Raw genomic sequence first — 142,395 nt, 5'->3', positions numbered from 1 at the left:
GCATTGGATTAGGTGTGATCTTTTCACGACACTTTAGAATTGAAAACGTACTGCACTTTTTTCATCTAGCCATTCTTCGTGTTCAATGATGTACGAAATGAATGTGCCAAGGTTTGCACTCCGCTCTTATAAATGTATAGTTGTCACGCCTACGACATTCTACGATTTAACCATCATTATCAAGAAAAAGTGAAGTAACTTGTAAAACTTGTAAGACTGAAGCTTATAAAAATGTAAAAATCTTCCTGTTGGAGACGAATAATTTGTTCATTAATATTGATAGAAGCTCTCAACATTTGCAGTAAATATTGACACTGAACACTATCTCGATGAATATGAAAATTATGAAAGATTAAAATGAAAGAAATAATATATTATAAATATAAAATAGTAGTATAATATAAATATAAAAATATAAATATAAATATAAATATAAATATAAATATAAATATAAATATAAATATAAATATAAATATAAATATAAATATAAATATAAATATAAATATAAATATAAAATATAATATAAATATAAAAATAAAAATTAAAGTGTAAGCATAAGAATTAAGAAAATATGAAAAATTGTTCTAAAACAACTTGTTTCCATGGAACTTTTATTATACAGGCCGATGTTTGAAGCTGATTGAAGACGACTTTTATCGAGATTCCATGCAATATTGCCGTAAATTCCTCGATTTTGAAAATAACAAACGTGATCAAAGCTCGCGAAAGTATTCGTACGCTTGTTGACACAATTTATGAACGTATTGCGCACGTTGTAATACGAAACATTTTGAAATTTCATTAGCGTTCTTAAAGGCATTCTAAAGTGCGACCGTATTGGCGGATTTTTGAACAATTCTCAAAAACTATACTTCAAATTACTAAAATTGATTTGTTTTGAAAATGCAATATATTATTATCAAAGTGAATAATTATACGTTATTCGTACATTAATGTATTATAATAATGTATTATTTATATATAAAATGATTTGATTAATTCGTTTTCCTCTGCTTTCATCTATCGAGGTCACGTTTTAGTGACTTCGTTTCAAAAAGACATCGTTCGATGTCGCTTATTGGCCCTAGAAATATGCGATTTGATATAGGAAACGAATAATTCACGATCGTTTCCCTTGTTTGTCCATGGATACGTGGTTGAAATCTCGGCTGTTGTTGTTAAATCGATATTTTCTGACGGAAACCAGCGACAGTTAGTTTGTTCTCGTCATCGAACTCGCGTGATATAATGACGATACCCTCTTGACTGTTACACAGAATGGTAACGTTGGTTGCAGGAAGGGCAACTCGATGACGAAAGTCAATTGAGAGGCAATCAGTTGGTCGAAAGTCGATAACATTGACTTTCAATTAATTTTTATATGAAATTCAATTAATTTTATGTGAAATATTACTAAAATAAATATAAGATACATATTAATAATGATATAAATTATAGTATTTAAATATAAACTATATAAGATACATTATAATAAAATGAATATTACTTTTAACATTACTAAAGTGAAAAATTTTCAGATTGTCTCTTTTTGAAATTGTTTAAAAGACACGAAACTAAAACTGACGTATCAAAAACGATGCATTTGTCACAATTAGACTGTGGATTTTTATCAACATCAATCAAAGAAATGGAACCTCAATAAAAATCTATCTTTATCTGCTAAATATCATCTATAACAAATACCTCTGATAATTTTACATATTTTTTAGTACATTATTAAGAAATAATATATAACGTAACATATATAATGTATAATTATTTAATTTAACAATAATACATTATATTATCACAATGAATCACACATTTAGGAATTTTAAGTATTTTCAGGATTGTTCAAAACTCGATCAACACAGTCGCATAATTTTAAATATATGTATAATTAAAACATTTAACAGTAGAACGAAACTCCATCCGACAATTGCAATTTCATTCGACTCGCTCGAAAGACTGTTTAAACAATCACGAAAAACTGCCTGCTTTTTCACTTTCCTGAGCAGCGTTCTATCTCAAAAATTTCATTAAAGCTGCGTCGTTTGTTTGAACAGGTAGATTTTATTTCGCGCGTTTCACGCGAAAGCTTCTTGCGGCCGTTTTGCTACGTGCAAGTTGTCACTCACTCCCGAGTGAAGAGAAAATGCATTCGCCGTTTGTTTGGCGCTGAATAATTGACATAAGAAACATTGTGCGTGGCTCGAGAAACCTTTCGCCTCTATTTCTCCCGTTCGTGTTTAATTAACGTTGCGAAAGGGAAAAAGAGCGGGAGAAATAACCGTGAAACTTCGAGGAGAGACGAGTGAAAAATATACTCAATGAACGAAGGGGCGTTATTAACGTATTCATTTCATGTGTTTCGATGGCATTCTTTTTCACTGCCACCTTAAAACGTTGGCGGCTCGCTTCGCAATTGAAATACACGAGAGATTGTAAGATTTTTTTTTTTTTTTTTCAAATTGTCACTGTCGTCCAAATTTTAACGTTCGTACTTTGTATTGTAAAAATTAGACAGTGTGTATTGTAAAGAATTAGACTGAAGTGAAGAACGTTACAAAAAATGCAAGTTACGTAAATCACTATCACGCTAATTACTAATTATTTTCACGAAAATATGAAACTCCATTTAACCAGGACTGTCGTGTGACAAAAAGATTTATTTACAACTTATTGATAAACGCATTACCATGTTAATTTTTAGTTTGAAATTGCTCAAGTTGTCAGTGCAGTTTGCGAGTTGCAACATAAAGTGAGAAGATAGGAGAATTTTCGAAAGTTAATTTCCCAATTAACTCTTCGCGTATTAATTTTACTACCTAAGAGTGAACTTGGAAGGGAAAGAAAAATCGCGTAACATATTGTACCGAAAGTTTCATAATTTTCTGAATATCCAGAAGTGCAGTATCCCCCTTTGTAACTATAAAACACAAACTTCCGGTCGGGACGGTTTTAATGCGCTCTTTATCGCCCCAAAAAGAAGAGCGAACATTTTAAATTTAAGATAGAACTACGAAGGAAATTAATTTCTTGTTTATCTCCGCGTTAATAGCTGATTTTGCAAAATTAAAACGACGGTAACGACATTAAACGATATTAAGAGAAACGATGAATAACGTTAACTTCTTGTTATTTGTTATTCGTATAAGACAGCGTCATTATTCATCCGGGACAAACAAGCTTCTGGTTATTACTACGTCACTTTATCATCGCGTGGTATAAACTATTGACGATCGTAAAGAGCAATTTCATGAAGCTCTTATCTGCTGCGTCAGAGATCCATTAATCCGAATGTAGAAGAATATTCTATGTAGAAGAATATATAACAATCGGTAAATAATGAATTTGTGCAAATGAAATGGGCGCGAATAATATAGCAATGTGTAATAATTTGCGATAAGTAAACTTCAACAGGATACAATACGTGGAAAGTTTAAACTTTTGCCAGCGTGTTTTATATATAATGTATTATACATGAAAATATCATGTAGCAAAGAGATAAATTCATTGAAAGGTTACATATGAGAAAAATATGAATATATTATGTATATTTATGTTTACAGTTCAAAGTTGCCCTCCTTTATCGTTGTGCTTATAAATTTATAGCAGACTGAATTTTATAACGATTTTTATGTTCAAAGTCAAAGTGACATTGTGTGGCCACAGATGATTATAACGCTGTTGTTCATCATTATTTTCTATTACATATTTCACATAGAGATTGAGAACAAAATTAAATCAAGTCAAAGATATTGAAATTAAAACAGTGATTAAATTAAAACGTTATAAAACATAAGACATTAGTCGGAACATCGAGCTGCGCCAGTAAAGAGTTTCTTCAGACATAATTTTAAATTGATTCGAAGAATGAAAAATGCAAATCGTACGTACAAAAATTGATATCAATCAGAAGAAGAATTGAGACACGAAATTTTGAATCGAATTATATGAATCAAGGCTGCGCGAGAACAAATTAGGCAAAATTGAAAATGAAATTTCTAGCTCGTTGAGATTGGCATTGCAATTAGCATTGATAAGGACGAATGATACTTCGAAACGACGTTGCACGCATACGTGTAGTTTTACATTTCATATTTTTATCGTAACTTTATAATAAAACATTCATGGATATTTTATTAATCCTGAAAGAGTTTGAGAATTATGACACTAAGCAAGACGAAAATGATGCGAAATAATGCGGCGTAAATGTGAAGATAATTTGAATTGCATTTAAAGTGATTTCCGGCGAAAACGAAATTGAAAGACAATCGAATTAAAATTTCAAAGTCTTAAAATTAAATCGAAATATTTATGTTCCATCTGTTAGCCGCGTAGCTAAAATTAAAATACGAGTGTACTCATCATGTAGAATAAACACACTCGTTTTAAAATTTAATGCTGACTTTTCTTCAGAAATTCATGAGTTTATTTTATTGGCATTATATTCTTGATAAAATTTGAACATTTATAATTTCTTTACTGGAAAATAAAAAAAGAAGTAAATTCAAAATATTGCGAATTGAAAATTTAATCCATTTCTGTTTCGGTTCTAACAACAACAACGATTAAAGTAACTAATTAGTAGGATGGATTTTTATGTGATTTTCATATTTTTGAGAATGTAATTAAAAAGACAAAGCATGAAAAGAAAATTGTTTTATGTATTAAATATCATAAATATTATTATATATTCCTTATATTTTTATGCGTGCATACTATATACATTCAGATATAAAAGTCTACTAATTAAATATATCGAATATTCCATTTAGAAAAGTTTCAGAGAACTAATACTGCAGTATTAACATATAATTATCTTTTCAGTTGAATTTCTTCATTATTCCTTTTGAATTTCATGTTTATTTTATGTCCTAGTTTTCCTATATATTTCATTTCTCAATTCTTGGCCAACTTTTATTCGAAATGGCAAAGTAAAGTTTTAAAAATTAGAGGACTAAAGAACTGCAAGGGGAATAGCTTTCAAATTACATTTACAGAAAATTCCTCTCAATGAAACTTCTTGAAGTTTCAGGGAAAAAACACGAAGCATTTAGCATCTTGCACTTCGTTTTTCCAAGGATACATTTCTGGGAAGAAAGTCGGAGTAATCGTCTAAAAGATGTGACTAACTCTTCTCTTGGAAGCAAGGCAAGACAAGAAGGAAAAAGCTGAAAGAGAAAAATATCGAAAAAGAATGCATTATTTCGTAAGCAGTAAAAGATAGATATATCTGTGATTCGTTACAACTAGGATAATTTCTAATGTAATTTTTACTATTTACATCAATTTTAATAAATGATGAAATTGCTTCCAAAAATGCGTATTGCTTTTCTATAAAACTCTATGATGTTAAAAAAATAATAATTTAATATGTAAATAATTTAAACATATTTCTCGTTGTGAAAAAGTGAAAAAAAAAGTATTGCACCCTGTGCAGTATGTTGTTATTTTTTAAGAATGTAATTGCGTTTGATAAAAGGATTTATTTTAAAATGATGCAACACTTGATCCTACGCGTGTCGAATAAAACTGAAATCTTTCTTGTAATCAACGTGTGTTTCAGGCACTTTCACAAACAAGTGGCTTGCAAATATAAATGGTTTAAAATAATTATATACTATTATTCCCTCTTTTTATTTATATATAAATACGTTTCTATATATTAATTTTTCCTAGTTATTATATAGTTAAGTAGCTGCCCTAATATGAATGAAAATGTGTTCATCGATTCGATCCATGCATTGAAGGATTAATATAATTAGGTATGTTACATTATATTATATATATATATTTATATGTTAATATAAAACGTGTTATAAATGATTAAATATATATATTTGATGATATTAGATATACCTAATTGTTCATTGGTATATTATATCATATCATATAAATATATACGTATCACAGACATTTATATATACTATAAAATATATGTAAGTTTTTATATATTTATTTTATATGAATATTATAAATCCACGATTGTCACTGCAACTACACTCAAGGGATTAAAATTAACGAACTCGTGCAATAATTTCAATTTTATCAAGCATAAGAATAAATCTACAAAAAGGGATCAAGGTAAACGTAAAACCAAAAAAAAAAAAAAAGAAACCACTGTAAAAACTAACAAAAATTATCCTAACTTTCTTCAAGCTCAAGCCAAACTTGCCACTGAAAGAAGACACTGACAAAGTATAACAAACCACCAGGCAACAACAATCCATCTTTGCACAGCAAACAATCTCTAAAAAGAAGAAAAAGGAAAAAAAAAAGAAAAACTGTCGGAGGGGGGACTCAGAACGTCCGTGCAATTCTTGCCGACATTAAAAAGAAATAGAGTGATCAAGGTCCCCCCCCGGTGTTCATCCCGGTCTCGGAGGGGTGAAAGATCAAGAAAGGGAAACGAGGATAGATAGATAGATAGGAAAAAAGAAAAAGAAAAAAAAAAAATGAAAGAGAGCGCACTCTGGCCGCGGCAGGTCTTAGCGAGCCTAGCTTGTCAATGGAAATCGAAGCGCGGGGCGGGGGGGGGGGGGCAGGGAGTTAGGCCAGCGCGGTTCCTTCTTTGGCGCCCGTTCCCTTGTCCCCCGTGTAATTCATCTGGACGCGGTGACAGACCCCCGCGACGAGAAGGTAAACCGGCCTTAGAAAAGGCCAGACGTCTACAAGAAGGGGGAGGGGGACGTTCTGGTGGCCGCAGGGTCCGTGATATGGGCGAATGGAAACCGGAAAAGAAGAAAATAACCACACACACACACACACATACACACACAAGGGGAGAGAGAGGCTAGAAGCGATACGCGTGCACGCGAGTAGGGGCACGGGGGGAGGAGAGGGTTGAGGAAGCTACGTTTACTCGCGCATCACGTTAGAAGAGGTTCAAAGGTATACCCGGAGGGGGGTAAAGAGGGGGTGGGTCGGGGGGGGGGGTTGTTCTCGGTCTCCTCTGCCCCTGAGCAAACTTGCCCTACCCGGTCGATGGCTCACGCTTGCGCCCTAACGCGGCCGTTTCGCGTCAACGTTTCCTTCGCCCTCTCCTCTTCTGCCTTCCTCCGTGCTGTTTGAATCGGTGATTAAAGTTTCACCTCGCTTCCGTTCTTCGTCCTTCGCCCTTTCCACCCTTTCTTTCTCCTTTTCGTTCGCCGCCTCCTTCCGCGCCCCCCCCCCCGCAATTATTTCCTCCGTTCTTGTTCCTACGTTTATTAATTGAGCGAAGGCTCTTGAAGCACAATGGACGAATGACCGCCGGTACGATGATGCCGACATGTACATGGGAGACACGGTCGACCAATAAAATCGATAGGACAAAAATACAGCAGATGTTCGTGTCTGATCGAGGGAGAGAAGAGAGAGGAATTGCGCCCACGTGTTTCAGCAACGACGTGCATATTATTGTGCACATGGTGCAGTGGTTCGCGGTGTCGTTGCACCACGTTGTTAATAACACGAGGTCTATGATCTTCCAGGCTCGTCTGGTACTCGTCTAGCGACGTCGATAGCCGTTAATTGCTATAGATTTATGACCCCTGCGAGGAAAAATATAGAGATAGAAACGACGACCAAGGATAAACCGTTGACGAAGATAAAAGACGAATAAAGAGATCTTACGTTATCGCGAGATGGCCACGCTTTTATGTTGTTACGTCTACTTTTGCGCACCTACTTCTACTCGATAGCGGATTCAAATGGATTTTTCCATTCTACGTACGTTCGAATAGCGATTATTTATTTTAAATTTATTAAATTTATTGATTTAAATTTATTAAATTCATTAGATTTATTAAATTTATTAAATTATTCAAATTTATTAAAAATTTATTTTAAATAAATTCTAAAAGAATCTCGTAGATAATGTAAATTACGTAGGATCTTTTAGATAATCTTAAGAAACTGTTTTTAAATGTAATGTTATACATTATACAGGGCGCTAATTTTAGCTATTGTTGAGAGTCTTGGAGCTTTTACAGATTGTTTAGATTGTCCGACACGAGTGGCTTCAACCCGAAAGTCTCAAATAGTTTTCAGCTAATGTTGTAAAAACGTGATATATTATTCCCGAGTTTAAGGTGAAATATCTTTTATTATTTTTTCGATCTAATTGTCCTATTTATTGAAAGTTCTATTTTAAAAAAAAATCTGCAAATAGATTTCACCTTCAGCATAGATACATACGCTAGATCGTGTTCAAAAATATTTAACTTCGTCTAATGAATTTTTTTTTATTTTCTCATTACACATTTTATACAGCAATTTACGTCGCTTTTTAAATATAATCTATCTGGTTGGAAACTGTTATACATGTATTCAACAGTGCAACGTATTATTCTTAGTTGGTGTTTCATTTATTTCTTGCGTTTAGTGTTCGAATAAAAAGTGGTGAAAAAAAGGTAGCGCATTGTACGAAGTCTAATGCGATGTCGCTTTTGTTCGTTAATGGTCTTCTTTCTTTGTTTTGCAGCAACTCGTGCTGCATATTGCACACGAATCTTGCTCTTCTCTCTCTCTCTCTCTCTCTCTCTCTCTCTGGATTTTTATTTTCTGGGTCGCGAGTTCAAAAAGAGTAGTAGAATGTTTTCTGAACGTCGTGCTCGTTTCAATTATCAATTTCAACGTGTGTATTATTTAATTGTTAACTATATTGAATATAATTTGAACAGAGAACAAAATTTTATAATTTTATTCAACTGTAATATATATCTAATCTAATTTTAATTTCAAATCTATTTACTTAATCTACTTAAACAACTATTAATTTACTCTTCATAGATTAATTGAATTGTCATAAAAAGAATTCTCTGTAAAAGACCGACGTTGAAATATTTATTCATTATCTTTGTCCTTCGAACCTTTGATAATTTCCTAATCTTTTCAATATCGAGTTTTGCGATCGCGTGCACACTGAATGTTTGCTCACATCTTTTCTATAGATATTCACAATGCCAAATCGTATGTTGCACGACAGAAGAGAATGACAATTGAAAGGAAAAATTTAAATAACGAAATTTACCGAGGATCTCACTGTTTGTCTTTTATCTTCGTAGATTGAGAAAGTCTTGTTTTCCTTCTTCTATCACGAGGTCACGCCCAATAAAGAGAAGGAGATACTCTAGAGAGAGGCTATGACATCAGTCATTCACAATTTCTTCCCTTTTCATTTCATGCTCGACGACCATCACATCATACGTCTCACGTGCTCAAACCAATTGCAAGCAAATAAGATTTCCCCTGGAAAATTGATTCTAAAGCTCGCGGAAATTGCCGATTACCAGTCGAACAGTCCCCTGATATATAAAACGAAACAGGCAAAGAGTGTTTTATATCGCGAGAATATATTGGGTTATCAGTTTTCGATTTGGGATACCTTCGGTGAAACAGTAGTAACTAGACCGTGAATATAAAATTCATACTTTGATGAATAGAACTGAAGAAATGGAAGGTGAATGGAGATTTGCTTCGTCCGAATGTTGTCCACATATTTTTATGTGTTGAGTATATTTCACATATTTGTGTGTTTCTTTTTCTTTTTTTTTTTTTGAAATTCGATAATTGAACAATTATTCATTTACGAGTCTTAATAATTATTTACTAATTTAGTAACGCAATGACAACTATGTAGATTGTGTGTCACTCTTCATTCCTTTAAACTCTTCGCAAATTTTGTACTTTTGTGTCTCGAAGAATTTACCTTTGTACATAATATTTACACCTTTTTTTATCTTTATTTCTTTATCTGCTTCGTTTCAAAAAATAGAAGCATTAAGTAAAATCAGATATAACTTTAAGAACTATCTCTTTGACTCACTGTTGTCCTTCCATATTTTTCTCCATTAATTATCGAACTGTCAAATTACTCTGAATCACCAATTGCCAATCCTATCTTTATTGAAATCGTTAATTCTCAGGTATATAAGGAAGTAAGTTTAGTTTCGTGCCAGTCTCCGTAGAGTCAGCTGACTGTTATATCGATTCGACAGTGTGAATTTTTTATCGTGAGCTATCCAAGAATTTGTATTGTGCTTTCACATTTCTAACTCCCCGTACCACGTAAGTGCTTAATCAAATTATCGACGTTTTCGTCTATGTCAACGGTTCTCAGTCTATGGTGCACGTAAACCAAAGAAAGGAGTTAAAGTAAAAACACAGAAAACGAAGTTATAGAGTTTTGATTATTTAGCCAAGAAAATTAAAAAGAAGAAAAAAAAAACTTTTCTAAGGGATGGATGGGGCTTTATAAGAAAAGAGGGTACTCATAAATGAAAAGCCTAATCATGGAGTACAGGAGAGAAAAAAGATTGGGAATCGCTGGTCTATGTAAAAAATTTAAAGATGCAAAACGGAGCCGAGCAATGCATCGAAATGAAGTGTCACGTTACGTACGTTCAATCAAAGATATAAAATTCAAGTGCTGATTATAACCTCTTGGGCTGGAATAACGCACGTCGAGAATTTTTTTCCCCAAATTGCAACATTTTCTCAGTTTTAAGTGGATTTAAATGTAACCCAGGCAAAACAAATGATAAGTTTATTAATAATCAATAATAATTAATATTAATATTGTTAACGATTTAATAAGTTAACAATATTATTAATAATTAGTACTTCTTAATAATTTCTAAATCCAGTGATATTGTACCGACGTGTTCAAAAGGAAAAGAAAGCGACGAAGTTATTGTTCGGTCACTCGTTACGGTCCGCGCGCCAGTTGCCAGCGCAAGTGTTTAAATACTCTTCAAATCTCCCGAAATATCAGTTTGCAAAGTAAATATCCACGGTGTTTGCTTGCCGTTCGAATCTGAAATATTCTTCGTCCATTCGACGACACATCGCCCAGTGTCGTGTAGCACTGAATCGAAACCGAACGCTGAACAGTAATTATCGATCGGCCGCGGTTCTCCCGTTGTACGTACAATCACGTGCATCCCCTTCATCCGTTTCACCCTCTCGCCAGAGAGGCCATTGTCAAGAATGGGACACACAGAACGAACGAAAATTCAATCTGCTCGCCAGTTTGGTTTGTCGGTCGCTATAGCACAGGAGTACATTTTACATCAGAGATATGTACGTACGTACATACATGTGTGCGCGCGTAGTGTCACCAGCATCATCATCCTCATCGACGCCCACGATCCTCTGTAAAATTGGTCGTGGCTTGAGAACGCTCTAGTTCCGCGGGGTTGCGCCTCTCGTTCGACCATCGTATTAATAGAGGCACACTCACCATCCTCTCTGTGGCTGGCTGCACGTGTTGTTTGTCATTTCCCAGCGAGTAGATAATCTAGCCGCGAGATATTCGGAAATTCTGCAAGAGGGTTGTCCCATTACCTCTCGTAATAATTGCCGATTAGTTGGACTGTGCGAGCTTAAGGTTAGATTAATCTCGATGGTGGTTCGTTCGCGACACTCTGTTATAACAAGTTATTTCGATATTCAAGGGATATTCTTTGCTTTTTATGAACGAAGATTGCTGGTGAAATGTGTACAGGGTGTCGAAGTATCGGAAAGGAAGAACAAAATTTTTTCATTGGAGTTTCTTCTTTTTGGAGTTTGAAAATTTATCAAGTATTTTTACATTATTACATATGTAATCACCCTCCATGTTCACCCTGTATATCACAAGTATGATTTTATTGATATTACTACTCAGTGATTAAGATGTTACACTTGCTTAAAGTTGACTCAATGAAGTCATCGATGATTCATGACGGTCTATTTAAGTAAAATTTTAGTTGAATAAAGATATTCTTTGCACTGTGTCGGTGAAGATTAGAAAAGAAAGATATGATATAATTTATTATTTCATAACGAGAAAAATGTAATGTAACACAGTTAGAAAGAGAAGTAGTTGGTTTGGTACAGAGATATAGAAGATCTTTTAACCTCTTGCGCTGAAATGTCGAGAATTTTTTGTCCCAAATTGCAACACTTTCTCAGTTTCAAGTATATTTAATGTGATCCAGGCAAAACAAATGACCTCTTATTAATTATTACCTCTCAATAATTTTTATCCAGTGATATCATACCGACATGAGTTTTCAAAAGAAAAAGAAAGCGACGAATTATTGTATACGGTTCGGTCACTCGTTATGGTCCGCAATCAGTACAAGGGGTTAATAGTAGATGACAAAATTTCATTAAAAAAAGAAAAAAAGCAATTAAATGCATGTCTAATGTCCGAAATATAATCGATGCTGTTAAAATCAATATTTAATAACGCGAAAATACTAAGAAATATAGCTTCAAATGCTATCTTTCCTTCATTAAATATTCCAATTAATTACAATTTTTGTTCCATAAATGGTAATTTTTTGTTCCATAAGTGGAAAGTTTTTTTTGTCAAAGAGATTTGTTTTTCTCTGCGCGCAACGAAACACGTTAAACGTAGTTGAGGCTCGTTTCTCTTTCGAACGGAATTTACGGAATTATTCGGCCGTGTCACTTTTAATTGCACGGCAATTTAATTCACTCTAAATACTTCCCGCGTTCGACGTTGACGCGATGAAATATTGTCTTAAATATTCTTCACGTTAATTGACTTTTCCAATTGTATCCAAGATGATAATTGATCTCCTCTTCTTTTTATTTACATTAATTATAATATATATATTATTTACATTAATTATAATTATGTATATTAATAATAACTCTACTTTGATTTTTCGAATTCTATTAACAATAGAACCGTCTAAAAACATGCATATATTTCTAAAACATGTTTAAAAAACACGCGTACAATTCATTCATTTCGTAAAATGAATGAAACGATAATAAAATATTCATCTCGAATCGAAATGATCTCTGCCTCAATCTCAGTCTTTCCCGAATTCCGACGCTGAAATTTACAAAACATCGTGGACATTTCATTTCAATGAACCAAATAATCGAATAATCGGATGACGATCGATTCGAACAAATAAGCAAGCAAGCAAGTAAGTAATTAAATCCAATCATCTTGCAAAATGCTTGTCGTCTAGATTTCATTTAGAATTTCATCGCATTTCGCGCAAAAGCGGACGAACACGTTCGTCCGACTCGTGCGTTCATTGTACTTGTCGTTTCTGCGCTGAGTTCTTTCTCCATCGTCCCGCATATGCATTTAGACGCGTTACGTGCAAAGGATTCTGGGTCAAAGAAAAACCGCGCGAGAGAGAGAGAGAGAGAGAGAGAGCAGAACAGAGCGCGCCAGCTGAAAATGGTTATTGATTTTTGGGCGGCGTCCGCGGATCCTCTAAACATTTTACAGGGGACTTTTACTTTTCGTAGCCGCAGGTGCAAGCGCTTCTCATTGAAGCGGGGTTCGACGAGCACGAGAGCTTCTTGTGTCACGTTCACCCGTCACGGATCACGGTGAATTTCATTCAGACCTCCTTTCCAGTCCGTGACACTCCCAGCCAGCCCCGAGAACGGACTTTCTTTCATCCTTGCCACCGCGTGGAGGCTGCTTCGAGACCGTATTCCCGATCATCGATCAGCGAAAAAATTCATTAACCTCTCGTACTTCACGTACACGTGCGCAAAATTTCCAATTAGATTCTAGAGTATGGTATTCGGCGTACGTTGCAAAGACCTTAGTAGTAGATATCTTTTTACGAATGCATCATGCAAGTTATTCAGGGTGGACCAAAAGTTTCTTCTCACCTGTTTTTTTTTTTTTTTAACAAAATGTAAGAAAATCACTTTTCATCTAATCAATTTTAAATTAAATTTAAGTTTATTAATTTTAAATTTTTAATCTGTAAAAAAGAGTATTTTTGAAAATATATAATGAAAAAGTTACGGATTTATTTTGAGCAGGAAGTGAGTTTTGGCCCAAGACACATTCTGAAATTTTATTAACCGTTCTGAGATTCAATTATCATGATCATGTTGATAAAATCTGAAATAAATTTGGAAATATATGTAGATATAAATAATGAAATAATATTAATTATTTATCATTATTACGTTAAATTTCAGTATTCAATTTTAATATGTTTAACATTTATTGCTTTATTTATAGTTATTCATGCATATATTTGCATAATAGTATTGGAAAATATATTTCTCACTTGTAATTTTATATATGATGAATTATTATTTTATATATGATGAATTATTTAATTGATAGGCACGATGCAAACAATTAATTAACCTATTGATTCATTTATGAATCTTTGTCTAAATACAGAATGTGTCACAGGTAATTTGTTAAAGGTAAAACTAATTAGCATGTATATTTAGCAACTGCTAACAACACACGAAACTGAAACTGATAACTTGTAGATATTCCATCCACCAGATAATACATAATAAATGGAACAAGCGTACAGTATCACGTGTGATTAATGTTCGACAAACTTGGACAGGGTTTTCCAGAAAAAGGTCAAACGAATATAAAATGATCGCCGGTTCGCAAATAGAGCGTGCTCGTAATATTATTCAGCGGGTACGATGAATTTTTTAAGCCCTGCTCGAATCGCGTGAAATTCGCTCGACAGTGTCAAATCAGACTGTGTTTAAACGGCGTGAGTGTCCCTGGTGAAAATTTTTCCACGGTAAAAAACATAATCGAATAGAGCCATAATGATGAAAAATAGTCGACATTTTAAACTGTTGCGACTTCGTAAAAGAAAATCACGTAAAAATCTATTTTTAAGCTCGTTTTAAAGCATAAAGCTCCTGCTTTGATTGTTCTAAGTTTCGTTTTCTCCAAAAATATTCTTTCCTTACAAGAAAAATTGTAAAAATTTACATGTACGTAAGAACATTGAAAAAATTTCTTAAAATTTTATTTCTCTGAAGATTAGAGTTTCCTATTTACGACTTACAACTTAAAACTTGCTACGATTTCGTTTTCATTATTTCATTGAATTTTGAACATTGGAGTTAAGCAAAAAAAAAAAAAAAAAAAAAAAAAAAAATGGAAGAATCTCAACACTCCGTCATGTAATCTGTAATGTTCAAAGTTAAATAAAATTACCAAAAAAAAAGAAAGTTCTACGTCAAGTTTTAAGGGATCGTTGCAAAGAGAAAAGTTTCAATTTTCAAAAGCACGGCGGACCAAGCTAGGCGAAAGAATTTTTTACCCAGAACAGTGCTTTGCGTTTTAAAACGAGACTACCTAGATCGTTGCACGACGTCTTTTTAACAAAGTCGCAACAGTTTAAATTATTGGCAATTCTTCATTTAAATTAATCGTGGTGCAAAACTGGCTGCACGAGAACAACTTCTATTTGCCAGAATAACGATGGTAACAAGGTCAGAGTTTTTTTTTTTTTTTTTTTGGGGAGCCGAAAACATCTTACGAAACAGTATTTTGCTTTGTCTTTTGTGCGAACACTGGAAAATAAAATATTATCAATATTAAGCATCCATATGCGTGTGCGTTCAATTTTACTCGTCGCTGTATGTCCTCCCATTTCGTGAGACTTTTTACCGGAGCACGAAGCTGAAACCGTCTCGTTCGTTGTATTTATAGACTGCCTGCCCTCCTTGCCTCTGATCATTTATGTATAAAGGCCGCTGTTACTTTGTTCCACGGGGAACAGGTTGATTTTGCCAACGATACGCCGCTCCTTTTTGGTCAGCGCGAAATACTCGAGCATAAAAATGTCGAAGGAAACGATCCAGACGGACCTGGAATATCGAGCTCTCCTTTTTTTTTTTCTTTCCCCTCCATTCTTTTTCTTTCTCCCGTGCAGTTCACTGACTGCTCTCCTTCTTCGTGCAAAATTGGTAAAATTTTATTTCTAAATTCTCTTGTGACAAATTAATTCGATTACAAAAATTAATCCAGTCTCGTGAACATCGATTTAGGCGTCGTAATCTCGCTGAAAATAACACGAAGGCTTACAATACGACTTGGCATTGATACTATTGTCGCTGAGACAAACGATCGGCTCGATTATCAGTCTACTATACCAAAGATACTTCGTTCATTCTCGAAGATTTCCTAGGTTAGTAATATGGGAAGTTATTAAATTTAAAGTTTTTTTTTATCTAAGTTATTAAATTTAAAGTTTTTTTTTATCTAAGTTTAAATTTATCAGCCAGATGGATAAAGGAGGAGAAAATTTCCTGCAAATCGCGGGTGCTCAGTGTCAAGAAGATTTATAATAAATGTGACTTTCTTGCATAAGTTTGTATCTAGAAATACATAACAATCTAACGTTTGCCCTGTCTAGGCAATTAATTTTGACGCACAAATTAATTCAAAAAACCGCAGACACTGTAACAACTCTAGAGTTCCAAGAATGATCACAGAAAACGTGTGAAAATAATTGCTTCGATTAAATACGAAAAATTAGATCGTTTGAAGAAGATGAAGTACGCACGAGGTTATATTTATAGAAAGTGCGAGGACTAAAGTGCAAAAATCGAGTCAAAGAAATTAAACTTTCGAAGGCGATGAATAAGAAAAGATTTACGATACGATAATGAACATAAACATTTGTTCATGTATATTTTACATTCATTACAATCATTCGAATCTCTAAAAAAGAAAAACACAACGTTGTGAATCCGTAAAATTACTCTAAAAATTATAAAAAATATATATATACATATATATTATAAAATATAAAATTACTCTAAAAAATTATAAAATATATATATATATTATAAAATACAAAATTACTCTAAAAAATTATAAAATATATATATTATAAAATACATAATTTCTCTAAAAAATTATAAAATGTATATATAATAAAATACAAAATTACTCTAAAAAATTATAAAATATGTACATATACATATTATAAAATATAAAGTTATTCTAAAAAATTATAAAATATATTATAAAATATAAAATTACTCTAAAAAATTATAATATATATATATTATAAAATACAAAATTACTCTAAAAAATTATAATATATATATATAATAAAATACAAAATTACTCTAAAAAATTATAAAATATGTACATATACATATTATAAAATATAAAGTTACTCTAAAAAATTATAAAATACGAAATCACTCTGAAAAATTAGTCATTTCGACCATTTTGGTAGTCCTAGACGCCGCCTCATCTCGTAGCTCGCGTCGAGCGACGTATTGTTCGCGAATCCGGTTGTTCCTCGAATCTGGAGCGAACGATTGTTCTCAGTAATGTTTTTTCTATCTCCGGATGTAAAGGAGGACCGAGAGAATGACAAGAGAGTGGCTTGGTTCCAAGCTCAAGCGACACCTTGCCACAGCTAGCAGCGTGGTCATATCGTGGTTGCTCAATAGCGTTCGTAGACTTCTAATAGATAACCCAGTGAACCGTTTGCCCGGTTGCGCTCGTTCTTTAAACCGCGTCCAATCGCGTTTTAACATTCCGGTCACTTGCCTCGGATCGAGCGTTCGCAGGTGATACCCCCGAACCTTACGGTAAATTTCCGTACGCTCTTTTCAATAGGTCACCTCTCGATAGAGGTCCGTGAAATAGAGTCGTCCCTCTCGATGAAAATTCAATCCTACCGCGCAAAGTCGGAAATTCGAAACGCGAATTTATCGCGGTGAAAAGTGGCCGACAGAGACTTCGTCTGTGAGTTATCCGTGTCAACGAATTTCATTGGCAGGAGAGGTTGATGATGATGCGTTACGTCGATGTAGGTTAGAGCAAAAAGATCGATCGTGTAATGTTTTTCTTTTTTTTAATTTATCGAGAACGTTAATTGCAATCGTAAGTAATACATAAATTTGTCGAAATATCAATTGATTTTTTGTTATTGAGAACTTTTTGAGACGCGCGTGTCGTGAATAAATAGCTGACAATTCATAGTGGCATATTATAGTGGATTGTGAATAAAGGTATTTAATATTTTACACTCTAGTATCTTCATTGCCATTATTATATTTATTAAATTTTTATATTTTAGAAACGTTGAATATTTTATTTATTAATAATCTTAAATTTTATTTATATAATTATATCATTTACAGTAAAAATTTCAATATATATAATTCGTGGTTTTTACTTCAATAATTTTAGCTTCGGTTATATTAAAATTAACAAGCTGTGGCATATTACAAATTATATATATATTTAAATTTATATTCAATAAATATAATAATTATTCAATAAATGACGTGACGTTTTTTGATCCACCGAGGAGACTGACTCGAGGTGATTTATACTTTAAGAGATCCTTGACGAGGTAAATAACTGTCGCGCGTAACGGAGAAGTGTTTGACGTCACTGCTGCAATAAAAGTCACAAAAATCTTTGAGAAAACTATGTAGGAGCGACTACCAGTAGATAGAACTCGCTGGCAGAAGCTACGCAATTTGCCTTGAAACGAATTTATTGGATGAGAAGCCTTCTCCTCGTCATGGATCATTAAGTTTACCCCGCTGATAGCTTTGCTCTGCTGGCCGTCATTTTTTCTTGACAACCTTATCACCTTTCAGCAACAAACATTTTCATTTTTACGACCAAGCTTATGATATTTAGAAAAAAAAAACAATCTCAGTCTGTTACAAACTTCTTCAATCTTACTTGTTCTTCGTATCTTTAAGTTTAGATGAGGGGCAAAGGGTATCGTTCTTCCATAAAAGGTTAACCCCTTTTAACACTAGAACTATTAAAATGGTCAAAATGACCAGTAATCTTCGTTAGATATAAAACATATTTTTGGAAACTTGAACAATTCTTTGGTAAAATACATAAATAAAAACCTGTGCACTCTCTATTCTATTATAAAGCTTTTCTGTTTCTTTTACTTGTTGAACATAATGTTAACGCACAGAACCATTTTATGCTTTAGTCGTCGGTAGTTCTGGCGTTAATCTTTTCATTTCTCTTTATCTGCTATCTTATAGACACAATTGAAAAGAAAAAAATGACACGCACGGTGTGTGACATAATCTAACTGGAATTAAAAATAGTTTCGTGCTTTTATTCGTGAACAATCGCAGAATGAAACGGTGAAAAGTCTGTGGAGAAGCCGGCGTTTCGTTGTTTCTTGAAAACGAGACGAGGAGCCACTCGAAAAGAACAAAAGTGGAAGGAGCGAAAACGTATGAGAGCGTAGGTATAATGTGGACGTCGGATGACGCTCGTTTGCCCGGACAATTTGTGATAATGACCGGAACAGCTGATCGTGTGCTCACTGCGAGAAACGATTCCTCCTCTGCCGGCGTGAAACCGCTGTATATATCTCAATTTTCATCGCTTGTTCGAATTCCAAAGATCGAGTGGTTACCATATTATCATTATTTCATTATTCAACGTTATCATATTTATTATCCGTTTTTATATTATCATTAAATTCCATCCATAAGCAAATCGTTCATTTTCATATAAAATTAACAGTACATTTACTCATGGAGCTGAATACTTGGAGTATAATTTTTGTATTTTTTTTTTTTTTTTTAATTAACCTCTTGCGTTGAAATGACGCGCCACGCACGTCGAGTATTGTTTGTTCCAAAATTATAATATTTTCTCAATTTTTAAGTATATTTAATTAAGTAAAACACAATAGGCATTCATTACTTCTCAATAATTTCTATCCAGTGATATTACCGACGAGTACAAAGGAAAAAGAAAGCGACGAATAGTATATACGGTTCGGTCACTCGTTATGGTCCGCAATCAGTTGCCAGCGCAAGTGACTAAAGAAATTTTTAGTCAATAATGTCGAGTCTCTTTTTATCGTGATAAAATAATATAATTATAAAATATTTATAAAATAATAATTATATTATATAAAATATATATGTTATAAAATATATATTATATAATTATAAAATATTTATAAATTAATAATCACATTATATTTTTATATTATTTTATTTTTATATTATAAAATATTTATAAAATAATAATTTTCGTACAGAATACCTTGAATTTATCTACAAATAAATTTATGCAAATTGTTGTTACATATTTCCTGAACGATTCTCGATTAATTTTTTTTTTTTTATTGTAAAATTCAGAAATTGATGACTCTAGTAAATCGCCATCATTTTCAAATGATGAATTTTCCGAAGAAATGCTATAGCAATTCTAAATCTAGAATTCTATTTGAAATTATCTATTATAAATCCGTTTGTTGCGAAGCGCAAGCTGAATACCTGAAACCTGAAAGTCTTAATAATTAAGAGTATCCGGAAAAGAAACGTCCGGGTAATTTCCGTTTTTTAAATTACTGTGTCAGACATCAGCATTCGCAAAGATAGGAATCGTGAAAGTCATTTGATCAGAGAGGAGTCTTAATGAATAGAAAAACCGCGAGAGACATCCAGGGAACGCGTTCAGTTTTCGTAGCAGGATCGTTAATGAACTCAAACGCTTTTTGCTTCGCGTATGATGGCACCCGGTAAGTTTTAACCGCGTAAAAGAGACATCGCCGGTGAACGAACCGTTAATTACTTTTGCATCATTCAGTCGAAACAGTTGCTTCTCGTCGGTATAATGTAACACGTATTCGAACGAAACGCGAAAATTTCTCTTGCAACGAGATACCTTGTAAATTAGCTCCATTAACGCATCGCTGTTGGCAAAATTTGCACATGTGATATGCAACATCTGATTAACACGTTCCACATTGCCCGACCCACTTGTAGAAATCGAAGCTTTTTTTTTTTTTTTACAGAAAATACTTTTTTTATTACTAATAATATTATTACAATATTATTTTATTATTGTATTTATTATATTACTTTATTAATATTATTATTAATATTATATTATTTTATTATTTTACTTTTTTATCATCAACGTTTAGAACATGTCAGGATTTAACGAAACTTGTATCGGTAATTTTATAGTATAAGTGTTGTACAAATATCGATCGTTCGAGGATTTACTAAAAAATTATAATAAAAATGTGTAATATATAACGTAGACATTTATAAATAGAAAATATATGATGAAACTGTGGAATAAGAGGAAATAGACTTTGCAATTACTGTGCAACAGAAGGGAAAAAAAGCAATTAACGTGATCGTTACATTCTTGTTGATACTTCGTTTTAAAATATTCCTCGTTGCTGTCGATGCATAACTAACTGCGATGAAAAATTAAATTTATCATCCTGCGAATTTAATTAAATTTATTATCTCCGTTTTTGATTTTGCTTCGTCTTTTGCAAATCAATCCTTTGTGTTAATTTATTATATGTATTATATATACTTGTATACAACACGTGTCAACAATATAAAATTCAGGACAATGTTCCATATTTTTATAAAAACTTTTTCGTGCAACGTGTGACAAAGTTTAGCTTATTTATATACCGATTCAACTCTATTCTACCTGTTTGAAAAAAAAAAAGAATTTATGTAATAAAAATCATGTTAAATTAGTAGACTTTATGTAATTTGGAAAGTTACCATTAACGTCATATCGTTACTATCGTCGAGGAAATATTCGAAAATTGGATTACGCTGATCATTCATGAGCATGAATATTCCGCAATTATTGTTCGGTGGGACGCTAATTTTTCAAATTAGGGGTAAAATTAACTTGCATCGAGCTAATGTTCAAGAAGTTGTCAGGTAACGTGAGTTTTATAATAAATCGTTCATCGACCTCCGCGTTATTAATTACCGCTTTTCCCGGAAGCGACGTTCAATGAAAAATAAATAACCACGACGACTATTTCCATCCTCGAGGATGATATTAAAAAAAAAAAAAAATTCCTTGCCGCAAAGAGCAGCCAATATCACGGCATACCAATCATCGATACTTCGATCCTCTGTGCGAACGTATTTTCGTCTGATCTTTCGTTCGGTAATTTTACCGTCGAGAAAATGAGAAAAACCTCGCAGAATTATAAAGGAATTATGCAGATAAAATTATATTATAGGTCATTGAACGTTTTTATAGCTCGCATTCGTTTAACGTTCTTGTTAATAGTAACTTTCCCCGAAGCAATATTCGGGAGAGATTAAACAATCTTAACTCAATTATTACTATCGACATTCTAGTATTAGTATTCTAATTTTCCTCCTCGATAAATATTCGACTATGTTTCTAATTTACAGTAAAAAAAGGCGAGAAAATTCGTGAAATTACACAGACGAGATTATGTCAATTTTCATCGTTTTGCAGGACATTTTTACAATTCACGTTCATTTTCATCGTTCATATCTTTGTCAGAAATAATTAAACAGTCTAATTGTTTTTAACATTCTCATCCAGAAACCTTGTTATTTTATTAAAACTTTATTATTAATTTATTTATTTACTACTTTATTATTAATTTCTAAAAAGTAAATTTCAAATAGATTTGTTCCACGCTCTGAATATTACGACAAGATTTTTAATTAATCAGAGTTTCTTTATCTTGGATTTTTTTTATTTTATCGTCACAGATAGATAGATCAATACAAACTTTATTATTTTAGATTTTCGCACATTGAGCGAATATATCTATTTTTCGACAACATTCTAATCGTCTGCTTCTCGACAAACCTAAATTTCTTCAATTCGTCAAAATTCACTTGTTTTATTACACATGTATGTACCATCCGTCTCGAACGAACATCGTATAATTACTCAACGATCCTATACTTTCCGTTCGTTCACCCTCGATATTAATTATACCACGTCCCCTCCCCGGAAGTGAGGTTCGAGCACGAATAAACAGCCTTAGCAATTATTTCCATCATCGGAAGAACATCGAAAAAAAAAAAAAGAAAAAGAAAAAGAGCGGATGAAAAAGGAGAGTGTCATCGTTTTAAAGACGGTCGAGAGCTTTACTTTGATCGGAGAACGTCCATGGGGAAAAGTTGCCGGCGTTTCCGTTTCCTCCCCCGTGCGTAATGACACGACGATGAGGACGACGACGACGTAGGCAAAGGCGTCGGTGGCGGAGTTATCAGGTCGTAAGTTCAAAGAACCGCGGGTGGAAGAGCATCGGGTGTATCGACTGCGGTGCGGCATACACGATATTATTACGATCGTTCGCGAGGAGACGTGACCGTGCATAGAATTAGCGCTGAAACTTTCAGGAGATAAAATTCCGCGCCTCGACCAGCTCCTCATAATTATCAGTTGACTTTTGGTCGCGACTTTTGTTCTTTCGCCGGGAGAAGAACCGACGCCGGAGGTGTCTTTGTTAATACGATAAAATCGATATGGCAGATGCGAGAGGATTGTCATTTCAAGTTTTGCGAAACAAGTTTCTAGTAATTTACCTTTTTTTTTTTTCTTTTTTCGAAGGTTTGTACGTGATGTTTGGCTTTTTCTGAAAATATGCTGTTTTTGATCTTCGCAGAAGATCGACGCAAGCGAACTTATTATCAGCAACAATTTGATGATTATAAAATATTATATTATTGCAGAGCAGTTTAGTTGTAACATTAGGTACACAGTAGTAATTATAAAAGTAAAAAAGTAAGACAGTAGTGATTATAAATATAAAAATAGAAAATTATAGTATTATATTATAGTATATCGATAGTAAATCAGATTTCTTATATATTATACATATATTTTATTTATTTATTTTTTTTTTATATATATTTATCAGGATTAATTTCGAGAAAGAGGATCTTAGTTTTCCATTTGTATTTCAGATGACACACATACATGCATGTACATGTAGATTACGTACACGGTTCACACAAAAGAACACAAGCATACGTTTCCAATATACTTACGCACGTATATACAAGAATCGAAATCAATCAAATTTAATTGATACAATATATTAATTTAATATATTGTATCAATTAATATCGCATATTAATTCAGTTTAATATACAATATATTAATCAAAATCGATCGAATTTAATTGATAACAAATTTCTCATTATACGCCAATAGTTTCGTAAATAATTCACGATGACGTGAAACGTTCAAACGTTCGTCTTTTCGAATCTTCTTCGAAATTTCCAGCCCCCTTGTTACATTGGCGCCAGCAAACCAGCGCCAGTAAAATGGCCTCGCCGGTGCATTAGAAATTGCACAGCGTAACCGATTAATCCGCATGAATTATAGGACTGGTATCGCGGAAGTTGTTTCTAAATTGATTCGTAAATCAATGGCGGGTAGCGTGACCGAATCTCTCCGCTGTTGTTCCTCCTCTTTCTCTCGAGGCATAGTCCGCCGCGCGGCTGATACGGGCGCCAGCGCGATTCCCTCTTGGCTGTCCTCGCTGTATTTAGCCCGCATTTATCGGAAGACGAGCACCGATGATCCGTACGTACGATCGAGTCGAAAGGCACGCAGAAGGCACGTCGGCCAGCACCTCGTGACATTTCGAGTGGCTCGTCCTCTCGCCTAGATCTATCTGCCTGCTCGCCTCTCATCGTTTGATCTCTCTTTCTCTCTCTCTCTTGTCGTTGCCAGTCTCGATACTGAAATTTCATCGATCGAAACAGTGTTTCCTTTTCTGAAAAAAAGACGCCGTTTCAAGCCTCTGATCGAGTGATATGTGGTTGGGGATATTGTTGTGTTATTGGAGCGTAGCATCCCAACTGTTTTTCAATCAAACTGGTCAAAATGACCAGTGTAATTGTGTTAGAAATTTTTGTAGATGTAAAAGAGTGTAATTTATTTTTATTTTTATTTTTTTTTTTTTTTAATATCTCTGATTTTATGCTTTAATCGTCGATTAATTCTAATATTAATATCTGAACTATATCAGTCATGTTACTGGAATAAAGTATATATATATTAATAAAGTTCTAATAAAGTAAAAATAGTATATATATATATTAATAAAGTTATTAATAAAGTGTCTATTAATGACGGATAATGTTCTAGTTACTAATAGACGTTCTATTGTGGTAACATAATATGTAGATATATATATTAAGATACTTAAAAAATAGAGAAGACTCTACTGTATTCAATTGTCGATCTAAATATGTTATCCTATCAAAAAGATGACTGTAAAATAATTTTTAATACTCATTGCGCGATCTTTGGCAGTGTTTAACGTTTTCTCGTGGGTTTAATTAAAATAGAAATATAATTTATATAGATAAATGAATTTATATAAATAGACAAATATATCTGTGTTACTTCGTATTTTTTGTATTTTGAATTTCATGTGATAAAGCTATCGGTGTACATTAAACTCTTCCAGTCGTCTGTCATTCGACTTTTAAACGTGATTAGAAATTTTTCTAACAATTCATAGAACACAAATACTACTAATAACAAACATTCAGTAGTTTATTATCTGAAAATTTAGAAAAATTCCTTCGGCAGTGAATAATCTATTTATTTGAATGATTGACTGAAATTAATAAGCGTATGACTTATTCATTTAAATTTCACGAATCTTTATTATTTAACGATCAAATTTCTTGAATGGCGGATAATGCATTAATTCAAAATTAATAAATATATTAATCTAGATTTCATTAATTTCGATCCATTAATTTAGATTTTACGAATCTCCGTTGTTCGATAGTGAAATTCCTCGAACAGTATGAACAGTACGTTTGTTTGAAAAGCAAACTGAGTACTAAAAACATTATATACCTGTATATGTCTTCTGATTAACTGGACAAATGATTATCACACTGACAAACAAGTAATTTGTACACCTACAGAGATACGATAGCGTTTACTCGGCGAGAAGGACGTCCTTCTTTCATTTCAAGTGCACATCGACGCGATGTAGCTCAGGTTTTACGTCAATTGGATTGTTCGATGATCGATACGTCAAAAATCAAGCGTAATTCCATGATGTTCCTTCGCGGGGCACGTGACTGTACTTCTGCCTTGTGCAAACTGCAAACCTGCTGTTATCGATTTCCTATTATCTCACGTGGGCTAAGCCTATCGGCGAGTGCTTAGAAACGAGCCTAGAAATAACCATCCTTTTCTCCAGTTAACACGTGAATGCTAATCGTAATCGAGATCTGCAACTTACGCTCGAGAAAATTCCTGTCACGTAATTTATCTTTATCTTTGGCCAATTCGAGATATTATGTCATGCCTGATGCGATATAGGCCAATTTGACTGGCATTGGCAAACATTATCAATTGAACTTCTTGCATCGTTTTTACGATGCTCGCATTAGCGGTCGACATTCGCTACAAGATTAGATAAAAAGTGAAATTCGCGGAAGTTTCAAACACAGGCGAACGGAAGGAAGTTTAACTTCTTGCGCTGGAATAGCATGCCACGCAGGTCGAGAATTTTTTGTACCAAATTGTAACATTTTCTCAGTTTTAAGTATATGTAAATGTAACCCAGACAAAACAATTGTAAGTTTATTAATAATTAATATTAATATTATTAATAATTTAATAAGTTAATAATATTATTAATAATTTATACCTCTTAATAATTTCTATCCAGTGATATCATACGGGCGAGTTCAAAAGAAAAGAACAGAGAGCAACGAATTATCGTATACGGTTCGGTCACTCGTTATGGTCCGCGAACCAGTCGTCAGCGCAAGAGGTTAAAAGGCAAATGTCTTTTTGATAAATGTAATATGCAATCTTACTCGGAACGAGATATCGATAAAAACAAAAATAATAATAAAATAAAATGAAATAAAATAAAAAGTAAAATAAAATAAAATAAGATACATATTTTGCAAATAGAAATCATAAAGAAACTGAGAAATTACAATTACGTAATTATTGACTTATATCGTTAATACAGGAAAATTATTCTCGAAGTTACAACGAAGTTATAACCGTAGATTTAGTGAAGGAGATAACTGAAACTTTTATCCGAATCTATTAACGACATCGCGCCATCGCAGTTATCTTATCCATAGATAAAACAGGATTTAATTCACCTGAGGAACTGCGGTATGACTTACGTATTTACGTTCGCACGAAAAGGCGTAATTGTCAATTTGTTTGCAGGTAATGACAGACTGACACGGCGGAATTCAGAAAGCACAGGTTCACAATGGAGCATCAGCAGAGTCGGAAGCAAACGATGAACTCGACAGAAGTGGCGAAAGCCAATGAGGAGTTCGACCTGTTCTGCAATGCCACTACCCTGAAATCCATTCTGGGCCATTTCCGGCATCTCTGCGAGTTGCTCAAAGTCAGGCCGAACACGATCAGTCAGTTTTATCCGAAATTGAAGCTCAAATTGCGATCGTGGAAGGCGCAGGCACTGTGGAAGAAGTTTGATCAGAGAGCCAATCACAAATGTTACAATCGTGGCAAAGCGTGCCTGAATACAAGAGTAAGTACACTTTCTTTTTTTTTTTTTTTTTTTTTTATTCTACTACGATGCTCGAGTTTTTATACTTTCATGTCTAACAAAAAAGTCGAAAGGAGAGCTTGTCAGAATTTTTTTCTCGTAGTTGAGACATTTTTGAGACATTAGATTGAAAATGACCGAATTACGAATGTTAATTAAAATACAATTGGTAGTTATTTTGCAATATTGTAAAATAAATTTATCTTGCCTTTATTTTTTTTAATATTGTGTTACGAGACGATGAGAAAGTTTTTGGAGAAAATTCATTGACCTGGCACGGTCCAGCAAGATCGTTTAAGATGACAAAGACGCAATCAAGTGATCTAAGTGCATCTTGTGATTTGTTGCATACTTCGTAACGAACGCTTGGTCTATCAATCTCTGGCTTGTTAACACTTTTGAGATTGCCGCGCGCATATCAAATACTGATAATGCCCCTCAACAATAAATTACCCTTAAAATATATTGACTGTACGAAGAACTGAATAATTTTTAAAATTAGTTAGATAGACATTTTTATAGTATACGACTATTTTTCGTACATTTCTAGTTTATGACCAAAAACTGAAATTAATAGCTTAATTAACTATTAAGAGACTAAACGAGAGATTTTAATTATTAAATTCAAATACTCATAGTCTTGACTTGTACAGCCAATTAAATACTAGCCTTAGTCTTCGTTAAAAAAAAAAAAAAAAAGAAAAGAAAGCTTCGCAATGTCTCTGAATATACAAAATTTCCTCGAAATTTTTTCTTTAGAATTGAGAGATTACTGATAACGAGCAATGTTGACTGTTTAGGTATTAATCATTGGCGGCGGTCCCTGTGGGCTTCGTTCAGCGATAGAGGCCCAGTTGTTAGGTGCCAAGGTTGTCGTCGTCGAAAAGAGAGATCGAATGTCCAGAAACAACGTCCTTCACCTTTGGCCCTTCGTCATTCAAGACCTTCGCGGCCTAGGGGCGAAGAAATTCTTCGGGAAATTCTGCGCCGGATCTATCGATCATATCAGCATCCGTCAACTTCAGTGCATCTTGCTGAAAGTCGCTTTGATCCTCGGTGTCGAGTTCCACGAAAGTGTTAGCTTCGATTCTTTGATACCGCCGCCAGAGAATCAGGAAGAGGGCAGTGAGTAATCCCTTTTTTCGACCCTTTTTTTTTTTGATCCGATAATCGATCCATTGACACGTGAAAGTTTCTTGACCTGTAAAATGTTCCTCTTCGTTCCGCTTTTCTTAAGTTTTAAATTAACTTTAACGTGCAAGAAATATAGGAGAATTGATAATTCAAGATCGAGTTACATTTTGCTTAAAATCTCGCCGGAGAAGGAAAACTTTTCCATTTTATGAATTGAATGTCACAGCTTTGTTCTCGTGCTACGAAAGTACGAAAGCAAAGGAAATTCTGTAAATTATAGGTTTAAGATTAATGGAGACAAGGCAAGTTATTTCGTTGCTTGATGTTTCAATAGAGGCAGAGAGAATTTTCCGATTCACGAAAATCGTATACTTGGCGCAAAATGTTCCTTGATTAATACAAACTTGTCGTTGCTTGTTTCGTGACTCTTTCAGAGATAGGTTGGAGGGCGAAAACTACCCCCGCCGATCATCCAGTCTCTCAGTACGAGTTCGACGTGCTGATAGGCGCCGATGGTAAAAGAAACACGTTGGAGGGCTTCAAGCGTAAAGAATTTCGTGGCAAATTGGCGATCGCAATAACGGCGAATTTTATAAATAAACGAACGGAGGCGGAGGCACGGGTGGAGGAGATCAGCGGAGTGGCCTTCATCTTCAACCAAAAATTCTTTAAAGAATTGTACCAGGAGACGGGTATAGATCTGGAGAATATCGTGTACTACAAAGACGATACTCACTATTTCGTGATGACTGCCAAGAAGCATAGTCTCATAGACAAGGGCGTGATTCTGCAGGTACATACGTCAATGGTGTAAAATTAATTCTACAACGTCTATACAACGACTTGTATACCTACGATTCGAAATAATTACCACCGATGGTGATGATATGTTATTAATTTGAAAATATATTTCAGGACTACGCAGACACAGCAAAGTTGCTCGCGAAGGAAAACGTGGATCGCGAGGCATTGATGCTTTACGCCCGCGAGGCTGCCGAGTTCTCCACGGAATACCAGATGATCGGTATGGAATTTGCAGTGAACCATTACGGTCAGCCAGATGTGGCCATGTTCGATTTCACGTCTATGTATGCGGCGGAGAATGCCAGCCGGATTTTAGACCGTCGGGGCCATAGGTTGCTTATGATCCTCGTCGGTGACAGCCTGCTCGAGGTATTGTCATCTCTCAACGTCTCTAACTTTGGTCATTTCTGATAATTCACTGAAGTGAATGCATCTTTGCAACCAACCTTAACAACTGTCGTACAACACTACCCAAAATTGTTTAAATGATGTCAAAAATTGTCATTCATTTCGTATAAAATCGAATATAAAATGTTTACAGCCATTCTGGCCAACGGGATCCGGTTGTGCAAGAGGATTTCTAAGCTCGTTGGACGCTTGTTGGGCGATCAAAAGTTGGGGCGCTAATGTATCGCCGTTGGAGGTAATCGCTGAACGTGAGTCCATTTATAGGCTACTTGGACAGACTACCCCTGAAAATTTGAACAGAGATTACGCTGCCTATACGCTGGACCCCCACACCAGGTATAGCATTACATTATTATCACTACGAAATTAAGTTATGTCTATAATTTATAGATTTTGTCATTTATTATTTCCGTTTCATTTCTGCAGATACCCAAATCTGAATGTATCCTCTGTGACGCCAATACAAGTGCGAAGTCTACTCGACACAGACGATCCTGACAGCATCAAACAGCCTACTGTACAATCTGATATCGATATTCCCAAGAAACGACGTCGCCGAGGTAAAATTGAGAATTACTTGTATCAAAGTATAATGTCGATTAACGTTGTTAAACATATGCAGATTTGCGTGGAGATTCGCAAGTGCACCCAGACACGCTGCTCCGTTGGCTGCAAAAGCAAGTTGCTGTATACGACTCGGTCCAAATAAAAGACATGGGCGCCTCGTTCAAAAATGGCCTGGCCATTTGTGCGATAATTCACAGATATCGCCCAAATCTGATAGACTTCCACAGTTTGAACCCAGACGATGCGGTCACGAACAATCAGCTGGCCTTTGACGTCTTGGAGAAAGAACTAGGCATACCTCCTGTAAGTTGCGCACAAATATAACACTTCATCGATATCAAATTGAAAGGAAAAGCAAGTCGACATTTTAATTATGAATCATTTTAGATAATGACAGGAGAGGAAATGGTTCAATGCGACGTCCCCGATAAACTCGCCATGTTTTCTTACCTCACACAAATATACGAAGTTTTCCGCGGTGAAATCCCGTACATTAAACATCCGAAATTAGTAAGTAGATTCGCACAATGTAGAACGAAATCGGATGATTTTTAACTATGTTACGGCCCCTCCCCCCCGTATTTTATAGTATTCAGTGTATCGTATCCGATGTCACAGGTCAAACATTTATCACCGCCAGAACACTTTTTAACAAACAAGATCCATCCTTATCCGCGAACACCCGATCCTACATCCCAGTGGAATCGTAGCCCGTCATTCATCGTTTACGATCAAACTGCAGAATCATTGTCACATCCTAACTCTGTAACATTGTCTGTAACATTAGACCACAACAATAATCAAATATCGTTAAGTGCAAACGTCGCAGAAGTGGATGACAGATTTGCAATAAGCTGGATAAGAAATAAACTTGAAAAGAATATAGTTGCATCGTCATTGAAGAAAGTATTGAAACCACCATCAAGTTGTTTCGACATAGATCACGGGCGTTGTCGTTTGGACAATAGTAAAGTTAACGAGAAGCTACCATAAATCACAAATCGTTTCTTTCCTTTCTTTTTTTATCATAATTAATTATCCTCGTCACAGTAGCGATTCTGTTGATCTTTTTTTTTCTCTCGTATAATTGTATAACGATTGCATTTGATCGTCTTTTATAAAGGAACCTGAAAACGAAGAAAGGCCCGTACATAGTAAACAATTGAGCCAATTAACACCTGACCAAAAAGTTCAGTCAGTTGACCGTGTCGTCAGGCAAGATAGCGCAACAAGAACGAGACACTCACGCTCGCGACATAACGAAAATTTAAACCCCGCGGATAAGAAGGGGGACACGATTAGCCGACGTTCTCGAAAGAGACGAAGCACGGAGAAGATGGGCGCGACAGTGGTAAGCATTCTTCATTGTTTTATCAGATCGCATCATCTATCTAACGCGCAACGCCGCGATACAGAGTATTTCTCTTGTCTACTTAAATTTTTAATCGTATGTTTATTTTTTTTTTTTTTTTTTTCTTGAGAGCTTCTAGTTAGCAGATCATCCTGAGGTTAAGGCATTATTTTCTTTTTTTCTCTCTTTCTCTCTTTCTCTCTCTCTCTCTCTCTCTCTTCCCATTTCAATATCAAAATCAATCCTTTGCACTTGTAACATAAAAACTGTAACTGTAAACGTTCAATGCAAAGGATTGAGTTCTCACATACTTGAACGCTTTATGGAATGATTTCTTTAATTTCATTTCAAGTTTCACCAAGTTGTTCCATAAGGGGTTACGAATCAAACGCTAACATTCATACACACGAAACTTACAATGCTTGTATCCTATAGTCACGGTGGCAGAAGATTGAAGCACTTATGTATCGTGGGATAATCGTATCGTTGTTAATCTTAATTATTGGAGTTACCATTACCATGGTGCCGAAGGAAGTCGTTACATTCTAATCCCCTCGTATAGTCGACCAAAGTATCAGCGGGACATTGCAAAAACTCTCGGTTATGTTGTAAACTTTTTCTATGATATTTATGTTTATGTTATATATTATATAATATATATTTGCTACGCCAGCTTTTGTATTTGTCCTATTTTACTAAAAACTTGTTTAGAACAGATAGATTTGTGTAGAACGAGCTCCCTAATAGTCACTCGGCTAGCGTCCCGTTAGAGAGTAATAAAATAATCTAGATCTCAGAACGTAAAAACGACTGTTGACTGTTCTTATATTCTTTTTTTTTTCTCTCTCTTTGTTTTTTCTTCTTGGAGAATACGACAAGTTAACGTAGTCAACTCGAGTTAAAGAACTCTCGATTTCTTTTGCCCTCTTTTGTATCGTTATTCGTCCATTGTGATCGTTTATGAAATTTAATAGATGAAAACCACGTAACATAAGCTGTACAAATTGTGTAAATAATTGATAAGCAAAAAAAAAATTATGCTGATTATAAAGAAAAGAAAAAAAAACAGTCATCGTAACTATGCGAATATATTGAATTAATGTCACTGTATCATTTTACGGTGGATGTAAAGGAGGAAAGGCAGAAGAGACTCGCAGAAATAGAGAAAAATCGCGCCGAACGTATGAGAAAACGACAATATTTGCGAAACATGGCGACGCAGCAATTCTACAAAAGTATGCAGATGCTGCAAGCGAACGCAAAACGTGAGAAAGACGAGCCGTTCGAAGATTATTCGATATTCTTATATCGTCAAACTGCGCCGGATTTCAAGGATAGAGTGAAATACCTAGAGCAGAAAATATTATATCCAGTAAGCTGGAAAGTGAATGATTTTGGGAGTGCATAATGTTTTATATATATTTTTTTCTTCCATTAAACACATTCTAAATGTATTATTTTTATATATTTCTTTTGAGCAATGAAATTGACAGTAATAAATATTTAACATAAACGTGTTGCAAATAACGGAAAACCGTACGATTACATTACTAATTATTCGTTGCAAAAAAAAAATAGGAAATTGTAATTACAACTATACATGAACTAACTATGTAAGAGCAATGTATAATTCTAAATGATGTGCATGAAATTCACGCATCGATAATATTGAAAAGTGCAAAGGATCTAAATTACACTACTAACTACATATCTTCAAAGTGAAGAGATGTTTATAACATCGGTTGCGAGTGCTTATATACACATATTTTATAAACGACTGTGACACTAACACTACACGAGAAATAACTTACGACACGTTGATCTCTATTTCTCATACATATATTGATAAATTATGCATTTTTTTTATGTTTCTTTTTTTTTTTATTATTTCATGTACTGTGATTACAAATTATAGTGCATTTTCGCTTTTCTTTTACGTCTTTTATTACATCTTACAAATTTGTGATTTGTCTGTTTTAATCGTGCATTCAAATTTGTTTCATGCCGTTTACTTGTTTAGGACAGAGAACCCAAGATTCACGCTGGTCATCACAGAAACAGCATAGACGAAGAATTCTCTGGTAGAATAAAAAGCATTGAGGATAAGCTGAAAGGATCTACTACTACTGAGAAGAAACCCAGAGATCTTTTACGTGCCATTGGTTTGTTTCTATCTTATTTCTTCTTTTCTCTACAGTTAATTCCCCTCTTCATGTCAAACTAAACATTTTCTGTAATATTGCGCATAAAGGTAAGATCGAGAAGACTGACTGGAACGTGAAGGAAATCGAGAAGAAGATCGAAGAGAATAAAATGGGTCGTTCTGTGCGGCATGACAAGGTGGAACGAGTGCCGAAATGGAGTCGAGAACAGGTTGGCATGCGAATGATAAAACAGTACTCGTTAATCAATGTTTTTCAGATGTGTATATGCTTCATTCAGTTTTTAGCTCGACAAATCAAGATGGAGAAGAAGGGACGGGATCAAAAGGAGACAGATAGTAAGTACGCTGATATTGACAATACCCTGAAGAGTATTGACAGGAAGATCAAAGAGGGTAATGTCCTCGGGTACAATAAAGTTTCGGCTATGGCCGAGCAGTTTTCAAATAAAAGTCAGGACGCGGAGCCCAAGGTGCACAAATCGGTAAATACGACATTGCAAAATTTCAGTACTGGAGGATATAGTCAGCAGAACATTCGGAGTCTTTTTGACGTTTCATTGCACTTTGTACCTTTTGTATTGATTCTTCTTCTCGTTTCAACAGAATCAAATTGTCATCTGTACCCATGTCTCTGTAAATTTACGATTTCTTACAGGATATATAGAATATATTTTTACACGATATATATGTATGTCTGTAACAACTCAAATCATGTTTCCTTACGTTCGATATTTCCCTTGCTAAATTACTTAACTAACCAGACTAAAATGTTTGTGATCCCTAATGGAATTTATGTTGAGATGCGTGTATCATTTAATTGTGATACTTAATACGCAGTTACATATTAATTGTTAAAAACGCTCGATTTGAAACACGCTGACTAAGATTCTTTTGTACTAACAAAATTTGGAGTCTATGATTACTACTTTGCTTTCCCGTACTTCTCTTGCAGAATGTCAAGCCCACAATAACGTTACCCGCCCAAGGAGGTTCGGAAATGTGTCACTTTTGCAATAAGAGAGTTTATTTAATGGAGAGACTTACTGCAGAGGGGAAGTTCTTCCATCGAGGCTGCTTCCGTTGCGAATATTGCTCTACCTCATTGAGAATAGGTTCGCTTTTTATTCTTCATCTTAGAAACCAGTGGTGGTAGAATTTTTGTTAATCGTTCTTTCGATAATAGGAAACCATACGTTTGACCGGGACAAAAATGGAGGACGGTTCTACTGTACACAGCATTTCGGTTTCTCAGGGACGTTAAAAGCTCGTGCCGAGAAGAAAAGAATCACAACGTTGAATAAGGAAAATATACCTACCACGCCTGTACATCTAAAGACACCAGAAAAGGTACGTGTTTGAACTTCAAGCTGTACGATCCCTTTTTAAAATTAAAAATGTAAATAATATTTATCATTTCCAGGCGAAGATATCTTTGGAAGGTGTCGTTGGTCTTGACTTGCTTGACCGCGGCCAAACACCTGAGAGAATAGAATTCGAAAACTTAGCAGGAATATCAGACGCTGAAGAACCCCAAAGTCAGATGGACGAGGACGAATGGACGGATAGAAATTTTGGTGCTTCCACAGCAGAAATGGGTTCCAGTGACGACATTTCGGACATGAGGCAAGTTTTTTTTTTTTTTTTTTAATAAACTAATTAAAAAATGCAATAATATTTATTAATATTTCACCAGCGATTCGGATGACGATAACGAAGTATACGAAGAAGCAATAGATCAACCCCTAACAACAGAAGGAACTCTTGAACTTGCGAAGAATTGGACCCTACGATATTCTCATCCACACGCTGCAATGGGACAGTCTGACACTGGGAGCAACGAATATGAAGATTCTAGCGATGAATATACGAATGAAGGTATGCCTGTAATTCTTCATTTTTATTCCATTTGTTGCCAATAAGAAATTATATTTTTGTTTGCATAGACGACGAAAGTACGACAGCTACGGAGGATGAAGACGACATACGCGCTCGAGAACTTAGAAAACAGGAAGTTTGGCTGAAGAATCCTACCCGTAGCTCCGATACAGACACTGGTTCGGAAACGGAGGTGAAAATTTCTCAAGATTCTATAGATAGTATAACTCAAGAATCTTTTACACTTCCTGCACAAACTCCTAATTTAATATCACCCCAAGAAATAAACGTGAATAACAGTGAACTTGATCAAGACGTTGTCAGTACAGAAGATATTCAAAAATTGTCTAATAAAGAGACAGTGATGATTGATACGTTGGTAGGAAATAGAGATCATCAAGTAACAAACGATACAAAGTTTGTTAGTGAAGAGAACGCGTCTCAAAACATAGCATCTGGAAATTTAATTTGTTCACTTGATTCCTCTTTTAATTTAGTGTTAGATAGTAGGGAAAGTAATACCGTAAATTCAGATTCGTCTTTAATTGTTTCTAATCCGATTGAACAAAATAATTCCAACAAACATAACAGCGTGGATGAATGTATTTCAGAATATGAAAGTTTAATAGATGATCTTTTAGATTTAGATAGAAACCAACAGATTCAAAATAAAAGTGAAAATGATCAAGTCAGTTTTAAGTTTGTCGATATTGGTAATAATGATGTAAATGACGAAGTAATTTCTGTTCATGAAAATGTAGATAAAATAAGAAATGTAGAAAATAGTGAATTAATTCAGACGGTGCTTTCTGATCACAATGAGACAAATAATGAAGTAATGCCTGGCCCGGATATTACACCCGAAACACCAGATACTCCAGAAATAACTAGTACATCAAACACAAAACTGCAAACAGTGTTTGCAGGAATTATGCTTCCAGATGCTATTCCATTTAGTCAGGCTAATTATGATAATACAGTCCAACCTAACATCGAAGAAGTTGTAAGCCTTAAGGAAAGACTACCGGATCTGATAACTTCTTCTCCAAATTCTAGTAGAGATTCATCGCCGTCTTCCTCGTGTGAAATATACAAATCAACTGAAACATTGTACGATGAATTATTAATGTTCGATACTCAAGACAAAATTACTGCAGAATCTTGTGATTCAGATAGCTCCACACAGAACTACAAAAGATCAACAGGCGATATTCCGGAAGATAATAAATTAAAATTATTTATAAAAGATTCTAAAATTCCAATCGTGACTATCACTTCACCGTCTCCCACAAGTGAAAAATCATTGGAAGAGACACCTGTTGAAAATGCTAAGTTAACAATACCCAAAGGAGCAAGCGGTCAAGCAGTTCAATTTGACGGAAATAGTTCATTCGACAAGTTAAAGCGTGATTTAAGACAGAGGAAAGCAAGGAATAAAATGTCAGTGGGTGAACTTCGACCATTAACCACTGAAAATGCTCGAAGAAAAATTGATAAGTATTTCATAGACGAGAAGAAACAGAAAGCAAAAAGTCAAAATACACAAATTCAAGACGAAAAATCGCCTGATGTTAAAGTCGTCGAATTAGACATTAAACCGAAGTTATCTGCCAAAGTTGAAGTGAAAGATATAATGAAATACTTCCAAAAAATAAATCCGGAATCTTCTGAAAAATTAAACTATGAAAGACCTGAAAATCCAAAAGGCAAGGACTGCACAAATATCGACGAATTAAATGAAATCGATGTTGACGCTGTTGTTAAGGAATTCGAAGAAATAGAGCGACAAAATGAAGAAATATTTTCGATTGACACTGAAGATATTGAGTCTCAATTGCATTTGAATGCTCTATTGACGGAATTGCATTTAGAAGACACGAATGAACAACTAAACGCAAAAGATGTAAATATGATAGAAGACTGTGAATTACCTTCTAAATTACACGAGGAAAAGCAAAATATCACCATTGATTCTCCTGAGAGTATAACCAACTCAGAACAAACACAATTGGTTTCACAACAAATCAATAACATCTTAGATACTAAGTCGCACGAAAATGTAATAATCAATCCTCATAACAGTGCAATCAATGAAGAACAAAAAATATTGACCTCACCATTAATCAATGATACTTTAGAAAACACAATCGGTTGTCACGAATTACAAAAAACAAATACAAAACAAACAATTTTACAACCTAACAGTTATACATTAAAGCCTGAATTGGATGGAGGAAAAACAGAAGTAACAAGTAATCTTCATATAGAACAAACAACTTCACAACTGGACAATGAAATCAAATTTCGTGAAGAAGAGACTAACAAACAGCTTGGTTCCGAAAATGTGCAACAAGCAATATCGATTCCATATTTGGATTGCAATATCCTGGAAATCAAACTGTATGAACAGAAGATGCAAAACACAACTCATTCTAAAGAAAATATTAAAACTGATGTAAAACAGATACTACCGACGCCGCAATTTAACAATATTAAAAATAATAAATATGATATCGTGCATAGAAGTGACAATACTTTAAATACAAGAGAAAAAGTTACTCGAAATGAAGCATTATATAAAAGTTCTTCTGAATTAACAAGTTTGCCCGTCGAACACGATCAAGTTACTAAAGTTAAAGTCGTTGAGCAAAATCTCGAAATACCGAAGCACGTTAACAAAATGAATGTATATAGTAATTTAATTCTATCGAACACAGTAGAAATTCCAAAGAGACCAGAAAGGAAACATGTACATCATAAACTCAGTTCTTCGATAAGACCCGATGTACAGTTTGCTCCTGATATTCCAGTAAGAAGAAAATCTTCAAAGCAAAAATCTAATGTTCCATGTTCATTGGGAGAGTCTACCTGTAACGTGCAGTTGAGTTCTACTGCAATTAATAAAAGATTGGTTGAATCAGACATTAATAATAGTAATACAATAAACACAGAGACTAATAAGTTGAGACATTCAACTGAAATGACAAAGAGTAATAGTGAAATAAGTAAAACAACAAATACATTAGGAAATACTGTTGATGAACAGTCTCGTCTCACAAAGTCTCCTCCATTAATAAACTCTGACCAGCGTGACTCTGCGAAATCCATACCTTCTAAGAATGACCGAACAAAGAAAGATAAATGTGTAGTGTCTTAGCATATACATATATATATATTAATATCGAAACCGCATATACGAGTGCATATGACGAAAAAATCTTTAAACATGACTACTGTATTTTTCCAATATATTTTTCAATTTTATGACTTACATTTAGGGAAATTGTGTGAGATACGTTAATAAAGTAAAAACAGAAAAGATATTGCTTATACTTGGCTGATGGTATATCTTATTAAAATACCCAAAGCCGTTGGAGAAAAGGTAAAGCATCTTTATATACGAATGGAGTGATCTAGTGAACTAATTTCAAATTAACAGTGACTCAAGTTGATTAATGATTTGTTTGTGTTTGATTCAGTGTTTATGCTAAAACTGGCATTGTAACTCTCTGACCAATTTTGTATTAATTTTGAAATTACCACCAGCCAATACTTTATTAAAAATCTCACTGTTTCATTCTAGAAAAATTCATATGATTATCATGATCCGTTTCGCAATAAACATTATTGGGCGAGTATCAGTAACTAATATCTCAGGAACATCATATATATTTTTATCTACATTTATAAGACTTCACAGTATCGAACTCCAGTATTGAAAGTATTTAACGAGCTTTAATACTCCAGAACACTCTTCTGACCAAATTGCATTATGTCACTTGCCACTAATTGTTTCACTAATACACTAAACAGAATTTTTTTTTTTTTTTTACTTTCTCACACGACATTTAATATCGTCATTCGTTCATTAATTTATAATGTATAATCTCGCAGGTTGCCTCCAACGAAGGTACGTCGGAAGAAAGCGAAGAAAACTCAGCTACGGAGATATCGACAGACTCTGAGTTCGAACACGATGGTACAACTCCGACGCAGCATGAAATTCCAGAAATCACAATTAACGATACGTACGTTCGCAAGACAAGGGGGAATTACGTTGAGCCTAAGAAAGTTCAAGTGAAAAGTAAAGTTATTTCATCGATAAACGGAAATTTGAGGCAAGATAAGGATTTAGACGTGAGATCGCAGTTAAAAGCGGATCATAATACAAATTCTCATTTCGAGAAAGAAAGCAAGCTGAATTTATTGGGGTTCAACAATACGAATATAGCCCCATTAATAAACCCACGCAAAGGAGATTATCTACTGAACCGCACTCACTCTACCGAAGGTATCGCGTCTAAATTGTCCTTGGAATTAAAAAAGAAATATTTACTCGGTGGCACGGCCTTTGGTGGTTCCGTTATGAAGTCAGGATCAGCCTCGAATGTAGATACTCAGTTAAGAAACTTCTCAGATGCTATTTCCCAGCATCAAAAGCTTTTAAATCCTGCACCAGAGCCAAGCCCTACGATGCAAGCGTTCTTGCAAGGGACGAGCAAATTACGATCGAGTAACACTCAACTTTCTCCTATATCGCCCACAGCTGCTGTATTCTCTTCGTCACCGGTGAAGCCGTACATTGCCAATCGTTCCTCGCAGAATTTATTAAACAACGATCCTATTTATAAAGCAACGATTTTACCTGAAATATCGAAAACTCATTTGCCAGACTTGGTGAAGGAGTCTAGTATATTAAAGTCAAAAACAACGCCTAATATTGTCTGCAGCGAATCCAAGGACGTAGGGAGCAAAGAGCTTACGAAAGAACAGATGGCATCTAGTCAATTGCATACAGTTAAGGGCTCGCAAATGTTAGAAAATGTGCGAAACGCTCAGATTATAGAGAGCAATTTTACCGCGAACGCAGATGAAAACAATGGTTTCCGACCACGAAGTCCCTTGCATGAGACTTCTATCATTGTGCCCCAGGTTGATTGGAGTAAAAACAAGCAAGAAGGAAAAGACGGGAGTACAGGAGATTCGGAGATAGACAGCGATTCTTTGTCTTCCGGCGATGGTGAAGACGCTGAGGAAGAAGCTCAAGACCAGCCACCAGTCATCGTAAATCTATCTCCACCGCGTTTACAAATTCACAGTACCGATGGAGATTTGCTGTTGGATGAGGAAGCCAACAAGTTTAAAGATTTCGATGATGGCCAGTCGTTCGAGCCAGATTCCATAGAGTGTTCTTATTTGCGGGATAAAGAGTTGAACGGTAAAGTAAACACTGCTGTTTCAACTCCAATTTCTTCCGTGAACAAAGCCTCAATGGAACTGGAGCTAATAAAAAACGAGATTGAGCAGTTGGAATTGCAGGATGAAGGTAAAATGAGCATCAGCAATTGCAGTACTCCTACATCGATAACTTCTGCCATTTCCAATAAGCATGATGATTCTGAAGAAAATGACATCACCACAGCAGCCCTTACTGAAACAGAATTCTCAGAGTGGGCTCGCGATGGTGAGGTTCTAGTTTCAGACGATCTGCGGGACGTTGAATTCAATATTAATCCAGAATTTATAACTACGAGGAGGAAGCCCACATTATCAGATGCCTCGAAGAGAGGTTACACTCCAATTACGATAGCCAAACAGGAGGATTTGACAGACATGGACTTAGATTCCTCGAAGTTTGACAAACAGATAGATGTTCCTGTTAACAATACCTCAAAACTTTTAGCTAACGGTGAAAATATAGATTTTATGGACACAGATAACGAATCACTCTTGGATGATAGTTTGCAAGACGCTTCTAATACTGTTATGCTCAAGAATAGAGGATATATAGAATTTGTAAACATTAAGAGCACGCCGACGCTTACAGGCTCGCGAGATCAATTAATTGCCGACGCTCCTATCGCGAAACTAGAAGTAGAGAACGATTCGTGTTCAGAGGAAGAGGTTTACAACGACAAAAACGTGATAGAAATAAATCCAGTTACTATGGACGATGTTATGAATAAGCTAAACGACGCTATAAATAAATCTGACAATGATGCTACATCAAACATAGAAACGAAATCGAATTTCGTTCAAGAAGATCAATCTATCGTAGAAACAGTAAATAAAGAATTGTTCCAATCGATGGAGGAAGATAGTTTGCTTATCGTCGAACCAGCTGAAGACACCACTACCAGTGAAGTAGTCACTATTCTTGCCAGTCCAGTAAATCCACAAGTTTCAATAGTTCCGAACCAAGTTCAAAAGGAGCCTGAACAGCAAAAGGAAGAAACGAAAATAACAGCAGATTCGAGCAATCCTGACTACCTGGAATACGTAAAGCGACTACAATCTAGAATCGCTGAGTTTAGCAACGCCAAAGACTCTATAGACATCAGAAAATCAAAAAGGAAGAATTCTAAAAGTTCTCTGCAATCTCGTACCGCTGAGATGATAGCAGAAGAAATCAAGAATCAAGAAATCACGATAAACAACAGCTTTAACTCTCCGGCTACCTCTAGGAAATTGGAAGAAATCACCAGAGAAAGGTCCAAGCAGAAGAATGTAATACAAGATTTATTAATGGATAAAGTGGAAGCTCATAAGCAAAAGTCCGCAGAAAAGAAGGCAAGAAGAGCTGCCAGAGCTTCATCGTTCAATTCAACTCCCACTTTATCGCCGATAAGGCCACTTATTCCTAATGTTTCGCTAATTAACAAATTCATGCCTACGTCCATTACAACGCCAGAAAATAGTCCTTTGCGTACTGAAACTAAAAAGTCTGTAGAAAATGAAACATCTTATGAAACGCAACAGCTGCCTTGGAAATCAGAGATTGAGAAGTTCACGAATGAAGAAAGTAATAAAACTGATATTCAGTCGCTTGAAAATACTGTATCAATGAAAATAGGTAGTGAAAGAGAAGATATCTTTAAAACGCCGGTCGCACCTCCGAGATTGAAACACGAAGAAGCAAAGAGAACAGCAGAAAAGGCAAGGCAAGATGCAAGGGAAAGAGCCAGATTGAAAAGTGACGAAGATTTAGGTCTTAGTCCAGAAGACAAAATCAAAGAGCTAAGAATGAAAGTTGCACGAAGACCACTTTCCATGGAGGAAAAGAAACCTAAAGAAGACACGCATGAACCTCGCCTAAGACACTACAATTCTGGAACGAACAAGACTGGATTAAAATTACAAACGAGCAAAAGTACGGATAATATGAAGGCCGTGGCGGAGGCAATAAACTTTGCAGGTCTATCTACTGCCAATGCAAAATCAATGGATCAACTGTTACATTCTGATTCTCCGAAGTCAAATAGCTCTGTTGCTGTCGTGAAAAGAGATAAGAAACAAAAGACAAAAGATCCAGAAAGAAGAAAGAGTATTATTCAAGCAGTGTCAGACTTCTTCTTCAGAAAAGAATCTTCTTCTTCGCCGTCCAATCAAAAAGACAAATTATCTATGTTCCGTCTAACATCAAAGACAAAAGGCAAAGTACGTATATCCTATTTTCTCCTCTTGCTAGTCTCTATATTTCTTCTGTTGTATAGCGTGTACATATTCCTGTATCTCTTAACTAATTGGATTCTGAAATGTTTCAGTTATATAAATCGTATTCGGAAGGGTCAGATGTAAGCAACTCATAAGTCATTGATACTAATTTTTCCAGTATTAGCTTTCTTATGCCACTATTTGTATTCGCTATTGTATATCGTGCAGGTACTATGATTTTATTTTTGTTTGCCGCATTTTCTCGTCTGCTTTAAAGGGGTAACATATTGATTGGCATAAATTATATTAAATTGTTTATTATTGTTTTTATGTTGTTAAACCTAGTAGTCGGCCGTATAAATGCATAAGCATGTTAACTTTTTATCTCACATGTAGATTGCCACTTCAGTATGTTCGTTTTTTTTTTTGTTTTTTTAATACTTTAATCAAGTTGTTTCTAACATTATTAAGAAAATACTATTCAAAAATAGGTGGTTGGGTTTTATAACTTATTTAATAACTGCTATATTTTAATTTCTTATTATATTCCTAAAGTGTACAAAGTAAACTATTATTTCGTTCATTAATTTATCAATTTAAATTGCTAAATGTATTTAATTTATTGCAATTATGTAGCATATTGTTATCTATGTATGTATTTTGTAATAACTGCGTCTTCATATTATATAAGCTTATTGCGTGTAGTCCAACAATAAAGTTTATTACAATTTTTATTTCATTAAATGTTAAAAATTTAATTTATTTTTTTTTATATTTATTAAAATAATAAAAATGTTATTTTTTTTCAGCTTGATAAAGTTTTACCGCCGAAGACTAATGCTAGACCAAAAAGTGTTTGCGAGGGAATGCTCACAAGAAATTTCTTAAATGAAAATCCGCCGCCAATTCCACCACCACCCCTTATTTACACCATTCCTACTACACAAGTCTCAGGTATAAATAATATATTGACAGTTATAATTATATGAAAATGAATTTATTTCTCATGTTATATTCATAATTTTTTTTAACAGATGATAGTTTGTCAGATGATGACACGAAAACAACAGCAGTGTCAACATCATGCATGCATAAGGCTACTGTAACAGAAGGTTCATGCAATAGCATTTCACGTAAAATAAAAACTACAAAACGAATAGCTAGACAAGCACGATTAAAGAGGTACATAACAGAACTATTTTGTACTTTTATCATGATTCAATTACTTTTTTGTAATACCATTCTCTCTTGAATATTCAAAAGGTTGCGTATGGCTCAGGAAATTCAAAGGAAGTTGGAAGAAACAGAAGTTAAACAAAGAGAGTTAGAAAGCAGAGGTGTTAGCGTTGAAAAAGCTCTTCGTGGAGAAGGCGGTAAGAATCTCTATCATTATAAAAAAATTTCACTACACAGACACTTAAAATAAAATGTACTTATGATATTTAGAATGCTCCGATCGGGAAGAAGCGGATTTACTCAGAGAATGGTTTGATCTTATGAAAGAACGCACGGAATTGCGCAGATACGAAAAAGAGCTTTTGGTAAGAGCTCAAGAAGTTCAACTCGAAGATCGTCATGAAAGATTACAACAAGAATTGCGTGAACGCTTAGCTAATGATGGTTAATATTTTTTTATATTTTAACGTTTATTAGTAATTTTTTAATAGTTTAGTAGTTTACCTTTACAGTCTTATGATATGTTTCATAAAAGAATATTAAAAGAAAGAGATTTATTGGTGTTTTGCAGACGATAAAAAGACCAGTGCCGATGTGAAGAAAGAAGGAGAGATTTTAACAGAAATGTTGGAAATAGTTGCAAAGCGGGACTCGCTCATTGCGCTTTTAGAAGAAGAGCGACAAAGGTGGTGTAAATCTACATGCCAAACATTAACTTTCCCTACACATACAGTTACCTATTTTTCGCACGTACCTAATTATTTTTCTTCTGATTTGAACAATACATCTTCCGTGCTTACATTAATAGTCATTTTAATCATCTACGTGTTTTTGACTAACTTAATAGAATTGTTCATTAACTTTTACAATGAACCGCTAACGCTTTTCAAATAATGATATTTTTTTGAATTTTCTGAATTATGTGGTTTTAAATTTCACTATTTTTATTTGTATTTTACAAATATTAAAATGGTCTTAGCTTTTTTTACAATATTTCTGTCTGTTATATATAAAAATTATAAATTATTCATATTATAATTTATACATTTTGTTATATATATATATATATATTGTAAAATAGTATATATTTTACAAAGATTACTATATTAATTAGTGATCGCAGTATACAGTTTCTTCCATTCACATGTAATTTTATATTGCATGGAGAAGAGCACGTTATAAATTATTTTTTATACTTTTTTTTACAATTTTTAAACTTTTATTGTAATCCAATTATGCATGCTGTTCATATATACAATTTTTTTTGTTTTTTACTATAAGTATTTCTTTGCATTGTGATAAAGTAATGTATTTATATACATGACTGTATTGTAGTGCTGTTGTGAGAATGAAAATGTTTCGGTTGTACTTAAAATTATATTTGGTCATGTACAGGGTTAAAAATTATAGAAATGTAATTGTTGTTTGAAAGTATTTTTCAATGGATATTTGGAAAAAAATAAAATATATTACTGTATGTGTTTATGGTAATTATTTCCTAAACACATATCACTATTTACGAAAAATGGTAAGAATCAAGAATCCTCTAAACAAAGTTTTTTGAACAATAATTAAATATATTTTTGTAAAAAGAAGGGAAGTATATTGTATATTTTCATAAAAAATGTTTGCTGATTTCATTCCATATTAGAAAGGAATATTTGATAACGCATGATAAATTCATTTGCATACAAAAATATTTTGATATATTTTGTTGCTTTATGTTAATTATTAGAAAATTCCATTTGCACGAGATAAGAACGTTATCATTGAATATTTCAATTCTGATATTGTATTTAGTTAATGGAAGCATACTTTTCTTTTAGGTATCAAGATGAAGATCGTGACCTTGAAGCTCAAATGTTGGCTAAAGGCCTCAGATTAACACCAATTAAAAAATGTGGTCCTAAGTATTCGGTTTAATAGGAATCACATTATTGTACATATACTCTATTCTATATTTCTATTCATAAATTTTAATAAATAAGTAATTTAATTATATTGTAAATAAGAAACAGATCTTACAAGGATAAAGTGTCTTATAAAGATCAAAACTTAAGTTTCATGTAACTTTTGTATGTTAAATTGAGTTACAAGTATTTCATTATGTACATGCAATTCTCTTTTAGAGACTCTTTTTTAAAGAAGAATACGGACCAATTATTTTATTTTCAATCTCTACAGATTTTTTTAAATATAACATTTATTTTGAGCTGTACACATTATATGTATATAGTTTTAAGGAATTCCATTTATTTGTAGCACATATTTTTATCTACTGTACATCATATACTTTTTAATCGTCCGAAGACATGGAATTGTATTATAAATGAATTTCTCAGTCCTCATTGCTTAGGATTTAAAGTAAAATAACTTAAGATAAAACAAAAAACATAACACATCATTGCACATGTAAAAAAGGAAATGTGCACACTGTACAGAAAAATTCAATATAATATATATGGATTTGAAGAAAATTTTATGAATACAAACATATATTTTGTCATTGCAAAACACAAAAAATATTCTGCCTTTATGTGTAAATCAATCAAAATATAATCGTTACATATACACAGGTTTGATTATTGCAAACATATTTTGCGATTGATATAGTAATTAAACAAGAAGTGATATAGTAAATATCTTTTGCATTACAATAATGTGCATTATATATATATATATATATATATACACATGTACACACATACATGTACATTATACAATTAAATAAGAGACATATAAATCTATTTTTATGTTTATAAATTATAGAATTTTATTAAATCATAAACATGTAAAGTTTTATATGAAATACAGTTTAAAAAAATGAACATATTTACAATTAGAAAATAATGATAAAATCAGTCTAATTTCCTTGATACATGTTTAATAGACGCAGTAAATTACAATACCAATTGCAAGTATCGAAACAAGCTGCCAATTTTTCCGCCTCAAATGTTAAATACATTTAAACAGTGACTTAAAGTGTAAAAATACAGTAATAATCATATAAATAGAAACATAAAGTAATTAAATGCAAATCATTACACATAAAATTGCAAGATGTAAGTAGAGAATATAGTATCATTCTAATGATTATTGCCATTTACATAAATTGACGAACAAATGAATGTTAATAACTTTTTTTAATATTTTATTTTAAATGCTACTCCATTATGCAAAAGTATTTTTGTATATCCATTGTAAATATATTTAAAAGATGTACATCATATAACATATAAACATTTAGAATATAATAAAGTTAACGAAAACAATATAAAAATATAAGAAATAAGCATTTTTTAAAAAATTAAACCATTACAAACAGTACCATGAAGACTAAGATACATTAAATATTATATGATTCAGTATTGCTTACAATTAATGAGCAGTTTTTGCACATTTAATTAATAAACTATATTAAAAATGATTAAGTTCAATACCAATGTTTTTCATCTCTTTATATTCTTTGTATTTAATATCTTAACATTCAATATTAGTTTTTTTTTAAACTTCTTAATTAAAAATTTTCAGTATAAAAAGATAACACATTAACTGCTTTAATTTATATTAATGAATGTGAAATTCAACTTCATTTGGAAAAGTTATACAATGATCATAGCAATCATGTGTGCCTAGAAACTGGAATTGTACAACATATGTAAGTGAAAAGAAATCATATAAATGATAAAACGAGGATATGTGTTCAGTTCAACATTTTATGAAAGTCTTTATAAGTCCTTATTCTTAAATTATAATCTTTTGTAAAGGAAAGTGAACAATAATGTGGTTCGTGTGACATTATTAAAACATAATTTAATATTCAAAAATCATTGACTATAATTACATGATATATCATACAATAATTTACATACATTATTGCTTACATTATTGCTTTTGTATCAAAAGTTACATTTCTTCCATACAATAAGTTACAAAATGATGTATTCACAGTGTGTAATTACAATATAACTTTTATTTTTAAAAAACAACAACAATATTTCATATTTAATTAACAAAATTTTTAGAAGATATAAAAAGTATTTGTTGTTTAACATTATCATAATAAAAAAAAAATGAAATAATTTGTCTATTTATAAATCCTTAAGTTTTTGATATAATTTTCAAATTTTTTAAACAGATGTTTATCTCCATAATTTAGTTGAAAAGGTTTCAACCAAATCTTGTATTATTTATATAAACAATAATTTAGAAGTTAATTTATTAGTAATAATTGTAATTCTCTGAAAAAAAATTTCTGATAGTACTCAATAAGTAAAAATGAACTACAACAGCCCTTGTTTATCATTATTATTATTAAATTATGCGAAAGAAGTTCAAGAAAAAATAGTCCGAAACAAAATTTAATCGAAATTTCGACCTGTAAATAGCATAAAACGTGCATTTTAATCTTCCAAATACGAGTTTAATTAATGGTTATTTGATAGATATCATTTAAAAAATCATATTAGAATCAAAAAAATACAATCTATATCTATAGCTTAATTATATACGTGGACATTTTTACACAGTATTTATTTATTTACATTCCTTATCTTAATTTAACATTTGAACGTGTCACGTGATTTTCGTATTTTTAGCGCGCATCGTAGATATCGCAAAACTGTGTAACCAACCAATAGGAATAAGTATGAAAAATATTCGTTAATCGAGCAGTGGGGAAAGGGAGTGACGAGCGACTACGAATTACAATTAGCGACACAACAAATGAAAGCGTGACGTGAATACATTGGTTTGCCATACCAGCGTCGGGATAATGTCGTTCGAGAAGAAAAACGTTGTCCGTTTATAAAGCAGGCTACGTAAAAAGCCCCGTAATTTAATCGTGGCACTGTTATATCGCACAGTTGCCAGAAAATGGAAGCAGACTATCAACCGACGCTAAGCCCAACGCGAACTTTGACAGGTGAGCTTGTCTGTCGACGATTGTTGACGTTGCTTTAGATATCAAATATAAACGTCACATCAAGTACATATCGCCGAAAATCGTGATTGTAAATAGTTCACCTGGCATCGACGTTTTTCTGTTCGTTCTAGCGAGAAAACATTTCACGATGGATCTCAGTCTCCTATGTGGAAAAGCACATCGATAAGTGACGAATAATTCGCGTATATGACACGATAGTGCGTATAAAAAAGAATTCAAGATTTGATCATAACTTGACATAGCTCCAGTCCTTGGTTTCAATGTATTAGTAGAGAATTCATTTTTCTTTTTTATGTTCCACAATCGCATAGTGGTTTGTAAACACCGATGAAAAATCATCTAAATATTTATTGGAGATCATGTATAACGTGTAACGTGATCGGTTAGGGGAGGGAGGAGAAAAAAAAAATGATATATATAACCGAGTGAAACCGCGAGATGTATACTAGTCATCAATTTATTATGATACTTGTTTTTACAAACATATTCTTTTCCTTTTTTTCAATTGTTACTTAGCATCTTTCAAGTATCTATTTATAATGCAAAACCGTTGATCAAATAAAGAATTGCGATGGCTGATGTAGTGTTTTGTGATTCATTGAAACATATTTGGTATAGACAATAATGCGCATACTTCTGTTTGTATGATAGCAATAGCTAATGACGTCGAAGATCCATATCCAAGTTTGTCAGATTATCATGATTATGAGCCCAACTTGGAGTTCGATGATACTGAGTTGCAAACCACCTCAAATAATGGTAAGTAATAACTTTAATATAAATGAAATTGAAATTCCTAATTATAGAAAGTTAAAAATAGTTGTGTGTTAATATAATTACACAGAGTGTTCTCTATATGATATTTAGCATAAAACGTTATTTAATCTTCAAATTATATTTTTTTAAATTTAATTGCCTATGTTATTGGTACAAATTTTCATATTAAATTATTTTATAATATAACTGAAGTAATCATTTTATAGCTGTACAACTTTTAGAAGAAAAATTGGACTTAATTAGCAGTGGTGCAGGTACTGGGATAGATTATTTGGAGAGTCCAGTAAGCGATGGGACAATTGAAGAGAACTTTGAAGAAGCTTTGGTAGATGCTCCAGTTATCGAATCCGGTGTGTGACCTTTTATCTTCTGTTAGTAGCCACTAAATGTCATGGCATTTGGGGCTTAGCAGGTGAATTATGTAGATCATTGTACAGTTTATTATTGCATGGTATAAAAATGCACAAAAGCAAAGGTTAAATGACTCTCTTACTTAATTTGCAATTCAATTATTTTGGGTATTGATTTTGTAAAAAGAGTCAAAGGGAAAGCAAAAGGAAATTTAACATAGGAACAAAAAATTATTATCGAATAAAATCTTTCATGCTGAGTAGCAGAGGATCTTGCTGCATTGGATGGTGAACTTGCGGATGAAGAAGATTATCTTGATATATCAAGATATGGTATTGTAGAAGTGGTTGGTGATGATAGTGCTGGTCGTAAAATAATAGTAGTATCTGCATGTAAATTACCTCCTGTTGGAAAAGAAACGTTTAACCATGCTAAACTTCTCAGGTTTGTAATATAAATATGAATATTATTCTAATAAATGTATTTGTTTCATCATTTTTAACAATACATTTATTTGACAGGTATCTCACACATACTTTAGACACATTTGTAGAACAAGATTATAGTTTAGTTTATTTTCACTATGGTCTTACTTCAAAAAATAAACCACCATTATCCTGGTTATGGCAAGCATATAAAGCTTTTGACAGAAAATATAAAAAAAATTTGAAAGCTTTGTATCTAGTACATCCAACCAATTTTATTAGAATTGTATGGCAAATATTTAAACCAGCCATTAGGTAATTATTGCTTTAGTATACTTTAGCTACTCATTTAGTATAGGATGGCGGCTGAATGAGAAGTCACCTCTTGCCTGCTTAACATATCATTCGGTCGCACCCTGGTTAATTTCTTTTAATTATTATATTAAACTTGATTCTTGTAGTGCAAAGTTTGGTCGGAAAATGATGTATGTCAATTATTTGGAAGAACTGGCACAATATATTAATCTTGATCAACTTATTATACCTCCTCAAGTAATAGAGTAAGTGTCTATTTTGTAATTATAAAGCTTTTAAATTTATATCGATATTAATTTATTACATTCATTTCTAGACATAATGAACAGCTAATGTTAAAGAACAGAAAGAATTTACCAACAAGTCCACCTCAGAGTGCGGTGACAACACCAGTTGGTACCACTCAGTTTGGAGCAAGTCTTATTTTTATCAAAGAAAATAATAATGGCGATCCTATACCACCAATAGTGCGACAGTGTATTGAATTTCTCGATACACCTGATGGTATGCTTATAACTATGCCATTTATGCATATTCGATGTTAATTATTATATATTTGCAGCATTAGAAACAGAAGGAATATTTAGAAGATCAGCTAATGTAGCAGTGGTTAAAGAACTTCAGAATCGTTGTAATCAAGGATTATCTGTCGATTTTCAAGGAGACCCACATATAGCAGCTGTTCTTCTTAAAACATTTCTTCGAGAACTAGATGAACCTCTCATGACATATGAATTATATGATGAAATAACACAATTTCAAGGTAAATTTTCTTATTTATTAATATTGAGTACATCATAACATAAATATATCGATATTCTCATTTTAGCTTTATCAAAAGATGAACGTCCAAGAAGAGTTAAGATATTAGTACTTGAAAAACTTCCAGAAGATAATTATCAAGTCTTAAAATATATTGTACAATTTTTATCAAGGGTAAACTATTATTATTGTAATGATTATGTTCTATTCTTGTTTTAAAAAGTTCTGGTTTTATAATAATAAAATATATATTCATAACAGGTAATGGACAGATGTGATTTAAACAAAATGACATCAAGTAATCTCGCCGTCGTATTTGGTCCAAATCTTGTCAGAGCACCACCATCACGTGGAATGTCACTCTCCGCGATAGGTCCCATTAATCAATTTATAGACTTTTTATTTACTAATCAGGATAAAATATTTATTATATAAAGAAAATATATAATCGAATTCTAAAGGCCTAATTTGGAACGAAATTAATATTTTATGTATGTTATAGAATAGAAATTCTATAAATTTGGCTGCCAAGTTTGATATTGTATAAATTTGCATAATACAACTTCGAAGAAAATTTTATAGGATGTTTATTGGGAAATATGACAAGTTCCTGAGACTTTCATTTTAGAATGTAAAAGTGAGAATCTCTTTTAGATCTTCGAAGTCATATCAAACTTGTTAAAAAGTTAAAGCGAACGTAACAATTCGTGTATAATATTCTGATATATTTAATTATAACATTCGTACTTTGTTGATTAAAATATTTTTATATTTAAATATACAGATAGAGAAATACTTGCATACCTAATGTCACAAACAGCGTTTAATTATACAGTTTGCACAAAATTTTTTCTAGTAAATTGGTACCATGATTTCAAGATGAATATAAGGGCGTTTAAAGTAATGTAAATCTGATTGCTATGTAACTCAAAAGTATGTAAAGTTATAAAATTAATGGTATACCAAAGATATATGAAAATATCATGCAATTATAAAATAGAGAATTATTTAAAAATAACATAACATAGTAAAACTAGACGAGCAAATTATGATGTACAGGATGCCTTGCTCGCATAATTTTATTAACTTAAGAATGAAAATGACAAATGTCATAAAAGTCATAATAACTATATGTTATTATAGTTGATTAATATAGCCAAAGCGAAAAATAGTAATGAATTAATGACTATTAATAATATATAGCATCCTTTGTATTGACATGTATATACAAAAATTAGTAGCACTGTATACAATTTTAGTCTGATTAAACGAGATTGTTTCTTTAACAGTATATATAAATGCAAAGAATTTTTTAATGCATTATTAAAATAATTATATTACAAAATTCGAAATAACAATAAAATTTCAAATTTTCAATTAAATAAATATTAAGTTGATGTGATTAGAGCATGTTTATGTGATAGTTGGTCTGTAACTTGCATACAAGGTAAAACTATAACAAATTCAAAAATGAGAATAATTTATGTAAATCTTTGCTAATTTAAAATAGTAATAAATGATCGAAATTCGTTATTATGATAATGTAACAATTAGACTAAAATAATTGTCAGGGTATCATGTAATATAATATTTAGAATATCTGTTATCATTTGAAAGATTAAAGATTTACAGTAATCTTTCTACTATCATATACATACACACATACATACATATATATATATATATATGTATATATATATATATATATATATATATGTATGTATGTATCTTTGTATATTTTCTTAAATAGTCCTGCCATTATGGGTTTCTGGGAAAAAATAGAGGCTCATTGCCTAATACATTCTCTGTTATGGAAAAAGACTAACCCAGACCTATATAGAACTGACACAATTCAATTACATTCCTTGTTATTGATAGAATGAAAATATATTGTATTAAAATATAATTTATATAAAAATATTAGGATATATCATATGTATATTACATAATGTATAATTTTCTAATCGCTCTTTCTAATGTTTTAAGTTTCTTTCTTATTTACGAATATATGAAAATGATCTAATCACATATTTACATCAATTATTTAAAATTATAGAAAAGTAAGATTATTAACGATTATATTGCTATTATAAATGGATTTGTGGATGTTTATAATCCATGTATGTACCTGTGATAGAGTAGAATATTGTATTTTAGACACGCGAATATTGTGCATGTAATTAGTAAATTCTTTACGTCGTAATTAATTACAACCTAATCTGAATTATGAATTACAGAACATTCCCAAGAAATAACATCATATTATATACTTGTATATGTTAATTAACTTTTTATTAAAACATAATAGTATTTAAATATATATACATTTATATGACAGAAATACATACATCTAATAATTGTAATAAATCTTCTAGCTATATGATATATATGAATAATAAGATATTTGGTTTGAGTCAACTGAAGCTCTATCAATGTAATTGAATATCGAAATACATAAAAATCAAGTCCCAAAATATAATCAGTATTTCTTACCTTACACAGTTAAATTACTTAGGCTTAGCAATTTATATCTATATTATTTTTTGTTCCTTAAAAAATAAAATATTAAAAATTTTGTGATATATATATATGCAATTCATCAATATGTACATGTGTATATATATATATATATATATATATATATATATATATATATATATATATATATATACATACATACATACATACACACACACACACACATTTATATATAAGACTTGTTCAATAGTAGAACCAATTGTAATTCAGGTATTTTGAATTAAGATGTATGTGAAGAACCACTACAACAGGAACTCTTAGTTGGTTCGGTTTCTTCAGCTTCATCTTCAACTACAACAACATTGCGGCGTATACTACTTGTTCTTGATAATGTAGACTTTTGTTCCATAAGATCTGCATGTTCTATCATGCGCAATGTTAATTGAAAAAACATTTCTTCAATATTTTCATTTAGTTTGGCAGATATATGAAAGTGCATAGCTCCAGTTTTATTGGCAAATCTGAATAAAATTTTATATCAAAACAAATCTCATATGATAATATTAAAAAAAAAATTGAAATAAACTTACTCTTCAGCTTCCTCAGTGTAAACACGTCTATCCTTTTCAAGATCTACTTTATTTCCAGCTATTGCTAAACAGATTCCACTGCCTAGCATTTTCCTAAGCTCTGTAACCCAATTTATTACCTGTGAAATGAACGTTAATATAGGATATAAAAAAATAGAATTATATTTTTCTTTAAATCTTTACCCTCTGAAATGTATCGTAATCAGTAACATCGTAAACTATAATGGCACCATTTGACATTCTATAATAAATTGGTCCCAATGCATGAAATTTTTCTTGACCAGCAGTATCCCATATTGCCAGGTTTACTTTTTTTCCATGTACAGTCAATTTTTTGTTTAAAAAAGAAGCCTGTAAGTATAAAAGTTAAAAATAATTGATCATCATGACTGACAGTTTACCAATTATAAAAAGATCATAATATTATTTGTTCATATAAACAAAAATAAACAAATTCCAAATATAAATACATCATAAAATAAAGATAAAGATATCAAATATTAATCATTTTTCACCTGTAGTGTGCTGATATGTCTATCATTAAATTTGTTTTCAACGTATCGTAATGCAATAGAAGTTTTCCCAACACATCCTTCGCCAAGTAACACCACTTTGAAGTTATAACCATTACCAGTACTATTAATTGAAGTGGCCATAATTTGTATATAACCAATATATACACTTAGATGATAATATGACAATTGTAATTGCGTAGAATAACCGGTGATAGAAGAATTTATAGAGTATATTGATGACTGACGATCATAACGATGTGATATCCACGGGTGGGGCCCCTCATGCGGCTTTGTCCCCCTCTACGCTAATACTTTAGAGCAGTGGGGTAGTTTACGCGTCTCTATATATTTTCAATCTCACATTTTCTCACTTCGTATTCAACCTTCGTACGTGACATAAACTATACCTAGTTTTGTCAACATAAATAATCTTTTTATTTCACTATTCTGAAAAGAACCATATTTCATATTTCAATTTCTCCATATTACAAACACGAAACTCGTGCGGATCCACACTGAACTCGTACGACCAGCGTCTTGGTTTCCTTGACAACATGAACGAAGTGGGGGAAATGCATCTTATTCGCATAGACGTTCCTTATTAAAGTTTAGATAACACTGATTTGGAGTTGCCACGAACCTATGGTAGTAATGATAGCAGTATCTCTACTCAATAACATCAGAGTGAAAATAATCAGCTGTTTTCACTTTTAATAAGTACTTGCAAAACAAAAAATGGAAGTATCTACATAATTTTTACATTAAATTTTTACTTTAAATCACCGATAAGTGGCAAATTATGAGTATTTATGAAATGCTCGTATTTCATGTCTTGAAGTTCAAAAAATATTACTCAACTCCTTTGGCATAAATATTTCGCGGTTTGAAAAATTAGAAATAATTTATATTCAATGGTTTCAATGTCACGTGAAAAAGAAAAGATTGCATGTGTGCCAAACATTGATAAAATTTATCTGTGATTTATAAAATTAAAAAAGATTTACATTACACATAATTCTTTTTTTTTTCATTGGTTCGTTATCTGCAAAGATGGCGCTAGTTTCGTTGTTACTAAGCTACCGCAATTTTATTCAAATTATTCTGACAAAATACATTTTCCTATATGTATCGTCAAACTCAATGTTTATACGTAGGCTTATGTGTTAAAACGTAACTGCGGCAATCAATTAAATTCTATTTGTATCTTAAAAAGTTGTAATTTTTACTGTTCTAGAACTCTGGTGGTACTTTATCGAACTGATGGCCCGACAAAAATCAAATCTCTCACCGGAAGTAAACGTATACAAGTAAGAACAAGTTTGTAATTTAAGATAGACATATTATCAAAACACATCAAATAGAATGTGTAATAAATTTTCTCATAAAAAATGTGTTAACTAGGTATGAATAACGAGTAACGACAATACAAAAATTACAATTTCACGTTTGGTACTTATGGACGCTCGTTTGACCAAGGTAATACATGAGAGTCAGCGCCGTGAGCCTGCGCAAAGAAGTTCTCAAATCTGGCCGTCACCTGTATTGAAAAGGTAAGTGCTCCGCTGTTATTAATCTCAATATCTTAATATGAATTTCGTTTGCACATGTCGAAATAATACGACGTATTGATAACGCGACATATTGTTAACAAGTTTGTGGATTGTCACGTGAAATTATTCAGGTGTTTGGGATAAATATGTTCGGAGATGTCAGCGTCTTCGACTCCGGGTTCCGAATTTGCCAGGTTGCTGTATCATCATCGATACATTTGACACTTATTTTCCATTCTCGTCTTCTCATTGATCATTCTCTTAATCCGTCCTTAATACATGTTGCTACAATTGCCGAAATTTCAGTGGTTTATGTCAATTGCAACGAGAAACTTTCACCAGATCGTAGATACCGCGTACCTTCACGGATTTTTCATTGTCGGCACTCGTTGTTCTATTGACAGGACATCGAACAACGTATTGAAAGTATCATTCGTACGCTAGACTAGAAATCTACTGATCCTTGTGTGTTATTCATCTCTTAGATTAACAACGATTCCCGCGTTTTATCTGCGCGGTATTCTACTTGGCAAGTAGACTTGTTTGTTTGTGCGTGCCGTATCATCTGTCATGGCGTGCCCGCTTGTGGCGGGTATCACATCACTGACTTTTCCTATCATTGTAAGTTTAAGGTATATGTCAGTTGGCATTATCATATACGCCACATGGGAGGAATTGTTCGAATAATTTTGGGGAGATCGGTCGACGGGGATATCACATTAATTTGATATTTCGGATAAACATACTGTGTAGTTGTTAGGACGGGGTTGGTTAGAACGGTGGGAAGGGAAGGAATTAACGATGGCGGTGAACTATACTGTGCCACGCGCCATGTCGGTCTCTTGCTCGCGCACGTCCTTCGTTCGGTGCACTACGTTTGTCTGTAGGTTTCTTTTTTTTTTTGGCTTTGTGAAAATGGCACACGATTTATTACAAGTGAACCTCGGTAGGAAGCAGGAGCCCACATGTTTATAAAAGGAACCTGCGACTCTGTCTTTCACGTATCACGCTTTGAAAATTGATCAATTTTTTTTTTTTTACCTTCGACCGAATAAAAAAAGCGAATCAAAACATTTTTAGACGGAATTCAAACTTATGTACTGTTACATTAACGAACGTTAAATTTTTTTCTGATTATTAATTATATTAACGTCTGTTAATATAATTTTCTTGATTTCTTTTTTTATATTTCGTATTATACTGTCAATCTTGAAAATTAACTTTCCAGTTATATTGAATTAAAGAGTTTCATTTTACTTTCATGAGTAGTTTATATTGGCATAATATTGAGGTTTTAATTACCTATGAAATGATTTGCATTATCATATTTTTTCTTTTATTTATTATATTGATTGTTTTCTGAAATTAATCATACATATATATGTATACAGTACTTTAACAATTAACAAATTTAAAGTCATTATTCCCTAAAATATTAATTTATCATACATGTATCGTGCAGTATGTTTTATGGTAATTATGATTATAATAACAGAATTTATTAGTAATGATTAATATTTATAGTTTAAATTTACGTTTCAAAAATAATCGTGCAACTTTTACAATAATTTTAATAAAGGTAGAGAAATACGTCTTCATATTTTTATTCAGACCAAAATACCGGAACCTGTTTTATCATAATGTAGGTCATCTCGATCAAATACTTGCAACATCGTTAACCATCGTTTCAACGAAATTGAAGTTTCTCTGACTAAACTACTTTTGATGATTTTATTTATTGTTCTGTCGGTGTATAGATATAAATGTATCTACATATGTTTCTTCATGAACGCATATAATTTGGTGACATGTATTTACATCGAGGGATGATATCTTTTTCTATTTTTAAAACCGTAGACAACTGTAAAAGTGAGAACGAAAGTCGAACTACTGCGAGTTAGCATGTCAGGGCCACGTTATTCGGACATTGTCACTTTATCTTTCGATACATTTTGTCCTTTCGAAAATATTCAGTTATATATGACAAAAATGGCTATATTCATAATTACAATTCATTTCATACATACTATATTATTCGTTTCATGTCCCTATATTATACATACTATAATTGAGATGTTTATAATTAACATATAATAACATAAAGAGCGTAAAAAGTATCTTATTGAAATATTTAAAATATACGATTTTGTCTTTGAAAGTAGAAAATTGATTTGTCTGAAAAATGAATAATTGATTAAGTTTATCATAATTGCAAACAAATTAGAACAAGTTAAAAATATATACAGTAAATATCTTACACAATAAGGTTGAGTAGTACGATCATAGATGTCGTGAGGTTTGTTATTATTTGTTATTGGTTTTTATGGTACATGCCGGTCTTCGCATTCGATTTGTAAACAAATACAGGCAAAATATAGATTTAATACGCGTGCTGTCGGGTTAGAGATTCAAGTCGTATCGGGATAAAGAGGCAACCGATCAACAAACCACGTGGCAACATCGCTATACCCTCCTCTTTTTTTCTCTCCCCCCTTCCTGTTGCTTGATGTCCCTTACATCGTCTCCCACTATAATCATCGACTGCAACGAGGCGAAAGCACATTTACATTTTTTTGCGTACAGTATGTTGCAACATTCTTGCTTTGAGGTTTCGACTATCGATGGCGCCACTCCCAGAATCAGGAAAAAATATGTCGTACATTGAAAACTAAGAAAGAATTAAATTCCGTATTTTAGGATTGTTTTCTCTGTACGCGTTTAATTTTATTCGATATAAAATTAATTAGAGGATAAATAAATTAAGATTAATTTATTCGATAATATTTTCATTGCAATTTCTTCTAATCAATTTACATTATTGAATTCTGTCAATATGTAATTCTAAAAAGAAATTTCGTGAGCTTGCTTAATATTTTTTCGTTATTATTTCTTCCTTCATTTTGATTCTATAATTTTATAATATGAAATTCGAGATAACGCATAACTTGTACAAATCTAAATATTATTTCATTATTTGGCATTTGGTTAAACAAAAGTATCTTTATTAAATGAAATTAGTTTGGGAGTTAGTTACGCACAGAGAGAATTTCAAGCTTGTAGATCATAACAATAGGATGTCATGGGTAGAGGGTGCAAAAGTATGTACTTACACTGTTAATGTTACTTCAATTTTCGAATCATTGAAAACTTCGTTACGTTCATCATCCTTGAGCAAAACAAGGACGGATGGGTAACGTACGGAGCAAATTCGGCATATCGAAGGAAAACTGGTTTGCCTCTACGTACTTATTACGATACTCGTCGAACGAATGCCAGTTCGTGAAATGTACGCACTTTTTTTAAGTACATAATAAAATTGCCGAAGTAAAGCCCACCCCTCTAGATTTTATAAATTTTCATTGGATGCTACTTTATGATGTACCACATATGACTGACCTGCTTTTAAAACTGAATTAAGACAAAAGCCATATGGTATACAATGTGAATGAACGATTGCGATAAAATGATCCGAAGAGATAAGAACTCGATAATTTATGAAATCCAGATGATACTAATGAAATTTTCGTATCTCTTGTTATTTTCTATTGTACGCATTCGGCATACATGCAATAAATAATAAAGTACGAGATATTTATATACGTATATAAATATCTTGATATAAAGTAGAAGCATTTCAAGAGTTTGTAGGCAAAACAAAAAATATTTCAGGACATTTCACGTTTCATCATGTTCACATATTACTGCGGTTTCACGTTTATTTTTAGATATGTTTTTTTCTTGTCGACACATCATAATTTTCTATTTCTTTTCTTTTTCTTTCAAGTCGATTAATTTTGACTAAACGGTTTCAGAGTTATAACAATTACGATACTGTTTGATAAGCTTAAAACATAGAGTTTGCTTAACTGAAATTATTTTTCGTACGGTCTTCGTATTACATTTACAGTAATGTATAAAAACAAATTAACATTTTCATTACATTCAATTAAAACATGTTCATCAAAATAACATAAATCTTTATCCACAACGACTCTATAATTAATTTAACAATGATGATCATTAATACGGTGAAAAATACTATAATTTTATGAGAAGATACATATGTATGTTTCCTGCTCCTATGTTAGAAAACTTAGCATAGACAATAATAATAATAATATATAATATAAGTAACAAGTGAATTTAGTGATTCTACATAGAAAGAAAGTTTTGTTTGTAAAGTGTCGATTTCCTTTAGCACGTTGTTTTTCTTTGCAGTTTTATCATATAATATAAAGTGGGGATTCGTGGACGCCCCCTAGTAGCATGCGTGCGTCAGAGAACGTAGCGTCTTGCACGTATACACTGTCATGCCGAAATCGCGGTATTAGTTACAGAACTGGCAACGAATCGATGTAAACAAGTATAATAAAGATGGTGATGATGAGTGGTTTTTTCTTTGTGACAAATTATCGCGAATGAACTTTTTACATAACTTTTACATACTGTCCGGACAGAAACGGACCGAATTTCGACCTTCGTCACGATCATCGAAACATGCTGTTTTCAGTAAAGGTACATTATTTACAGGACGCGTTAAACATACGGTTCACAATTGTTTTATCTGTGTAGCTATATACAATTCTTCTTTGTAGGTAATTGCTTACGATAATAAGCATGAACCGATAATAAATTGTGAAAAAAAGTATTGGAATGAATTTGGTTGGGATAAACTTTTATTAGTTTTTTGTGAATTTGTTATGCATGTGATATGCTTTCTTTATGTAAGATTCTACAAGATATTAATCAGTATTACACATTAATTTAAGAAGTATTATTCAATATTTCGACTTTTACAGAAGCAGTCTGAAAATAACGTGCAAAATGTTTAGTTTTCATAAGCCAAAGGTGTATCGATCTAGTACTGGATGCTGCATTTGTAAAGCCAAATCAAGCAGGTAAAATAAAAATTTTACTAAATATAATTTGATTGTTTCACGAATTAAATTGTTATAATAACAATCTAAAATTTCCTTTTTTTTTTTTTTTTGTTTATAGTTCAAGGTTTACAGATAGTAAAAAGTATGAAGATGATTTTATGGAATGCTTTCAACTTGAGGAAAGAAGAACTGGAGAAATTTGTAATGCATGTGTACTTCTGGTAAAAAGATGGAAAAAGCTACCTGCCGGAAGTAACCGTAATTGGAGACATGTAGGTTTTAATAAATATATTGTTCACTTACATCAGTTGATATATTTATTTATTAAAATTAAGTAAAATTATTTATAAACAATTTTTTTATGTTCATAGGTCGTAGATGCACGTGCAGGACCTGGTATCAAATCATTAACAAAATTTAAATCAAAAAATAAAAAGAAAATAAAAGATATACCAGAAAAGTTTGAGAAGATTATGAAAAAGAAACATATGTATTTAAAAACAGATAGAGATCGAGAACAAAGTCCGGCAATGAGTGATGATTTAACAGGTAGGTATTTAAAGTTCGTATTTTTAAAACAAAATGTTTTTGAATTATAATTTTATAATTATTTTTCGTCTTGTTTTCTTCAGAAGATTATTTAAATGGACATGGTAGTAAAGGTTCAAGTCGAACTGGCAGTCCTATGAGTAGTGATGATATTCCAGTAACTGAAAAACAATTAGATATGCAAGTTGACTCAGTATCAAAAAATGATCTAACTGGTTTTATTGATTTAACATATTTTAAAAGGTTGGTCTCATTATTAATTTTTACAAATGATTTAAGTTATTTTTGAATTAAATTTAATAAGTTTTTCTTCGTGTTTTGAAATATCAATATTATTTCAGGGAGATCATCTGTTGTGGAACAATATTCAGAGGTCCATATGGTGAAGTAGTAATGGATCCTTCAATGATGAAACCTTGTATTCGTTGCTTAGCTAGACAACAACGACAACAACAAACAAATGCATTAAGTTGCAGTCCTGTGCATAGTTCTGCATCTGCTAGTCCTGTTCACAGTTCTGCGTCTGCTAGTCCTGCTCATAGTGTAGAATCTGGAACAGAGACAACAGTCTCTAAACAAACAAGCAAAACATTTAGTGACTCATCGTCAGATTCCGGCTATGATGAATCTTTCAACCAAGGAGTTGGTGAGAAAATTATTAAAATTACTCAAAATACAAGTACTACTGTAAAACCAGCAGTTAAACTACAACCATTGAAAAGTGTTCAATTAAAAGCTATACCAGTATCGGAAGCTGTCAGGTTAAAAACAGATGTGCCAATTAAATTGGTACCTATAAAACAAATCGAGCAATTATCTTGTAAGCCATTGTCCTTAGTTTCTCCTGCTAATGTTACTTTAAGCAGTAGTACTTCACACTCCATCGTTACCGTCCCGAGTAATAATCCACTTGTCGACTTTGCCATGCACGCAGCCTCTTCCAGGCAATCAGTCTCTAATTAATGTCAGTCTCTTATAGAATTTTAATTTATTTTTTTCTTATATAGTTAGATATATGCTATGATGGAAAATTGTGTGTTACATATGCTAATATTACCATCTCAGATTACAAAGGCTCTGGATAAGATTGTTTATGTTTTATCATATCGAGCGCAAAGAGTTTATAATGTTATAAATGGTGAAAAAATGAATTCTTGTAATTAGAATGACTGTTATGATGTACAGTAGATAGATAGTGCTCTTGGAAAGATTGCATAGGATTCATGTCCTTGATCGTTGGTTGTTAAAAAAATATATATATATAAATATATAATTATATATATAATATTGTCTTTATGGACGTGAGTTCTTGAAGTGTATTCCACGTCTATTAGATGATTTTTAAGAATGACAGTTGAAAAAGAGCACAATGTTTCTACTGAATACCGTTTGTAGCATATATAAATGGTCATAAACTGCCATGCATTAATTGCTAACTCTCTACAAATGACTCCAACATGTAGAAAGTTACCAATTATTTTATAAGTTTAATAATTAGCTATGTACATCAAAATACTGTGATGACATTGTAATATAATGTGAGATATAAGATTATTATTCAACAAATGGCAGTTTATAGCATCTTCGTACTAAGCATTAATTAATGTACTCTATGGTATAAAAGTTTTCTTATCCATAGCTTTTCGTTTTCTGAATTATCATTGCAATCGTATATGTGAATATTTGTACAGAAGTTCCATGATGCCAATCACATTTCTTCAAACATTTGGGTCCAAAAATTTAAAAAAAATTCATTTAGGGTCATGATAGCTACATTGTACCAGATACATTTGATATGATCCATATAAAGGTCCATGACGTTAACATTAAGTAATTCAACTTAAGAAACGAATGTGTTCAGGTACTGTAAATCCTGACCCATTAATAGCAATAACTATGAAGAGTAACTTTTTAATAAAATAAATGAAGTCTGTTGAATAGCATCATATCAATATGATGATATATTTAGGCAGGTATTATTAGAGAAGGAAATTGAACGAGAATATGGCAATCAGATTGGCAAACTGGACCAGCAGAACTTTGTTATAATATTTCAGGGTGACAGCAGAGTTAATGTAAAAATAATTGATTAATACATTAATAGAGTATCAACATATGAAGTAAGTGTATGGCTAAATAAGTGAAAACTGTTAGTTCCTAGTTTTCAGAGATGGGCACATAATCGAACAAAAGCACATAAAAGTACCTGTTAGAAACAGATTTCTGTGATCATTGGAATATTTGTTTTCTACTTTCTTTTTTTTCGTCTTTTTTGATCGATGCATAATCTTATACGCACAAAGATTATCCAAATTGACGTATATATATCGAACCCAGAAGTGATCATGATATTGTTAGAAACAAAACTCGATATAATAAAAAAAATTTTTTTTTTATTTCTTCATTTAGAGTCAAAACAATCATAATTATAAAACCAAAGATGTTTGGAAGATATATACATATTTATTTTACATTGGGGACAAATAACTTAATAAATAATATAAATTTTTATTCAAGTATCTAATTGTAGGATCAAAATTAAAATTACGCATGTGCAATACATAGTAATTATTCTTATATAACGTCATATAGAGTTCTTTTTATAATTAATTAAATTTTAATATTAATCTACTTCTGGGATAATACCAACTTTTATAGTAAAATTTCTCTCACACGCATTTGGTTTACAATTTTAAAATGCTGCGTTTTTACTGCCCATCTGGCTTAAGCTCATTGACAATCGTTATATAACAAGGAAACGATAACAGTTTTTCATATAGAATCAAACATCGAAGCTGCGATTTGTATAAGGACAACGTTGACCACCTTGTCCTTTTACAAATTTTAATTGTACATTTCGTTGGATTAGGAGACTTTATGATCTCTTTATTGTGAACATTAATAACTATATTTCTGTTGTAACACACGTTATGATTTATATAATAATTAATATATGTCAAAAAAAAGGTTGGATCATAGATTAATAAATCATATATATTTAGGACTATCATATATTAATTTTTTTAAAAAAGTAAAAATAAATTTTACAATCTAGAAAGCTCAAATTATAATTAAGATTTCTATAATATACTTGTTCAACATATTTTTTAAAATAATCTTTATAAACTTTCTATGATCCTTCCTTAGAGAAATGAATATAAGAAATACTTGTTTAATTTATTTATTTTGTAAGTTTATTTACTTGCAATATATGCTATTCCTTTTTTCTATATAAATTTATATATATTTTTATACAAATTAATCTTTGCTTTTTATGGATTAAACTTTCTGTAGCACTGCCAGAAAAGAGGGACACAAAAAGGAACATTCGATTCCAAGTCAATCTGCTGGCAATATTCAATGAACTATTTATTTTCAATTAATACACANCACACACACACACACACACACACACACACACACACACACACACACACACACACACACACACACACACACACACAATACACACATATATTAATCTATTATTGAATCTATTATTTACATCTTAAGAGAAGAAAATTATAAATGGTGCCCACAGATTGATTAAACATTAAGAAAATATTAAAATAAGCTTACATAAGAAAATTTTGTATCGATTATAAAAGTGGTCTCATAGTCAAAGTAATATAAATAGGTGATAGATAAAAGATATAAATAATTGCGTGTGTCTTTTAATGAAAAAATAAATGATAAATTAAAACTTTATTAATTATAAAGAATATATATAATATATTGTACATGCAGCTATTTAATGTAATATTACATACTGTCTGTTGTGAATAGCTGCAAGAGAACATCAAATTATCTTATATAGCATAGTTTTAATTTCATTAAAATTTTAAACAATTGTAATTTTCAATTATTCAAAAATCTGCTACAAATAGAAAAGAGGAACTATAAAATTTTTATCCATTGGTATCATAACTTGAATTTGGTGTTCTTTTGTACAAAATAAGATAATAATTGAAGTACATTTAATTTTAATTTAAAACGAATCTCGAGAAAATTTTTGAATGATGCAGCTTGTGAGATTTATTGGAACGTTTTGTGAATATGTCACGAGAAATTGAGAATGATGTACTTAAAAGTTTTATTCGTCTTCCCAAGCAACTTTTTTTTATATTTAATTATAACTAAATATAAATTAAAGTATACTCTTAAAACTATTGGTAAGCTATTCATTTTGATAATTATAAACCCAGAAATTGATGATCATTTATCTTGAATCTGATTCATTTATTGTTTCAATAAATCTTACAAACATTATGTAGTTATTTTTAAGAGAATGAAGACATCACGCAAGATCTATTTAATGTGCATCCCTCGAAATTTACAATTTGTCAATCTTCTTCCTGTTTTGCAAAACTATATAACGAGAGAAGATTTTTTGAAGAATAGAGGAAAATCAAATCGTGGGAGAAAATTGACACAAATTACTGATTTTTATATGAAGATTTTATCACGCATATATTCACATCAAAATTCACGGCATGCAATACGTTTAAATACGTCGAGTACGTTAACGTTGGAAAGTGTATTCAGAACATAAGAAAAATAAGAAAAACTATTATAATCTCTGATGTTCAATGAACATATAGTTTTGACAAAAGAATTGTGTGCGACTTCGGTGAATCATTGGTTGTCGAATTGCATTACTTCTTTTTCACGATTGCATTTTTACAAAATATCCCTTGAAAAACAAGAAATTGCTAATTGATTGAACGAAAGAGAGAAAGAAAGAGCGCATGAGCGAAAGAAATACAAAGTAATAATAATAAAAAAGAAATGGTGCAAGTATTTTACTACAGTGACCTGGCAGATTCCGATATTAAAATATTTTGCGATGAAACACGTATGAACAGTTCTTTTTGAGGGAATATATTGTGCAAGCTTCTTTTCTATGTCGACTTTTTGTGTAACTTAAATAATTAAAATAGAAGAAAAAACAGAGTATCATATGCAACTCGACGGAAAAAGATCCTAAAATCGATCTTAATACGCATGCACAAAAATCTGTCTGACGAGAAGTGATTCTTTTTCTTTTTTTTTTTTTTTTTTTCTTACAGTGATTCTTTATGTTCAATAATTTTAAGCAATCTACCCAGGCACGATAATTTAGATAGTTGCATTTATTTATATACATGTTTAAAAAAAATTGGTGCGATTCTCAGTTTGAAAATTTTGAGTATTTTTCGTGTGTTCGTATTTTTATTTTTACCCATTACAAGCCGGTGTTTGTCCCTGTCTATATTTTGTTCCTTTTCTTTCAATTTTCTTTATTCTTATTTCTTATTCTTTTTTTTATTTTATTTTTAATTAAATAAGTTTCGACTATAGAGATCAATGTATCACATTAGATTCTTTTTTTTTTTTAAATTTATACAAATTGAGAGAGAAAAAGACAGACAGATTAAATGACAATTTCGAAGCATGATATAGAATGGAAAAACATATATAAATGTGATATATATGTTTTATAAAAAGGTCGATCTCGCAAGAACATTTTAGTTGTATGGTGGTGGTGATGATGATGATGATGATGATGGATGGATGATGATTTGCCCATTGTAATTGTGCTGCAGTAAAAACAGAAAGGAAAGAAAACTTTTACATCAATTTATTAAAGATATAATGATTGTGAGACTGATTGATGTATTTAGGAAATAACTTTTATTTACATACAACTATTAGAGATAGGCATATATATTGTACCATTCGTGCATATATTATTAATGAAATTCTAATGATAATAATAAGAAACGACGACTGCCGCAACAAATATATCTCGTTATCGCAATGATTATATACCATATGAAATATTTGTACATACATATACATATATATTAATTTTAGACTAACACACCTAATTCCAATCATTGTACAATGGTCATAGAAGTATTAAATCGTCAATCGATTATCTCATAGTTTGTTTGTTTTATTTTTAAACGCAAACAATGGGACGGTCGATTATTAACGATTGGAAAAAAGCAAAATATGCCACCATTCACTATATATAACTTTGTAGTAAACAATTTTACTTTTAAGAAATCCATCAGTCATGCAAATTATAAAATGGTAACGATTGTACACCGCGAAATAATCATAATGATTTTTAACATTGTTCAATCCACGTTTAATTACATTTTATCTCAATTGATTTTCTTTTCTCTTTATTTATTTTTTTTTTTTGTAGGAAAATTTTTAAATTAGATATAAATTATATTTGTATGTATCATATATTTTTTTTTATTTCTTTTTTACTTTTTATGATGTATCATCAGATTTTAGAAAGAAAGAAAGAGCAAAGCAGAATCGACAAATCAGCAATCACCAATCGTGAATCAATGAATTTGTATTATATATTATATCGAGAAAGGAGAACAAGAGTAATATGTACATCTATTATATATTATATATTATATACATATATACACGTATAGAAAAGTCTGTGAGATACCAAATTTTGATAGATAAATAAATAACATAAATCGTATGTGTATATATATATACATATATAGTATACATATATGTATATATAAATATAGGACATACTTTAAAGGAATGCGCAATATCTTAAGAAATGTATCTCTTAATTTTACGTTTTTGCTTTATACAGATTTATGAGAAAAGAATCTATTATTATAATTATATCATTATTATTATTATTATTAATATTATTACTATTATTAATATTATTACTATTACTATTACTATTACTATTACGTCTTTACTGTCCTGCTGTGATGATTAGTCAGTACGACGTATTTAAACTGTTTCTTAAAAAGGTTTCAGTAAGCTGTTCGAACAATTGTAACTGAGAGTTCGCTATTGCGGGGATTCTCAAAAGTAAATCGAACGAATATAAAATTCATGATTGAAAAATTCATGAAAGATAGAAAATTAAGATATTGAAGCATTTTGCATTTGAATGTCGCAAGTTTTTTATTGGACAGTGAACTTGAGAGATTAAATCGAGCAGCTTTGTTAACCCTCCATGAAATGTCTTTATATAGAAATATAAGCTTATAGAATTAAAATATATTTGACTGAAAGAATTAGGAAGCTCTTGTATCTTATCGTAAATACTTTAGAAAAAAGAAAGAAAATTGTAAAAGTGCAATTAATACGCTGTGGTGAAAAAGTATATTTCTTTAAGACCAAGAGAATTCTAACAAAAATTGAATATCGAATGAAAGTGCAAAATGCTTACTCAAAATATTATATATGAATCCATATTAATAGTTTTTTGTAGAAATTCTTTGTATCCATGTCTTACTTAATAATAATAAAAAAAAAACAAACAAAAATATAAGAATAACAAAAATTTCTAATTTGAAGAAAATTAAAAAAAGAGCAGACACAAAATTATCATGGAAATAAATAAAAACATCAATGCGGTATCAGGAAGTTTGAGAAACCCTGCTCTACGAATAAATTTTAAGCCATTTTTCTTAAGTTCTAAAATAAAAATTCATTAATTATTTATTTTTATATGAACCAGATAGCAATACTAATGGGATATTTTCATAATTGTCTCGTAATTAGAGTGGTAAAAAGTAAGTTTTCAAGTCGCGGAATCAAAGCCAAACAAATGCGTATATGATAAAACTAACTAAACAACTAAAAAACTATATACACGCAATAACTAGATTTTATGAATGTAAAGATCGTTCCAACCTTCCTCTGGATATTTCTTTTCCCAATACAAGGATAAGTGAACGCAATAAGATTTTACAAGTTTCCATACGTACCAATAGAGAATATAAGGAGCACATGTTACTATCATTATTCTTAGATACATTAAATACATAGTAATGTTTTGTAATTTATATATATTTACATGTCTATATACATATACAATAGGTACAACTGTACATAGAGATAATGAAAATTTTTTATGTTATATCTACAATCTGGTACATATATACATATATATTTACATGCATCTTACAAAATAATGCTTATGTATATTACATATTGGATAAACATTTTTATCTATTGCGTGAGAAACGAAAACCAGAAACAACGTGTACTTATTTCAATTGTTACATATTGATTAAAATATTGAATATAAAATTCATACAACTTTTCATAAATCATTGCATTATACAAAATATACATTTTTCAATGAAGTTTAAATAACTCATAAATCCTGCAAGATCTTTAATATTAAACATTATCAATTTGATTCATTAAACTTCATAATATTTTCATGCCAGTAATAGTAATGTACGAGTATACATATTATATGTTTGCCTTTTGGCAGTTTGTTTTCTGTATTTATTATCTACCATCTACTTTTGTAATTTTGTCCATTGTATACTCAGTAAGTAGAAATAATTTCAGCAACCTTTGTACCAGCTTCTTACATTTCTCATCTCAATTTTTGAAACGCAAGTGCTTAAGAATTTTGTTTCAGTTTTTTTTTTTTTTGTGATATAGCTTTGAATCTTATCTTGTTATTTTTATTATTTTTGTGGTTATTATTACATTACTATTATATTTTTACAATGGTATATTGAAAGGTTTTAATATATAAAGATTCCTTTACATAAATCAGGTATGTATTATGTAAATCTTTCAACACTGAGGCATATAAAATCTATTTTATTTTTGTATAATATTACTTTGAATTTTGTGTTGACAATAGTACTTATTTTAACAAATCTATAACTATTCAATTACATCAAAAATACAAATTGTGCATATTCAAAATAAATACAATACATGACAAATTGTCTTTCAGTGAATAGGTAATAAATAGGAATTTGTATATATGTGTTACATTTCGTTGATTCAAAAGAATATCATCATAACATATAATTTTAAATGGTAGTACTAAATTTATTTCGAATTCTAAAGATTGATATTTCTATGTTATTTGCATTTTTTTCCAAGAAAATATTACGTGCTGACGGCGGCGTGAGAATAGTCATATTCTCATAATTACAATAAGGTTCACGATTTTCGCTCATATACCTCGTATCGTATAGTTTGTTTTTCTTCATATGACTGTCGTTTCATAGGTGAGTCTTCTGTTTTCAATTTATTTCTTAAATGATTTACAATTGTCGTTAAAACATTCTTATAAGTTTTACAACTAAATGCCGATCTTTTGTAGTGTTGCAAGTAAAGAGCTACTACATATAAAATATATTAGATCATATATTTAAAATATATCATATGTAAAATTTACGTAATTATAATGTAAATAAATTTTTCAATACTAATGTCGCATAAAAATGATAAAGCAAATATCAATTGCATATAAAAAAATGTGATCATTCGAGGTGTTATAAAAAAAATGTTAAATACGTTATATGTATTTTACAGGTTAAATATGCAAAAACAAATTCGAATGATTTCGTTATCTTCCGGTGGCGCTGAAAAAAAGAGCTCTGTTACACAAGGTCGACATTGGTGGTATTGTTCGTGACGTGAAACGAGTGTTATTTTTTTTGTTGGTTACATACTGTTGTCACAGATATACAATATGCTAGATATTTGGTTTGATATTTCTTTATAGACAAAATTTAATAATGGTAAAGCTCATCCGACCGCGTTTAATAACGTTTGATGTCACTGGTACATTGTTGATGACGAAGTTGGAACACTACATTGAAATTGGTTCTCAGCACGGCCTGTCAGTTGATCGATGCAAATTGGCGCGAAGTTTCAAAAATAGTATTCATAAACTTAGTCTAGAACATCCTATTTACGGCAAACACACTGGCATCGGATGGGAAAATTGGTGGAGGCAAATAGTTTATAATGTTTTCAAGGATCAACACAATTACGTTCCGGATGCTACTTTGGATAAGGTGATAAAAATTATCACGATGCTAGGAACTTACATTTTACTATGACATAAATAAAATTTTTCATATTAAATTTGTAGTAAATAGTCATTTATATATACTATGTTGCAAAAATATTAGTCGTATCTCACAACTAAAAGATATTATTTATCGTGAATGAGATCAGTACTTTTAAAAATTAATTAAGTTTGACAACCTTTCCATATTTTAAATGAATAGAAATCATTCCTTTATCGTTGTCTTACACAAATTTTGTTACAAGTTTGCATTTCAATTCTCTAATTAATGAAAAAAAAATTATATTTTATGAGGGAACTATTAACGAAAAGAGAAAGACCTCTCAAACTCATACCTATCATTGATGACCTTTTTTTTATCATTATGACCCATAGGTTGCTAACAGTTTGATAAAATCCTATAGCACTAGTACGTGCTGGCACAAGTATCCAGGCACGATCGAGTTACTGGAGTATCTTCGAAAAAAGAACCTGATTTTAGGGGTAATATCGAATTTCGACGAGAGATTGGAATCGATACTTGAGGATACGAAGATACGTTTTTATTTTTCTTTTGTTTTAACATCCTACGATTTCGGCGTGGAGAAACCGGATACTCTGATATTCGACGAGGCACTCAAATTAACAAAGGAACGACATAGTATCGATATAAGTCCCCAAGAAGCGATACATATTGGCGATTCTATCAGTTGTGACTATATTGGAGCAAAAAACGCAAATTGGAATGCAATTCTCATTCGACATGATAGCGATAGTAAGAATGAAGAAAAAGTCTCTACGCAGGACATGTTTACGAATCTTCAAGATTTAAAGCTACATCTTTCTACATTTTTTAGATAGAAACATATAGCATATGTAATTTAACGAAAATTAAAATATCTTAATCATCAAGAAATTAGGCGCTTCAAAATTTTACTTAGGACAAAATAAATAATAGAAAAAATTAAGTGCCGAATAGAAGATCGATAAAAGAAATTTTTATATCGTAGATTTTACAAAATCCAAATTATTATAGAGTTCGTTGTTAAATTGTAACATAAAATCGATAACTATATCATATGCTTACATCGTAATGTATTTTTTAAGATCATACACGTTTAAGTTATACATTAAACATGTCAGATTATGATAATAGCTTAAAATAACAGAAGTGATAATTCTGATGCCATATATTTTTGTTTTATGTATATATAAATGTTAATAATATCTTACGATATTGACTGAACTAAACAAAAGAGTAGTAATTATCTCTAGGTCTAAAATGATTTTAAAGAAACACATTTTATTATGTAATATATTTATATTTTTATATGAACATGATTTTTAAATGTATAACTTTCTATTTTTAAATGTATAACTCGTTATCATTTTCATTCAAAATATTAAACTTGTATATCTATTTGTATTCATTTATAAATGAACTAAACTTCTATCAATCAAACCACATTATTAATAATTAAATAACTCTTGATTTAAGAACTACAATAATGTATGGGTGGACTTATATCTCTTCTCATTTCCTAGTAGAAAGATAATTGTCTTATAGTCAGCATTCTTCAAATAATGAGCATTGAATTATAAATAGTGCATAATTCTTTATATATATGAGAAATATTTATCATTATACATTTCATTTGATATCAACTTAATAACTAAACAGATTTATTTTTATTTTTATCCTCAATATATTAATTATCATAATATTAACTACAAATTCTTAATGGGATTCTACATTTCTGTATGTCTTACTCAAAAAAATTAAAAACTCTGTAAACTGAAATATACTCTAGTGGAACATTGATAGCGGTAGGAAGAAGTCATTTCCTGAATAATCTATTTTTCACTTCCGTCCTAGCAAGATATGAATTACTCGTCACGAGCTTTAATAAAATAATCTGTCATTCTCATTTCAGTTAATAAAAATAAAAAATGTTTTATAAATCAAATAAAACGATCTCAATAAAAAAAATTCGAATAAATATAAACAAACACGATGATATTTATAGAATGTACATTTTCCAAATTCTTAAAAATATTTTTCCAATTTAATAATTTTAATCCAGAAAGACATTACCAATTTGTTATTGTACAGTTGTATCCATTATCAATAATATTAAAATGCGAAATATAATCCTAATGATTTGAACGTTACATTTCTCTTAGTCTGCACTTTCTACGAGGAGTGGCGGCGTGTTACCACCACGAACACTCGACATGTTCGACTTCCCACAGCCTCACTCACAGACTCCCTCTCCTTCAGTTTCTCGCTAAGCTGTTGCATGGAGAGAGGCTTTCTTCATGGTTTTTCAATCTTTCGTCGGTCGAAGAGGTTAGAATATGAGAATTCATTCCTCTGTTTTAAAAATTCGCGATACCTACGTGATACCTACATAAGCAGTGAACACATCACAGTCAATTTGTGATTTACGTACATGGAATTGTGAATGTCAAAATTTTACTGTTGCTTCAGTAAAAGATTAGTAAAGACAGTAGATTATCTTTTCCCTTTTTTTTGATCAATATTTTATTTTATATTTTAAGAGAGTTGTGCAAATATACAAATTGACAGTTTAACTTTTTAGTTGCAATTTATAAATGTTTATTCGAATTGAAGTTCCTGATTCGTGCGCGGAATTGTGTATTCGTAAAGAACATTCGTATTTATAAGATTTTAAGTAGGTAGTAAAAAAGAATAGATTTTAGTGAACGAATCGTTGAACATAATTTCTCAATTTTTCAGATTTTTGAACAGTGAAAAGTGGAGTTAGATTTTATTCAAACAAACGCCATCTGTGTGATATTACCGAAGTATTTTTAATTTGAATTAAAAATTATTCGGATCGCTGATGATTTTATTTTTTTTATATTTTATGTCTATCTATTTGTATTTCAATACATTAAAAATAGTTTTCACTTCATGTGGTAAATTTTTCGCGAGCATTAATCAAACGATGTAATTTTTATTTTTAAGTTGCATTTTTTTATGATTAAACCTGAATCGAAAAATTCGCGAGAACAGAATATAGAATCTTCTGCTTAAATTTTTATAAATTTAGAATGTAACGTGTAAAATCACTTTTAGTTTTCAACTTTTACAAATGTTATATATAATATCTCTTTTTTTTTTTTTTTTTGTATCAAATTCAATGAATTAAAATTAATGATTAGGTAGATAAGAAGGCGAGAACCGTTGGCGGAATGCGATCTCGGCAATAAAAAGCAAAAAAACATTATTGTCGAAGATTTTCTCGTCGATGGATTCGATCGAGGATCAGTGTTTGTTTTAATCTTCCAAAAAATTCAAGACAGTGAGGGTTTGACTGATTTACGATTTCTCTACTGAAGAAAAGTGAATCGAAATTACGAGAAAGAAAAAATTTATTTTTCGTAGAAAAATAAAAAAAATTGAAACATGACCAGAGGAAGACACAAGAAGATGTTAATGTTATTTGCAATCTGCTTGGTGACGGTATTCGCAGAGCCTGAATCTTCACCAGACGAACTGTACAGCCGATTTCCAAAAAATCGGGATGAAGACAAATGTTACGATGACAATGGAAGACCACAGGTTCGTACTTTCGTTCATATTATTTATTATATTTAAAAAAATTTGAAACAACAGTGCAAATAAATATCATTAATCAAAAGCTAATTTTTTCTGATTTTTCAAATGTAAATGTAAAATCAATTTTTCTTGTGATTTTCAAATATATAATTTTGTGAAAATTTGTAATGCAAAAAGAAAACAATTTAATTGATGTTAATTTATTATGCATTTCTGATTTGTTACACAGCATGTAGTAGCTGATCTAAGTTATTCGATAAGCATAAATCATTTTTCACGGTTGTACTATTCTAAGAATATAAATACGAACTGCTGTTTGTTCTTAGTCACCAGAATTTTAGTTTTTAGAGGATATTTCTACATTAGGTTATCACGACGAAGGTTCGAAGTTATATAAACTTTCGACGATAACTAGAGAGATAAAGTTAAATATATAGGCGCTCTAAGTATGAAAGGATTTAAAAAATTCTGAAATAATTATTTTCTTGTATTTCATTTTCATTGTATTTACTGTTAGGAAAAATTCAAAATTTTCGTAAAATTCCTTTATTAAAATAACTTTACAAGAATTTTGTAGGAAATGTAGTAGGAACTACCTAGGACAGAACTATAATGAACATTAACATCCTAAAAAGTTTTGTCCGCTGTTGTACTTATTAGTATTAAGAAATTTATACTTTAAAATCTTTTTCCAAGGAGACTAGTCTAAAAAAAAAAGAAATGAAAAGAAACAATGAGAAACAATACAAAAGATATAAATTACAAAACAGAAAGATTTTTTTAAGTTTTTCAATAAAAAGTTCGCGATTCTATTTATTTGAAATGCTTGTGTTATAGAGGTGTATACCACCTTTTGAGAATGCGGCATTCAATGTGCTTATGGAAGCAACGAACACCTGTGGCCAAGATCGGCCAACAGAATTTTGCAAACAGACTGGCGTCCAAAAGAAATCTTGCGAGATATGTCGATACGGTGATCACGAGGCTTTGTTTCTTACTGATCATGACAATAACGACAACGCAACTTCGTGGCAGTCGGAAACAATGTACGAGGGTATCGAATATCCAAACCAAGTTAATCTCACGCTACATTTAGGTATGACCTGGAAAATGTTACATTTATATTTTAATTGCAATAAAATTCCATTTGTTCAAACTCGTCGTAGAAATTCGCTTGAACAAATAGAGTTTTAAATAAATGGATTTCATTGTACTATCGTAATAAAGCGAGCGTTTTGTTTCACTCGAATTCGTCCGCGATGTATCGAGTATCGTGGTTTTAATTCAAATGGTGACTGTGGTTTGGGGCACTTTAACCGAGATTTGTTGTTCGTCGTGGAATTATAGTAGATAATGTCGATGAATCTTACACCATAGATAAAGAAAGAGAGTTCATTCATCGGTTTTCGCGATGAACTCTTAACACGTCCTCAATATTTGTCGCTCTCCTTCTCCCCCTTCTACTCTTTTTTTTCCATTTCACGCTCTTATCTATCAGGATGCGTGTGCGATGAGATAATTCTCGGAACTGCGAACCGGTGGAGAAATGTATAAGCTAGCATTCATTCTTGTATTAATATTTTATTTTCTATGTTTCTCTCCTCCAGCTGTCATTTATTCGTCGTAGCAAAATCTCGCAGAATTTTTTCTAAAAACTTTGAGAATCGTTCTCAAAACATATCGTAGGATTGAAATTATACAAATATGAAACGTGCAATAATTTATTATTGAAACTAGAGATTGCAACGTGTGAAACTTCACGCTAATGTTGCAAACTTCCCCTGATAGATTGGATTGTAAGATATTCTTTGGAACTCCTCGAATGATACTATACTTTCTTTTATTGAAAATTGCCAGTATCATAAATTTCGAACGGTGTTCATCGTGAAATAGTTCCATCGTACGTGTGTGAGCTAGTTTCAACAGCCTTGAGAATCCGGATAACAGTGGAAGCTTCTTAAAAATATGAAGAGCATAGAATCTTTGCCTGTGCACCACATGTTCATTTACGAAAGAATCAGCCACTTACATCCCGCTGGCTTTATAGTGAAGAATTACAATGGCGTAGAATCCCTTTATTTCATAATAATTTCGATATTTCGTTCTCCTCTCACGTGACACTTATTTGTAATTACGTATTATGTAGCAATAAGTGTTTGCGTGTATTTTTTTTTAAATTTTCCTTGTTTTTATTATATAGTGTTCTTAAATAATTATAGGCAAAACGTTCGATATAACTTACGTTCGAGTGCTTTTCGAGTCGCCGCGTCCGGAAAGCTGGGGTATCTACAAGAGGAGAAACGAGAAATCGTCATGGGAGCCTTATCAATTCTATTCCGCGACTTGTAGAGATACCTACGACTTACCCGATTTAAAGGAAACGGTAGGAGGCGACGATACCAGAGTATTGTGTACTTCCGACTATTCCGATATATCGCCATTGACAAAGGGTACTGTTGCATTCTCCACATTAGAAGGTCGGCCTTCGGCGTACAATTTTGAAGCTAATCCAGCATTGCAGGTACAGTTTTCGCTTCATAAATTAAACAAATCACGTTTCATTCGTGAGTGATTCTTTTCAATAAAAAAATCATAAAAAGATACAGGCAAAGAAAGGAGTTGCGCAAGAAAATGATTATTTTAAAATGATACGTGTATCTTAGGAATGGGTACAAGCAACAGATTTGAGGATTACTCTGGATAGATTAAACACCTTCGGAGACGAAGTTTTTGGCGATGATCATGTACTAAAGTCCTACTACTATGCGATCGCTGACGTCGCCGTTGGAGCACGTTGTGCTTGCAATGGCCACGCTGGAGAATGTGTAAACAGTACCAGCGTGGATGGAAAAACTCGCAGAGTATGTAGGTAAGATAATTTATAGAGATAGGTGCTCTTTTAATACTCTGTAACTGGCTAAAATTGAAATGTTGACAATACCTACAATCTAAAATGTTATTGTAAACGTGTACTCGTAATTTTTAAATTTTTTTTTGTATTATTTTGTATAGTCAAGATTAAAAAAAAAAAAAAATCAACTTTAGTTTCACTGAAAGAACAAAATTCAATTTTTTACAGATGCGAGCACAATACCGCAGGTCCAGATTGCAACGAGTGTTTGCCTTTTTATAATGATGCACCTTGGGGACGTGCCACTACTAAAGATGCACACGAATGCAAACGTATGTATTAAGTTAGTCTTGTGTAATACAATTAACAGAGAGATATCATTAAAAGTATAAGTTGTTAAAAAGCCAGGAGATACGTATCTATAAATTTACACGCGTATAAATGATGAGAGAATATCTTTGAAGAGCCTCCTAGTACGTAGGTGGGCCTCTTCAAACCTGCTATTCAAACATTTTAGAACACGATAATTATATCTCGTTACATTCTCGTTGAATATATCAATTATTATCGAAAAAGATCAGTTGAATTAACAAATGAAAATTTCTGTTGTTACATTTTCAAATTACACGTATCACTTGCATGAACTGCGACATAGATATCATTAATGATCAAAGCTTCTGTTTGTTTGAAAACAATGTACGTATGAAGATAAGGGAGAAAGATTTCTTCTGCAAGGGAGAAAGATTTCTCCGATATTCTATCACCTTCTCAAGCAGTTGAAGAGAGTTTGCGTTCACGATCACGTTGGCATTACCTAACCAGCTTTACCTTTTACGTTCATTGCTTGTTCTGAAGTGGGGACGTTGGCAATGCAGGGGCACACAATGCAGGCTTTTCTGTAGATCGCGAGCTCAGTGCTCACGATACTACGACACAAACAGATATTTATTATATCGCGTTGATTAGATCGTGGCAACTGTGCGAAGTTTTTTTTGAAAAGAAATCAAGATGATCTTGATTTTATTCAGTGCAATTAAATATACTGTTTACTATTAATATTTATATATACTGTTTACTATTATATTTAAATATACTGTTTACTATTAGTATTTATGTCATTAGTAGTATTGTATTTTAATTTATAACTTATCATTTTTGTAATTTATTGTTAAAAGGTGTTGAATATATACTATAACTTATTGAATGTTGTAATTATGTTGTATCAAGTTACTTTTACATATTTTATACATGTTGTGAATCATTGACTATGTTTATCTAAAAAAACATTCATTGAACGTGTGATTTCCAAAATGAATTTTGGATTCTGACGAAAAGTAATAATAATTTAAAAAAAAATTATTCTCCCTCTTTTTACCTGTATAAGTTATAAATTGTGTAATGGACTGTTCATCTAAAATGAAATTAATTGGGTATTTGATACTTGTAAATGTAATGATTAGCACATCATCACGGTGGGATGGAATTCTTCCGTGGTATTCAGGATCCAGTAAATATCTAGACAATGTTATTATTCATATTAAAATATGTAACATACTATTGTTTATGATATTATTCATCGTTTAGCCTATTATTTATTAAACAATTATAAAAAAGATTCATTATGTTACCTTATTTTTTTAGCTTGTAATTGCAACGGTTATTCGGAGAGATGCTTCTTCGATAAGGAACTATACAAGATTACTGGTCATGGTGGCCACTGTTTGGATTGTCGAGCCAATCGTGATGGCCCAAATTGCGAACGTTGCAGAGAAAACTATTATCAACACCCGGAAGACAATTATTGTGTCGCTTGCAATTGCAACGAAATCGGTAAATTGATATATTTTTCACTATCCTCATCTTAACATTTTTATCATTATTTGTCAATTGGTTTGAAATACATATAAAAGAGACAATCAAAATTTTAGGAATAATTTTGATGTTTTACTTTATTAAAAATATAACAAATTAATAAATGTTCGATACTGTTTTTATAGGTTCAAGAAGTTTACAATGTAACAGCGAAGGGAAATGTCAATGCAAACCTGGTGTAACCGGTGACAAGTGCGATCGTTGTGCAGCGAATTATTATAACTTTGGTTCATACGGTTGTATCTCATGCGAATGTAATCCACCCGGTTCCCTTATGAATGCACCAAACTGCGATCCTGTTAGCGGTGTTTGCATCTGTAAAGAAAATGTCGAAGGAAAGCGATGCCGAGTGTTAGTATATTTATATCATCGTTTTCTTTACAACGTTGCAAATGTGACAAACTAAGTGGCAATATCATTTTTACCATAAAATACAGATGTAAACCAGGATTTTTCAATCTTGCTACGGACAACGAATTCGGTTGTACACCGTGCTTCTGTTACGGTCATTCCTCAGTATGCAGGCCGGCGACCGGCTATTCTAAAGTTATAATCGAGAGTATGTTTGTGAGAGGAGCTGAACGATGGAGAGCTACTATCGCTGGTAACTCGATACCACTTCATTACGATCCTCTTACTCAAACGATATATGCCACGGCACTGGATCGAGATAATGTTTATTTTATTGCACCCGGTAAATATAGATACACGATAAATCTTTTTTCTTTTATAGGAATTAGAGAAAATAAAATTTGAATTACGAAAAACAAGCACAATAAAGATTTGTAGTTTCTTTGTTCTGATTTGTATTTCTTATTGATAAGGAATTTAATTAATTGCAGATAGATTCCTCGGTGATCAACGCGCATCTTATAACCAAGACTTATCATTTACACTAAGAATTGGGGAAGCTGGCCCAGCACCCACTATTCGTGATATAATACTCGAGGGAGCAAACGGAGAACAAATCACACAGCCGATTTTCGGGCAAAATAATTATTTACCTTCAGTGACAGTAAGTAAGGTAACGTAATAATCACATTAATAGGTCACTAATTATAAATGATTTCAGCCGCATGAATATCGTTTCAAATTGCACGAACATCCTAGCTACGGTTGGGAGCCTCGCCTTTCTTCTCGAGCATTCATGTCTATCTTGTCAAACTTAACAGCTATTAAAATTCGTGGCACCTATACGCATCAAGGTATCTTAATTAAAATTCGTAGATAAAAACTGTATTTATGAAGTTTCCAATGCATGTAGTTTTTTCCCTGCAGGTCGAGGATTCTTAGACGATGTTAAGTTGGAGACAGCTCTTCGTGGTGCTGCGGGTGAAACTGCCGATTGGGTGGAACATTGCCAATGTCCCCACGGTTATGTAGGCCAATTTTGTGAATCCTGTGCACCTGGATTCCATCACGATCCACCGAACGGTGGTCCTTTTGCACTTTGCGTCCCTTGTAATTGCAACAATCATGCAGATATTTGCGAAGCTGAAACTGGTATTTTCTTCTGGAGTGAATTTATAGTAAAAGGATTAATACGAAAATTTAATCTTCCGATTTGTTTTAGGACAATGTATTTGCGAACATAATACGGCCGGTAGTAATTGTGAATTGTGCAAACGTGGATATTACGGTCACCCATTAAAGGGTACATCTGATGATTGCAAACCATGTCCCTGTCCTGACAATGGACCTTGTATACTGCTTGGCAATAATCCAGATCCAATTTGTTCCGAGTGTCCACTGGGTAGAACAGGTAAAAAATATTTTTGAAGAAAAATCTCTAAATAGTTCTATTATTCTATTATTTTTTTCATTTTAGGACCTAGATGTGAAACATGTTCGGATGGCTACTTTGGAAATCCTGAAAAGGGTATAGCTTGCAGACCTTGCGATTGTAACAATAACATCGACTTAAACGCTGTAAGGAATTGCAATCATGAAACTGGTGAATGTTTGAAGTGTGTAAACAACACTGCTGGTTTTCATTGCGAAGAATGTCTTTCAGGTAAGTAATATATAACTTTCTAACATTTCACGCCCTTTTTCGAAACTGTAAACGACAATATTCATAATGCACATTTAACAGGTTATTACGGAGACGCATTGTCTGATCGTAAAGAAGATGGATGTAAATTATGTCAGTGTTTCCCGCCAGGCACAGTTGAACTCAACGATGGTAGAGTAGCACCTTGTGAACAATTAACAGGACATTGTACTTGCAAGCCTCACGTAACCGGTCGAAATTGTGATAAATGTGAAGAAGGATATTATCATATACTTAGTGGAGAGGTATTTCAAATTATTACAATAAATAAGTAAGTTAAATGATTATATAAGTATATTTTAGGGATGCGTGCCTTGCAATTGTGATACTGAAGGATCCTACAATCGTACTTGCAATCCTGTTACTGGTCAATGTGAATGCAGACCTGGTATTACTGGGCAACATTGTGATGTATGCGTTTCTTATCAATACGGATTCAGCAGGGAAGGTTGTAAGCCTTGTGATTGTGACAATATTGGCTCTCAAGACTTGCAGTGTGACGCTAGTGGACAATGTCCGGTACATTTATGAAATATATGCTATATTATGCAATGCTATACAATGAAAAGTTTAATTTATACAGATTAATTAGAATAATTATTGCTGTATTATAGTGCTTCCCCAATGTAGAAGGAAGACGCTGTGATCGTTGTAAAGAAAACAAACATAATAGACAAAATGGATGCGTCGATTGTCCTGATTGTTATAATCTTGTTCAAGCTGCGGCTAATAGCCATAGGGAACGTTTAGCAGAGTTAGAAAATACGCTTAAAAAAATTAACAGCAGCCCGACAGTTATAAAAGATTCGGACTTCGAGAAAGAATTGAAAAACGTGCAGGATAAAGTAAAAAATCTTTTACAAATTGCTAAACAAGGCTCTGGCAGTAAGTGTAATTTGTTCAATATATCAATTCATATTTTTTAAATGGAATTAAAAAAATAAAAAAATGTTTCAGGTGAAAATAAAACTTTGGTGGAACAGCTTGACGAATTACGTGATCAGTTGAATGAAATTGAAGAAATTGCACAAACTGTAAATCTGACTGCTTTCGACGCACATAAAACTACTTCAGAGGGTTTGATGAACATTGACGAAGCAGAAAAAGTGCTGGATAAGATACACGCTCAATTGACTGTAAGAATAATATTGATACGATTTTGTGAAATTAAATTCACGAAGATACATGTTTAAATCAAATTTTACACTTGCTAGGATACAGAAGATTATTTAGCCACAGACGGAGCAACTGCATTGTCAAAAGCGAAATCACGTGCAGATCAAGTTGGTCAGCAGAATATACAAATGACTTCAATCGCGCAGGACGCGCGTCTGTTCGCCGAATTGTAAGTAATTTGATCTTATAAATCTTTTCGTATTTTTTCATAATCAATATCTATCGTTTACAGAAATGTTAATGAAGCAAAAAAAATTCATGCACTAGCAGAACAAGCTCGAAATACAACAATAGAAGCTTATAGTCTTGCAAAAAAAGCTATAGCAAAATATTCTAACATGACGTACGTACTTATTTATTAACTGATATTTATATTGACTGTTTCCAAGATCATTTTATCCGTATTACATTTCCTTTAAAATTTATTTTGTATTTAGTGATGATATTAGAGGATTAGAAAATAAATTGGAGTTGTTAGAACATCGCATGAATGAGGTGAAAAATCTTACCAGCATAGCAGCCACTAAATCAACCGCTGTTTCACAAGAAGCAATAGATTTATTGATTCTCGATTTAGCACTTCCACCTGTTGACATTGAACAATTGAGAAATCAAGTTGAAGACGTAAATAATGAGGTAAATTTAAACTATTACAAATATTATTATTTACGAAAAATAATCCAAATATCTATAGTAAAATATATTGTAGGGATTACGATTGAAAGAACAAGCACAATTGCTGTTAGATCAGAATGAAAATTTTATAAATGAAATAGTAGAAAAAATAAAAAAAAGCGACGAGTTAATAGAACGAGCACAAGATCAACAAGCGGCTACTGCTGAACTTTTAGCCGAACTGGATAAAGCAAATGAAAAAGTGGATGATGCTGTCAAACGGGGAGATCAGACTTTAAAAGAAGCTCAGGAAACATTACAGAAATTGAGCGGTATACATTATATCAATTACTTTTATTAATAATAAATTTCCTCCATCAAAAAGAGGAAATGAATATATTTCTCAATTATAATATTATTTTTAGAATTTCATGCTGAAGTAGAGAGGGAACGTGTAAAAGCTCAAGATGCTCTAAAGAACATAAAAGACATTGAATCGTTAATCATGGATGCCACGAAGAAAGCTTTACAAGCTGAAAATATATTAAATGGTTCTGAAGATAAAGCCGAACGTGCACGTAAGATAGCGCAAGATGCTCAGGTTAGTGTAATTTATTTCATGTGTATAATAAAATATAATTTATTATATGTTTAATATAAAATATGTGTACATTAGGCATATGCGGAAAAGGCTAGTGCGAAAGCGAACACTATTAGAACTGAAGCAAATAAAACTAAAATAATAGCGCTTCGTGTAGGAAATGAAGCTGAAAAATTACATCAAAGAGTTGATATCACAGATTCAATGATGAAGGAATACGAAAGTCAAAGTAGTCAGGATACTAATATTACAAATGAAGTAAGATTTTAGTTGTACCTGATATTTTTTGTAATAACTATATAGTAATATAACTATTATGTTGTAATAATATAATTATTGTAATTTAATCATTTTTAGGTGAATCACAAAGTTGGTTTAGCTAAAAGTAACGTAACATTAGCGTCACAACAAGTCGACAAAGCTCTAGATGAAGTAGCTAAAATAATAAAAGAACTTGAAAATTTACCGGAAATTGGTATGTTTTGTACTTTCATAATTTTTTATTTTCTTCTTTTCAATTTAAATTCGTTATTCAAGACTGTACATATCAGTATTTAAAACTCTATTTATTTAAAATTTTATATTTTAGATGATTCTTATTTAAATCCATTAGAAGAACGCTTAGCTGCAGCTGAAAAAGAAATCATAGCTGCAAATCTAGATCAAAGAATTCGTAATTTAACGGATGCAAAAAATTTACAAACACAGTGGGTAAAGAATTATGAAGATGAAGTTAGTAGACTAAGAATGGAGGTTGATAACATTGATGATATAAGAAAAGTTTTGCCTACTGTTTGCAACAAACGTTTACGGCTCGAACCCTAAACCATATTATAAAGTTAAGTACAATCATTTCATTTCATAGCGCTAGAAGTGCCTTATATTCACTGAAAAAAAAAGATTTTAAAAAATAAGAATCGCATAAACATATGTTCGAAATAATAACTGGAAAATTAATTATATATCTAAATCCAAAATATATATTGTATATTATAAGAATTACGAAGTATATTTTGATCATCAACTTATGGTAAAATTAAATACTTTACGAGCAGGATGATATCTGTATATTTACACTTAAATTTTATTTAACATTTCATTTATAATGTGATCTTGCATTTTTTTCTTGATTAATGTTATATATACAAGCGACTAAAGTAATGGTCATACCAAAGATTTTATATAGTAGACATGTCTTCCTATCATTACCAGGCCACTTGCATTATTCAATTTATTCAACATTTTTGTAATACAACTTATTTGTACGTATGTACAAACATGTATATAGTATCTATATACAATCATTTTATTGTAATTGCCATATTTTTAAGCCTCCTTTTAAGTTCGAAGAAAGCTTCAAAAGTTTCTTCGAAAGAAGACAATTATTTTAATTTTTAATGTGCAAAATTGAATGTAGTACATTGTATATCTTATTTATGGAATGTCAAAGACCAGAGAAACATTTTTAGAATCGAAAGGAGAACAGAAATTCAAATGTATTTTACAATATGTATCATCATATAACATTTTTATATGTAATGTAACATTTTTATAAAAATATTGATACATATCTAATATGAATAAAAAATAAACAATCGTCGGAGAATATCTGATGTCATGTATTAATATATCATCTACCAAAACCTAAAAAATAAGATAAAAAAGATACTTACGTTTGTGAAACATCGTGAAATATCGAAATCGATATAATGTACGTATATAAAATATATGAATATTTTAATTTAACTATTACCTGCATTTGGGAAAGGGAATTCATAAAGACCCTATCAAAAATAATAACTGTAAATATTTATTATAATAGATAATAGAATATCGCTATTAATAATTCATTATTAAACAGAATGTAACGCATTCGACTAAATGCTATGAAGAAGAACCAATAAATTCTTAAGAAAACTAAGAAATTAAATGATTCACTTAATTATAAATAAAATTATTAGAAACACCAATATAGCAGTCAACACTCCAATGGCTACCCATTGTCTCCGATCTAAAACAAACGGAAAGTAACATCACATGCGTCACTTATAAAAAAAGTAGTCAGAATCAAAAGATTTTATCATCATTCATTGAATGACGGTAAAATTAAATGAGTCATATATGGCATATTATATAAGAAAAATTAATAATTGTGTATTTGGCCCTTCTTCAGACAGTAAATATTATGTATTATTTTCAACATGCACTCTTTAACAAGCATTTCATAATAGTACTAATTTTTTATATTGGTACCCTGCACTCAAATACTAAGTTTGGTAAGCATCAAGGTATTAAGAAAACAATATATATTATAGGATATAAGAAAAAGATTTAATTTTTTATACATTTTAAAAGATATTTGTCATATTCATTACATGCTTTAATAATATTGAGAGTGCAAAGAATCAATATCGTAAACTAATTTAGCAATTTAAATAATTTCTAAAGCTACATTTTGAATTTATCTTGTTTATATATGACAAGCAGTAATTGTAACAATTATTAAATTACAAAAGCACCAAAATAATTCTTATATTCATCTTTTAGAAATTTCACAAACATATGAATCAAAATTATTGTCGCATAAACGTATAAAAGCAAAAATTAGAAAAGAATGACATATCAATAACACTTACATTTATAAACATATTTTAAGTGAAAAGAATCATATTCCATGATTGAGAGATTTTATATTGATTCTATAAATATTGCAGAAACTAGATGTTACTGAAAATTTCTTTCAATAAAAATTATTCATTACTATCTCTCAAGCACAGAATTCAATTTATAACAAATTCTTTATATAATACTGTTGTAATTATTGCTTGAATGGATAGGAGTTTGTGGTACTTTGCAGTAACTTGTACAGTATAAATAAAGTCTTAAATTTTATTTATCAATATGTCTTCACAATTGGTCATTTATGTGAAATAATAAAGTATAATTGTTTCTTTTAGTTTTTAAATACAAACTAGAATAAACAATTTCTCTTTTATATATGAACTCACAACATTATATTATCAACACTGTTCTAACAATGAATAAACGATTTAGTTTCTAATTTTTAACTCATTTTATTACTTGTTTTCTTAAAATGGAGAAGAACTTCAGATTATCTACAGTCACTAAATTTCATAGTACTTATGAACGATTTCATTCGCATTGAGAAACGATTAACAATCACCATACGTACAAATAATTGTTTTTACATTTTTTCTTCTTTCCCTTCAACATTTCTCTTTTAAACTTTATATTTTCATTTACATTTGTTACACACTGACTGGTATTTTCACAATATCATATGAATATTACTGGATTCTAAACTATTTTCGTCTATGCTTTAATCAATATATTAATATCACATGTTGTATACATTGGAAGTAGAAGTATCAGAAGTTTTAAAACATATTGGAAATATTTCTCTAATAGTATATCTATAGTGTATCTGTCTATAAATCTATGACGTTAAAATTTTTTCAGGCACAAATTACTTGTGCTACTTTTTTTTACTTTGATACACGCCCTGAAATATTTGGCAATATCTTAAAATTCGTCTAATTATTTAGTGTTCTTTTAAATTTCTATATATTGAAATATTTATATACAATTCATTGATTTATTTATAATTTTTTGATATAACTTTTTTTAAATGTTATTGAATTTCATGCTACTGTTTAGTGTCTATTGCACTATGTAAATAATAATTACTTGAACTGTACTGTTTTAAAATATTATAACTATTATTTTGAAATTGCAACTGGTCCATTTTAATACTACATTTTTAGCAATTACTAAATTTAAATATACACAACTCTTTTATAGTTTATAAATGTTCTAAATATTTTATATACATAGATTTTCAACAATTGTTTATATTAAAAAATTAATTTTCTTTGTTTTTATTTATTTCTGTTACAATAAGAATAAAAGTAAATATAACATTTAAAAAATACTAAATTTGAATATATCATATAGAAAAAGCATAAAAATCATGAAAAGATGAGTATTAAAATATAAATTTTAAATTTTTATAAAAAGTAAAAAAATTAACAAAATAATAGAAAAACATTTTATAGTTTGGGTAGTGATTGTTACTAAGTGTCAATCAATTTTTACTTTTATTTTAGGTTTATAAAGTGTTTTAATTTCTTATTAATACTTTGCTAAAACTTTAATTATTTGAGAAATAATAAATAATTTGCTTTGTTACAGACAATTTTATTTATGAATAATAAAATTAAAGAATATGAAATAAACATTTCACTTTATAATGTATGAATCAACAATGAAAAAATAAATTTATTTTCACTTACTGTTTATTGATTTCTTGCTTTAAAGTAACTTCGATTTAATGAGACTTCTACTCTCCACTAAATAACTTTTTCTGAATAATCATATATCACTTTATAATCCTACATATATTTAATAAGAATTAAATGATTAAAAATAGGTGCAATAGTGCTAGATATCAGTTTAAATTAATGGAAAGAGTGTATAGGAAATGACTTATTCATGGATAATCGCAATATGCAATGTTATTGTAAAGACAAAATAGATTATTAGATTCATTACACAATTCCATAATTTTTCAGTAAATGTTAAAAATGAATTTTGTATTATATAAAAACTATGTATCAATAAAGCCAAATTAATGTTTTAAATAAATTTGAACAAAAAGAAGATTAAGCAAAGAAATACAGTTTATAATATTACTGAATAATTATGGTAAAATTATAGTAAAAATATTAATTTAATCTCCAGAACATAAGAAACAATTAGTTATTGTATTTGATAAGGATGATAGAGAAGAAGGTTTAGAGGCAAGATCAGAAACACTAGATGTTGCAGTAGTAGGAGCAGGAATGTAATTATTATAATTACCATTACTCATATGAAGAACTTTGGCCATTTTTTTCATTGTTGCATCGAGTTTAGAATCCGTCACCTCTAACTCATTACCAAATTCATCTAGCATACTGAAATGATTAAAACTATCTTTATCTGAACAGTAATTTTATTAACAACAACAAATTAATAGTACTAATTAAAAACTCACACTGCTTGTTCATCTAATTCAGTATTAATTTGTCTGGATACTGTTTTAAGCGTTCCAATGCTTTCACCTATCATATCTAGTTGTTCATCTTGTTGCCTCATCATATCATTTTGTTGTTGTAACGTGTCACTTAAAAACTGTCTATTTGGACTATCAATTTCATTTTCCAATTTACTGTACTTTGTTGTGCCATGATTGACAGGAACTCGCGCGGGACTGTTATCTAAAAGTGGCTGTGACAAATAAAAAATTATAAATATACAAATTGTTAAATCAAAAGAATAATACATAAATATAATCATACATATGTATTTATTGATATAACTTAAAAAAGATGTAAATTATTGTAAATGTTTGATGTATCATTTGATAAATACACTATTTAAATTATTACATTGTAAAAATTGTCTTATTTTATGAATTACGGTAATAATATTAAATACTGATTTACCGTATAAACCATTTTCACATTTCTGTAATTAGTAGTATTTTATTTGTAAATCCATAAGAAATCGTTAAGAGAAACAAACAAGTAAATTTAATAATCACTATCAATATTATCGACAAAATTTGACAGTTCCACATAGGTGTCGCAATGTGTACGATAGTAATTTGCGAGCGAAATTTGAACATATAGAAGACAGTACATTTATATCATTCCTTATTTTCAGTTTCATTTATAAATTTAAACATATTACAACTAACTATGCTACAAAACGTAAATATAAAAGAGAAAATATGAATTAGTTTTATTTAAATATTTAAATAATAAACATAATTATAATTAAGTAACTCTATACACATTAAGCAACATAAAATAATCACATTATGTCTTATATTTTTTGTGATATTTTTCGTCATCGCTTTTATTGATACTTCTATTGAATGTTTCTGAAAATCACAACAACCAATTATGGAAATTAATAAAGTAAATTCAACAAACCTGCCGTGCTGTATTATCCCGATCCCGACCTCTACTCAAATTCATTTTATCCTTCATGATCTGGAACAAATTAGTAAGATCAATAAGATCGATGAATATATTTTTTTTTTAAAGATGTGAAATTAAACTAGCAATATTACTTTAACTTCTTCTCGCGTTTGTTCAATAAAACTTCGTTGAACCGTCAGCTCCTTATTATCTATTTTAAACTTTGTCGGATTTTTTTCTACGATACGTACATATATATATATATATACGGTATATTAAGGGAAATTCATAATACTGATATAAGAATGTAAAATTTAAGAAAGAACATTTCTTACATTAATTATATATAAATTTTAATGAATGCACAACGATTGTATAAATCAAATATATATGTTATCTATTCATACATTGTTTCAGTATTAAAATGTCATATATTTCGAAAGTTATGGATATATATAAAAAAGGATATAGATCGTATCCTCTAGATCATCAAGATCCCATTCGATTGAGCGTAAGGCTTTCCGCAATTCGGTAGTAGTCCACTCTAATTCGTCACGTGAAATTGGGATTCCCCCACTCACGGTAGAACTCGTGACAACAACATCCTGCAATTCCGTCCAGCGTCCGTATAAACCGCGGTTCTTATTTAAGGCCTTACAAACTTCGCTATAAAACAAACGATAGATATTATTTGTATAATAAATTACAAGATTAACGAATGAAATAATTAAATATACTACATACATAAAGAAATTAGGTAAAATAATATATAATTGATCATGCTAAAATTGTCACTTCACTTTCTTTTTATTCATTTTATACACGTACCAATATATTAGAATGAGTAATGACGATTCAAATATTTTTTAATAAAAATAGTAAGGAATGCGAAGAAATGTCTATTAATACATTTCGTGAAATTTTATGATTTCTATAAACTTTCCTACACGATATGAACAAAAACAATGATTTTCATCTAAAACATTAAGAAAAAAATTCAACGTTATTTTTGATAAAAATAACGAGCCTTGAAAATATTCAGCGAGCAAAATAATATATAAAAATTAAGATTACAAGAGAGATATTTGTAATGTGTGTGTATTAGGATAAAAAACAGAATAAACGGATTATCGTGAAATATTTGTCAGCAAGAATTGCAACGACTAGAAATCACTCAGAAACATCAAAAGTAATGTTTCTTTGTAATTTAGCTTAGCGACTATTCTTAAAGGGTTGACGTATATATGTATATAACATCAATGTCACAAAAGGGACAACAAAAATTCGAAAACTTGACAATTGTACCAGTCTCACGGAACTCGTATCGATTTGTTATTGATAATTCTAAACATTAAAAGAAACAATTTATTTATAATGATTTCGTGTAACAGGAGGTAATTTTTTTACTTACTCCTTGACGACAAAGAACGGATTCTCCAGCGTCATTCCTCCTTTTAATTTAAAGAGGTGGCCTTTCTCGCCGCCTCACGGCACCCACAGGAATACGTATGCGCGATTTGCCGATCATCGGTAGAAATTCCAAACGATCTTTACAGAATTACCGGTACTCGGATGAACGATGACAATAATCAAAATTGACACTTGCTCGCGCTTCACTGTTATGATACCACGACGTCGTCGTGTATTGTGACGTCTGCTTTCAGTCTTCCTGCAGACGACTATTTATTCGATTTTAACGTTCGTGCGCAAACACGCCTCTCTAACAGCCACTGTAATATTGATTTCGTGATGAAATTCCTAAAGTGTAGTTCACAGTCACTTGATGTAAGACTGACTAATAATCGAAATAACGATAAAATATGGATAATAAATATTAAAGTTTAATATTTGATTGCATTATAAATTAAACTTTGTAATAATGCACGAGGCCTGTAATGTTTCTTATTGTTTTTTTAAAAACGTTTCGTTATATGGCAATACTTGCTCATCTATATTCGCAGATTAAAACTTGCGCAGAATTATTTCGCGCCAATTTTTTGAAAACATTGTATCGTATAATATAAACTTAACATTTGTTATTATACTCGAATCTAAGTTTACCTTAAACATGATATGAAAATTGCTATAACTTACCATTTGTAATAATAAATTATGCAAGTTCTAGTTTTTAATTAGTTATATGAATAATAAGTTCAAAAAATTGTACGTGCTGCATTTTTAAAGTAATTTAAATTAGTGAAACAAATAAGAACGGTCCGATTTAGTTAATAATATAAATAATTTTTTCTATATATTTATATACAAAACATGTCTAGATAAACGTGTATATGTAAATTTTTGATTATCCTATATAATTTACGTTTTTAAGTTGGGTTGATTGCGTTGTTGACACATTTCGCGGCAATCTTTTAAAACCCGGTAAGTGAAAGTTTTGTATTTAAAATTTTGTGCATAAGTGAAAAGTATTGTGTTAAAATTTTATTTCCTGAAGATATGTCATCGAGGAAAATAGCGTTTTGAGAAAACAAAATCTGTGAGTGGAAAAATTTTATATTACATTTATATAAATTTCGACTTATTCATAACCTCTTTTTTTTCAACTTGTATACATACATTGAAAGAATCTATACGTATCTAAGCATTTTCAATAACAATTTAATTTATTTATATATATTTTTACACTTTGTAAGCATAAAATTAGATTATTAAAATATATTTGTTTTACTTTTACTGACATGAAACTTGCTACCATATTTCACTGAATGCTAAAAAATATAATGTTTACAAAGCAGATATCAATATCAGTGGATATTTTTTAAAGGTTATATTCGTTAATATCATTCTACTAAACATAAATGCATATATATATTACATACTTAGTGTTCTTATAGAATTTTTTATAGTATGTATAAGGAACTATATTTAAAATATTGTATGCAGCTGTTATTGTATGTTGTTTTAAATAATTAAAATTCCAAGCAGAATTACATTTCTGGAATTGTGTTTAAGAATATTCTTGGAAATTTTTTTACCAAATATAACTGTGCAGTAAATAATTTAATAAGATTTAAGGTTTATGTATATACATATATGTATGTATATATGTACGTGTATGCCTGTTTTTATAGGCATTAAATATATATATATATATCTGAGTTAACACAATATACAATAGTACCTTTTACAAAATAAAGTCAGTTTAAACTTCAAGATATAAATAGTTAATAATAATATGCAATCAACATAGTCCGCCTTCATAGTCTTCTTCTTCGTTTTCTGCATTTTTCGAAGATGCTGCTTGTGCCTCTTCTTTCTCAACAGTATCTGTGGGCGATGTTTCAGTAGTATCTTCAGGTTCTTTAATACTCATGTTCTGAAAAGTAATGTAAATTGAAAGAAAATTGTTATGAATTCTTTTTTACATGTGATTTTATCATATAACATAAATCAAAAAATTGATTGCTTACTTGAACTTGACTTGTAGTTTCCTCCATTAATTTTGTAGCATTAGGAGATGTATATGATTCTGCTGCATTTGCTCTTACTCCTGGAGGTGGTATTGCATATTCTTGCTGTGGCAAAGGTAAACCTCTAGCAAGTTTAGCATACTCAACATCCATGTGTTTAATGAAAGGATTATTTAATGCTGCTCTTGCAGCTTCTGCATCTTCATTATCATATGCTTGTAATAACATCTCTAATGTATTAATCTGAAGATAAATAAGAATAATAAAGAATAATAAATGTAATGTATTTAATTTCAAAGTTTCAAATTTCTAAGAAGTATAGTTCAGACCTCAGGAGCTTCACAATAATTTCCCCATTCTTTGAAAGCTTTCTCAGCTGCTACTTGATCACCTCGAGCTAACTGCACTAACACTAATGCTACGGTCAATCTACCAATAGAAGGTGTATGATCTGTCTGTTGATGCATTCCAATTTCTCTGCGAATTGCATCTGCTGCTTCATCATACATTTGTAATTTTACTAATAATCTTGCTACTTTGCTCATATATTCTGCTGCCTGACGTGGACTATCTTCACCCTTCATTAAAATAAATTAAAAAGTATATATGTGATTTTCAATTACATTGTTATTAATTAGAAAAAAAGTTAATCTGACCATAACAATGTTAGCTGCACGTTTAAACAATTCTAGTGCATCTTGTGGTTGACTAGCTTCTATCATTTTGCCTGCTTTATCAAGCACAGTTGCACCTGATTCAGGTGACCCATGCATTTGATACAGAGAACAAGCACTATGTGCTAGTTTTGGTACTTCTGCAAGATTTCCCATCTCCTTACAAATTAATACAGCCTGTTCAATACTCCTGCAATTGTACATATTATAATTAATGATAACATTGTTTATAAAATATAATATTAATAATAATTTAAAGAACTTACTTTGCAGCATGAAACCATCTTTTACGTAATAAAATATGTATTAAAGAATAAATATACTTTTTATAGAAAGGGAACTTAAAGTCGTAATACATATAAATATATAAAAATTATGTCTATTTAAAAAAGGATACGATCTGTTTTCTTTATAACAATCAGCAGCTTTCATTAAGCAATCTTTACATTGTTGATAAGATTTTGCTATTCTAAAGCAAGTTGCTAAAATAAGTAGCAGAAAGTATTATTAATTCTCTATGATATTATTATGTCAATTATTGCATATATTTTACCTGCACTTGTATATTCATCGGCCGCAACTTCGAAATCAGGTCTCCATTTTAATAGTGATGTTTTTAAGCTATAACATAGATTTACTTTATTTGAATAGACGGATCAATAAAAATGAAATTATTTTTACGCTATGAAGAAATACGTATTATTGACTTCATATAAAAAAATTGACGAAAGTCAGATTAATTATTGACACAATTACTCGTGATTTGTCATTTCTGCATTGACACTACCTTTTCTCAGCTTGTCGTATATGAGCATTTCCTTCTTCGATTTTTGACATTTTCTTCCGAATGGTGTCTTGCTTTGATTTTCGTTATGTTTGCTAATTGCAATGATGAAGTTGTCAGTTTCGAAATTAGTTTTGGTATCGAATGATTCTTGTCAAACCACTGTAAAGACGACAGATTTGTTCTATACGAACTAAATGTTGTGTTAGACTAGTTTGTCAATGTATATGTCGTTCTACGATTGTATGCGAAAAAGTTTGGAGAGTTCGTATCATTTTCATGTCACTCCCAACTTTATCGATACTATACATTATGGCGAGGACATTAACGTTATTTGAAATATCTGTTTATAAATATTTATATATTATAAATATAAATGATATTAATTCATTAGTTTATTATAAGATGAAATTATTTTTTTATTGTTGAAACATATTTTAATAAAAGTAACATTAAGTATAAAGCAAACAGACATAATATATAATCTTTTTCTATTATTTCATTATATTACTAAAGGAAACAAAATATTAAATACTAAAATATAAAAAAATCAACTAATAAGTAAGCAAAAAATTAAATTTTATTAATTTTATGAAATATATTAAACATACAGTGCAATTTATAGCACTTATTTGTATTCGAAAGAATTGATAGGAAATAGATATATGTTTTATTAATATTAATATGTTTTGCATATAATGTAGTGTTTTAAGTAGTGTGCCAAATATTAACAAGGTTTATTTATTTAATTAACAACACATGTGGTTGAAGATATACTAGATTTTGCGCTTTTTATTTTGTGTGGATGGTAGTATGAGTAAAGGATCTAGATGTGATGTACTATGCGTTACATCACTTGAAAACTCAATTTGTAGTTGCAACGCTTGAAATTAGAAGTATGATTGTAAACATTATTTGTTCGAATTTAATAGCACAAATGCTGCAAAATTTCACATACCTGTGACATTTTATTGTTTCTTTTCTATGTGAATTATTACACGTGCATTATATTTTCAATTTCTGTTGAATATATATGCAGTTGAACATATTGGCGGGAAATAAGAAGAAATTGCATACCAAAATTTTTATTTTACGATTTTAGTATAAATTGATTATTAAATAGCTAGGACGTAACAAAATTTTTAGAACAAAATTTTTAGAAGGTAATTTAATTCGTAATTCTTACTGCATTTGGTTTATATTCTTCGTTTATCAACTGCATCATAACCTTATAATGTATACATGTAATTGTTTACAATGTAGTTTCTTGTAAGTAATTAAGTGTTTCATTTTTTATAGCATTTTACAATCTTAAATATTGTGTCTCTGTAGAATAAAAGTAAATCAGATGGCAGAAAGACTCGAAGATCTTAATTTGCCAAATGCAGTTGTAACAAGAATTATAAAAGAAGCATTACCAGAAGGAGTTACAATTGCCAAAGATGCTAGAACTGCAGTAGCAAAAGCATCTTCAATTTTTATATTGTATTTAACATCATCTGCAAATATAATAGCTAAGAAAGGGAATCGTAAAACAATAAGTGGTCAAGATGTTATTCAAGCAATGAATGATATTGACTTTGACCAGTTTGTTGATCCACTACAGGAATCATTAGAGAATTTCCGAAAAGCTCAAAAAGAAAAGAAAGATGCAACATCCAAAAAAAAGCAACAGAAAAAGGATGGAGATGATGTAATAGAGGAGGAGGATGGAGGAAGAGAAGTTATGGTTTTTTAATACATATTAAGTATATAAATTATAATGCATAAAAGTAAACATATATTTTACACAACTATTGTATAAGTCTATCAAATTTGTCACATGTCTCTATTTATTATTATAAAATAAAAAGTGAAATATATTAGTATAAAAGAGATTGTAATGTTTTAAATAATTCAAATATTCCTTAGATTTTCTTAAATTCTTCAAAACAAATCTTTTTAAAATTTTTTATTCATTAAGCTTAACAATATTTGCTTAAAGAGTATATATACATTGGTAAAATGTAAATTTTATTAATGAATGCTTTTAAGATACTGCATTTGAAAAGTGAATTTTTATAAAAAAATTTTCTTATATAAACTATCATTTACAAAAGCTTGCTTATTATTTTTATTTTTATTTTTTGCATTATTAACTCTTAACTACCATTATAGATTAAAATTTTAATTTTCACAATACTGTAAGGCTATTGTATTTACAGATATGTCAGTGACCATTTTATATAAAAGTGAATATTTGTAGTCAAGTGTTAATAAATGCAACTCATTCTATTCTTTCATTTTCAAATATTTAAAATATTTTCTTATTTATGTTGTAGATACAATAAAAAAGTTAGATAATTTTAATCTATCTTAAATATTATTATATATCTTGTATCTCTATAAATTATCATTATTGTATTGTTTGTATAACTAAATTTTGTTTCTAATATTTTTTTTTAATAATAATTGTAATTTTTAAAAAAATAATTTACTAAATGGAAGAAATATGTAATTTAAAAAAATTTTATTGGCTAAATTTTATACTTTTATGAAATGTTCTTTTTGTAGATGGAAATATCTAAAGTATATGGATATATATCGTTACATTCTTTTATACAAATTTTGAAATAGTAATTTGTTAACGTACTGTTAACTAATAGACAAATAATATTTAACTGGAATTGTTTACAAAAAATTCATATTTTAAGGCTTTACAATGTGAATTTTATGATCTATCACACTTCTACACATTGGACAATCTGAAGAAATCATATTTGCACAACCTGAACAGCAACAAAGGTGTCCACATGGTAGAAAAATTACTTCACACTATAATAAAAATGAAGTAAATGATTGTATAATTATATTATAAACCAAAAATTTTTCCAATAAGACAAAAATTTTGCTTACTTGTAAATCAAGGCAAATTACACATTCGGCAGTATTGATGCTCTGAGTAGCATTATATTCTTGATAGTTAGAACTTGTACAAGCTTCTTCTGGTGGTGCAGAAGGTGTTATAGGTGTTCCGGATTCATTGAGTTTTAATTCTGCTAAATAATTTTCAGCTGCAAGTTTTATAGCAGTGCGATCATTTTCACAATGTATTCCAATCTAGAATATCAAAACATAAACTATTGTAACTTATAAATTGAATGATAGTGGATAGTAAAAATGAATTGACACTTCACATACAGTTTTTAATTGTTCATCACTAAGGTCTGGAAGTAATGATGGCAAGGAAGCTAGAAATGGCAAACAGTGTAATGCGCCCGCTATTGCAACATGTCGCACTAATGTTGGCTCTAACATTTCCAATAAACCTTGAGGACGTGTTTCCATTAAAGATTGATATTGCATTAACCAAAATTGACTTTGTTTTCTAGAGTTCTTAAAAAATGAAATAATAATTTTATAAAAATTATCTCAAAAAAAAAAAAAAAAAAAAAAAAAAAAAACAGAAAAATATATAAACTCATACTTACATTAATACAACGTTGTTGTTCTATCGTATTAATTGTTTCTAGAAGTTGATCTCTTCTGTTTTTCTGTTGTTCTAACAAGTTCATTAGAATAGCACTCAAGGCTACTCTTTTTTCAGCTATTTCATTCTATTTAGTAAAATAGTAAAATGTATCTTCATAATATAGAAATGTATATATGAAAAATTTAATAGTTATGGATACATACAAGTTGCTGGTTAATTTCTAATTTTCTCCTTTCTAGTTCAATGTTCGTAAGTGCAGCTAATTGCGATTGTACCAAATTGACTTGTTGCACAATACTCCAACAACGTGCATCACTACGTTCTAGTAATGCTGCAACAGCAGCCTTCTGCAAAACTTCATCTTGTTTTAATGTGTCAATTAAATCCTGTCTTTTCTCTTCTTGATTTTGCATTATTTGTGCTAAATGATCGTTATTCCTTACTTCTCTGAAATATTTGCTAGATATTAGACATTTTTATAGCTTTATGTAAAATATTATTAGTATGTTACTAACAGTGTGAGCAAAGACTGCGCAGTATAATCTCTATACTTGCTATGTTCTTCAAACTTTCTAGTTTTATGAAGTTCTTCTTCAAGTAATTTCTCCATTGAAACTATTAAAATAGTATACATAAATACATAAATATGATATTATAAATACATAATGAAATATATACATTATTTTAAATATTAATACTCACAAAGAGTATCCTTTGTACGAAACATAAATTGTTCTGTGTGACAAGAAGATAATAATTGCATTTCTTCTTGTTTTTCTTGTTCTAATAATTCAGCCTGAGTTTGTCTTTCTTCTTCACTATTTCTTAAAAATTCTTTGATAACATTATCTGCTTCTTTTTCAGCTAAAAAAAATTTCGAGGAAAACATTTTTTTCAATTTTATTAAGAGATATTTCTTTTTATTATAGTAGAGAAATATTTCAATTATACCATTGTAAATGTAGGAAAGTAAGCGTGCTCTGTTAGAATCTTTTTCTTGTTGTACTTTTTGTAATTCATGTTGTAATTGAGTTTGCTGTAGAGCAAGATCTTCCAAAAGCTAGAAATGAAGATATTTTAAAGTAATTATAATAAGTTTAATTTTATGTGGAAATGAAAAATATTAATTGTAAATAAATAGTTCTAGTTTTAGATACCTTTTTCTTATGTTTTTTTAACATTAATTGCATCTCCATCTCATATTCTTGTTGTTGCTTGATATGCTTTTCTACTTCCAATAATGCATTTTGGCGATGTTCCTAAAATATAATTAATCTTTAAATTCTAAATAATTTTCTTTATTTAATAAAATATTACAGAAATATAGCTATTTCAAAATAACACAAGCAAATAAATATGTAAATTAATTTTTAAACACCTAATAAGTATTATTTATATTTTATAAATAAAAATCTCACAATAAACAATAGTAAATATGCAGTGAAATACATTTGAAAGCATGCTAAAATAAAAGAAGCGTCCACATGCCTTCATTTTTTCTAGCTTCTGTAATGCAGCCTAAAAATAAAAATCAAAACATTTAAAATTTACTGTGAATGCAACATCAAAATTTTGATCCTATAATATATGATACCTGTACATCATTATTTTTATTCTGATATATTCCTTGTATATCTTCAAAACTTATATTTCTTGATAAGTCTGTTTTAGAATCAGGCTCTTTTGGTAAATATTTAATACCAATTTCATTTGCTAAAAATGCTATAATTACTATTGTGCCTCCATTTAAAATATCTTGAGGTGGATATAACAAGTTTAACCCATCAATGTTTAATTCTGTTAATTGTTGTGCATAACCCAAAGATTTTGGAAGTTTATGAAGTTTATTATAACTAATATCTAATATAGCAAGATGCTTTAAATTTCCCATTGCCTCTGGCAACTGTTTCAATTTATTTTTTGCAACATTTAATATGTTTAATTTACTTAAATTTACTATTTCATTTGGCAGTTTTCGTATATTGTTGTCTTGTAAATAAAGTTCCTAAAATATATTCAATTAAAACATGATTTAAAACTTCAGACATATTTAATTTATATTACTTCAATAATAAATTTAATACTAGAATAACATACCTTGAGAGAAGCAAGACACATTATGTCTGATGGTAAATGAGTAAATTCGTTTCCATGAATATCTAATATAGCAAGTAATGATAAATCGCTTAAGGCACCTCCAGCCGAAAGTGAAGTTAACTTGTTATTATACATCAGTAGCACCCTCTTTCTAAATACCTTACATAATGAATAGATACCAGAGGGTACATGTTTTAAAGCACATTCAGACACATCAAATATTGGTTCTGGATTTTCTCTAGCCTACGATAAAGAATAGTTATGTGTATTACATATACTTAAACAACAATATGATATAATTAATATCAATACTTTGTTTTTATTATTAAAAGAACTTAAATATTTTTCTATTAATGAAATAATTAAGTCAATATCAAATGAACAAAAATAATATCAAATATCTAAAGTATGTAAATATCAAATATCTATCAAACATAGAATATTATATGAAAATTGTTTTATATAAAACAAAAAGTATAAAGCTAAAAAATCAAGTTATACATTTATTACATAAGGCTATGAAATGATTAACCTCCATTCATTAAGAGACATACCAGGTATAACTTGTGTTCTAGTCGTGCTTTGTAATCGACGTTAACCTTGCTCCCATGCGGTAGAGACATCATTAATCGTATATGTCATGACAATAAATGAACATTACGAATGCAGATCATACTGCTCTCGGTTTCCCTTCAACCTCCAACATACGATTTCACATACATAATTTATAAAACGCTAATCAGTGTCTTCTTAATTTGACAGTTAGTTGTGTGAAACGGATAAAACAGTGACGTACCTTAACATTTTAACTTCCCGTAGAAATACGCAACACTTAAAAAAGAATATTTTTTATTAATATCATCATTATTCATATTTTGATTTGTTTGTTTTTATTAAAATGGCTAAAAGATGTGCGGCTTTTATTATTATTGAAAATTAAATCTCGGATATTTATGAATTTTATTTTTTACGTATATTAAATGAAAAATATATTACTCTACCATTTATATATTTTCCTGTATTATATTATGTATTGATCTACATATTTTTATATAAAGAAATAAATCATGATGCGGAGCATTTAAGACAGGAATCTAATAATTAACTTCGTTTTAAATAATTAAGATAATTTAAATATTTTATTGAGCTATACATTTTCATACAAATCATAAATATTGTTCAAAACATTTAATATAGGAGTCTAATAATCAACTTTGTTTTATGTTTATGAACTCTCGCATATTTTAATTCGTAATACAGTAATGTAACATAACAGTAACTTTTTGCTATATTTGCAATTTTTATTCGTTTCATAAATTTCTTCCTTTTAATTTCTGAAACACTTGTGTATTTAATTTAAATATGTTAATAAATATTCTAAAAAATTAGGCAGTTAGTGTATGTACATCTAAAATTCAATAAAACTAATTCAAATATTTTATTCGCTAGAAAAGTAAAGATCTTTCGTAAATACTCCCTATTCAATTCGTATCTAAATTCTAAAAATACAATATTAATACAATACAAGCTCAGATCGCTATTCGATTTTGAACATCTTTGTTTTAACCATGTTACTTTCTTAGACCCATGTTTTTAGATAAAAATAATAAATTACGATTTTCTACAAAAATACCAACAGTATATAAGAAAAGGATCTCCCATCGATTATACTGTTTATTGTAAATTTTATTGTAAATTTTGTGAAACTTCCCTCTGTCTTAATCGATATTCTGTTGGTGTAAGCATACCCCTGAAAAATAATTTTTTCTTTCTCATAAAATTAATTAATTACCTATGCATAATACTTAGGAAAAATAATATAAAAAAACTAATTCGATTATCGTAATTACACATTCAAACCTTAAAACCGTATCAAAAGAGACGCAAACGCCTTTGTCGCACATTTTTTTATAAAGATGCCAACATTCTTTCTCTTTGTTGGTTTGAAAGTGTGGTTCCGTGGATATGGACTGTACATGTTGAAAAGTTTCCTTTGAAGATGGTGTAAATGCAGATTTTATCTGCAATTTTCATAAATTGTTTTTTAATAATTGAAGATAAATCTATTTTTATACAAAGCAATGAAAAATTTGCTTTACATTCGCAGGAGAATTATTTATGGGTGTTTTAGTTTGTTGGGCGGGAACCTCCATTTTCTGTGAGATCGTCCTCGGCGAGTCCTGCATTTTTATTTTCAGGGATGTCGTTTGTTTGTCCATTCCGCTATTAATTTATTTTAAAAAATTGAATAATAAATTTACGTTTTCTTAAAAAGATGCATTAAGTGTTATAGCATTCATGTAAAATGTAGCCAATCATAAGGAATAACTTAATGATTTTTTACATAAATTTGTATTTTTCAAAAAAAAAATTGAGATGTACGTATGTTTACATTATTTACACAATTGAAAATACGAAATGTGAAAGATGAACGAGTTTATTACTCAATCCAATGAAAAAATAATTATAGAGGAAAGAAAAAGAAATAGTAAAGTAGAAAGTAAAGAAATAGTAAAGAAAAAGTAAAATGAAATGTATTTTCGTTGAATATTTTAGCAAACTTATTGAGAAATCTATCGATTGCGTGATCTTGTTATCTTGAATAAAGAGAAAACGCATTATAATAACTATTAATACACGTTCGCTCACGATCGTTTCTTCTATTTCGATTATTATAGACCTCTTTTATCGTTCCAGTTTTTTTTTATCGATATCGTATAAATTCTCGGATGATTGAAATTGTGCCATGATTTTCAAGCACTGCCGGAATAAAAATAGCTCGTGCTATCGTATGTGCTATCACGATTAAATTCCCCTCATGAACAGATGAATGATAGAGAAACGTGTTGTAACATACTATTTCTATGAAAATTTACGTTTTTTTTTTTTAGTAAATGTTTGGTTTATTAAGATAATTTTACTATACTATCGCAGGATTTTTAATTTTACTGACTGCATTAAAATATAATTTTAGCAAATATATGTATACTTGCAGTATAATTTAGCTTCATGCTCTATAATCTAGCCAATAAATAAGTTTCAAAAAGGTTTAGAGACGGCTGTCCATTATTCCATTATTAGTTAAAAGTGTTTTCTTTACAAAAAAAATTCTCTAATTAAAAATACAGTTATAAATATATATTAAATGAAATAAAAATAAACGATTAACAAAATTATGCAATTGCGTATTTGTTACATAACGACTTTTTAATAAACAAATTTTGCCACGTGTACAATATGCGGAGAAAAAAAAAAGCACGCACACATTTATTTAAGAACCATTGACTCAGTTTAATCGATCAGAATATAAGAGTACATAATGTATAATGTATACTTATACAGTTTATGTAGTGATTTCTAGGTATTATAACTCTCCATCAAGGTACTATTAAAGAATCATGAAATTCTATTTCCGTTTTTTATACTCACGATCGTGATGGCGTGCTACGAGTTTTTAGTAACTTCCGTTTTTTATCGTGTAGATCACCAATAGGCACGGCCAGGCATCTCTTTTCGCGATCAGTCAACGGGACGTCGAGCGGCTCTTCAGCGTCGTGAATCAATGCCAGAATAGGTAGGGCTGAACTGTTGGTAATGTCCGTTCTCCAGGACACTGTTTCCTCGTTTGACGAGGTTGCTCCGTTTCCACGCTGGTTAACGATCGCCAACCACGGTTGTATCGTTTTTTTCTCCTCCCGTGACAAGGGTTGTTGCTCTTTCGGTGAAGTATTCTCGTCAAAGGAATCTTTCTGAAAGGAAACTGAGCAACGATTTTACTTTATCGACGAATTCGTATCTGATGTTTCGAAAGTTTACAGATTCAATTTCATTTAAATACACAAACATCCGAAATATTTAAGAAGATCTGTACGAAGAATTTTCCTTTATTTCTATAATGTTATATTTCTTAAAAATATTAAAAACATATTAAACGATAGCAAAAAAATAATTGAAAACTGTTTAAACCAGCATTTAATCAATTTCAAAGCTTAAAAATACGTACAAACGATAGTCTCCTAATATTATCTGGTTAAATCGAAATTAAATTTGTTCGCGAACGATGATAGTCACGATACGTTATTTAATCGGTTGCATTTGAATAAATTCATTCGATGGCGTTTTGATTCGATTACTGCCAGATTTTCTACTCCATTCAATTGAATCAAGGTAACATGAACAGGAAACCAAAGGGAATTTTATAGTCACGATAAGTATGTTTACCAAGTAACTTAATTTAATGGGCCGATATTCGCAACACTTGGCCATTTACTGAAAACTGGGCCAAACGATATCTCGTGTCATCGATTCGGTTTTACAGGACTTAAATGAGCTATCCAATATTTTTCCACGAATCGTATTTCATATCTACTTTTTTCCTCCATGCCATTTCATTACCTCATTCATGAACTCCACGTAGAAGAAGAAGAAAATGACAAAAGACCTCGGAACCAATTTATTGTACAGCTCTTTTTATTTTTCTTACTTTTCTAAACGTTACCAGAAACATTACGAAAACATTTTTTTGATATTTTTGACAATTATAAAAATAGGTGATACAATATCAATCGTTCTGATTTATTCAATGGTGTCTAATCAGCCAACGAAGTTCGAATCAATCGACACTTCTCACGATCCTTAAAATACGTACCTACTAGGTATACCTACATACTTCGCGAACAATCGTTCTTAGAAGTTTCACCGTTAAATCGTATCGGCGTTTACCCTGACCGAACAATGAGCCATCAATAGAAGTGCAATTATTAAAACCCGATTACGTGGCGAGTTTCAATGGAATATTTTGCTTCAGGGTCAGTGGCGTAATAGAGAAGAAGTTTGGTCGATTTAACGTGTTCGATCCTCTTATTGTCTTCACCGGTTTCATGTCGTTCCACGATAGTTCTCCTTTAATTAGCGACGATATACCCATGTATTAAAAGAACCAAGTCCCTGTTAAAACGGTTCGAGTGCGAAATGCACCGTAAGGAATTCCCACCCCAGATTTCGTGCAACAAGAATTCCTGTGATAAGAGATTGCGAGAGATATACCTGTGTGTATACAAGATCGGAATGAAAATGGAGATGATTTCATAATTTAATGATTTCAACATTCATAATTCATTATAGCATTAAGTGTGTTTCTCTTTACAAATGAGAAACTCGTGATAAATATGATTTTTGATGTATTTCGTTTTTTTGAAAATAATTTATGTCAAGGTAATATTCCATTTATCATCGAATGGGAATTAATCATTTCAATAAAAATAGTTATTGACACGGGATGTACAACTTTCTCATTTAATTAAATGCAATTAGATATAACATGACAAATGATTAAAGATACTATTCCAAACCTTCTAAGGACGGGGTATTTAAATCCCCCTTCGCTAGTGGACGGATTGAAATCGCCAGGCGAAGTTTAATTTTCCATGTTTTCATATAAATTATTGTAGTTCCTATATTTTCAAAGTTAATGAAATCAAATAAAAACTCGAGCTACTCAAAACAAGAAGAGAGAGACCGTCGGTATATCGGACATCAGAAGGTTAGAAATGATATTAAAGATACTTAAATTTTTTTGTTTTTCTTTTCAGTGAAACGTACGAACGAGCATTGTGTTTTTTTGTCAAGAGCTCTTCAGTTTCTTTTAGAAAAAAAATTTCATCGTAACATGTATGTATTTTAAAATGGTATTATCGCGATCCAAGTTGTAAATCTTTCGCGTGAGAAAACCTTTGAAAGTTTGCAGAAGATTACGTAGAGATTCGTGCGGATAATGAAGAAAAAAAAAAAGTTAACACCGCGTTTCGTACGTGTTCTTTTTTTCGTACTTGGAGGCAGAACTGGTAGACGAAGATGGATATTTCGAAATAATTCGCGGCATGCGCAGCTCGCGTGTCTTGCGTCGTTTCTAATTAACTCGTTCAATTATCATTCCACGATCGTCACTTACACCTGCGCACGTGTGTTATTAAATTCTTGCACGTAATCTCCTCGCAAACATTGAAGATATTGTCATTTGTGACTCAGTACGTTAATCTAATCATGCTTATATCACGTGAATAATCTCACGAAACTTAGATAATTGAGACGTATTAAATTGATAATTTTTACAAATCGTAGCTTTTTATCGGAAGCGCTATAAGATAGTGTGTTAACACAAACAAATGTTCGTTTATCTACGGCAAAATGATCTAGAAAATAAACTCAATTTACGAAACCATTCATAGCGAGGGAAGTACTTTACTAAAGTCGATACTTTAATCGTCAACTGCAGACTCGAGCAGATTCTGTGTCTTCTAGAGCTTTAAAAAAAACTTTAATTTAAGCTATGCATTGATACCTGATTTGATAGGTTTCCTCGCGCTACTCAAAGCGGAATTAATCGATGTTTTAATGATCGATGTAGTGGGTAGTTTGCTACGTAGCTCGTCGATTAACTTGTCATCCCTGGGCGAATTCTCGGTATCGGTATCGCTGTCCGTAGAACTGACAAGGGACACCATCGTAACGATGTCCATCGTTCTGGAATCGATCGAATTCTTTGCACGACCAGCCGATCTGTTACCCGATTTTCCAACTTCGTCATTTTTAGAGGAACCTCCGCCGCAGAAACGTCTTCTCGCGCTTCTGGATCGTCTCTTTAACGGCGCTGATCTTACAGCCCGATTTGACGATATCTAACATGTTAATCATGCAAAATACAAACTCGGTATAATCATCAATATTGAACAAATATTTGTTTTTTAAATAGTAATTTTAAAAAATCGCCACGTCGTAAAATATGCGTTGTAAAATATATCTTATCTTTTCGTGGAAAAGATTAAGTGTTTCTGTTATATTTTTCTTATCGCTGTTTTAATTTCCTTTCGCATTAAAGATCTCGATATCGAGTTGTTTATAGAAAAATATATATTAAAATATATATTTTTAATCTATATATATATAAAAGAAAATATATATATTTTTAAAATATATATTTAAAAAGAAAATAAAAGAAAGAAGAAAATAAAATATACCTTCGTCGAAGTTATATCCGCTTTTTCCATCGCGTTATCTTTACAATTCGCATCTTGTTTCCCCTGATTCTTGTTCTTCCCCGATGAATCGATCACAATGTTAACGTGAACGCGATTATTGGCCGAAGTTGATTCGAAACGTCGTTGTGGCGGCGCAGAGCTAGTCCTTCTGGATTTCTGATCGATCTTCTGGTTTTCTGCTGTCTTCTTCAACGGTGGATCCCTCTCGTTCACCGAGCTACATCTCACTTCCGACGAATTCTTTGAACATGTAGCTTTATCGATCGTAAAACTGCCTTTATTCCCAGCCACGGTGCTGGTCGACAGAGTTTTTTCAATCAAATTAAATTCGTCCGCTTCGTTCGTTTTCTGAGTCATCGTTTTATCTTCTGCCGCAGTATTCTTGCTTTCGACCACTGTTTTCATCCGCTCGTTCTTCTCCGATACGCAAGACAGTTTACCATCTGCAACCATTTTTTTCATTATGCTCTTCCCGTCAGTCAAATCGCATCGAAATTCAGGGACGTTTTCTTCTGTTACGGCTCTTTCATTGGTGACGGTCTCTTTATTTTCTACGGTCGTTAATCGAATCGAATGACTTCTCTCTACGGTGGCACGGTTGTTAATCGATGATTTTTGTGGCACGTTTTTATCCGGCGTGGAATTCCATCTGAACTCCGTTGGCGATCTAATTGGGTCGAGGAAAGCTCGGTTGGTACCGCTGTGAAAGCTCGCACGCTTTTGCTTCGCCGATGAAAAATCCTCCTTCGACACCTTCATAACTCCCAGGGTCGAGTTTTCGATTTTGATCGATGGCAACGTTGTGGAGGTAACGCGATAACTCGAGCAGTCGATACTTGCTGAGGACTTTTTCTTCGCATTGGTATCGTCGATGCTCGCGTCCTTCGATATTTGCTTAAAAGAAATAAGAAAATAATCTCGATAGAGCAAAAAACAAAAGAGAGTGACTATGTTTAGATTTCAAACGAAACAAAAAATTTTAAATGATCAATTCTATGGAATTTTGATCGGATGTAGCAACCAATTGTACCTCGTTCGATTGTTCCCTTTCTACATCAGCCTTTTCTCTCGCCTTATTCTGTATATCTGCAGAAACTTCGTTTTCTTCCAAAACTTGCTTGTCGTCACTGGAAAAGTGTAAAAATTTGTGCTCGCTATTCCTCGAAGTAATCGAATTATTCTTTGACAAATCTTCCATTGATTTATCAATAATAATTTTCTCCATTTCTCTTTCTTCCTTTTCATTTTGCATTTTATAGTCGTCAAGAGATATTTCGATTTTAGACTTGTCTTTCTTTCGTACAGGAGACGATGCGTTGGTGTGATTGGACATTTCAGACTCGCATCTCTCATCCACAGTCTCACGAGCTAGGAAAATATTAATATTGGCTTTATTCTTCTCGCGATATTTCCAAGCGAGCCTCAGCCTCTCCGCCAGTTCCAATCTAGAATAGAGGATCGTGGGTTTTTCGGTCCCAACGAAGCCTCTTGATCTTCCTCTATTGGTAGATCTGGATCGTCGTGGAATTTGACGAGCCACCACTTCAACTTGCCCGAGCTCTTCGTCGTTCTTTTCGTTCCTTTGACGGTTCTCCTTCCAGGCAACGCGAACCTGAAATTTATCGACCACTATCGTACAATTGACATTATTACTGTCGAAGATGATAGATTAAGTCATCGAATGATCAAATTTCTTCTTTGATCCTGCCTTTAAAAATATAAATTTATATAAAAATTCGCAATCTAGATGGTCACACAAATTTTAACGATACTGGTTAAGCGAAAGGATTGAGTGATGTTTAAAAAAAGAAAAAAAAAAAAAAAAGAAATCGAGTGAAATATTGTTGAGGAAGTCAGAGAGATACCTTAGGTCTTTCAGAGCCGGTTTTACCGCTCGTGCCACGCTTGCCACGTGCGAAAGGACTCGCACAGATCTGCAGCGATTTGTCATCCTCCGCAGATCTTTGTCGCCTGATTTGCTGGCGATGAGGCGCAGGTGGTTGCAGAGACAATTGTCTGATCGGTCTAACCGATCCTTTTTCGGATCCTGACATTCCGCTGCTGGCAATCTAGCCACTAAGGCTACATATTCTACAATAATTTCTACACTGTCTCGTGCATTACATACAATAAAATGAATGAAAGAAGAAAATATGGGAACTTTTAATTTTATTAAAAAGCTACCTTCCAATCATTTCGAAGTATCAATGAATTAATTAGCGTCAATTGAAGTGATTGGCACTTACCCGACGTGTTCACGATTCGTACGAAAGATCGTAACGTAAGCACGATGGATGAACTTCCATCGTGGTGGCGGCGCGAGCAAACGCTGACTGACTAACTTCATCCATTGCCCTCTGACACGATCGTTCACCACCACTGCCATTTCACCGATTTACCTTCGTGTTACTTGGCCAACCACCAGCAATCGTTGCCCGTGTGCACTCACAGAGCTCACTAACACGCTGTCGTTTCCACCCTCTCATCCAACGAAGGGGTGGTTGAACGATGTATTGCTCCCTTTAATTCGAACGACGCTCGACACTACCACGCCTGTACTTGGATCATAGCATGATATGTGTTAGGAGGAATGCTAGGGTAGTCGAACTCACTCACGTACGATAACTCAACATGCATTACCCTCTGATTCGCGATCAGTGGCGTAACGCGAGACACCCTAATGGTAATGATGGGTGCTGCTTTTCGAGAAATATTCGGAGATTCTGGGAGTTTACCTGTCGTTATCTATCATTTCGAAGCAGGATCGTGGACAATGAAGTTTTATTATTCTTTCATGCTGATTTTCTTTTTTCTTTTTGTTCTTTTATTCAAATTAAGTTTCCTATATATTAAAAATTTAACATATCTTGAAAAAATCTGAAGAAATACTATGTAGGACATTTTAATTGAAAAGGATAGTTTGTCACTATAACGATCTGGGTTGGATAAGATTTCGAATTTAATAAGAAAATATATAATGATTTATCAATCATTATTGGTGTTTACCAATGTGAAATGAAGATTCTTTGATTTAAATAAATCAAATATAATATTACTTACAACTCAATGATATCAGTTAAGATTGTCTGTAAGTAAGTATACATTTTGCTAACGTTGAAAACATTGAATGTAAATTTTATGGGTTTTGGATTATCGTTAAGGATATTTAGAAGTTTGGAATACAGAAGTTGTTTATTAGAATATACGTTATACAAATGTTTATTATGATTGAACAAATATTTAACTATGACGCGCGTTTCATTTTCTTATACGCACAATTCCTTATAATTTAATTGCAAGGTTTTTTTCTTCGTTTTTCTTCAAGCGCTCATAATATCTTTTATAAAACAAAAAAAAAAAATATCTTTTTCATAATCCAAATTTTAAAGTATCAAATAGTACATACTTTTTCAAATCGAACATTTAGAAACCTATATTTTATAATCATGATCCCTGTCTACCATTTGACAGTGAAGTAAAAGAATGAAAAATTTGAACGATCAATTCAGAAAATAATTGAATTATGTATGCGTAATGTAAAACCTCCGGTCAATTTATATTTATACGATAGCTTTACATGTTAACAATACTATTATAAATAAATATAATAAAATTGATATTCCTCAGAGGCGAACCCGTCACGCCTTTCCTTACCGGAGGAGAGCCATCTACTCGATATTGCTCCTCGAAGGTGTTGCAAGCGTGTTCGAGTTCGACCAAAAAGCTCAATTTCGCGGGAACGTGTCATACGAGCGGCCAATTCGAATTTTCACCGGTAGTCACCTGGTATTATTGATCAAAACTTTACCTATTATCTGACAGCTTGTTGTCCGGTGTTACCATGGCATCGGCGATCATTCGAATCCGTTCTCCTCTCGTTCGTCTCTTTCTTCCTCCTTTCCTTCGCGAAATCACTTTTCACCGGTACGGGAGGATTTAAACGAGAAACTTTCGCCCGGGAACTCGGCCACGTCGAATCCCCGAAAATTAAGAGAGCCCGGCCATTAGCGCTTGCAACCCTAATTGCCCCTCTTATCAGCGACTTCGACGTGTTCGGGCCAGGGATGGGCAACACCGATGGATAACTCGCCCGTCAAACTTAGCAATCTGTTTTTTTTTCTTCTTTTTGTTTCTTTAACTCTACTTTAGATTCTTCATACATTTAAGTTCTAGATTCTTAGATTCAGATTTTTCGTACATTTAAGAAAAAAAGTAATTTAATTTATTTTTCTCTTTAATGCTTCATTTATTATCGCAAGCAAGGAATTTACCTGCTTACACAATTGAAACACATTAGCCTGCGTTAAGAAATATAATTTTATTTATTTTATTTTAAATAAAGAACGTAATTTTAATAAAGTTAAGATGATTGTACGAAACATTATTGTTTTATTTGTCATGTTGTCTTTCGAAATTACTCTTTCCTTTTTTTGAGCGAATTGAGATTCATGGTAAGTATCATTTTACATTGAAAATGTTTCGACGATGAAGTTCCTTTTGCTAAACGTTTGATTTCTGTAATTCGATAATTCTGTGTGTCCATCCCTGTTCCGGTTTCTCGAGGAACGACTGTCTATCGTGCTCGATCAGGACTGGAAAGTTCGATTTGCGAGGCTTGCCAAGAAATTTTCGAGGCCCCGTTTCACGATCGAGCCGTCTCATCGCGATTGATGGACGCTTGATTTGCCCGCGACACGAGAAACGGAATTATAAATTATTTCGCTTATTTAAGATATTTAATATTTTTGTGTATATTCACGGAAATTCTATCTTTTCTAAAAAGGACTAAAAAGAATACAATTGTTTTAATTAATTAGGCAGTAATTGATAAAAAAATAATTACTTTCATAGTAAAAAAAATACAATTATTTTAATATTTATTTATTTTTTAAATTGCACGAGTGCAATCTTCTGTGATAATTTTCTTAAAAATTAACATAGCAACTCTGTTTTCAGGAAAATGGCAAGCGAGACTTCTTTTACCTCTTTATTAGATGATTCGCTTTCAGATAACGACAAAAGTATCGAGGATTACTCGTCCAAGTTGAAAATATCCTTTAGAATAATGTTACGTTTTAATTTTTAATATTGTTGTTCTTAATGTAATTATGATTTTTTCTTAATGTAATTATGATCACGATGCCTTGGAGAATTTGACTGAGAGATACGACGCAGAATCATTGCAGCAAGCTCTGCAACAATCTTTATCTTCGTGTTCGGATAATCTACTGGATAAGAAAATTTTCAGCGAAACGCTTCCTTTCGCCTATAATCTTTTATCCGAGGTAAAGAAATTACAATTACAGTATTTAATTTTTACAATTACAGTATTTAACTGCTACAATTAGAGTATTTAATAGTCGAATTTTCATGCCTCAATAAAGGCAAAATTTCTAATTTTCGAAGAAAATCTTTTGCATAAAATTAGATTCTCTTGTGTTGTTAAGAATTTCAAAATATACTTAAGCATTAATATTTTGTTAATTAACGTGTGGTATAACTAATCTATAAAAGTGTAATATATTTTAATATATAATATATTATATACTATATTTTATAATATAATTATAAAAAATTTGTACCCATTCGAAGGCTCTAAAGAAAATTGATGGGATAGTAAATGCAAATCTGGATGGAGATACGGTAGAGGACGTGAAACGACAGTTTCTCGTCTGTCATGAATTATTGAGTGTATGGGAAAAATCTATGGAACGCGTGTCGAAACTTCATAAAACAACTGCCGTTGATCTCAAGTGCATAGTGAAGAATGTGCTTCTTACGATTAAATTAATATTCGAACACTGTAGAGCAAGGTGAGATAAATGTTCAAAGATCTTTTCTTTTCTGTTCAATTGTCTGATTAATTATTTTTTAATTTTCCGGTTAAATTGTAAATTAAATTGCAAATTTGTATGCACTTATAGAATATTTAGAGATGTAAATTTGAAATAGAATGCTCATTGTAATATTCTGATTAATATTTATATGATGCATAACTTCTTTAATTGTATTCACAAAAATATGAATTTACATTAACATCGGCAATTTAAATATTACATGGTAATTTCATTTCTTATCGAATAAGAATACATAGCATTTAGCAAATGTAAATGATATTATTTTCGATCTGAAAACGATTACAGTAAAATATTGTACGGTACTTTATTCGAGGACGTATCGGAAGAATTAACGAGTCTCTTTCGCAAGGTGAAAACGATCTTGAATCTATTTCTGGCCACTTTAGACGGTGTAATAGTCTTCGACACGGATACGGAATCGGAAACGGAACTGTTGATAAAAGGTGAGCGATCCTATTATGTCTTAACGATTCTTTAACCCGAACTATCTTCATCTTTATCGAGTACGTCAAGGGAAGAAGACACCGTTGCTCTATTTAATTAATGGTTAATGTTACATTAACATAACATTTCATTTGAAAGCCATTTTTCACATTGTCAAATTGTAAAATTTCTAATCTAGAAGTAGTTTAGACTTTTAGACACTCAGATTTTCAGAATTGTTGTGTAATAATTTCGCATTGACATTATTTTACTAGTTCTGTTCTTAATACGTAGATTATACAATTATAAGTTACCATCTCAATTATAATAAAATCGATTTTGTTCAAACGTTTTCTGTTAAAAACAGTAATCGATTCGATCGGATTGTTTGTTACCATTGCGCACGAATTGGATCTGAAAACGTTCGTAGAAACGTTGAGAATATTTGGCAAATTAGCGATTGTAAACGAACATCATGTGAAACAAACAAATGTCACGAGCGTCACATTGCATCTTGCCCAATTAACAAAAGACATATCATCCATGCTTTCATTTTGTCAGGTACGTATTAAAATCAAATTCTATAGTTGCATGGAAAACATTTTACTTTCTGTTCTAATGTTGCAGTATTTGGATTTTCATGGTAAAAGTCGTTGAAATTATTTATAATTACAAATGCGATTATTTGCCACTAAATCAAATATTAGGAAGTTAAAAACAAAATGAATATCCAAACTGTACATCGTATAAATGAATAAATGTCTTTTTATAAATTTTTTTCTATTACATTTACTTAGGATTCAGCTGATCGAGTCAAAGAAAGAAAAATAAAAGTTATTGGTCATTCGTTAAAAATTTTGGATAGATTATTTGCCGTCTATTGTTCACACATAAATAATGAAATCCTTTCGTTTGCAGTCGAACTTTTATTAAAAATGCACAGGTAGATATCTTTTATTTCATTTATTTTCTTTCGATCGATTTAAAATATTTCTACATCGTTCTTTGCAATTAGGTGCTCTCCATTATGTATAAAAAAATCACAGATCGATAGCGAATTAATCGAATTGATAAACGTTCAAATCTCAAATGGATCCGAGCCACTGTTAAATACCATTTTCAAATCTTCTAATTTTAAACAGGTTTGTCCACGAAATATAATTGACAAGTTAATATGTATTGTATGTTATTCGATACTACTAAAATATTTTAGATTTTCTTCGATTATGGAAATCAAACAAATGTTGACAAATTAGGCTACCATTTATTAATAATTAATATCATGAGAAAACTAATTAATATGCCATACGAGCATCATTGTAAATGGACATTAGGTGCTGAATCGATTATCGATGTCGCATTAAACAACATTAACTATTGTAAGTGTTCCACTTTGAAGGTCGTTTAGTATTTGTTAAATTAAAAAAAAATTTTAAATTTTCAAATGAATAAATCTTATTAGTTTTAATCATATTCATACGTCAACCATAGAAAGATTTTAAAACAAGTTCGAAAATTTATTTATGTTTGTACCTTTAAAAGTGCAGGAAGAGATTTGTGTGGGTCAGGTGGGATTACCAGGTATACACGACATTGGAGAAAGACCGAGATCTGCTTCGATATACGAGGCTACGATAGTACCAATTTGTGGACTGATCAGCCAAATACCTCCAGATGGATTTCACGCTATCGAATTGATTTTATTGAAGTATTTGCTAAGCAATCAATTTTGGAGTTCTTTGCTTAGCTCAGATATTTGGTGCTTTGTTGACCGGTTTGTAAATTGAATAAATCGTGATCTTAATTTTTATACTTGATCTTTACCTTTAAAGTAGCAACTACGTTCTTGATATAATTGATTATTCTAATTCAGAAGTAGAGTTATTTATAAAATACTGTGCGTTATATATTTCATTAACTGAAAACCGTTTCCCTTTATGTAAATGAACTTTCTGAGCGTTATCTGCTTCTTGAACGTAATACTTTTTTCCAGTATTGGTTCTTCAGAACTTTGTGCTAATCACGTAAAATACCTATTGAACGTTTATGCTGTTTTAATGAAACGTAGTAACAGTTTTGAAGTCGTTATGTTGGAAAGCTTAATTGGAAGATTGTACAATTTGCTGTCGGAGGAAACGAAGCACACCCTTATCATGGAGCTCGATGATCTCGAAAATCCATTCTGGTTGCCTGTCGCGCGATTTTTGCCCTCGAAAACAAAATTATTCTTGCAGAATCGACTAGCGTGCGTATTAAACGAGATCCCGCACATTTTCGCTGAATTACAACGGCAACCCACTGTACAAAGTTGGAATCGTATCGTAAGCTATATTCCAGAGTAAATAACAAATAAATTTTCGATTGATTTTTTTTGATAGCAAATTTTATGTTATAATAAATTTTAATTCTAATTCTCGTCAAAAGACAACGCTGATGCTATTGATCGGAAAACTCAATTACACGGGTGAGAGAAATACTATTGATATTCTATCTCAGATATGGAATTCTATTGCAAGCACGATCGAAATTTTCGAAGGCAGACAATTGGATATATTATCGGAATTTATGTCGAAACTGTTCAGTGCTACGCAACCTGAACAAATTCAGGACGATACTTTCTTCTCGGTACATATATTTCTTTTCTCTTTTTAGATAAATTAAGTATTTAAATTTTAAGTATTATTTTATGCAGATAAAACTTATATGAATTTAAAAAACTGTAGTTATATGAATTTATTGTAGAAAGGCATAGAAATAGAAAATGAAAGGTGAAATGTATTCTATATTTTAAAATATGTTACATAAAATACGTAAATCTTTTAATTTAGTTATAATTATGCTTTCAATATATTTTATATATCTCTTTAAATTCGTTTTTGATTTATTTTTCAGTAAAAAATCTCGTATTATCTTTTTCGTACTTTTCGTTAATTAATACTTGATTTATTATTGAATTGATATCACTAATAAAATTAAATAAGAAAAGTTTCTTTGATAAATCTCGTATTAAATATATTATAAGTATGCGGTTTTGTACTTTGCAGCCATCAACAATTACATTTAACGATTTCAGATTCTAGATGCAGTTTTGACATCACTTTCGTATTTTCCGCCATATGTGAAGGCGATAGCGTCATACTATTTGAAGAATAATGTCAACTCTCTTGACTGCTGTGGAATTAAAACAATCAATGCCTTATCAGAGCTCAATTGTCGACTTCTGGAAGATGAAAATCCATGGGTACGACAAGAAGCTTTTGAATCGTTTGATCATGTAGCTCATATGTGCCCGAACGAAGATCTCGTCACTAAAATGGCAGCTGCGATTACAAAAATATCATCATTGAGAGATTCTTTACCGGCTTATCTTTCTGGCACGTCTTATTACGAGCTTCAAGATTTCACGGATATCGAAGGCTATCTGCAGCAAATAGCTAAGCATGCAAAAAATGTTCCTCATATTTGCAACAATTACGATGATTCTCAGAGAGACGAAAAGCTTGCTAAATTGGAAATTGAGTCCATCGAAAGTTTCGATGAAACTTCGAGTTTAAATGATCTCGATGAACACGTGAGCAAAATATGTGACGAATTGAATGATATTTTAAAAAAACATAATGACATCGGAAGTCACATGTTACAAAAATTAAAACTAATTTGCGCGAAATTTTTGGATCTAATTGAATAAAAATAAATTTTATTTTAACATATTTTGAATAATATAAATTGTAATCTTTTTTTATGTCGTGAGAATAAGTTCGCATGATGAATTAAGAAATAAATATAAATATATTTTTTTATTTTCATCGATACATTCATAATTACAAATATTTCGAAAACTGTTCATTTTTGTGAAAAATGTCTTTGATTTTCGGTTTCAGCAATGTCCTCGAAATGACAAATTTGGAACAAAATTTTGCTTTTTAAAGAGATACTTATCAAGACTCTAAATATCAACATAATTATTAGAACATAGGCCCACGAATTTCAACGATTTTTGGATTTTTGTTATAGAAATTAATATTCTGAATAACTTTCTTTTTTATGCTATGCGGATGGATTCGTAATGTATGCAAATGCAATTCTCAGAAACCAAGATTGAACGGCGATTATATGTACGGGAAAATGTATTACATTCTCGATAACATATCCAAAAATCATTGAAATCGGTGGATTGAATCATCTTCTATACAATTATCAATAGCAAATTTCGATATAGGAAAATATTGAATAATTGATAAAAGTAAATTGTAACTGTATATTTAAACTGTATGTATTAAGTAAGTATAAGCATACACATACATATGTGCATAGGATATATTATGTAAGTAACCTATACATGCATATGTAAAGAAAAGCATATTTTATATCAAATTAACAAAATAACAGGTGACAATTGAAAAATTAAAAATTATTAAAAAATATTTTAATTGATATCTAACTTATAGCTGAAAATGTGTAACTTAATCATTTATGTCGGTTTTATTTTATCTCGAATGCATTTCCCGAAAATACTGTTGATAGCCGACGAGTAAGTTTTCTTCTGAAGTTTTCTTTTGAATTTACGTTTATTTCATATATATTACTAACAGAACTCTGACAATCTCAGTTGAAACAATTGAATCGCCTGCAACACTACACGTTTAAAGTTTGTTTAACATTTTAGTTCTAAGTGCATGTTTCTTCTCTACATATGTTTGTAATTTGAATAATAGGTTTTTTCATTTAAGTAAGATATGTGTCTTTTATTCAAATTTTAGCATATAACTTATTAAATTGCAGATTTTTATGCAAATTCGTAATATCTTCGAGAATATAATTAAAAAAAAATGGAACTTAAATATTATAGAAAATTGTTTTACGTATCAAAAAATTATATGTACATATAGAAAGTATAGCACTGTACTTTGGGTTTTTTATATATTTTTTTATATTATGTATATAATTTTCTATAAATACATAAAAATTCATAATCTATTTATTATAAAATCTTATGTAATTATGATCTTATTTATGATTTTGTTATTAATCAAACAGCCTTACTAATCATACATTTTGCTGCTATTTTTCTTACAAAAAGCAAGATCATTAACATATTTTCAAGGTCAGTAAATGTGTATTATAATTTCATATAGATTAAGCAGTACTTTAAAATATTTTTCTCTGCATATGTAGATGGAAAACAAAGAATTACAGAGGCATTTTCGTGATGATACAGTACTTAATAAAATAAGTAAAATGTTTATATCACTACAACAAGAAGACATACGCACAATTAATACTTTCTTACAACCGGTATGTTTTCTTGCTTAAATTGTTGATCAGATTATATTAAATATTTAAAAATGAGTTGAATTTTCTATTGATATTTATACTTATATTTATTATTATAATTTGATTTAATAGGTCATTAAAACCTTAATTGAACATATGAAAGAAAATAATTCATTATTTAGAATAATGTACAAACAAATTATTTACTGTGGCAGTTTTTATAAAGGCACAAAAATAGGAGAACCAAACGAATTTGATTTAAATATCATTTTGGAGGTCCCTATTAATTATGATTGTATAAATGTACGTATAACTTAATATTTAAATTATGTTTAATTTTATGACAATATGTGCTTTCTTTTTTGTTTAGCTTTATCCAATTTCACCATCTTATGTTAAATTATCTATAACAGATAATATACAAGCATATAATACAGCAAAAATCCACAATTTAGTATATCAGGAAAGAAGGTTAAAAAGCACATTATAATTATTATATATAAAATATATAAATAATTTTATCATATTTTTATGTAAAACATTATTAGAAAACTGGACAATTTAATCTCTGATAGCAGTCTGGATCCAAATAATTTTCGTACTTGGATTAAAAGTATTGTAGATCAAGTTGTTGATAAGTTACCAGGATGTGGAAATGAACATGAATTATCAGTAAATAATTCTTTCAAAGCAAAAATTAGAAAAAGTGAAAGTGGCCCTGCCATTAGATTAATAATAAATATTCCACATCAAATTGGATGTATATCTGTTGATTTAGTACCAGCATTATCATTCAATATAAAAAAAGTCACTGAACGACTTACGACAAAATTTCATATACTTCAAGAGGTTTGTGTATTCATTACATTCTTGACATAAATAAAGATATTTGCATTGTTAACCTTTTTTTACTTTTAGTGTCGAAATAAAGAATGTTTTGCAATTCCAATACCAGAATTTGGTGAAAGTTTTCATTGGAGACTTTCTTTTTGTCATCAAGAAAATGAAATGCTTGCAAAGTATGGTCCTGTGAAACCAATTATACGTTTAATAAAGGTTACTTACGTAAATTTAATAAGTATTTAAATTTTAGTATAATTGTAGAATATTTCTGATATTCTGTTTTTAGAAATTACGGGATACACAAAACTGGAAGAATATAGCAAGTTACTACATTGAAACAGTGTGTTTAAATAAATTAACAGAGTGCAACATGGATATTGATAAAACAACTAAAACATTTTTTTTTTTTACAGTAATATGCAAGATATAGAACCAGTATACGCACAAAATTTATAAAGCATTACATTCTTTTTATAAATTATTGCTGTTTTAGATGCTTGAAGAATTACATCATGCTTTTGATCAACACAAAATAAAATATTTTTGGAATGAAGACCATAATTTATTATGCAAAATTCATGGTACTGAAATGTCTAATATAGCTAATCGTTTAAGAAGAATCATAAACAATATTAAAAACAATGCAGAGGATGATTTCATATTGGCTAAATATATTTGTAAGTTATGTTCTTATGAAGTATTTTTATAAATACTCTTATAAAATGTATTTATTTGATTTAAAACTTTTTGCCACATCTTAGTAGATTTTAAATCAAAGTATTTACAAGAATATTTATAAAGATCGTAATGTTTAAAAAGACAAGTAACAATTCAGAACGATCATATATTGTTCAACTATATTAGATCTAAATTTATTATTTTTTAAAATTATAGTAAATCCAAAAGAATTATCATCACTAACTTCAGGTATGTATCAATATATCATAATGAAATATACAATAATTACATATATAATGGTGTTTCAGAGAAGACAAATGATGCAGAAAATACAACAAATAACAAGATTTGTATAATCATTTGTATAATCATTTGTATAATCATTTATGGAACATTCTATATTGAATATTCCATAGATTTTTTAAAAGGCATTTCCATATCAACAATTATAAATATTTTAATATCTATAATTTTTTAATATTTTATATTTTCTTATATTTGTATTATATAATTTCTAAATACTTACAATTACATTTATAATATTGTACTATCATAACATATATAATAACATTATATTATATTAAACTTTTTATCTTTTTGAATATCTATTTTGAAAATCTATTTTTAGAAAATAAAATATATTGTAATTATTTAACAGTTTATTCCAAATATGATATAATGTCGATATATCGTAAAGATATGGTTCCAGATTATATATCTTTTTGATAAGAATTTGTAATTTTATTGTTAAGGAGTTTCATTAAAATGATTGTTGACTGTTAAGGAATTAATATAATTTAACATATACGTACTTTTAAAAGCGTAAAATATATTATATTTAATATATTCTCATATATTTCCTTCTTTTTTTTTAGTAGTATGATTAATCAAAGGTATTGCATTGCAGTCTGTCCATTCCAGAAAGAAATTTCCTAATTTGATAGCACAACGAATCATAGTAAGACAATCATTTTCTGCACTATGTGCACCTTCAAGGGTTTTACCAAAAATATGTTCATAAATACTACCCAATTTAAAATTAATTGGCTGACTACTTGGAAAATCTAATTTTCTTCTTACAGTATATCCTTTTTTATTCTGAAAATTTTTATCAGAATGTTCCAATTTTATAATTTGATTTTTAGGAGTTTTTTCATTAATTTCCTGCATCTTTTTATAGTTAGAAGTTTGTGGAGTATTAAGTAAACTATCAGAATAAATTATAGTTTTTTCAGTTTTAGGAGAAGTATTATTTTTGTTATAATCATTAAAATTTGTATTCATAATAGAATCTAATGCATCTGATAAAATCTTATCATAACCATCATTTAATAAAATACTAACTTCGTTAGAAGAAGGATTAGTAGTAATAGTCTGTATAGTGTTCATTCCTTTCGTTGAACTTTGTTTACGTGAGTAAAAATCCTTTACTAATTTTAGCATATCAATACTTAAAACTTCTTCACTGAAATTCTTTAAAGTAAAAAGTTAGATTATGTATGACCTTCGAAAATTACATTAAGATATAAAATAGTATATACCTTCTCAATATTTTTAAGCTCTGATAAAAAGATTGGATAGTCGTAATTATTTCCATTGTAAGCTACAAAGCAAGATGGTCCTGTTTGTCGATTTATAAAATTCACTATTAAATTATACACTTCGCAATTAAAAAATTGAACTTCTTTTAGATTTTCATTGGATAAACCTATGAAAAAAATTAAAAGATGTTGGAACATGATAAAAATTATTTACTAATAATAATTAAATGTTATATACCTGTTAATGTTTGGATTTCCTTTGTAACAGGTTCATTTGGATGTATTGGCAAAATAAGTTTTTGTGTAACTCTTGGTAAATTATCTTTAGTATTAGATATAGCAGTTCTTGATACTGCAATTAATGACATTTCTGTGATTTTTGGCATGTAACTCTTTGTGATTAATCCAGTTGTTTCCAAGTCGAAAAATATAAACGTTTTTATCATTGTTAAAAATGTTTTAATAAAATTAATTAATAATGTACAATTGCATTCCTATTATGAAAATAAAATTTATATTAACTACAATGTGTAATTAAATTTTTAACTTATTAAAAATGTTACTCGTATCCTAACCTTTCATACTACACATGCATTAAATTGCAACTTTACTAAGTTACTGCGGTTACAATAGTAGTAATATTTTATTTATAAATTAAATATATAATACTTAGTTGAATTTGTAAATTAGTGTACAAAATGTTAAGATTTTTATTTATTATCTCATTTGATATTTGGCATTATCACATTATTTTATAATTAGTTGATATTATTAAACAAATTAAATTTTCAACATTATTCTTTTTTAAACAAGCAAAAATGTGTAATTTTTTTTTTGCTTTACTATGCATGTGAAATTATTTTTCCAACAAACGATTATAGCGAGTGATATATAAACCATGATATATTTTTCCAGCATCCTTATCGCACACTGTTGCTCTCCTTGTCTAACGTGAATATATGTCTGTCCTTGTCGCACAGTGTTGCTCTCCTTGTCTACCGCGCACATATGTCTGTCGTACGCTATCGCTCTCCTTATCTATCGCGCATTTATGTCTGTCCTTGTTGCACACTAGTGCTCTCCTTGTCTAATGACGCTAGACAAGGAGAGCAATAGTGTGCGAGAAGGACAATCTTCGATCTATTGAAAAAAAAATTCAACTTTTTACACATACGTTTCTCCAGGACAAAACACACATAAAATGAAAGCGGGGAGCCTAATTTTAAGTAGGCATATAAAAAAGTTCGCAAATTAGTCATCTTAATTAGGTTTTTTTCGTAATTAGTGTGGTTTCACAAAATGGACATGGTGGCGCCATCTAGCGGTAACTCAGTGGTACTAATTATTTATGAAAATACTTATTTCTGCATTTTACGGGACAAATGAGGTATGAAAAGAAAGCTAAGGGTTTAATTAGGGTAATACAAGCACAAAAGTTCACAATTCATTTCGCTAAATTAGGTTTTTTCGCAAATGAAAATTTCTCTGTTTTACAGGGTAAGAAACACTAGCGCCGCGTTGTGGCAGACCGATGGAACTAAACGCTCTATAACCATATAAGGGGAATATTATAATTAATTTTAATTTTTCACGCTACTAATTTGCACTCCACGAGCATATATTTCAAAGATAATGCTATCAGTTACGTTCGCAAATAAATTTGAATCTAATATTCACTATAGTTTACGCGAAATTATACACTCACTACTGGCACTATTACTAACGAAAACGAAATTGAAATATTCTTTATATACGCAAACTATACTTAAACAAAACAGAGAAAGCAAGGTCACTTTGGATTAAACAAATAGGAATACATAATTTTTTTCTACCGTATTGTAGAGAACATCGAGACGAATTTAAAACACATATTACATGATATTTTTATTAACATGTTACTCCGTTTACAGTAGTAGGATAACATGTTAACAAATAAGCGGTGAGGTAACATGCTGTATATATATATATAAATTATTATATATATTATATAAATTCAATACATTGATACGTGATATGACTATGACATCGTATTAGGGAAATTAAGTATTATTTGAATATTTCGGTTTATTAAGTAAAATTTTTAAATTTTTATGTACGTATTTTGTACATCAAATGAAATGATATCATGTACATCAACAAACGAACTCTCTTAATCAGTTTGTTTTGCATATGAAAATTTAATCGATTCCTGAAATACTAGCGCTGCGTAGTGGTGAAATAATGGAACAAATTGTTATTATTCTTATCACCATTGATTAACTAGGATAGACTGGACAACCAATGCTTTTTCTTATCCCATATCCCAGATCTCGTCTCGTCTGTATCTAACAATAAGCATAAAGTGCGCCAAATACTAGTGATTTTTTTCCTGGTCGGTATTTCAGATTCTGAAACACAAAGTTCCATTTCATGTTCATTCTAGTCTATTTTTAATTAATGGTAAGACATAAAAATGCATCGGTACTAAACTAATACACATTTTAAAATGTCAATTGTATAGTTGTTGGGATAAATGTTATAATACATTAATCAGAATGTCTACGGATTTAATAAATATCGATGGCAATATAAAAAGAGTGCAGAAAGAAACTTTGACACCATATAAAATAGCAACTGTTATTTTGATTAAAGAATACTGTAATGAAACAACGAAAAGTAATGTATAATTATTATAAACATCAGAATGTAAATTCATTACAAATATAATAATAATGTATTATTAATGTCGCTATTAATGTTAATATTTTGTTGCAGCAATTGTGGAGAGACGTGATTTTTGTTTAATTGCATTGAAATTGATTCAGGTAATCATTTTTATCAATAAAATGTTAAATAATATATCGAAAATATTAAAATATAGTATTTTATTATAGCATAATATTCGATACATTAGACAAAATTATATATTTCACTACTATAAAATATATTTTAATTTTTCAAGTATATTGAATAAAAGAAATTTCTTGATATTCTTTTAGTCTCCTGACATGGATCTCAATACACTTTTAAATATATTACATTCCCCCGAATATATTTTACATCGGTTTGCACGTCAGATGGAAGTGCAATTAAATATGTTGACAGGAAAAGGTGTTGAAGGATTATTAGATTTATTTGATAATGTTGGACGTCTTATGAAACCAACATTGGATCACTCTCTTTCTTTACCTGCTTTAAATAAAAATTCTGTGCTTGGATTATATATAAGAAGAGTTATCATCTTTTTTGAAAAATTGCCTTTCGATCAAGTTGTAGCTCTTTACGAAGCTTTGAAGAAATACTTGGATAAAAGAATTAATACTTTTGATGGTTCTGATATATCTACAGATTTAAAAACAGAAAATTTATATTCAAATGAGTATGTATTTGTTATATTTATGAACTGTAACTTGTTGTTTGTACGTAACTTGTTTGTATGGATATGTATTTTACAATTTCTTTATACTTCAATAGAATTAAAACAACATGGGGTGGAAGACAAGCTGAGTTACTTGTTGCACAGCAGGCACATACTATACAAACCGATGAACATAAAGCAATGCCTCCTGCAGAACTGCAAAGTCTTGTACGAGAACTTTTGAGTTGTAGTCCTTATTATGCTGAAGCTGTGAGTATCATATATCCCCTGTTTATATTTTAAAAGAAATTGCATATCTTATGTTTCTTGTATATCTATGTTTCAGCATTATTTAAGTTATTTAAACTGTTTAAGGGTCAATGAATATTGTGGAGCTATAGATAGTCTTTATCATTGCTTTGATAGATTAGCACCATTGGAAAATCGTTCTACGCCTGAAGATAAATCTCGTATTTTCAGATACGCAGCTTTAAATTTGGCAGTTTTACATGCTCAATTTAATCATAAGTGCGTTTTTATATAAATTTTCAAGTTAAGAATTTTGTATAGAATTCATGTTGTTATCTCATTTTCGTTTAAGAGAAGTAGCGCAAGCTGCTTTAAAAGAAGCTATTATGATGGCTCAAGAAGCTGGAGACAATGTCTGTTTGCAATTAGCACATGCTTGGATGTACCATTTGACTTCCAAACAAAAGTAAATTAACATATTTTTTGACATGTATTGATATATGTATTGACACATAAATTATATCATCATATTTTATAATTTAGGGGACCATTGATAGAAAGGTCAGTTGGTAAGGCAAGTATGTTGGGAATAACTCATACAACTGGATTAGGTCTCATCGCATATGCTCATAATTCTGCCTTAGAAGCTAAGAATCCATCCCAAGTATTTGAGGTATTTTTTCAATCTAGTTGCATTTAATGCGAACCAAACGTTTATTCAAGATTAAATTGTTTTCAATATATAATTGCAGACATTGATGAAATCTGATGTTTTAAATTGTCAGCATTCTATGATAGATTTAATGTCAATGACGTATGCGGAAAAATCTGCCTTATGGGCGTATTATGGTAAAACCGAGATGTCTTCAGTCTGTGCTCAGTTATTACTTTTACATAATACAGGTGATAAGAAGCAGCATATGTTTAATGGGCCATCTACTTGCCAAGCTGTCGTTAATATTGCAAATATCTTAGTAGAATTTGGAGAATATTTTTTAGTTGATATTGTGCTTGCTCATGCTAAAGAGAGATTCCCTAATGAACCATGTAATAAGGTACCATTTACAAATGAATGTTATATTTAACTGAATGAATCATACAATAAAGTCTTTTTAATTTTTTTTTTTTGTTTCATTTGTTTCATAGATCTGGATATTAAGTGAACAACTTTATGTGTTTACACAATTAATGAGACAAGAAAAGTGGGGCGAGGCTGAAGCAATAGCGTCAAATATTTCAAGCTTAGATCCTTTGGAAAGTAAATTTAGGTATAGTAATATTTTAAAATATGCCTAATATCTCTTTTATATTATACAACATTTGTAGTTTTACGAACGTTTAGATTAGCAGAAGTTTGTTTGGAGACAGGGGATTATCCAAGAGGATTAGAATATATTGATAACATTGAAAGAGATGAACAATTAACACCTCAAAATAAAATAAGAGCTATGATTTTATTAAGTCAAATAATGTGTGCTTCTGTTTCACCAGAGAGTGGAATTGTAGGAGTTAATTCGTTGGTGCTTTTAAATAGAGCACTAGAATTGGCAATAAAAAATTATTTATCTTATTATAAAGCATTAATAAAAATGCATCTTGCAAACATTCAGGTAATTAAATTAACTAATATATCATTCGCTTACTTAAAGATATTAAAAATATTGTTATATTTCTATAACATGCAGTAGTGTTATATTAATTTTCATTGATATTTTAGTTAATAATGGGTATGCCGACTTTAGCATTAAATTTAGTAGAAGAAGCAATTACGCAAATTTTAGCACATGGAGGATATTACGATCAAGGTAGAGCGTTTGTTTTATATGCAAAATGCTTAGTTGCTACTGCTCCAATGTGTGAAAAAACGCGAAAAGGAGTAATCTTAAAAGCCATTAAAGCACTCTCAAAGGCGAAAAATTATTTTACTAAAATTGAAGCATATGGAAGATTAAGACTTACTTTGTGTTTAGAATCTTTACTGTACCACGAGATCGATCTTAAAATTGAACGAAATCAATGTGCTTTCGAATTTCGTCAATTAGATCAACAGCTTCTTACAAAATCAGATAATTTATCTCTATATTGAAGAAATCAGGAAAAAATTAGGAATAAATGTGTAGAATTAAAGTACTTGTTTGTATTGAGGAACGAAGCATTCAAATATACAGTATTTTTCTAAATATCTTGCTGTTTTATTTATTATAAAAGGTTATATTATGGCATTCATGGGTTGAAATTAAAAATATTAGTAATATTATTCATATGACTATACGCTATAACTATGTTTTCCAAAATAAAATTCATGTAAAATGTTCTGTGTGTATATGAGTGTGAGAATAATTGTTCACTAGATTTTGTTATAAAGGGGAAATGAAGAGTCGAACAATGACAAGTATACAATAGAAACATTTATTCATAGAATCCGCTGCGAAGGTACAACGGAATTTTTGATATTCTAAAGTTTCTTACCTACTCCCTGTATGGGAGTGAGGTATAATCCATACAAGTTATCTTCATTTTTCGTTTATCATCCGATATTAAGTTCTTTTTTTTTTTTGAAGATTTAACTCGCATGAATCACATAGTAAGTGCACACAGGACACAGATAGGTGAATGGTGACATATGAAAGTCGCAGGAGTGAATTCTTATCAAAGAATTTCCCCAGAAATTTCCAGTGAGTCGTCAAAGATATTAGATGATGCTTTTGTCGAAGAAATTTTGGATGCGTATAAATGATAGATTACATCCGGTATAACACGTTGACAAACACGCACACACGTTCGAACTCTATCGACAATATTTTCTGTGAGCAATTTTTATCTTATTCAAATATCTTTTATTTCGTGAAAAGCATTTTCTTTTTTTTTTAACAGTATTCTTCTCTCTATAACACTAATAGCAAAATTTATTTTGCAAATACGGTGTTTCTTGTTTACGTTTCCTCTTTATCTTTAAAACAGATATGTTTTTCTTCTGAAAGTTTCTTTTTTTTTTTCAACGATTATATTTTTCAAATAAACCCGTAATTCTTTCAGATGCGGGTTTGCTCACTTCGAGTTTTCAAATTTTTAACGCTAAAGTGCACGTATTTTTTGTGCAACGAAGAGGGGAAGACATATGAAGGTACACAGCCGGGTTCACACATAATACTTTTTTTTTTTTTTTACAATACAAGAGTGACACAGTTTAGAAAAGATCTCTATATTGTCACAGTATGTTCTCTTTATTTGCTCCTTTTATGTACTGATTTACGCACGATTGATCGTTTTGCTTGGCTAATCATTTTTTGCAGCAATTTCATAAAGTTTGGTACTTGTAATACGACAAAAACATTATCTAGAAACATGATCCTGTTAATCACAACTGATTTGAAATTAAATTTATAATATACATATATATATACGACAACAAATTGGAGGATTTATTCTGATATTTAATAAAATTCACTTGAACGACAGTGCTCTACAGCTCTATAACTCTTCGAACGACAATGAAAATTCTCAATGATATACACATTTCTTTGAATCAACACTTTCTGTACCATAAAAATATGAAATGGAGAAAAATGTGTTTCAGCTTTATTCAGAGACTGTATATTAGAATACACGTGTTTCTTTATAATAAATGTTACAATGCGTCGTTATTACTCCTATTAAAAATAGCATTGTTGCCTTGGACATGTCTGTTCTGAAACGTATGTACGAGATACCAAAATATGATTGTTACAAGTGTTCAAAATACAGGTGATCTCACAATCAGTTTTTACCTACTTAAAACGTAAGCCTTAAATTATTATTGACAAGTACATTCGTAATTTAGATTATGGATTTCATGAAGCTTAACGGTTACTTTAATCTTAACGATACTAAAATAAATTCTGTAATAAAAATACGATCGTCATATTTTCTCAATCGTTCGAATAATTATAAACGGCGGTGAATCAAACGGTTTCAAGGAAGGCCCGTTTAAAAAGTAATCGCATCGCGTTTTGTGCTTTTCAAACGAAAAGTAACCTACGGCCGAGCAAATTAGACATATCGGAAGCTGTGCATTTCGTTTCGAGGTAGGTTTTCCATCATATTTCTTTTCTCTCTCGTTCAATGTTATATCTTGATTGAGCATCTAAAAAGGGACAGATTTTGTAAGCGGGCAAGAATCAAGCAACGAGAAGCATCTTCTCCTCTTGAATCGATCGTTCTGCTAAGATTTCCCCGACTTCGACGCGATTCTGTCCGTTTTGTCGAGCATAGGACGGCAGGGTGCTCGTAGAGAAGTGATTTACACACCATCGAGAAACAGAGGATATTGATAGAACAATCAAATCTCCATGACCGTCTGCACCGAGTTGATATCAAGTGCACAGCTGCCGGTCGTGTCGGGAGAATCCTGGAGGTATTCTTCGGATGGCGTCATCCCGGCGGTTCTCAGGTCGTCCCTCACTTTTTCCACCTAAAACAAATAAACTTTCTTAAAAAATAAAAATGCAAGGTAAAAAATATTTTTATTTGTGTAAATTTCTACCTTCTCCTCAGGGAATTGTATAATAAATTTTTCATTCGGAAGAAAAGTATTGTTCGTTTTCATTTCAACTACTTGCCCGATGCTCTTACATTTCTAAGTACTTTTCTTTCTTTTTCTAAATAATCGTTTAACAATCGACGAAGCGAAAGTCAATTGGGATTCTAGGGTCCATCTCGCTTTCCTTCGGTTCGTATAAAGAAAAATTGGGATGCTTGCGGTGCAGAAAGATTCGAATTTAGATTTTGAACGCGTTCCAACCTTTTGAAGGACTCTCAGCAGGTTCAGACCGGCAACTTTCTTCAAATCGTACACGTTCCATTTCCCACTTCGGAGAAGTTCGGCGAACAGTTCCGGATACTTCGAGACATCCTCGAGTCCTCTGGGCGTTCTGTCAACAGAATCGGTTCGTTGTGTTATCCACGAGTTTGATTAAAATGGAAATATAGCTAGCCTCGACATTGATTTTTGTTGATCTCCAACGATACGAAAAGTCAGAAATTCGTATGATTATTTCCTTCTCTTGGTAAAGTTTATTAATTTAAAGTTAGAAACTTCGATTATCACATAAAAATATGTTTAAATAAACAAATGAAACGAACATTTGTTTAAACAATGTCCATCCGTTTGTTCCATCAGCTTATATGCAGAAATACATTACGTTAATCATCAAGATTTACATCCAACCATACATTAAATTACAGTCTATCTTTCCAACTATGAATCCAAATGAGTTAGACAACGCGTAATTCTTTTACCTCGAACTGCCTCTTGCTGTATTTTTTTTTTTCTTTTTTTCTTCCCGATGATCGATGAACCGCTATAACAAGCCGCGAAGTCTCCGTCGCGTAATAGAATATCGGACAAGAAAAAAAGGGAAAGTTTATGGTCTTGTAGTTAGATTTACAGTGTGTCGTTAATTCACCGTTCATCGGTTTACAATAACTTGTATAGACACGATGAATTAACCGAACCGGTAAATGTTCGCAGGAAGGTTTACGTCGCCGCACCTTCGTGATTATAAATCTTTTCGACCAACGCTGCCGCATTGAGAAGGTTAATTAGAGTCTTCTTGTACTCTCTTGATTAAATTTACAGACCAAATTGGATCGGGATACACGATGCTCGCTATCCGGATATTATACCGAAACTTTGTTACTTATTCATATAAATGGTTTATACCAGAAAATAAGCTATGTCTACGTTCATCTTTGCGGGGAGGGGAGAAAAATATTTTAGCGTCTTTGCATTTTTTTTATGAGTAAGTATAGAAAGCTTTAGAAATTATTGTATTTTTTGGAGCGAGTCTTTGCTCGGTGATGTGAAAAGCTTTCATCACATTATTCTGTTATTATATTGTCCAATTTTATATTAATGATTTCATTGTTATTTTATATTAATTTTTATATTTATAAAAATTTATATTTATTAGATTTATATTAATTTCATGTCGATTATTTTATTATATGAATGCCAATATTAAATAATTATTTGTATTTATATTTATTGCTCGAGACGTTTATGTTGATTATCCTACGGTATACTACTATTAGTAGACTAATAATATCCAACAAATTTCAAACAATAATTATTATAGGTATATTATATTATTATAGGTAGAATAGGCTTGTTTCGAAAGTAGACTAATAATATACAAAATTTTATAGTATACTATAGTATACTATAAATTACACTATACTTTTATAGTTATAAATTATAATATTTAAATTACTAGACTAATAATAGTAGTCTAATTATAAGATCCAAATTAATAGACTAATAATACTCAAAATGTTTCAAACAATAATTATTATAGATATCGGTTCCTTTGGAAAGTTTCTCAAAGTATTCATTCATATATAACTGTATATTTATACAGGATGGATTTATGCAATAGAATATTTCAAAGAAAAAAGGAAAAAATATACGTACTTGTTAATACCATCGAAGTCGCCACCGACACCAATATGGTCCACGCCAATTAGGTTTCTAATGTAGTAAATATGCTCGGCGACGTCGGATACGGTTGCCTGAGAGCCGCATTTCACGAAGTAATTATAAAACGTCACCATCACCAGTCCACCGTTAGCAGCCTAGAGATAGAATTTTCATTCACCGCGTTAAAAATTATTGCCAACAACTGTCAATCTAGTTATCCATTTTAATTTGTTGCATTGTCGAAAGACTCTCTGGGAAACTCTTTGGGAAACACCGAACGAGATTTGAAGGTTCGGGAATTTTTTGAAAATTCGCGAAAGCTCGAGAAACGAAGCGAGAATTCCCGTAATTAGAAACTTTCGTTTCGATCGATGAAAAATTGGATTACTTTGCTCGAAGTCTCAGATCTTAATTGCGCCCTGTGTTAACCGCAGTTCCTGACCGCAACTACTGCGGCGCGTTCCTCGACAAAATCTACTGCAATGTTCTCGCCTAACCGCATTTCGTCTGGATCGTACATTTCTCCCTTTCCGTAGCTGTTTCCGATGTTCGTTAATATTTCATCGAAGAACTTCTCCCTTAATTGTTTGTCTAGAGTTGATCCTTGGGATTCTCCCTTAATTGTTTATCTAGAGTTGATCCTTGGGATTCTCCCTTAATTGTTTGTCTAGATTTTACGAATCCTGTTCAGTTGATTTTTCTCTTTCTTGCTGATTGGATTGTATAAACAGCGTGGCAAACGTGAATTTTATGATACTCCTATTTATTTTATATCACACGTACATTATCTCTTCTTTTATTGTTTTGTGATAAAATGTATCTACGTGTTACATCTTTCAAGGATTTCTACATTACTTTCTTTCATAGCTAATAAAACCAAAAAAGAAGCATGACAAAGTACTAAAAGTAGGTAGGCTTCTAAGAATTTTAATTTCATTTTACTGCACTCTGAATATAGTTTTTGTAAAATAAAATATTCTATTCTATCTCTATATCTGTGAAACTTACGAACAAATTACTTTTCTATTATTTTAAAAGAATACATTGTTTTTCTCGATATCAGACATCGTGTACTTTGTTTCTTGTCGCGCTAACGTGTAATACATGAAAATTCTTAGATGGTATTATGAGATGCAGTGTAGAATTCTAATTAGAGAAGGAAAAAAATCCCCCAAATCTCGAGAGGAAGAGAATTGCGGCTTTATACGAAGCCAACAGGAAAACATAGATAAATCCGTTAATTTCTCGCACGGTTAATTAGTCCTTTAACGAAGGAATGCGAGGATGTTCCATCCCTATAATGGAACAGAAAACCCAACAATAGAAACGAATAGTCAGTGGTAAATGTTTTGTGTCACTGAAAGCCCAGATAGATAATCATCTATCTTCTGTGGAGGAAGAAGAACGAGCTACTCGTTCAAAAAAAAAACGTGCGAAAATCGTCACTTTTCCTTTTCTGTTTCTGTCTCGAACATGAATTTTATCTTTATTTTAAAAATATTTCACAGAATATTTTTCTGTGTGCTCGTGTTCTAATGAAATTTCTAAACTTCCCACCCGTTTTTCTTTAATTTAACCACTTGCGCTGGCTACTGATTGCGGACCATAACGAGTGACCAAGCCGTATACAATAATTCGTCACTTTCTTTTTTGAATTCGTCGGTATGATATCATACTGAATAGAAATTATTTAGAAGTAATAAATTTATTATTTATTTTGCCTGGGTTATACTTAAAACTGAGGAAACATTACAACTTTGGGACAAACAATTCTCGACGTGCAAAAATTCTCGATTAATATCAAAACTCACGCAATCTCCCTTTAACTTTCGTTCGAATAATTTCACTGTAAATCGATTAATCTTTTTTTTTATCGATCGTTTAAAAGTTCTTACAATTAATTTGAACGAAATTGAAACGACATGGATGAATGACGACGTAATGCGGTATCTACTTACCAGCTGCTTCAAAATGTCGTCGGGAACGTTCCTCGAGGAATTACAAATGGCGAAGGCCGACGAATGAGAAAAAATGACGGGCGCTTTGCTGGCCCTTAAAGCGTCCCTCATGGTTGCCCTCGCTGTATGACTAAGGTCTATCAACATTCCCAGCCTATTCATTTCCTGAACTACTGCTTTTCCGAATGCCGTTAGACCGCCTCCTAAAGCAAACGAGAACTTCACTCTTTCCCTCTCTTTACTCACTTGCTGAAACATTTATTTCCCTGACAGAGAGATGCTTGGAATATTTACCAATGTGCGGAAACATATAAAATTAAAATTAAATTCCATCTCTCAACATACAGTTGTGATATTCTAACAATAACAAATTTCTATCAGATACCCGGTTTTCATGTTTCTTTTCTTTTCTTTTTTTTTTTAAATTATTCTCATGAAAACACGAATCACACATATAATTTATTATTTGTATCACTCACCATCCTCATCCTCGTCCTCTACCGACGAACTTTTCGCCCACGGTGTGTTACAAGTGTGCGTGAGCGTGAGATACCGTACGCCCAACTGATACAGTGTTCTTAAAACGGCTAAACTACTTCCTAGACTATGTCCACCCTCCACCCCGATTAGCGAAGCTATCCTCCCTCTCTCGTGAGCATCCAGGATCTCTGAAAAATTAAGTCGACTGACGTAGAGCTTGAAATTCAAATAAATTTAAATATGTACAATTCAAATAAATTTAAATTTAAATATTCAATAATAATTCAAAAATAATCAAAATCAAATAAATTTAAATATACATATAGCTGATGCGTGTACCTACAGCAAATTGGCAAACAAATATCTCTTATATCTATGCCTATCATCTCTTCTAAAAGAAACAAAAAAAAAAAAAAAAAAAAAAAAAAAAGAAAACAAGGAACTAACAAAGAAGTAGAATATTAAATACAATGCGGAGTGGAATTGTAAAATAAATTTTTCTCAAAAATTTCGAATTTATTTCTTTATTTCTTTTCTTTAATTTATTTCTTTATTTCTTTTCTTTTCTTCGTTTCTCACGCTTTTCTCGCGAAATGTGGGACAGTCAGTGCACGGTAGAATTGAGAATTGGGCTTGTTTCGGATAATCGCGAAAGATATACCCACCCGTTGAAGACGCAGCGAACTGCATGTGTTGCGAGTACTTCTCTATGAGCCTCTTAATGAGGTCCACCTGCTCCAGAGTCAGCTGGACCGCGTTGAGATGCTGCGACTCGCACGGCACGTAAGCAGCCCAAAACTGTGAATAAAGTACAAGTCGGATTATTCTTTGGTTAATTAGGAGCAGGAAGAAAGAGAGAAAGAGAGAGATCGTTGCAAAGATCGTAAGCTACGCGAAAAATTAATGAAACTTTTCTCTTTTCTTGAGAGAGAAGATTTCTTTTGCCAAAATACGTCTTGGATACGAAATCTTTCGTGAAAATTTCTGATTTTAAGACAGAAAGGTTACAGAACCTGAACCTGTATTATTTTCTTGCTTTTACATATTGATATTTTTTAAAAATATTTTAAGATGCTTTTAATAAATATTTCAAAGTTTCAATATTCCAATATAATATTTTACCTAAACCTGGACCTATGTTATTTTCTTGTTTTTACACGTGATATTTTTTAAAAATATTTTAAGATGCTTTTAATATTTCAAAGTTTCAATATTCCAATGTAATATTTTGTTTGAATATTTTAGTATGATATTTTAATTTGATATTTCTTTAAATTTTCAGTACCATATCTATTTCTTGATTTTCTTTTATTTCATTTATTCAGTCAGAGACTGCTTTTATATCGATTTATTAATTATTAATTCGACGATTAATTGTGTTACAGAATCGTGTTAATTTTGATAATTTTTTGGAAATTATCATCCATACTCCATGGGTTTCCCCTTTTACCATGCAATCAATTACACTGCTCGGCCGAGAAAGTTCGGTGAACGGAGTTTGCAACACGTTCAACTAAACCATCTGATGATCGATGGGGAACTACGCACGAATTTTGGTTCATTATTGCTGTTTAATAAGATCGTTGTCCATTATTGCACTCGAATTTATTATGCATTTACTTTATCCCGCGGAACCGTGACAAATTTTATGAGGGTGGTTCTACTCTCATGATTTATCCTACCGCAAATATGGTATCACGCAGTGTCTATAAATAATCGTCCGCATGAAATTCGCTGCACCTTGCTGTTAATCGAGCCGCAAAGATTGCAACGATATAGTTGTACTAACCATATATTAGGTTTAATTTAATAAAAAAAAAAAATACGAGCGTGTCAATTCCTCTTTCTCTCTCATTGTACCAATCCTTTGAATTTAATTCAATTTAGAAACTCAATTTACAATTTACAATTTCTTTTTTTTAGAAAACGCAACATAACCAAAATTTGTTTTATGAAATTGCGAATTGTAGAATCTCTCTCTCTCTCTCTCAAGCTTGATATTTTCATTGTAATAAATTTTTATGAATGACTGAGAGCTTTCTATTATAAATAAATATATATACACAATATTGTAAATAAAAATTTTGTCGCACTTGTTAAACGATGGAAAAGATCGAGTCGAAATTTTTCAAACGCGCGTTCGAAATTGAAAGGAGAAAAGATAAACTTGTTATCTCAAAACAAACTTTGATTTAATTTAATTATAATTACACCTTATAAATTTATTGTTAATTATGATTTATAAATTTATGATTAATAGCTTTATCGAAAAGTCTCAAAAACTCGGTTTCCCTTTCATTTTGAGAATCTGTTGTAATTGAAGCTTGCTTCGCCCGGATAAGTAGGAAATTATCTCCTGCAACAACAGAGGATTGAACTTGCAGAAAATTGGAGACGAGAGCTTGTCGCACAAAGGAGAAAAAGAAAGGGAGAACGTTGCGAAGCTAAAGAGAGGAATGTGAAAAAAAAGAAAACTATTCTTGCGTCGCGGTTACACAATACGGTAGATGTACCTGCTGGAATACAGAAAATTTTTTCGTTCTGCGTTTCCTTTTACGCAGTGCTTGCCTGGCTGCTCAGATTGGTTTCCCTTATAATTCTTTGTGGCAAAGTTCTGTTTCCTTTGGCGAAAAAACAAGCACAGCCGGAAATAATTCAATTTTCGTAATGGTATATCGTTCTTTCATTACGTTGGAAGATACTGATATCTCTTTGATGTTGAAAGACACTGAATATCTCTTTGCGACTTTTTGGAAATTCACTTCGACTCTAAACGTACCTATTTCTTTTTTTTTTTTTATACATATTTCGGATTTCTTAGGAGATATCGAACAGCTCGATATAATTCTTACTGCATTCTTTGCTTCTTTTCATCTTCTTTTGTCATTTTCTCTTTTTGATATTTTTTCTTAAATTGCACAATTATTTTTTGACTCTTTTCTTGTTATAATCAGAGGCCAATAGTGTCTCTAAATATATAATCGATTGTTAGACGCAATTTTAAAATATTTTAGCTTAAATAACGATAAGATTGTTAAGGATTTTTATGTAATTTTTCGTATTTTTTTGAATTAAACTAATTACAAAAGTAGAATCTGAGCAGAAATTTCGACTATCAAACATCATAATGGATATATATATTTTATTTTCGATATTTTATATATCTTTGCATATTGTGTGCACTCTTTGCATTTTCATAAAGTATTATACATAAATGCATAAAAATCCACAAATATCCTACTTTATCCAAAAATTAGAAGGGCGTACTTGCAATCAAATTATTAATGGCAATTGGCACAAAAAAATAGTTCATCTGCACGTATATTTTTTTAAATGAAACTGTAACTGTATTGAAACTGAAGATATAACATGTATTATAAATGAAGTCGATGCTTGATCTTCAAATACTGAAAGTTTTTCTTTTAGAAAGTCGCTTGTCCAGCCACCATTTCACCAGACACGTCTATTTGAATTAACTCTCGAACCACCGACCGAAAAATTATCGATCTAAGTCACTTTTGACCCATACTGATCCATATAACACGTAGACATTAAAATTAATATAGAGTAGTCACTGAAAGACTGAAACGATATGAAACAAAGTAATTTTCACAAACACATGTTTTTTAAATTTTTTATTATTTTATTTGGAAATATAATTAATGGATTTTTTCTCAGTATTATATGTGAAAAACAACATCCCTCAAATGACCATTTTCCTGCTTACAAATACGGGCTTTTTCAACCCCTTGCGCTGGCAACTGGTTCGCGGACCATAACGAGTGACCGAACCGTATACAATAATTCGTCGCTTTCTTTTTCTTTTGAACACGTCGGTATATCACTGGATAGAAATTATTAAGAAGTACTAAATTTATTATTTGCCTCGCCCGGATATTTATACTTAAATATACTTAAAACTGAGAAAATATTGCAATTTTGGGGACAAAAAATTCTCGACGTGCGTGGCACGTCATTCCAGCGCAAGAAACCCTTCAGTTTTTCAGTGTCCACCAGAAGATTATACTGTATACAAGGAAAGACAAAACTCGAAAACATTCTACGTATCGGTATATTCGTGATTGTGCTTTGTGGTGATATCTCGTATGGGAGAGACATAAGAAAGACAGGAGTATGTGTGTGTGATTGATCGTGTGAAATAAAAGAAGTCAGAAGTTTGAAGAAGACTGTGGAACATGTTTGGATGCAGTTATAGCGTGCCAGATACCTAAGAGGAAACAATATTTTATTAACATTAACATAATAAACATATGTTTATATTGAAAATAAGAAATAAAGCCCCAACTTTACACTACGAATTTACGGTTTTGCTTCTAATTAATGACAGAAGAGAGTATCTTGCTCGGCCTAGTTGGAGAGCAAGCATAAACCAGAGTTTCAGTTGATTGCTAGCTCCTAAAACGCGAGCTGAATGCGGACTGGAAAAAAAATCGTGAAGCTTCATTCTCCGAGCCTCTCAACACCACCGAGAGGACACACGCGTTACGTTGGATTTCGTTGACGATTCGCGCGATCGTCCTCACTCTTGGCGAACGCACGCGATAATGGCGTATCCGGCGCGAAACGAAGACAGGAAAAAGAGCCGAGAAACATCTGGGAAGAAAGAAGCCAGCCAGCCAGGCTAGGTGGCTGCTACGTAAAAAGAAGCAGCCAGAAAACCTTGCCGAGGAGAACCGGTAACGAGCTTGCGGTCGAAAACTGCCGGCGAAAGAGAGAGAGAGAGCCGCGATATCGAGCTCTCTCTCTCTCTCTCTCTCTTTCTCTCTTTCGTGTTCTCTGGAACGTTCTCGCGGAACGTAATATCGGGTCGTTTTCTGTTTCGCCAGCCAGCGCGCACCGCGTCGCGAACGTGTGTTTCATTACGTGTGTGCCACGCGTTGCCACGGCCACCCTCGTAAAGAAACGTTGGAGCGTTTTCTGTGTCATCTCGCGGCCGCGTTGTCTTTCTTAATATCCCCGTTCCCGGCGAGATATTCGCCTCGCTGCGCTGGATGCCGGATTTGAAACGACTCTCACCCGAGCTCGAACCCGGCGAATATTGCGTCGCCCACGACTTTCCGATTTCTACCATCCCCTTCTGTCGCACGCGAAATTGCCAACGTTGTTGTATGCGGACTCGTCTGTTCCTAAGCGTAGTGTGGACTCGTGTGGGTCCGTATAAGCGTAGACTTTAAGTTCACAGAGATTTTGAAATATACGTCTGAGCTTCTCGAATTTCTCAGCGATACTGCTCAACAGCATGCATAATGTCCAAGTACTAAGCACGCAGTCACACGTTCGTTTACATCAGGTCACACGATTCTTAGAAACCGTGTTTCCAATAACTTCACCGGAAGAAGAAATTGAACTGTGTATTTGTGTATATATTTTGTACAGCATCGTAGAGTAATTTGAGAAATTTTCGAGAATCTCGACTTTTTCGGGAAACCCGAGTCTTTCGGGAATCTTGAAATTTTCGGGAATCCGACCCGACCCGATTCGACCTCTTCCCGACTCCGTCCCGACCATCGGGTTCTTGATATTTTTGGGTTCTTGTACACCCATAAAATTACAGTATTTATTGTTTGCCTAAGATTAACGGGGGCTATAAAACAATAAAACTGTAAAATTGAAAAATTTTAACTAAATAAAACATAAAAACTGTAAAACTATTGATTACTGAAATAGAAATAGTGTTTTTGGAAGTACTGACAAAGACTACCACCACTTGTGCATCGCTGACTTTATCTTTATCTGACGGTCGAGCAACGAAAAAGGTCATTCTAAGTTGAACCTTCATCGTGTGTACATCGGTTAAACATTCGAAGTGAACTTTTAAATAATATTTCTGAATATTCTAATTGTTTAAACATTATCTAACATTTCCAATAATTTACTTGCAACAATTAAACAATAAATTCTATTATGTAATATTTCTAACTATTATTTAAAATAATTAACTAATAATTTATAAGAATCTTGAACAATGTACTTAAGAGACATGACGTTGACTTATTGAAATTAATTTAATTGTTTAATCGTAATATAAAAATTGTGAAAATTATAAAACAGTGTCCCGAAATATTGTAGAAATAAAATAATTTAACTATTAAAAATTTAATTGTTTGAATTATTCAAATTGTAAAATAATGCATTTCGATAATACAATTTGAAACAATAAACGAGTGAAAACTTTTAAATGTTGCGCGATTATTCTGAAGTGACGATCACTGCTTAACTCGATTTTTAACTACATAACTTTTCTCTACATAAATTTCTAGTTAATATACATCAAAGCAGTTATAACTTAGAAATTAATATCATGAAAGTGTAAATTTAGTATTAGTCAGTTATAGATTAAACGATTGATAAATTATTATATTTGACATTCGAACATATTTGTGAAAGTGCAACCTTGCGAGAGAAATCTAAAAACTATTGATTAGTATAACAGAGAAATCGTTTTGAAGTACTAAAAAAAAATTATCAACAGTTCCGAGTCACTGATGATCGGAACATTAAATTAACCTTCAACGATACGAAGGCTCATTACCAATTGAACTTCCGTTGTGTGCACATCGACCAAAATTTAGGAGTGAGTTTTTAAATAATATTTCTGAATATATTACTTGTTTAAACGTTATCTAATATTTCCAATAATTTATTTGCAACGATTAAACAATAAATTCTCTTCTGTAATTCCTTCTAAGTGTTATTTAAAATATTTAACTAATAATTTATAACAATTTTGAACAATGTACTTAAGAGAAATGACGCTTATTGAATGAAATGATTAATTTAATTGTTTAATCGTAATAGAAAAATTGTGGAAATTATAAAACAGTGTCCCGAAATATTGTAGAAATAATTTAATTGTTTCAAATGAATTATTCAAACTGCAAAATAATGCATTACGATATTTTTGTATATTATTTAAAAAATAATCATTTATTTATAGCAAATCAAACAGTGATTGAATTTCCAAGCATTATTTCAAAGTTTGAACAATTCATTTATAATAATTAAATTATATTATTTACAATAACGGAAAAGATAGTTACCTAATACATATATT

General features: G+C 31.2%; 15 protein-coding genes across 45 annotated transcripts; 8 read left to right on the top strand and 7 right to left on the bottom strand.

Moving 5' to 3' along the window:
* The first annotated feature begins 26,775 nt into the window (after positions 1-26,775).
* On the top strand, positions 26,776-46,432 carry LOC122533470 (F-actin-monooxygenase Mical). Of its 7 annotated transcripts, XM_043663215.1 has the most exons (26): positions 26,776-27,104; positions 27,923-28,247; positions 28,691-29,049; positions 29,172-29,429; positions 29,602-29,804; positions 29,895-30,028; positions 30,091-30,338; positions 30,423-30,545; positions 31,159-31,386; positions 32,519-32,758; positions 33,407-33,548; positions 33,638-33,759; positions 33,808-34,032; positions 34,503-34,662; positions 34,734-34,897; positions 34,971-35,173; positions 35,244-35,425; positions 35,494-35,618; positions 39,320-42,862; positions 42,970-42,999; positions 43,669-43,813; positions 43,894-44,041; positions 44,123-44,232; positions 44,306-44,479; positions 44,607-44,721; positions 45,862-46,432. In XM_043663215.1, exons 1-26 carry the CDS (start codon positions 26,820-26,822, stop codon positions 45,956-45,958), a joined length of 8,088 nt encoding a protein of 2,695 aa, XP_043519150.1. In that variant the 5' UTR covers positions 26,776-26,819; the 3' UTR covers positions 45,959-46,432. The 7 variants fall into 7 exon arrangements, 6 of the variants coding, with proteins under 6 accessions (XP_043519150.1, XP_043519148.1, XP_043519147.1 ...); XM_043663213.1 differs by lacking the exon at positions 45,862-46,432 and having other exon boundaries at positions 33,829-34,032; positions 44,607-44,988; XM_043663212.1 differs by lacking the exon at positions 45,862-46,432 and having other exon boundaries at positions 44,607-44,988.
* Positions 46,433-48,695: 2,263 nt separating this feature from the next.
* Positions 48,696-53,256, top strand: LOC122533465 (rho GTPase-activating protein 1-like). The gene is made up of 10 exons (XM_043663201.1): positions 48,696-48,959; positions 49,632-49,739; positions 49,964-50,107; positions 50,372-50,552; positions 50,630-50,848; positions 50,995-51,093; positions 51,165-51,352; positions 51,411-51,611; positions 51,678-51,784; positions 51,872-53,256. The coding sequence occupies exons 1-10, from the start codon at positions 48,911-48,913 to the stop codon at positions 52,043-52,045; spliced, it is 1,470 nt and encodes a 489-aa protein (XP_043519136.1). The 5' UTR covers positions 48,696-48,910; the 3' UTR covers positions 52,046-53,256.
* A 762-nt stretch (positions 53,257-54,018) lies between these two features.
* Positions 54,019-55,689, bottom strand: LOC122533469 (ras-related protein Rab-21). The gene is made up of 4 exons (XM_043663211.1): positions 55,194-55,689; positions 54,862-55,029; positions 54,679-54,797; positions 54,019-54,609 (listed from the first exon to the last, which is right to left on the bottom strand). The coding sequence occupies exons 1-4, from the start codon at positions 55,332-55,334 to the stop codon at positions 54,369-54,371; spliced, it is 669 nt and encodes a 222-aa protein (XP_043519146.1). The 5' UTR covers positions 55,335-55,689; the 3' UTR covers positions 54,019-54,368.
* Positions 55,690-56,442: 753 nt separating this feature from the next.
* LOC122533466 lies at positions 56,443-64,613 on the top strand. 4 transcript variants are annotated; one of them, XM_043663204.1, is made up of 8 exons: positions 56,685-56,743; positions 60,962-61,258; positions 61,339-61,467; positions 61,546-61,641; positions 61,742-61,895; positions 61,995-62,172; positions 62,256-62,415; positions 62,514-64,613. In XM_043663204.1, the coding sequence occupies exons 4-8, from the start codon at positions 61,568-61,570 to the stop codon at positions 63,133-63,135; spliced, it is 1,188 nt and encodes a 395-aa protein (XP_043519139.1). In that variant the 5' UTR covers positions 56,685-56,743; positions 60,962-61,258; positions 61,339-61,467; positions 61,546-61,567; the 3' UTR covers positions 63,136-64,613. The 4 variants fall into 4 exon arrangements, with proteins under 4 accessions (XP_043519137.1, XP_043519139.1, XP_043519138.1 ...); XM_043663203.1 differs by having other exon boundaries at positions 61,543-61,641; XM_043663202.1 differs by lacking the exons at positions 60,962-61,258; positions 61,339-61,467 and adding an exon at positions 56,443-56,500 and having other exon boundaries at positions 56,595-56,743; positions 61,543-61,641.
* A 6,451-nt stretch (positions 64,614-71,064) lies between these two features.
* Positions 71,065-85,581, top strand: LOC122533464 (laminin subunit gamma-1). Of its 7 annotated transcripts, none has more exons than XM_043663197.1 (28): positions 71,065-71,201; positions 74,174-74,339; positions 75,179-75,318; positions 75,402-75,578; positions 76,413-76,671; positions 77,795-78,096; positions 78,239-78,444; positions 78,655-78,758; positions 80,068-80,256; positions 80,424-80,649; positions 80,736-80,992; positions 81,141-81,313; positions 81,371-81,503; positions 81,577-81,801; positions 81,872-82,060; positions 82,127-82,312; positions 82,394-82,596; positions 82,655-82,870; positions 82,966-83,236; positions 83,309-83,487; positions 83,566-83,696; positions 83,760-83,870; positions 83,965-84,163; positions 84,237-84,474; positions 84,568-84,743; positions 84,819-85,001; positions 85,101-85,218; positions 85,333-85,581. In XM_043663197.1, exons 4-28 carry the CDS (start codon positions 75,423-75,425, stop codon positions 85,566-85,568), a joined length of 4,866 nt encoding a protein of 1,621 aa, XP_043519132.1. In that variant the 5' UTR covers positions 71,065-71,201; positions 74,174-74,339; positions 75,179-75,318; positions 75,402-75,422; the 3' UTR covers positions 85,569-85,581. The 7 variants fall into 7 exon arrangements, with proteins under 7 accessions (XP_043519132.1, XP_043519130.1, XP_043519134.1 ...); XM_043663195.1 differs by adding an exon at positions 74,751-74,818 and having other exon boundaries at positions 75,179-75,578; XM_043663199.1 differs by lacking the exon at positions 75,179-75,318.
* Positions 85,582-86,536: 955 nt separating this feature from the next.
* LOC122533468 (syntaxin-6) lies at positions 86,537-92,455 on the bottom strand. 6 transcript variants are annotated; one of them, XR_006307718.1, is made up of 8 exons: positions 92,142-92,453; positions 91,200-91,396; positions 90,883-90,977; positions 90,743-90,802; positions 89,800-90,032; positions 89,625-89,719; positions 89,057-89,155; positions 87,619-88,266 (listed from the first exon to the last, which is right to left on the bottom strand). XR_006307718.1 is itself a non-coding variant. In XM_043663207.1 (7 exons), exons 1-7 carry the CDS (start codon positions 92,174-92,176, stop codon positions 86,678-86,680), a joined length of 792 nt encoding a protein of 263 aa, XP_043519142.1. In that variant the 5' UTR covers positions 92,177-92,453; the 3' UTR covers positions 86,537-86,677. The 6 variants fall into 6 exon arrangements, 4 of the variants coding, with proteins under 4 accessions (XP_043519142.1, XP_043519144.1, XP_043519143.1 ...); XR_006307717.1 differs by having other exon boundaries at positions 89,057-89,127; XM_043663207.1 differs by lacking the exons at positions 87,619-88,266; positions 89,057-89,155 and adding an exon at positions 86,537-86,754.
* A 613-nt stretch (positions 92,456-93,068) lies between these two features.
* LOC122533475 (uncharacterized protein C1orf112-like) lies at positions 93,069-119,607 on the top strand. 2 transcript variants are annotated; one of them, XM_043663223.1, is made up of 14 exons: positions 93,069-93,224; positions 113,179-113,272; positions 113,361-113,507; positions 113,815-114,035; positions 114,366-114,523; positions 114,871-115,064; positions 115,301-115,446; positions 115,519-115,645; positions 115,717-115,882; positions 116,046-116,277; positions 116,497-116,824; positions 116,928-117,128; positions 117,577-118,783; positions 119,541-119,607. In XM_043663223.1, the coding sequence occupies exons 2-13, from the start codon at positions 113,183-113,185 to the stop codon at positions 118,189-118,191; spliced, it is 2,625 nt and encodes an 874-aa protein (XP_043519158.1). In that variant the 5' UTR covers positions 93,069-93,224; positions 113,179-113,182; the 3' UTR covers positions 118,192-118,783; positions 119,541-119,607. The 2 variants fall into 2 exon arrangements, with proteins under 2 accessions (XP_043519158.1, XP_043519156.1); XM_043663221.1 differs by having other exon boundaries at positions 117,577-118,827.
* On the bottom strand, positions 93,335-95,862 carry LOC122533479 (gamma-soluble NSF attachment protein-like). The gene is made up of 8 exons (XM_043663231.1): positions 95,620-95,862; positions 95,386-95,453; positions 95,230-95,314; positions 95,099-95,116; positions 94,815-95,022; positions 94,488-94,736; positions 94,159-94,401; positions 93,335-94,064 (listed from the first exon to the last, which is right to left on the bottom strand). Exons 1-8 carry the CDS (start codon positions 95,667-95,669, stop codon positions 93,930-93,932), a joined length of 1,056 nt encoding a protein of 351 aa, XP_043519166.1. The 5' UTR covers positions 95,670-95,862; the 3' UTR covers positions 93,335-93,929.
* On the top strand, positions 96,415-97,489 carry LOC122533482 (DNA polymerase epsilon subunit 3). 5 transcript variants are annotated; one of them, XM_043663239.1, is made up of 2 exons: positions 96,415-96,512; positions 96,949-97,489. In XM_043663239.1, exon 2 carries the CDS (start codon positions 96,965-96,967, stop codon positions 97,352-97,354), a length of 390 nt encoding a protein of 129 aa, XP_043519174.1. In that variant the 5' UTR covers positions 96,415-96,512; positions 96,949-96,964; the 3' UTR covers positions 97,355-97,489. The 5 variants fall into 5 exon arrangements, with proteins under 5 accessions (XP_043519174.1, XP_043519173.1, XP_043519171.1 ...); XM_043663238.1 differs by having other exon boundaries at positions 96,437-96,779; XM_043663236.1 differs by having other exon boundaries at positions 96,437-96,779; positions 96,905-97,489.
* On the bottom strand, positions 98,111-101,993 carry LOC122533477 (E3 ubiquitin-protein ligase LRSAM1-like). Of its 3 annotated transcripts, none has more exons than XM_043663225.1 (13): positions 101,740-101,993; positions 101,186-101,428; positions 100,683-101,093; positions 100,538-100,606; positions 100,246-100,347; positions 100,040-100,148; positions 99,791-99,952; positions 99,604-99,703; positions 99,292-99,535; positions 99,087-99,212; positions 98,797-98,991; positions 98,512-98,715; positions 98,111-98,430 (listed from the first exon to the last, which is right to left on the bottom strand). In XM_043663225.1, exons 1-13 carry the CDS (start codon positions 101,809-101,811, stop codon positions 98,305-98,307), a joined length of 2,163 nt encoding a protein of 720 aa, XP_043519160.1. In that variant the 5' UTR covers positions 101,812-101,993; the 3' UTR covers positions 98,111-98,304. The 3 variants fall into 3 exon arrangements, with proteins under 3 accessions (XP_043519160.1, XP_043519161.1, XP_043519162.1); XM_043663226.1 differs by having other exon boundaries at positions 100,577-100,606; positions 101,740-101,992; XM_043663227.1 differs by lacking the exon at positions 100,538-100,606 and having other exon boundaries at positions 101,740-101,992.
* On the bottom strand, positions 102,386-110,893 carry LOC122533474 (myb-like protein X). The gene is made up of 9 exons (XM_043663220.1): positions 110,469-110,893; positions 110,088-110,313; positions 109,253-109,834; positions 108,202-109,116; positions 107,526-107,862; positions 104,615-104,945; positions 103,285-103,408; positions 103,046-103,206; positions 102,386-102,935 (listed from the first exon to the last, which is right to left on the bottom strand). Exons 2-9 carry the CDS (start codon positions 110,274-110,276, stop codon positions 102,872-102,874), a joined length of 2,703 nt encoding a protein of 900 aa, XP_043519155.1. The 5' UTR covers positions 110,277-110,313; positions 110,469-110,893; the 3' UTR covers positions 102,386-102,871.
* Positions 118,842-121,791, top strand: LOC122533478. 3 transcript variants are annotated; one of them, XM_043663229.1, is made up of 11 exons: positions 118,842-119,034; positions 119,584-119,607; positions 119,679-119,798; positions 119,910-120,080; positions 120,148-120,248; positions 120,326-120,626; positions 120,696-120,833; positions 120,907-121,032; positions 121,114-121,297; positions 121,515-121,547; positions 121,607-121,791. In XM_043663229.1, the coding sequence occupies exons 3-11, from the start codon at positions 119,679-119,681 to the stop codon at positions 121,774-121,776; spliced, it is 1,344 nt and encodes a 447-aa protein (XP_043519164.1). In that variant the 5' UTR covers positions 118,842-119,034; positions 119,584-119,607; the 3' UTR covers positions 121,777-121,791. The 3 variants fall into 3 exon arrangements, with proteins under 3 accessions (XP_043519164.1, XP_043519163.1, XP_043519165.1); XM_043663228.1 differs by having other exon boundaries at positions 118,842-119,232; XM_043663230.1 differs by lacking the exon at positions 119,584-119,607.
* A 316-nt stretch (positions 121,792-122,107) lies between these two features.
* On the bottom strand, positions 122,108-124,608 carry LOC122533481. Of its 2 annotated transcripts, XM_043663233.1 has the most exons (5): positions 124,517-124,608; positions 123,428-123,979; positions 123,078-123,347; positions 122,840-123,006; positions 122,108-122,771 (listed from the first exon to the last, which is right to left on the bottom strand). In XM_043663233.1, exons 3-5 carry the CDS (start codon positions 123,283-123,285, stop codon positions 122,148-122,150), a joined length of 999 nt encoding a protein of 332 aa, XP_043519168.1. In that variant the 5' UTR covers positions 123,286-123,347; positions 123,428-123,979; positions 124,517-124,608; the 3' UTR covers positions 122,108-122,147. The 2 variants fall into 2 exon arrangements, with proteins under 2 accessions (XP_043519168.1, XP_043519167.1); XM_043663232.1 differs by lacking the exon at positions 124,517-124,608 and having other exon boundaries at positions 123,078-123,333; positions 123,415-124,119.
* Positions 124,609-125,166: 558 nt separating this feature from the next.
* On the top strand, positions 125,167-128,605 carry LOC122533476 (anaphase-promoting complex subunit 5). Its single transcript, XM_043663224.1, has 11 exons — positions 125,167-125,494; positions 125,594-125,643; positions 125,818-126,197; positions 126,293-126,446; positions 126,523-126,704; positions 126,778-126,891; positions 126,969-127,098; positions 127,178-127,480; positions 127,572-127,693; positions 127,768-128,035; positions 128,143-128,605. Exons 1-11 carry the CDS (start codon positions 125,374-125,376, stop codon positions 128,509-128,511), a joined length of 2,193 nt encoding a protein of 730 aa, XP_043519159.1. The 5' UTR covers positions 125,167-125,373; the 3' UTR covers positions 128,512-128,605.
* A 213-nt stretch (positions 128,606-128,818) lies between these two features.
* LOC122533473 (dipeptidase 1-like) lies at positions 128,819-136,208 on the bottom strand (the record flags this gene model as incomplete). The annotated part of the gene is made up of 6 exons (XM_043663219.1): positions 128,819-130,875; positions 131,206-131,335; positions 132,877-133,037; positions 134,841-135,043; positions 135,320-135,508; positions 135,986-136,208. Coding segments are annotated over 6 exons (1,038 nt in total), but the record flags the coding sequence as incomplete, so codon positions are not given.
* Positions 136,209-142,395: the final 6,187 nt, after the last annotated feature.

Source organism: Frieseomelitta varia, unplaced genomic scaffold, assembly GCF_011392965.1.
Source record: "Frieseomelitta varia isolate USP_RPSP 00005682 unplaced genomic scaffold, Fvar_1.2 scaffold_531, whole genome shotgun sequence".
Classification (NCBI taxonomy): domain Eukaryota; kingdom Metazoa; phylum Arthropoda; class Insecta; order Hymenoptera; family Apidae; genus Frieseomelitta; species Frieseomelitta varia.
Note: the sequence above shows the minus strand (reverse complement) of the source record. Positions and strands in the feature narration are given on the sequence as shown.

What these genes read in the sequence shown, in the direction of transcription:
- LOC122533476 (XM_043663224.1), top strand. Translation starts at nt 125,374, where the DNA reads ATGTCTACGGATTTAATAAATATCGATGGCAATATAAAAAGAGTGCAG. An exon ending in TTGCATTGAAATTGATTCAG is followed by an intron (nt 125,644 to 125,817) that starts GTAATCATTTTT and finishes ATATTCTTTTAG; the next exon opens with TCTCCTGACATGGATCTCAA. An exon ending in TGCATCTTGCAAACATTCAG is followed by an intron (nt 128,036 to 128,142) that starts GTAATTAAATTA and finishes TTGATATTTTAG; the next exon opens with TTAATAATGGGTATGCCGAC.
- LOC122533470 (XM_043663212.1), top strand. Translation starts at nt 26,820, where the DNA reads ATGGAGCATCAGCAGAGTCGGAAGCAAACGATGAACTCGACAGAAGTG. An exon ending in CAAGAAACGACGTCGCCGAG is followed by an intron (nt 30,029 to 30,090) that starts GTAAAATTGAGA and finishes AAACATATGCAG; the next exon opens with ATTTGCGTGGAGATTCGCAA. An exon ending in CGAAATGGAGTCGAGAACAG is followed by an intron (nt 33,760 to 33,807) that starts GTTGGCATGCGA and finishes AATGTTTTTCAG; the next exon opens with ATGTGTATATGCTTCATTCA.
- LOC122533482 (XM_043663239.1), top strand. Translation starts at nt 96,965, where the DNA reads ATGGCAGAAAGACTCGAAGATCTTAATTTGCCAAATGCAGTTGTAACA.
- LOC122533466 (XM_043663202.1), top strand. Translation starts at nt 56,649, where the DNA reads ATGGACGCTCGTTTGACCAAGGTAATACATGAGAGTCAGCGCCGTGAG. An exon ending in CCGTCACCTGTATTGAAAAG is followed by an intron (nt 56,744 to 61,542) that starts GTAAGTGCTCCG and finishes CGACTTTTACAG; the next exon opens with AAGCAGTCTGAAAATAACGT. An exon ending in AATGAGTGATGATTTAACAG is followed by an intron (nt 62,173 to 62,255) that starts GTAGGTATTTAA and finishes TGTTTTCTTCAG; the next exon opens with AAGATTATTTAAATGGACAT.
- LOC122533474 (XM_043663220.1), bottom strand. Translation starts at nt 110,276, where the DNA reads ATGTCAGGATCCGAAAAAGGATCGGTTAGACCGATCAGACAATTGTCT. An exon ending in CCGGCTCTGAAAGACCTAAG is followed by an intron (nt 109,835 to 110,087) that starts GTATCTCTCTGA and finishes GATAAATTTCAG; the next exon opens with GTTCGCGTTGCCTGGAAGGA. An exon ending in TCTTTTGATACGGTTTTAAG is followed by an intron (nt 102,936 to 103,045) that starts GTTTGAATGTGT and finishes ATTATTTTTCAG; the next exon opens with GGGTATGCTTACACCAACAG.
- LOC122533465 (XM_043663201.1), top strand. Translation starts at nt 48,911, where the DNA reads ATGGAAGCAGACTATCAACCGACGCTAAGCCCAACGCGAACTTTGACA. An exon ending in ATTTCTCGATACACCTGATG is followed by an intron (nt 51,353 to 51,410) that starts GTATGCTTATAA and finishes ATATATTTGCAG; the next exon opens with CATTAGAAACAGAAGGAATA. An exon ending in TTGTACAATTTTTATCAAGG is followed by an intron (nt 51,785 to 51,871) that starts GTAAACTATTAT and finishes TATTCATAACAG; the next exon opens with GTAATGGACAGATGTGATTT.
- LOC122533478 (XM_043663230.1), top strand. Translation starts at nt 119,679, where the DNA reads ATGGAAAACAAAGAATTACAGAGGCATTTTCGTGATGATACAGTACTT. An exon ending in TTAATTATGATTGTATAAAT is followed by an intron (nt 120,081 to 120,147) that starts GTACGTATAACT and finishes TTTTTTGTTTAG; the next exon opens with CTTTATCCAATTTCACCATC. An exon ending in AATTTCATATACTTCAAGAG is followed by an intron (nt 120,627 to 120,695) that starts GTTTGTGTATTC and finishes TTTTACTTTTAG; the next exon opens with TGTCGAAATAAAGAATGTTT.
- LOC122533475 (XM_043663223.1), top strand. Translation starts at nt 113,183, where the DNA reads ATGGCAAGCGAGACTTCTTTTACCTCTTTATTAGATGATTCGCTTTCA. An exon ending in TTCGAACACTGTAGAGCAAG is followed by an intron (nt 114,036 to 114,365) that starts GTGAGATAAATG and finishes AAACGATTACAG; the next exon opens with TAAAATATTGTACGGTACTT. An exon ending in AGGACGATACTTTCTTCTCG is followed by an intron (nt 117,129 to 117,576) that starts GTACATATATTT and finishes TAACGATTTCAG; the next exon opens with ATTCTAGATGCAGTTTTGAC.
- LOC122533481 (XM_043663233.1), bottom strand. Translation starts at nt 123,285, where the DNA reads ATGATAAAAACGTTTATATTTTTCGACTTGGAAACAACTGGATTAATC. An exon ending in GGAAATCCAAACATTAACAG is followed by an intron (nt 123,007 to 123,077) that starts GTATATAACATT and finishes TTTTTTTCATAG; the next exon opens with GTTTATCCAATGAAAATCTA. An exon ending in AGCTTAAAAATATTGAGAAG is followed by an intron (nt 122,772 to 122,839) that starts GTATATACTATT and finishes TTTACTTTAAAG; the next exon opens with AATTTCAGTGAAGAAGTTTT.
- LOC122533468 (XM_043663206.1), bottom strand. Translation starts at nt 92,176, where the DNA reads ATGACGCTGGAGAATCCGTTCTTTGTCGTCAAGGA. An exon ending in CCGTTCTTTGTCGTCAAGGA is followed by an intron (nt 91,397 to 92,141) that starts GTAAGTAAAAAA and finishes TTTGTTTTATAG; the next exon opens with CGAAGTTTGTAAGGCCTTAA. An exon ending in AAACGCGAGAAGAAGTTAAA is followed by an intron (nt 90,803 to 90,882) that starts GTAATATTGCTA and finishes AATTTGTTCCAG; the next exon opens with ATCATGAAGGATAAAATGAA.
- LOC122533469 (XM_043663211.1), bottom strand. Translation starts at nt 55,334, where the DNA reads ATGGCCACTTCAATTAATAGTACTGGTAATGGTTATAACTTCAAAGTG. An exon ending in GACATATCAGCACACTACAG is followed by an intron (nt 55,030 to 55,193) that starts GTGAAAAATGAT and finishes TTATACTTACAG; the next exon opens with GCTTCTTTTTTAAACAAAAA. An exon ending in ATTACGATACATTTCAGAGG is followed by an intron (nt 54,798 to 54,861) that starts GTAAAGATTTAA and finishes TTCATTTCACAG; the next exon opens with GTAATAAATTGGGTTACAGA.
- LOC122533479 (XM_043663231.1), bottom strand. Translation starts at nt 95,669, where the DNA reads ATGTCAAAAATCGAAGAAGGAAATGCTCATATACGACAAGCTGAGAAA. An exon ending in ATACGACAAGCTGAGAAAAG is followed by an intron (nt 95,454 to 95,619) that starts GTAGTGTCAATG and finishes TCTATGTTATAG; the next exon opens with CTTAAAAACATCACTATTAA. An exon ending in AAACTACAAGTCAAGTTCAA is followed by an intron (nt 94,065 to 94,158) that starts GTAAGCAATCAA and finishes ATTACTTTTCAG; the next exon opens with AACATGAGTATTAAAGAACC.
- LOC122533477 (XM_043663225.1), bottom strand. Translation starts at nt 101,811, where the DNA reads ATGATGTCTCTACCGCATGGGAGCAAGGTTAACGTCGATTACAAAGCA. An exon ending in AACAACAACGTTGTATTAAT is followed by an intron (nt 98,992 to 99,086) that starts GTAAGTATGAGT and finishes TCATTTTTTAAG; the next exon opens with AACTCTAGAAAACAAAGTCA. An exon ending in TAATTTGCCTTGATTTACAA is followed by an intron (nt 98,431 to 98,511) that starts GTAAGCAAAATT and finishes TTTTTATTATAG; the next exon opens with TGTGAAGTAATTTTTCTACC.
- LOC122533464 (XM_043663199.1), top strand. Translation starts at nt 75,423, where the DNA reads ATGACCAGAGGAAGACACAAGAAGATGTTAATGTTATTTGCAATCTGC. An exon ending in TGCTAAACAAGGCTCTGGCA is followed by an intron (nt 83,237 to 83,308) that starts GTAAGTGTAATT and finishes AAAATGTTTCAG; the next exon opens with GTGAAAATAAAACTTTGGTG. An exon ending in AACATTACAGAAATTGAGCG is followed by an intron (nt 84,475 to 84,567) that starts GTATACATTATA and finishes TATTATTTTTAG; the next exon opens with AATTTCATGCTGAAGTAGAG.